This window comes from Dendrobates tinctorius, unplaced genomic scaffold (genome assembly GCF_039654945.1).
Source record: "Dendrobates tinctorius isolate UK_male_01 unplaced genomic scaffold, ASM3965494v1 ptg000160l, whole genome shotgun sequence".
Taxonomy (NCBI): domain Eukaryota; kingdom Metazoa; phylum Chordata; class Amphibia; order Anura; family Dendrobatidae; genus Dendrobates; species Dendrobates tinctorius.
This window is the reverse complement of record NW_027361827.1, coordinates 23,760,392-23,904,570: the sequence shown is the minus strand read 5'-3', so window position 1 is coordinate 23,904,570 and position 144,179 is coordinate 23,760,392.

Sequence of the window (144,179 nt, the reverse complement as noted above, 5' to 3'; positions counted from 1 at the left end):
GGGTCAAGATGGGGGACGTTATGGTAAGGTGCTAGGATATAGGGCATTATTACTGTAGGGGATATTATTGAGGATTCTGTTTTAAGTGGTGGGAAGTCCTGTAACTGTGCAGGGTGATGCTGTCATGTGTTGTAGATAGCTGTGTGCTATTTCCTGCATAGGTGAGTCCTGGCTGGAAAAAGTGATGGTGGTCTGTGATGGATGAAGAAAAGCAAAGATGAATATCTTCAGCTACTGGTAAGTCAGTGTGTTACCTCTACACTGACACTTTACACTGTGTAGTATATACAGAGCTCCTGCGTGCAATGTCACCAGTGATCATTGTTTTACCTGTATGATGACACTATATCCAGAGTTTCTGTGCATAATGTTACTAGTGAGTAACTCTTACCTGTAAACTGACACTATATACAGAGTTCCTGTGTATAATGTCACTGGTGATCACTGTATACACTGATACTATATACAGTTAAAACTAAAAGTTTGCAAACACTTTATAAAAAGACAAATAAGCATGTTTTTCTCAATATCTGACATGAAATCAAAGTAAACCTTTTCCATTTTAGGTCTATTGCGATTACCATAATTATTAATATTTGCCAAATTCCAGAATAATGAGAGAGATATTTTAAGGCATTTTTATTACTTACTGCAAAGTCAAAAGTTTACATACACTAAAATTACTATGCCTTTCAACAATTCTGGACTGCCCATATGATGATGTCATGTGTTTGAAAGCTTCTGATTTTTTTTTTTGCAACATCTAAGTTAATTAGAGACCCACCTGTGGATGTATTTTAACCCCTTTACCCCCAAGGGTGGTTTGCACGTTCATGACCGGGCCAATTTTTACAATTCTGGCCACTGTCCCTTTATGGAGTAATAACTCTGAAACGCTTCCATGGATCCTGGAGATTCTGACAAAGTTTTCTCATTACATATTGTATTTCATGTTAGTGGTAAAATTTCATTCATATAACTCGCGTTTATTTGTGAAAAAAATGGAAATTTGGCAAAAATTTTGAAAATTTCGCAATTTTCCAACTTTGAATTTTTATGCCCTTAAATCACAGAGATACGGCACACAAAAAACTTAATAAGTAACATTTTCCACATGTTTACTTTACATCAGCACAATTTTGGACCAACATTTTTTTTTCTTAGGAAGTTATAAGGGTTAAAAGTTAACCAGCGATTTCTCATTTTTGCAACACCATTTTATTTTTACGGACCACATCACATTTGAAGTCACTTTGAGGGGTCTATATGATAGAAAATACCCAAAAGTGACACCATTCTAAAAACTGCACTCCTTAAGGTTCTCAAAACCACATTCAAAAAGTTTATTAACCCTTCAGGTGCTTCACAAGAATTTTTGAATGTTTAAAAAAAATAAACATTTAGCTTTTTTTCACAAAAAAAATTACTTCAGGTCCAATTTTTCTTATTTTACCAAGGGTAACAGGAGAAATTAGACTTTAAAAGTTATTGTGCAATTTGTCCTGAGTATGCTGATACCTGATATGTGGGGGGAACCACTGTTTTGGCGCATGGCAGAGCTCAGACGGGAAGGAGCGCCGTTTGACTTTTTCAATGCAAAATAGGTTGGAATTCAGATCGGACGCCATGTCACGTTTGGAGAGCCCCTGATGTACCTAATCAGTGGAAACCCCCCACAAGTGACCCCATTTTGGAAACTAGACCCCCCAAGGAACTTATGTAGATATGTGGTGAGGACTTTGAACTCACAAGGGCTCACAGAAGTCTATAACGTAAAGCCATGCAATTAAAAAATCATATTTTTTCCACAAAAATGATCTTTTCACCCTCAATTTTTTTTCCAAGGGTAACAGGACCCTAAAAGTTATTGTGCAATTTGTCCTGAGTACGCTGATACCCCATATATGGGGGTAAACCACTATTTGGGCGCATGGCAGAGCTCGGAAGGGAAGCAGCACAATTTGACTTTTTTGGCTGGAATTGAGATCGGACACCATGTCGCGCTTGGAAAGCCCCTGATGTACCAAAACAGTGGAAACCCCCACAAATGATACCATTTTAGAAACTAGACCCCCCAAAGAACTTATCTAGATGTGTTGTGAGAACTTTGAACCCCCAAGGGCTTCATAGAAGTTTATAACGTACAGCCGTACAAATAAAAAAATCACATTTTTTCCACAAAAATTATCTTTTCACCCTCAATTTTTATTTTTCCAAGGGTAACAGGACCCTAAAAGTTATTGCGCAATTTGTCCTGAGTACGCTGATACCCCATATATGGGGGTAAACCACTATTTGGGCGCATGGCAGAGCTCGGAAGGGAAGCAGCGCCATTAGACTTTTTTGGCTGGAATTGGGATTGGACGCCATGCCATGTTTGGAAAGCCCCTGATGTGCCTAAACAGTGGAAACCCCCCAGAAATGACACCATTTTGGAAACTAGACCCCATAAGGAACTTATCTAGATGTGTGGTGAGCACTTTGAACTCCCCAGTTCTTCATAGAAACTTATAATGCCCTGGCATGAAAATAAAAAAATCATATTTTTTCCACAAGCATGATCATTTAGTCCCCAATTTTTTTATTTTCCCAAGGGTATCAGGAGAAATTGGACCCCAAAAGTTGGTGTTCAATTTGTCCTGAGTCCGCTGATACCCTATATGTGGGAGAAAACTACTGTATGTGCACACGTCGGGGCTCAGAAGGGAAGTAGTGATGTTTTGGAATGCAGACTTTGATGGAATGGTCTGCTGGTGTCATGTTGCCTTTGGAGAGCCCCTGATGTACCTAAACAGTGGAAACCCCCCACAAGTGACCCCATTTTGGAAACTAGACCACCTAAGGAACTTATCTAGATGTGTGGTGGGCACTTTGAATCCCCCAGTGCTTCACAGAAGTTTATAACGCCCGGGCTTGAAAATACAAAAAATCATATTTTTTCCACAAGCATGATCTTTTAGTCCCCAATTTTTTTATTTTCCCAAGGGTAACAGGAGAAATTGGACCCCAAAAGTTGTTGTTCAATTTGTCCTGAGTCCGCTGATACCCCATATGTGGGAGAAAACTACTGTATGGGCACACGTCGGGGCTCGGAAGGGAAGTAGTGACGTTTTGGAATGCAGACTTTGATGGAATGGTTTGCGGGTGTCCTGTTGCGTTTGGAGAGCCTCTGATGTGCCTAAACTGTTGAAACTCCCCACAAGTGACCCAATTTTGGAAACTAGACCCCCCAAGGAACTTATCTAGATGTGTGGTGAGCACTTTGAACCCCCAAGTGCTTCACAGAAGTTTATAACATCCGGGCGTGAAAATAAAAAAATCATATTTTTTCCCCCAATTTTTTATTTTCCTAAGGGTAACAGGAGAAATTGGACCCCAAAAGTTGTTTTGCAATTTGTCCTGAGTAGGCTGATACCCCATATGTGGGGGTAAACCACTGTTTGGGTGCATGGTGGAGGTTGGAAGGGAAGGAGCACCATTTGACTTTTTCAACGCAGAATTGGCTTGAATTGAGATCAGACGCCATGTTGCATTTGGAGAGCACCTGATGTGCCGAAACAGTGGAAACCCCCCAATTCTAACTCCAACCCTAATCCAAACACACCCCTAACCCTAATCTCAAACCTAGCCCTAGCCCTAACCCTAGCCCTAACCCTAGCCCTAGCCCTAACGGGAAAATGGAAATAAATACTTTTTTTTTTAATTTTTCCCTAACTAAGGGGATGATAACGGTGGGTTTGACTTACTATTTATGGCGGGTTTTTATTTTTGGCAGTTGTCGCACTCTAAAAGATGCTTTTTATTGTAAAAATAGCTTTTGCATCACCACATTTTGAGATCTATAATTTTTCCGTATTTTGTCCCACAGAGTCATGTGAGGTCTTATTTTTTGCGGGACGAGTTGACTTTTTTATTGGTACCATTTTCGGGTGCATGACATTTTTGATTGCTTTTTATTCCAATTTTTGGGACGCAGAATGAACAAAAACCAGCATTTCAAGAATTTCTTTTGGAAGGTGCGTTTACACCGTTCCACATGCGGTAAAACTGATACAGCGGTTTTATTCTTCGGGTCAGTATGGTTACAGCGATACCTCATTTATGTCTTTTTTTATGTTTTGGGGCTTTTATGCAATGAAAACAATTTTATGTAAAAAATAATTATTTTTGCATCGCTTTATTCTGCGAGCTATAACTTAATTTTTTCACTGATGACACTGTATGGTGGCTCGTTTTTTGCGGGACAAGATGACGTTTTCAGCGGTACCATGGACATTCATTTGCGTCTTTTTGATCGCGCGTTATTGCACTTTTTGTTCAGTAGTATGATAATAAATCATTATTTTTTGCTTCGTTTTTTATTTCTATTTTTTAAGGGGTTCGCTAAAGGGGTTAACTAATGGGACAGTTTTATAGGGCGGGTCGTTACGGCGCGACGATGCCAAATATGTGTACTTTTATTGTTTTTTTTTTTATTATTTCCAAAAAATGAATTTATTAGGGAATTTTTTTTTTTTATTTATTTAGCGATTTTTAAAAATTATTTTTACACTTTTTTAACTTTATTAGGTTGTCTCACGGGGGACATCACTGTCCTGTGACAGATCGCTGATCTGTCACATCACAGATCACTGTGACAGATCAGCGATCTGTCACAGGCATAGACACAGACTTCCTCATGCCTGCGCTTTGCAGGCACTGAGGAAGCCAACTCCCTGCAGGCCCCCGAAGGTCCCCGTCGCCATCTTGGATTCGGGGACCTGCAGGGATGGAGTCCCCCGCAGCAGCGCTGCACATTGCACTGCTGTGGGGGGCTTAGGGAAGCTCCCTCCCTGCCGATGCTTCCCTTTAACCCCCGGTACACCGCGATCGTGTTTGATCGCGGTGTGCAAGGGGATAACGTGTCGGGGACGGTCCGTGACCGCCCCTGACACATAGTGCCGGGTGTCAGCTGTGATAATCAACTGACACCCTGCCGTGATCAGCTGCGCTCCCCCCGTGAGCGCAGCTGATCGCGCTAGATGTACTATCCCGTCCATGGGCATAAGGGCCCGGGTTCCATGGATGGGATAGCACGTCTGATGTCAGAAAGGGGTTAATGCACATCTGAAACACACTGCTTCTTTGTGTAGCATCATGGGAAAGTCTCAAGAAATCCGGCAAGATATCAGGAAGAGAATTGTGGACTTGCACAAGTCTGGCTCATCCTTGGGTACAATTTTAAGATACCTGAAGGTGCCTCATTCATCCATACAAACAATTATGTGCATGCACAAACAAGATGGGAATGTGCAGCAATCATACCATTTAGGAAGGAGACGGGTTCTGTTTCCCAGATATGAACGTGCTTTGGCCCGACATGTGCATATCAACCCAAGGCCAAAAGCAAAAGACCTTGTGAGTTGATGGCAAAAGCTGGTAAGATTGTGTGAATATCCAAACTGAAACGAGTACTGTATCAACATGGGCTCAAAGGCCACTCTACCAGGAAGAAGCCATTACTCCAAAAGTAACATAAAAAAGCAAGATTAATGCTTGTGTCATGCCGCCGCCGCGGCCGCCTCCAGCTCCTGTCTCTCTGCCTCCAGCTCCTGCCTCTCTGCCTCCAGCTCCTGCCTCTCTGCCGCTGCCTGCATCTATCGCCCCGCCTCCCCCGGAGCCCCGCTGTACTCACCGGCTCTCAGCGTCCCGGCATGCGCCTGCCCTGGATCCTGCTCCTGTCATCCGTCGGGGGTGCGAGCGCACTGAGTTCAGTGGCACACGCTCACCCCATTGCCAGGCAACCACGCCTGTCAGCCCAGCCTCCTCCCCAGCCTGCTCCATGGCTTGAAGGTTCCTGACCCGGATGTCCTCTGCACACTCTGCTAATCAGGCCGCCTCTTCCTCTGTGTTGTGCCTGACCATCATTTGTGCATTACAAGTGATTCTGGCCCCACATCCTCTCGCTCCTTGCCTTCTCTATTGCTAGCCCTTTCGCCCTGTCTGTGCCCTCACGCCCTCCGTGTGCTTTCTCCTAGTGCCTGCTCTCCAGTGTCTCCGTATCCTGCCCGTGTTTCCCGTACCTGTGTTCCAGCCGTGTCTGCCTGACAGTGATGACCATCTGTCCGTGTTCCTGTGTCCCAGCCGTGTCTCCCTGCCAGTGTCTCCACCCTCTCCATGTTCCCGTGTCGCTGCTCTGTCTTTCTGCCACCAGTCTGCCTTGTCCTTCGCTGAGGTCTCTTGTTCGGTCCCGGGGTACCAGCTGCCGTGGTGATAGTCTCTCTCGGGCCTACCCCTAACGATCCCTGTATAGGGGGTGGTCCACCTGGTCCGCTCGCCTGGGGGAGGTTCGTTATCACGGTCCAGCGGGTCCACCCTTGGAGGTCCACTCATCCTCACAGCAGTGGCGTAACTACCGGGGTAGCAGCCGAAGCGGTTGCTTTGGGGCCCGGCCCATATTGGGGCCCAGCCCATATTGGGGCCCGGGGCCCCGGCTCCAATCGGCGCTACCCGGGTAGTGCAATTAACTACAACTCCTCCCCTAGCAATGCATGTCTCTTGCACTTGCAGCCCCCGGCCGGTGCTTATTCCATCTTCAGTTCTCCGGTGTTCTTCCTGCTTTCAGCGTCCTCTCATTACCTATGCGCATAAGTAACGAGCGGCTCATTACATATGCGCATATGTAATGAGCGGCACCACGTGGACTCTGAAAGCAGGAAGAACACTGCTCAGATGAGAAGATGGAACAAGCACCGGCCAGGGCTGCAAGAGACAGAGAGAGAGGTGACTGAGTATAATGGAGGGAGGCTCAGGCGCAGGCTCTGTCTGAACTGGCGGGCTACCGGGTAAATATACACCATGTGGTGCTGGGCACTATATGCCTTGTGGTGCTAGACGTTATATACCATGTGGTGCTGGGCACTATATACCATGTGGTGCTGGGCACTATATACCATGTGGTGCTGGGCGCTATATACCATGTGGTGCTGGGCGCTATATACCTTGTGGTGCTGGGTGTTATATACCATGTGGTGCTGGGTGTTATATACCATGTGGTGCTGGGTGTTATATACCATGTGGTGCTGGGTGCAATATACCATGTGGTGCTGGGTGCTATATACCATGTGGTGCTGGGTGCTATATACCATGTGGTGCTGGGCGCTGGGTGCTATATACCATGGGGTGCTGGGTGTTATATACCATGTGGTGCTGGGTGTTATATACCATGTGGTGCTGGGCACTATATACCATGTGGTGCTGGACGCTATATACACCATGTGGTGCTGGGCGCTATATACCATGTGGTGCTGGGCGCTATATACCATGTGGTGCTGGGCGCTATATACACCATGTGGTGCTGGGTGCTATATACCATGTGGTGCTGGGTGTTATATACCATGTGGTGCTGGGCGCTATATATACCATGTGTTGCTGGGAGCTATATACACCATGTGGTGCTGGGTGTTATATACCATGTGGTGCTGGGCGCTATATACACACCATGTGGTGCTGGGTGCTATATACACCATGTGGTGCTGGGTGTTATATACCATGTGGTGCTGGGCGCTATATATATATACCATGTGGTGCTGGGCGCTATATACCAGGTGGTGCTGGGCGCTATATACCAGGTGGTGCTGGGCGCTATATACCATGTCTTGCTGGGAGCTGGGTGCTGTATACCATGTGGTGTTGGGTCAGCAACTTAAAATATAAAATTATCAATGCTTAACTAATTTGATTGTATTGACTGAGTTAAAGGATTAGGAATAATTGTGTTACATTATTTCTAATTCTGTTACTTAATGTGACTCTAGTATGCATTATCAGTGAGGGGGTGTGTCTTGAAGGGGGTGTGGTTTTGAGGGGGTGTGTCTTTAAGGGGGCCCCGTTTAAAAGTTTGCTATGGGGCCCAATCAGTTCTAGTTACGCCCCTGCCTCACAGTACGGTCAGGCCATGGACTCCGCTGGTACCTCTGCCCCTGCCCAGAAGGAACTGCTGTTCTTATGGGAAAACAAACCCGGATCAATTCCTGTCCAGTCTCCTGCGCCACACCCACCAGCCCGCCTGGCCAGACCTCCGCGGTATAGCGGAGATCCCAAATTATGTCGGGGGTTCCTCAATCAGTGCCAATTGCACTTTGAATTACTGCCTCTACAATACCCCACCGATTGGGCTAAGGTGGCCTTTGTAGTGTCCCACCTGGAGGGCAAAGCTTTGGCCTGGGTGAACCCCCTCTGCGAGCGAGGCGATCCTCTGGTCTCCCAGCTCGCCACTTTTCTTGAGACTTTTCGCAAAGTCTTTAACTAGCCCGGACGCGTGGCCTCTACCACCGAGTACCTTTTTAATCTCCACCAGGGCACTCTCTCGGTTGGCCTGTACGCCATTCACTTCTGTACCCTGTCCTCCGAGCTGGGATGCAGTAATGAGGCCTTGGTGCGAGCTTTTTGGCATGGTTTGTCTTCCCAGATCAAGGATGAGCTGGCAGGTCAGGACACACCAATGTCTTTAGAGGATCTAATTTCCCTGGCAACACGCATTGACTTGCGTTTCCAGGAACACTCCCGTGAAGCCGCCAGGGAGAGGAGACCTTCCCGTCTATCATTGGTCACACGCAGTCTGCCCCATCCGCGACTCGCTCCTGCCTCCTCGGCCTCGGCACCTGAACCCATGCAGGTAGACCGCCTCAAGCCAGCAGAGCAGCGTCGCAGAGAGAGAGTCGTTCAGGGTCTCTGCTTCTACTGTGGCAGTGACGCCCACCTGCTACATTTCTGTCCGGAGAGGCCGGGAAACGCCTCCACCTAGGTCAGGTAAGAGAGGCATCCCTAGGTGCCACGGATGCTTCTCTACCCTTAACCCTCTCTTTTTTATTGACTCTGGGCTCTTGTCGTTTCTCGGAGGTCGCCTACATTGATTCTGGGGCAGCAGGGAACTTCATTCAGCTCGAGGTGGTCAAAAGACTCCAGATTCCTGTCAGATCCTTGGAGACTCCTCGGCGGATAGCTTCGGTTGACGGCAAGCCTTTGCGGGAGATTGTCACCCAGGTCACCAAAGAGGTGGAGCTACAAATCGGAGCTTTACATCGGGAGAACATAGCCTTCTATGTGCTCCCCTCGTTGTCTCATATGTTATTATTAGGTCTTCCATGGTTGAGAATAAACGAACCCATCCTTGATTGGCGATCTGGTGATATCCTACTCTGGGGTCAATCATGCCAAACCAAGTGCCTGCTTTCCGTTCGGCTGTTAAAATCTCCTCCCTCCGCCTCATTACCGGCAGATTTACATCCACCTTACTGGTCCTTCGCTGACGTCTTCAATAAAAAAGAAGCTGAGAGTCTGCCCCCGCATCGTCCTTATGATTACCCGATCGATCTCCTTCCAGGTTCCACTCCGCCCAGAGGCCGTATTTACCCGCTAAATCCTCTCGAGTCCCAAGCCATGACTGAGTATGTCCAGGAAAATCTGGCCAAGGGTTTCATCCGGAAGTCTTCGTCACCCGCAGGCACAGGGTTCTTTTTGTCAAGAAGAAGGACGGGTCTCTTCGCCCCTACATCGACTACCGGGGTATCAACGCTATTACGGTAAAGAACAAGTATCCGCTCCCTCTCATCCCAGAGTTGTTCGACCGGCTGCGGGGAGCACGAATCTTTACCAAACTGGATGTCCGTGGAGCCTACAATCTTATCCGTATCCGTTCCGGTGATGAATGGAAGACCGCGTTCAACACCCTGGATGGCCACTACGAGTACCTCGTGATGCCCTTTGGCTTGTGCAACGCCCTCGCAGTGTTCCAGGAATTTGTGAATGATATTTTCCGAGACCTACTGTATTCGTATGTAGTGGTATACCTGGACGATATTTTAGTTTTCTCGCCTGACCTGGCTACCCATCGAAGGAACGTTTGTCTAGTACTGCAGCGCCTGAGGGAGAATCACCTCTATGCCAAGCTTGAAAAATGCGCTTTTGAGCAATCATCTCTTCCGTTCCTGGGGTACATCATATCCGACTCCGGCTTGCGCATGGACCCGGAGAAAGTGTCTGCCGTGCTCAATTGGCCTCTCCTCATGGTGTCAAGGCGATTCAGCGATTTCTCGGCTTCACGAATTACTATCGACAGTTCATCCCTCATTTTTCCTCGCTGACTAGTTCCATCTTCTCTCTAATCCGCAAGGTGGCCAATCCTCACGCCTGGTCATCAGAGGCAGAGAGTGCCTTCTTGTCTCTGAAAGAAGCCTTTGCCACAGCACCTGTCCTCCACCATCCTGAGGCTAACAAACCTTTCATTCTGGAGGTAGATGCCTCAGCCTCCGTAGCCGGAGCAGTACTTTCCCAGAAGTCTACCACCGGTCGACTTGTCACCTGCGTTTATTTCCCAAAATCTTTTCCTCCTCGGAACGGAACTACTCCATTGGTGACAGAGAGCTGTTGGCCATCAAGCTGGCGTTGCAAGAATGGAGGTACCTACTGGAGGGGGCCGTACATCTTTTTAAGATCTTTATGGACCATAAGAACTTGGCATATATCCAGTCGGCACAGAGACTTAACCCCCGGCAAGCTAGATGGGCTTTATTCTTTGCTCGTTTCGATTTTGAGCTCCACTTCCGTCCCGGTAACAAAAACCTCAAAGCTGATGCACTGTTCAGGTCCTTTTTGTTGGTGGATACCGAGGAGGAGCCCACGTACATCTTGGACCCTTCCAAGGTCATCACCCTAGCACCCATCAGTTTGACCTCCCTGCCTTTGTTCCCGTGAACAACAGAAAGCGAGTACTGCGCTGGGGTCATGCCTCCAAGCTGGCAGGTCATGTAGGTCTCAAAAAGACTATCACCCAAGTGTCCCGCTACTACTGGTAGTAGAAATCCTTACGGGGAGGTAATAGTAGAAGGACTTTATTAAATCATGAAAGTTATTGAATTTTTACACTGGAACGCCGTATACCTAATGGACTGAATAATAGGTTAGATTTAATCAGTCAATTCTAAATAGTAGGTTTTCCAGTGGTAAAATATACATACAGTCATGGCCAAAAGTATTGACACCCCTGCAATTCTGTCAGATAATACTCAGTTTCTTCCTGAAAATGATTGCAAACACAAATTCTTTGGTATTATTATCTTCATTTAATTTGTCTTAAATGAAAAAACACAAAAAGAATTGTCCTAAAGCCAAATTGGATATAATTCCACACCAAATATAACAAAGAGGGTGGACAAAAGTATTGGCACTGTTCGAAAAATCATGTGATGCTTCTCTAATTTGTGTAATTAACAGCACCTATAACTTACCTGTGGCACCTAACAGGTGTTGGCAATAACTAAATCACACTTGCAGCCAGTTAACATGGATTAAAGTTGACTCAACCTCTGTCCTGTGTCCTTGTGTGTACCACATTGAGCATGGAGAAAAGAAAGAAGACCAAAGAACTGTCTGAGGACTTGAGAAACCAAATTGTGAGGAAGCATGAGCAATCTCAAGGCTACAAGTCCATCTCCAAAGACCTGAATGTTCCTGTGTCTACCGTGCGCAGTGTCATCAAGAAGTTTAAAGCCCATGGCACTGAGGCTAACCTCCCTAGATGTGGCCGGAAAAGAAAAATTGACAAGAGATTTCAACGCAAGATTGTGCGGATGTTGGATAAAGAACCTCCACTAACATCCAAACAAGTTCAAGCTGCCCTGCAGTCCGAGGGTACAACGGTGTCAACCCGTACTATCCGTCGGCATCTGAATGAAAAGGGACTGTATGGTAGGAGACCCAGGAAGACTCCACTTCTTACCCCGAGACATAAAAAAGCCAGGCTGGAGTTTGCCAAAACTTACCTGAAAAAGCCTAAAACATTTTGGAAGAATGTTCTCTGGTCAGATGAGACAAAAGTAGAGCTTTTAGGGCAAAAGCATCAACATAGAGTTTACAGGAGAAAAAAAGAGGCATTCAAAGAAAAGAACACGGTCCCTACAGTCAAACATGGCGGAGGTTCCCTGATGTTTTGGGGTTGCTTTGCTGCCTCTGGCACTGGACTGCTTGACCGTGTGAATGGCATTATGAAGTCAGAAGACTACCAACAAATTTTGCAGCATAATTTAGAGCCCAGTGTGAGAAAGCTGGGTCTACCTCAGAGGTCATTGGTCTTCCAGCAGGACAATAACCCAAAACACACTTCAAAAAGCACTAGAAAATGGTTTGAGAGAAAGCACTGGATACTTCTAAGGTGGCCAGCAATGAGTCCAGACCTGAATCCCATAGAACACCTGTGGAGAGATCTAAAAATGGCAGTTTGGAGAAGGCACCCTTCAAATATCAGGGACCTGGAGCAGTTTGCCAAAGAAGAATGGTCTAAAATTCCAGCAGAGCATTGTAAGAAACTCATTGATGGTTACCGGAAGCGGTTGGTCGCAGTTATTTTGGCTAAAGGTTGTGCAATCAAGTATTAGGCTGAGGGTGCCAATACTTTTGTCCGGCCCATTTTTGGAGTTTTGTGTGAAATGATCAATGTTTTGCTTTTTGCTTCATTCTCTTTTGTGTTTTTTCATTTAAGACAAATTAAATGAAGATAATAATACCAAATAATTTGTGTTTACAATCATTTTCAGGAAGAAACTGAATATTATCTGACAGAATTGCAGGGGTGTCAATACTTTTGGCCATGACTGTATATATAAAAACACTTGAATTTTCCTTCCTTTCTCCTCCATTTTTTTTTTTTTTTTGTTCATATGGTAAATTTTGTGATATCTAAGAACAACTATAAGATGTGAATAATAATGTATTAGATAAAAATAAGGGCACTTTGCAGCGATATGCTTTAAATATGTAGTACATTTTGTATTTAACAAAGTTTTATCCCTGTGTAAGGGTATACACCCTATTTTAATTAAGTCAAATTTTGTAACTGGATCAAGTTCCTGGAAGCAGGGTATATTACTATCTTGAACACTGCTCACACTTAAGACCTAGAAGAAGACCTAGTAAGGTCGAAACGCGTAGTCTGCACGCATAAAGCAGCAGTGTGCCCTTTTTTCTTCTGACCCCCTGTATATATTTGGGTTTCTGCCACATGGAACTATTTTAAAAGATAAAAATAAAATGGATTTTATGGCCAAGTAGGAAGCATCTGCTGGAATTATTTGCTGGTTTTTGTTTCTATTGCAACATGGGTGTGCCTCTCCCATTACAACTCCGTGCGGCTTCCTGGCAGTGAGCAGAACCACTAAGGACGTCTAACTGGGTGAGCTGGCTATAATTTTTCTTGTTTGAATTGCTAGGCAACCACCTGTCAGCCCAGCCTCCTCCCCAGCCTGCTCCATGGCTTGGAGGTTCCTGACCCGGAAGTCCTCTGCGCACACTGCTTATCAGGCCGCCTCTTCCTCCGGGCTGTGCCTGACAGTCATTTGTGCATTTCAAGTGATTCTGGCCCCACATCCTCTGTCGCTCCTTGCTTTCTCTATTGCTAGCCCTGTCGCCTTGTCTGTGACCTCACGCCTTCCGTGTGCTTTCTCCTAGTGCCTGCTCTCCAGTGTCTCTGTGTCCTGTCCCTGTTCCCGTACCTGTGTTCCAGCCGTGTCTGCCTGACAGTGATGACCATCTGTCCGTTTTCCTGTGTCCCAGCCATGTCTCCCTGCCAGTGTCTCCACCGTCTCCGTGCTCCCATGTCGCTGCTCTGTCTGTCTGCCACCAGTCTGCCTTGTCCTTAACTGAGGTCTCTTGTTCCATCCCGGGGTACCAGCTGCCGTGGTGATAGTCTCTCTCGGGCCTACCCCTAATGCTCCATGTATAGGGGGCAGTTCACCTGGTCCGCTCACCCGGGGGAGTTTCGCTATCACGGTCCAGCGGTTCCACCCTTGGAGGTCCACTCATCCTCACAGTACGGTCAGGCCATGGACTCCGCTGGTACCTCTGCCCCCACCCAGAAGGAACTGCTGTTCCTACGGGAAAACCAAACCCGGATCATGGCTTTTTTCAAGTCCATGGAGTCCCGTATTTCTGTGCTACAACCCACGGATCCAGGGAACGTGTCCCAGCTGGCTAGTCTCCAGCAGGAACTGGCCCAACAATGCGACACCCAGGCCCACATCCTAAATTACATGGCTTCCGTGGATAACCGTCTTTTATCCCTGCAGTCCGCCGCTTCAATTCCTGTCCAGTCTCCTGCGCCACACCCACCACCCCACCTGGCCAGACCTCCGCGGTATAGCGGAGATCCCAAATTATGTCAGGGGTTCCTCAATCAGTGCCAATTGCACTTTGAATTACTGCCTCTACAATACCCCACCAATCGGGCTAAGGTGGCCTTTGTAGTGTCCCACCTGGAGGGTGAAGCACTGGCCAGGGAGAGGAGACCTTCCTGTCTATTCTTGGTCACACGCAGTCTGCCCCATCCGCGACTCGCTTCTGCCTCCTCGGCCTCAACACCTGAACCCATGCAGGTAGACTGCCTCAAGCCAGCAGAGCAGTGTCGCAGAGAGCGAGTCGTTCAGGGTCTCTGCTTCTACTGTGGCAGTGATGCCCACCTGCTACGTTCCTGTCCGGAGAGGCCAGGAAACGCCTCCACCTAGGTCAGGTAAGAGAGGCCTCCCTAGGTGCCACGGATGCCTCTCTACCCTTAACCCTCTCTGTTTTATTGAATCTGGGTTCTTGTCGCTTCTCGGAGGTCGCCTACATTGATTCTGGGGCAGCAGGGAACTTCATTCACCTCGAGGTGGTCAAAAGACTCCAGATTCCTGTCCAGGGCCGGCCCGAGAGATTACGGCGCCCTAGGCGAAACTATTTTGTTGCGCCCCTACTATTCTTGGCAGTAGATGAAAACTTGGGATATAAATTTAGGAGCAAAATAAACCACAACAACAATGATTAATTAACTCTCTCCTAACTCTTTAATCTTCTGAGAAGTTGTATAGGACAAATATATACAAAGTAGTCAATAACACAAAACAAAAACGACCATAGGTAATTAAAATTTTTGTTTCCTTTACTTTTTTTTTGAAAATGATGACACTAAGTCACCGAGATTAATTTGTTTAGCAACTTCAGATTCCATCGAAATTGTTGCCAACCCAACCAACCTCTCTTGCGTCATATTTGCCCTTAAATATGTACACTTTTCTTTCCATCCCTAAAACTTTTTGCCTTTTGAAAAGATTTTTTATAATTTTTTCTATTTTTTCTCTGGTGCCCCCTTTGGGTCGGCGCCCTAGGCGGCCGCCTAGTTCGCCAATACGTTTGGGCCGGCCCTGTTCCTGTCAGATCCTTGGAGACTCCTTGGCGGATAGCTTCAGTTGCCGGCAAGCCTTTGCGGGAGATTGTCACCCAGGTCACCAAAGAGGTGGAGCTACAGATCAGAGCTTTACATCAGGAGAACATAGCCTTCTACGTGCTCCCCTAGTTGTCTCATACGTTATTATTAGGTCTTCCAAGGTTGAGAATCCACGAACCCATCCTTGATTGGCGATCTGGTGATATCCTATGCTGGGTGTTATGAATGAGTCACCGTAGGAGGCAAAAACAGAAATGCTAGCTAAGTCCAGAAAACCAGAGAAGTTGGCAGCTATCGGATTGCAGACCCCTGAACCTATCAACAACAACTAGCAGTAGCCGTGGGGGGTTCCTACGATGCCCTAGACCCCTCGATCACAGCCGGAGAACTGCCTAACCTAAAGACAGAAAGGGAAATCTAAACTGCCCCAGAGCAGCCCCCAACATATAATGACGGTGAAGCAAGAAGAAAAAACACACACAGATAGAAAGATAGACTGAGCAAATGATGGGGCCCAAGCTAACTAGATAGGACAGGATAGGAAGGCTGCTGTCTGCAATCCGTGAAAAACCCTATCAAAATAAGAGCCAACAGACTGACAGGGAAAAAGGCCCTGAAGACGCTAGGCTTCAAAAAGACTATGTCAGTACTCAGGTATTTTCTGAAGACAGAGCAAACCGACAAAAAGGAATTCAGCTCACCCCAGCAGGGAATGGCAGAATCCAGAAAAGCAAGGCAAACTAAAACCAAAACACAAATGCAAAAAGGCAAAGCAGAAAACTTAGCTTTTGAGGAGCAGGAATCAGACTGGTCTCCTAGAATTCCACAGAGAAATCACCAGCGAGGAAGAAGGGCGTCGGCTGCCTTATATCCAGTCAGAGATCCCCTTCGCCCAGTCATCCTCTCCCAGCTCAGGTGCTTGGTAATCAGCCTCACTACCTTCCTTCACCAGAAGAGGGAGTTCATCAGACCTCAATGGTGAAGGGGAAAATGAACTCACCACAGTACCTCCCCTTGAGGAGGGGTCACCGAACCCTCATCCACGCCACCAGGGCGATCAGGGTGAGCCCGATGAAAGGCACGCACCAATCTTTTGGCATGAATATCAGAGGCAGAGACCCAGGAATTATCCTCCTGACCATAACCCTTCCACTTAACCAAATACTGGAGTCTCCGTCTAGCCAGATGGGAATCCAGTATCTTCTCTACCTCATATTCCATGTTACCTTCAACCAATACAGGGTCCGGAGGTGCCACCCCAGGAACTACTGGTTCAACAAACCTCTTCAACAAGGACTTATGAAACACATTATGGATTTTAAATGTGACAGGAAGAGCCAACCGAAAAGAGACCGGATTAATGATCTCCAAAATCTTGCAAGGCCCAATAAATCTAGGCTTAAACTTAGGAGAAGCTACCTTCATAGCGATATTTTTTGATGATCACTAAACCATATCACCCAAATAACAGTCATTCTCTGGGAGACAGGCATATCAGAGATGAAATCCTTTGAAATATGGGTCCATGGCCTCCTAGGCACCGGCAAAGGCATCAACAACCCACTAGAGCGAGAACAAGGTTTAGACCGGGCGCAAGTCCCACAGGACTGCACAAAATTCCTGACATCACGAGACAAGGCAGGCCACCAAAAAGACTGACTCACCAGATCTCTAGTACCAAAAATACCTGGATGACCAGCCAATGCAGAGCAATGAACTTCAGACATCACTCTCTTCTTCCACTGGTCAGGAACATACAACTTTCCACTGGGACAACGCTCAGGTTTGTCCTCCTGGAACTCTTCCAGAGCACGTCTCAAATCGGGTGAGATGGCAGAAAGAACTACCCCTTCGCCTAAGATGGTAGCAGGCTTGGTCACCACAGGAGAATCAGCAAAGAAGCTCCTAGAAAGAGCGTCAGCCTTGACATTCTTAGTGCCAGGAAGAAAAGAGACCACAAAATCAAAACGTGTAAAAAACAAGGCCCATCTAGCCTGTCTAGGGTTCAAGCGTTTGGCCGACTCCAGGTAAATCAAATTCTTGTGGTCAGTGAGGACCACGACTTGATGTTTAGCTCCCTCCAACCAATGTCTCCACTCCTCAAATGCCCATTTCATGGCCAACAGTTCCCGATTCCCCACATCATAGTTACGTTCAGATGGGGAGAACTTTCGGGAAAAGAAAGCACAGGGATTCATTTTAGATGTTACAGGATCCTTTTGGGACAAAACAGCTCCTGCACCAATCTCAGAAGCGTCCACCTCTACCTGGAACGGGAGTGAGACATCAGGTTGCCGCAAAATCGGGGCAGAAGTGAATCTTCGCTTCAGCTCCTGAAAGGAAGAAACAGCCTCCGGACACCAATTCAACACATCAGCACCCTTCTTAGTCAGATCATTCAATGGTTTGGCAATACTAGAAAATTTTGCTATAAATTTCCGATAAAAATTAGCAAAACCCAAAAACTTCTGAAGGGGCTTCAAAGAAGTGGGCTGAACCCAATCATAAATGGCCTGTACCTTGGCCGGATCCATTTCAATAGTTGACGGAGACAAAATAAATCCCAAAAATGAAATCCTCTGTACCCCAAAAATGCATTTTGATCCTTTGACATACAGGGAATTCTCCCTCAAGATCCGGAACACCGTCCGAACATGTTCCACATGAGAATCCCAATCCTTGGAGAAGATGAAAATATCATCCAGATACAGTTGTGGCCAAAAGTATTGACACCCCTGAAATTTTGTCAGATAATACTCAGTTTCTTCCTGAAAATTATTTCAAACACAAATTCTTTGTTATTATTATCTTCATTTAATTTGTCTTAAATGAAAAACACAAAAAGAATTGTCCTAAAGCCAAATTGGATATAATTCCACACCAAACATAAAAAAGAGGGTAGACAAAAGTATTGGCACTGTTCAAAAAATCATGCGATGCTTCTCTAATTTGTGTAATTAACAGCACCTGTAACTTACCTGTGGCACCTAACAGGTGTTGGCAATAACTAAATCACACTTGCAGCCAGTTGACATGGATTAAAGTTGACTCAACCTCTGTCATGTGTCCTTGTGTGTACCACATTGAGCATGGAGAAAAGAAAGAAGACCAAAGAACTGTCTAAGGATTTGAGAAACCAAATTGTGAGGAAGCATGAGCAATCTCAAGGCTACAAGTCCATCTCCAAAGACCTGAATGTTCCTGTGTCTACCGTGCGCAGTGTCATCAACAAGTCTAAAGCCCATGGCACTGTGGCTAACCTCCCTAGATGTGGATGGAAAAGAAAAATTGACAAGAGATTTCAACGCAAGATTGTGCGGATGTTGGATAAAGAACCTCGACTAACATCCAAACAAGTTCAAGCTGCCCTGCAGTCTGAGGGTACAACAGTGTCAACCCATACTATCCGTCGGCGTCTGAATGAAAAGGGACTGTATGGTATGAGACCCAGGAAGACCCCACTTCTTACCCCGAGACATAAAAAAGCCAGGCTGGAGTTTGCCAAAACTTACCTGAAAAAGCCTAAAACGTTTTGGAAGAATGCTCTCTGGTCAGATGAGACAAAAGTAGAGCTTTTTGGGCAAAGGCATCAACATGGAGTTTACAGGAGAAAAAAGAGGCATTCAAAGAAAAGAACACGGTCCCTACAGTCAAACATGGCGGAGGTTCCCTGATGTTTTGGGGTTGCTTTGCTGCCTCTGGCACTGGACTGCTTTACCGTGTGCATGGCATTATGAAGTTTGAAGACTACCAACAAATTTTGCAGCATAATGTAGGGCCCAGTGTGAGAAAGCTGGGTCTCCCTCAGAGGTCATGGGTCTTCCAGCAGGACAATGACCCAAAACACACTTCAAAAAGCACTAGAAAATGGTTTGAGAGAAAGCACTGGAGACTTCTAAGGTGGCCAGCAATGAGTCCAGACCTGACTCCCATAGAACACCTGTGGAGAGATCTAAAAATGGCCGTTTGGAGAAGGCACCCTTCTAATATCAGGGACCTGGAGCAGTTTGCCAAAGAAGAATGGTCTAAAATTCCAGCAGAGCATTGTAAGAAACTCATTGATGGTTACCGGAAGCGGTTGGTCACAGTTATTTTGGCTAAAGGTTATGCAACCAAGTATTAGGCTGAGGGTGCCAATACTTTTGTCTGGCCCATTTTTGGAGTTTTGTGTGAAATGATCAATGTTTTGCTTTTTGCTTCATTCTCTTTTGTGTTTTTTCTTTTAAGACAAATTAAATGAAGATAATAATACCAAAGAATTTGTGTTTGCAATCATTTTCAGGAAGAAGCTGAGTATTATCTGACAAAATTGCAGGGGTGTCAATACTTTTGGCCACAACTGTAGATAATCAAAAATTTTTCCACAAAGTCTCGGAAAATGTCGTTCATGAAGCACTGGAAGACAGAAGGGGCATTAGTGAGCCCAAAAGGCATCACCAGGTACTCAAAATGTCCCTCTAGAGTATTAAACGCCGTCTTCCATTCATCCCCATGCTTAATGCGGATAAGATTATACGCCCCCCTGAGGTCAAGCTTGGTAAACCAGCAAGCACCTTTAACTCTGGAGAATAGATCCGAAATCAGGGGTAACGGATACTGATATTTAATAGTAATTTTGTTGAGGGCACGATAATCAATACAAGGCCTTAATGAACCATCCTTTTTGGCCACGAAAAAAAACCCAGCACCTAATGGTGAAGAGGATGGTCTAATATGACCCTTCTCCAACGCCTCCTTAATATAGGATCGCATAGCCTCATGCTCGGGTACAGATAAATTGAAGAGCCGACCCTTGGGAAATTTACACCCTGGGCTTAGTTCAATTGCACAGTCATAACTCCTATGAGGAGGCAAAGACGCAGACTCATTCTCACTAAATACATCATACAAGTCCGCCAAATAATCAGGAACATCATGCGACTGAGGAGAGGTGGAAAAAACCGGAGCCTCACTAAGGGCACACCGACAACCCCAACTCACCACAGACACAGATTTCCAGTCCAAAACTGGATTATGAATTTGCAACCAGGGAAACCCCAGAACAATGGTATTATGCAAATTATGCAACACCAAAAATCTGCAATTTTCTTAATGGTTTGGGGCGACCCGCATGACCACCTGGGTCCAAAACTGAGGTTTATTTTTCGCCAAAGGAGTAGCATCAATCCCCCTCAAAGGGATAGGCGTCTGCAGAGGTGTCATTGGAAATCCACAACGTTTAGCAAAATCCAAGTCCTTTAGGTTCAGGGCTGCTCCCGAATCCACAAAAGCCTTGGCGGAAAATGTGGACAGGGAGCAGATCAGAGTAATTGCCAGAAGAATCTTAGGTTGAACACCACCCACAGAAAACATGTGTGCAAAACGTTTCTCTCTTTTAGGACAGACAGAAATAATATGCGAGGCATCTCCACAAAAAAAACACAGCTTATTACGCTTTCTGAACTCCTGACGTTGCTCCCTGGACAAAACTCTATCACATTGCATAGGTTCAGACACTTGTTCAACAGGTGGCCACACCTCTCGTGCAGTCCTGCGTTCACGTAGACGCCGATCAACCTGAATGGCTAATGACATAGAATCGTCCAGACCAGAGGGAACAGGAAATCCCACATAGTATCTTTTACGGCTTCTGACAAACCCTTCCGAAAGAGAGCTGCCAAGGCATTATCATTCCAGGCAGTAAGGACCGCCCACTTTTGGAATTTTTGACAGTACAATTCTGCAAAATCTCGACCCTGGCTCAATGCCAACAGGGTCTTTTCAGCCTGACAATAGCATTAGGTTCGTCATACAACAACCCCAAGGCTTGAAAAAATGCATTCACATTAGTCAGTCTAGGATCATCTGGTTTCAAAGAAAACGCCCAATCCTGGGGATCGCCACGCAGCAAAGAGATGACAATTTTAACCTGCTGCGCGGAGCTCCCTGACGAGTTAGGCTTCAAGGCAAAAAATAATTTACAATTATTTTTGAAATTCAAAAATTTAGACCGATCCCCAAAAAACACATCAGGAGTAGGGATCTTTGGTTCAGCAGCATGTGAATGAGCAAGGTAGGCGGAAATTCCCTGCACTTCCGCATCGAGCTGCTCCACACGATCAGACAATTGCTTTATCTCCATTGAGAGAAAAAAAAATTCCCCCTACGGCCTCAGAGATATAGAGGAAAAAATATACACACTTTTTTTTTTTTTAATTCTTTCCTGCTATTGAGTACCCTAGGACTGAGTATGTCCAGGAAAATCTGGCCAAGGGTTTCATCCGGAAGTCTTCGTCACCCGCAGGCACGGGGTTTTTTGTCAAGAAGGACGGGTCTCTTCGCCCCTACATCAACAACCGGGGTCTCAACGCTATTGCGGTAAAGAACAAGTATCCGCTCCCTCTCATTCCAGAGTTGTTTGACCGGCTGCGGGGAGCACAAATCTTTACCAAACTGGATCTCCATGGAGCCTACAATCTTATCCGTATCCGTTCCGGTGATGAATGGAAGACCGCGTTCAACACCCTGGATGGCCACTACGAGTACCTGGTGATGCCCTTTGGCTTGTGCATCGCCCCCACAGTGTTCCAGGAATTCGTGTGTAGTGGTATACCTGGACAATATTTTAGTTTTCTCGCCTGATCTGGCTACCCATCGAAGGAACGTTCGTCTAGTACTGCAGCGCCTGAGGGAGAATCGCCTCTATGGCAAGCTTGAAAAGTGCGCTTTTGAGCAATCATCTCTTCCGTTCCTGGGGTACATCATATCCGACTCCGGCTTGCGCATGGACCCGGAGAAAATGTCTGCCTTGCTCAATTGGCCGCGTCCTCATGGTATCAAGGCGATTCAGCGATTTCTCAGCTTCACGAATTACTATCGACAGTTCATCCCTCACTTTTCCTCGCTGACTAGTTCCAACTCCTCTCTAATCCGCAAGGTGGCCAATCCTCACGCCTGGTCATCAGAGGCGGAGAGTGCCTTCTTGTCTCTGAAAGAAGCCTTTGCCACAGCACCTGTCCTCCACCGTCCTGAGGCCAACAAACCTTTCATTCTGGAGGTAGATGCTTCAGCCACCGGAGCCGAAGCGGTACTTTCCCAGAAGTCTACCACCGGTTGACTTGTCACCTGTGTTTTTTTCTCCAAAATCTTTTCCTCCTCGGAACGGAACTACTCCATTGGTGACAGAGAGCTGTTGGTCATCAAGCTGGCGTTGCAAGAATGGAGGTACCTACTGGAGGAGGCCGTACATCTTTTTAAGATCTTTACGGATCATAAGAACTTGGCATATATCCAGTCGGCACAGAGACTTAACCCCCGGCAAGCTAGATGGGCTTTATTCTTTGCTCGTATCGATTTTGAGCTCCACTTCCGTCCCGGTAACAAAAACCTCAACGCTGACGCACTGTTCTGGTCCTTTTTGTTGGTGGATACAGAGGAGGAGCCCACGCACATCTTGGACCCTTCCAAGGTCATCACGCTAGCACCCATCAGTTTGACCTCCCTCCTCCGGGTAAGACCTTTGTTCCCATCAACAACAGAAAGCGAGTCCTGCGCTGGGGTCATGCCTCCAAGCTGGCAGATCATGTAGGTCTCAAAAAGACTATCACCCTCGTGTCCCACTACTACTGGTGGCCGACCCTTCTCCAATATGTCCGCAACTTCATTGCCTCCTGTCTGTCTTGGTCCCAGAGCAAGGTCCCTCGACAGCTTCCGTCTGGTCTTTTACACCCGCTTCCAGTTCCCTCGGCTCCTTGGCAGCACATTGCTATGGACTTTATTACCAATATGCCTCAGTCTTCGGGCTGCACTGTCATCCTTGTAGTAGTGGACAGATTTTCCAAGATGGCTCATTTCATCCCGCTTCCAGGTTTACCCTCAGCACCCGAGCTAGCAAAGATTTTCGTCCACCATGTTTTTCACTTTCATGGCCTTCCTCAACATATTGTTTCTGAGAGGGGAATCCAATTCACTTCGCGGTTCTGAAGGGCTCTCTGCAAGAGTATGAACGTCACACTTGACTTCTCAGCTTACCACCCACAAACCAATGGCCAAGTGGAACGCACTAACCAGACTCTGGTAACCTATCTCCGACATTTCTCTAACGCCCACCAGGATGACTGGACCAACTTACTCCCATGGGCCGAATTCGCATACAACAATCACGCCAGCGAATCTTCGTCTAAGTCGCCCTTCTTTGTCGTCCATGAGCAACATCCTGGTGTTCCCCTGCTGGTGCCTCCTGTCTCTGTTGTGCCAGCTGCTGATTTTCTGTCCAGGGAGTTCTCCAGGATCTGGCAGGAAACCAGAACTGCTCTCGAACAAGCTCGGGACAGAATGAAGAGACACGCAGACAAGAAGCGCCTAGATTCTCCACTATATCATCTGGGAGATAAAGTCTGGCTCTCTTCTAAATTCATCCGCCTAAAGATCCCTTCACATAAGCTGGGTCCCCGGTACATTGGACCCTTCGAGGTCTTGGCTCGCATCAATGATGTCTCTTACAAGTTGAGGCTAGCCGCCTCGCTCCATATCCCTAATTCATTCCACGTTTCTCTTCTAAAACCAGTCATCCTCAATCAGTTTCATGCTTCTACCACTCTTTCGCCTCTCCCGGTCTCCTCTGATGATGTTTTTGAGGTCAAGAACATCCTCACCATGAAAAAGCAAAGAGGCAAAACCTTTTTTCTGGTTGATTGGAAGGGTTTTGGCCCTGAGGAGAGATCTTGGGAACCCTGGGAAAGCATCCAGGTGCCTTGAATCCTGGCTAAGTTTCTTTCCAGCCGTAGGTGGGGGGCACGTAAGGAGGGGGGTACTGTCATGCCGCCGCCTCCAGCTCCTGCCTCTCTGGCGCTGCCTGCGCCAATCGCACCACCTCCCCCCGAGCCCCGCTGTACTCACCGGCTCTCGGCGTCCCGGCGCGCGCGCGCCCTGGCTCCTGCTCCTGTCATCCGTCGGGGGCGCACACATACTGAGTTCAGTGGCACACGCACACCCCATTGCTAGGCAACCACGCCTGTCAGCCCAGCCTCCTCCCCAGCCTGCTCCGTGGCTTGGAGTTTCCTGACCCGGAAGTCCTCTGCGCACACTGCTTCTCAGGCAGCCTCTTCCTCCGGGCTGTGCCTGACCGTCATTTGTGCATTACAAGTGATTCTGGCCCCACATCCTCTGTCTCTCCTTGCCTTCTCTATTGCTAGCCCTGTCGCCTTGTCTGTGCCCTCACGCCCTCCGTGTGCTTTCTCCTAGTGCCTGCTCTCCAGTGTCTCCGTATCCTGCCCCTGGTCCCGCACCTGTGTTCCAGCCGTGTCTGCCTGACAGTGATGACCATCTGTCCGTTTTCCTGTGTCCCAGCCATGTCTCCCTGCCAGTGTCTCCACCCTCTCCGTGTTCCCATGTCACTCCTCTGTCTGTCTGCCACCAGTCTGCCTTGTTATTCACTGAGGTCTCTTGTTCCGTCCCGGGGTACCAGCTGCCGTGGTGATAGTCTCTCTTGGGCCTACCCCTAACGCTTCCTGTATAGAAGCAACATCTCAAGACATCAGCCAGGAAGTTGAAGCTTGGGCGGCAATGGGTTTTCAAAATGGACAATGACCCAAATCATACTGCCAAAATGGTAACAAAGTGGCTTAACCCCTTAACGTCTATAGATGGACATAGTCCGTCAGGACAGGATGTCAGTTCCCGCACCATGACGGACTATGCCCGTCATGCATTTAAACTTTCACTGCGTGTAAACACGCAGTGACAGTTCCGTGCCGACAGTTGTCCCAGACAGCTAAGAGGCACGGAAAGAGGTGTGGGGACCCATACCATCGGTCCCCATACCCAGATAGCTGTGATCGGTCAGTCAATCAGACTGATCAATCACAGCATGACCGCAAAGGAGATGCTGAAATATCAGCACCTCCCTCCAGATCAGTGCAGCAGCTCAGCTCTGCCAGTGGCTGAGATTCTGCACTAACAGCCAGGAGCAGTGTCCACGTCGCCCCTGGCTGTTAATCCCCTAATTGCTGTGATCGAGCGTGACCTCAATGTTCAGGAATGAGGCAGAGGGCCAGGGGCTCCCTCTGTCTCCAGATCGGTGTCCCTGCACCGTAATCGAGGTGCCTGATTGTTGCCATGGTGACCCTGGGTTATCATGATGACTCCTGGGTCATCATGCTATGGAAAGCCTTTGAGACCATGCTCACATTGCTAGTGCATTGCAATGTATTATACCTCCAATCAAAGTAAAAAAGAGTGAAAGTCCCATAAAGGGACTAGGTAAAAAAGAAAACATGTTTTTAAAAAAATACGTAAAAAATTGCAAAATAATAATGATAATAATAAATAAATTCCACTAATACACATTTTTATGTAAAAAATAAAAAATAAAAAAGTACACACGTTTGGTATTGCCGTGTCCTGAAGAATCGGTTTATAAAAATGTCACACTGGTTAACCCCTTCAGTGAACGCCGTAAAAAAAAAACAAAAAAAATAGCAAATTATACTTTGTCTTCATACCGCTTGGAAAAAGTAGAATAAAAAGATGAATGGTAATAAAAATAGCATCACTGAAAACGCCATCTTGTCCCGCAAAAAACAAGCCACCATAAAGCTCCATCAGCAGAAAAATAAAAGTTGTAGCTCTCAAAATAAGGCAATGAAGAAAAAAAATTTTTTTCTGGAAAAGTTTTTGTTTAAAAGCACTGTAATCGTACTGACCTGAAGAATAAAACTGCCTTATCAATTTTACCACACGCAGAACGGAGACAAAAAAGAAAACAATTCCTGAATTACTGATTTTTGTTAATTCTGCCACCACAAAAATCGGAATAGAAAGTGATCAAAAAATGTCATGTGCCCGAAAATTGTACCAGTAAAAACGTCAGCTCGTCCTGCAAAAAACATGACTCACGTGACTCTGTGGGCCGAAATATGGAAAAATTATAGCTCTCAAAATATGGTGATGTAATAACTTCTTGCCAAAAAAAGCATATTTTAGTGTTTGACAGAAGCTAAACATTTATCTGGAAACCCCAAAGTATGTGCTCCGCGTAGAGCGCCGGATAAATGTGATCACAAACATTATGAAAAATGTTCCCAATAAAAGCTTCAACTCAATCCACAAAAAAAGTCCCCACTCAAGTCTGTCACCTATTAACAGAGGCCTCCACGTTACTGGTAGCACAAAGGCTCTTCAAAAGGCAAAGAAATTCAGCAAATTATGCACTCCCAAATCCAAATGACCCCCTCGCTTCTGAGCCCCAGTGGGTAGAGTTGAGCGAAACGGGTCGGTCAAAATCAAAAGTCGCCGACTTTCGCTAAAGTCAGGTTTCACTGATTGAAACCTGACCATAGCGTGAGGTTGGCCATGCGGTCGCCGACTCGAGCGCCAAAGTCGCGTTTCCCATAATGCTTTCAGGCGCCTTTTCTCTGCCAATGAGCAAGGACGCACACTGTGGGCAACACGATGACATGGGCAGAGGCCACCAGCATTTTAGAGAAGGGCATTGCAGTGATTGGCTGGCTTTGTGTGGCGTCACAGTGGCTATAAAAGCCCTGAACGCCGACCGCCATCTTACTTCTGCCGATCTTAGCATAGGGAGAGGTTGCTGCCACTCGTTCTCAATAGGGAGAGTGTTTAGGCAGGAAAGAAAAAAAAAATCTGTGCTTGTGCTGATAGAGATTTTCACTGTACACTACAGTTAGTGTGCAGTGACAGGGGAGGATTTTTTTGTGTGCAGCAGCGCTGGTGGCTATTAGGCTGCCTTATAAGGCTACCTGATAGCTGCATTGCTGTTTGCACAGTGCTGTGCAGAGTGCTTTTCTCAAATCAAAAATGCTTTTATTCCTTTTTTCTGCACAGTTACCGAGCGTTCATTTTTTCACACACCGTATAGAGGTATACGTTCCTCACACACTACCGTGTACCGGCTGGTATCACGGAAAAATACATGCTATATGTGTGTGACTCTCGTGGCAGGTTCGATTCCACGTATTTTACATATTTTTTTAATTTTTATTATAATTTTGGGTATATTAAGGTTTGTCGATATTGATGAAATGTTATTGGCTTTTAGAGCATAATAGCATGTAAAAGCAGCTTTTTTTTATATATACAATTGTTTTTAGATGATATGTGGGCATTTTCACAGGAAATGATGTCAAAGGAAGGTGTATTTGTAAAGATTTGTGTCTGTATATATATCTGAAACTTGTGATTATTCCTGAGGCCCTGATGAAGTGGCTGTTTTAAGCCACGAAACGCGTAGGCTCATTAAAGGATTTTTTCTGTTACCTCTGCAGCGGAAGGTGTGTTTCTGGTCAGCGTGGTTTTAAGAAGCCCGGCTTTTTTCCATTCCTTTGGATTTTTTCATTTATTGCCAGCGGGACACCAACGACGACCGGATATCCTGGAGTGATTCCCAGTTTGTTGTGACTCACACAACTATAGCAGGTGAGTCTAACTGATTGGGGATTTCATTGCGGTTTCTTAATAGACGATACACCCTATGTGCGCTTCCTATTTTTGTTTATTCTAGTATTCACGGAGGGATTTCTACTAGACCCTGTCATGATCTGAGTTTGATCTGACAGATTTAATGTATATAGTGAACTTTTTTTCCTTTGGCTTGGTGCCAAAGTGGGTTGATTGCCCCCGGTGGCCATTAGGTCATTACACATGGTGTCGTTTGGTCTAAGTTACCCCGGTGGTGGTTAGTGGTATTACACTTTAGTTAAAGTGCACATTTATCATGCAGGTGTGATTGCTGGCTCTGCTATAAAAGAGTCACAGGTGTTGCAATCAGAGTTGGTGATAGTTGTTCTTTTGCAACCAACCTTGGTGGAGGAAGGAGCTGGAGAGAGCTCCTTGCAGCACGGTCTGAGCCCTGTTGTGAAAGTAGTCAGAGGGGATTTCCTTGCAGCTCTGACAGAGCTTGGTAGCAGCATTACAGGAGGAGAGCTGCATTCTGGTGTGGACTCTGTGCTGGAGCATTAGCATAGAGAGAGCTACGTGATTCTTTATCCCTGTTTGTGACTTTCCTTATGTGTGTTCTAGTACAGTGGTGGGATTAGTTTCCGCACCGACCAATTCCCTAGAGAGGGACTAGGTGCAGGGTGAGTCAGGGTTTCTTGGTTCCCGATCGGCGCCCGGTGCGGAACCAGCATAGAGACTGTTGAGGAGTGCAGGGTCACTGGCTCAGGGGAGTGCAGGAGGTCTCCACGTCCCCATTCCCTAGTGCAGGGCCCACCACTGTAATTGTTCCCTGTGCTTACCCTTATTATTTAAATTCGCCAGCTGGAGGCGGGGTATCCAGTTTTATGTGTACTTCTTAAATTCGCCAGCTGGAGGCAGTGTATCTGGCTGCACGTTCCATTATTATTTAAATTCGCCTAGCTGGAGGCGGTGTATCCAGGGTCACGTGTGCCATAAATTCGCCCTACTGGAGGCGCTGTGTCCAGTCACACGTTGATGGTTACAGACCCCCCTTTCTGGGATAGCAGCACTTTGGTGTTCCCATCATGGATTATTTTCAACACAGACTGTCATCAAGGGAAAGACTTATTATACAGTCGATTGGATTGGGCAGCTTACATGAGAATAAAAATGAGGAATGTGAATCTACTTTCTCCAAGGAAGAGACTATTATTATGAAGAAGAAATTTAACAGGTTTGAGGACTTATTAAAGGACGAATTACACTATCAGCTCAATGCACGTTTTTTGTCTATTTATATGGATGAAAAGATTTGCCCTAGAGGTTTGAGGGTTTATCGCAGATCTCCATTCCCTCAAGATGTTAGCTTCACTGAAGAGTGGGAGGCTTCACTTACAGAATGTATGTTTAATTTAATAGGGTGGTTATTCAAGAAGAGAATTGTCTTAGTAGATGCATTTGTTGAGAAAATCATGAATTTATCTAAGGAACTTCTTGGTGTATAGTACACACCCAGAATTCAACAGATTAAACTCTGACATAGCAGCTCGAATACTTAAATTGGAACAAGATATACAGTGGGGAAAAAAAGTATTTAGTCAGTCAGCAATAGTGCAAGTTCCACCACTTAAAAAGATGAGAGGCGTCTGTAATTTACATCATAGGTAGACCTCAACTATGGGAGACAAACTGAGAAAAAAAAATCCAGAAAATCACATTGTTTGTTTTTTTTTCATTTTATTTGCATATTATGGTGGAAAATAAGTATTTGGTCAGAAACAAGCAATCAAGATTTCTGGCTCTCACAGACCTGTAACTTCTTCTTTAAGAGTCTCCTCTTTCCTCCACTTATTACCTGTAGTAATGGCACCTGTTTAAACTTGTTATCAGTATAAAAAGACACCTGTGCACACCCTCAAACAGTCTGACTCCAAACTCCACTATGGTGAAGACCAAAGAGCTGTCAAAGGACACCAGAAACAAAATTGTAGCCCTGCACCTGGCTGGGAAGACTGAATCTGCAATAGCCAACCAGCTTGGAGTGAAGAAATCAACTGTGGGAGCAATAATTAGAAAATGGAAGACATACAAGACCACTGATAATCTCCCTCGATCTGGTGCTCCACGCAAAATCCCACCCCGTGGGGTCAGAATGATCACAAGAACGGTGAGCAAAAATCCCAGAACCATGCGGGGGGACCTAGTGAATGAACTGCAGAGAGCTGGGACCAATGTAACAAGGCCTACCATAAGTAACACACTACGCCACCATGGACTCAGATCCTGCAGTGCCAGACGTGTCCCACTGCTTAAGCCTGTACATGTCCGGGCCCGTCTGAAGTTTGCTAGAGAGCATTTGGATGATCCAGAAGAGTTTTGGGAGAATGTCCTATGGTCTGATGAAACCAAACTGGAACTGTTTGGTAGAAACACAACTTGTCGTGTTTGGAGGAAAAAGAATACTGAGTTGCATCCATCAAACACCATACCTACTTAAAGCATGGTGGTGGAAACATCATGCTTTGGGGCTGTTTCTCTGCAAAGGGGCCAGGACGACTGATCCGGGTACATGAAAGAATGAATGGGGCCATGTATCGTGAGATTTTGAGTGCAAACCTCCTTCCATCAGCAAGGGCATTGAAGATGAAACGTGGCTGGGTCTTTCAACATGACAATGATCCAAAGCACACCGCCAGGGCAACGAAGGAGTGGCTTCGTAAGAAGCATTTCAAGGTCCTGGAGTGGCCTAGCCAGCCTCCAGATCTCAACCCTATAGAAAACCTTTGGAGGGAGTTGAAAGTCCGTGTTGCCAAGCGAAAAGCCAAAAACATCACTGCTCTAGAGGAGATCTGCATGGAGGAATGGGCCAACATACCAACAACAGTGTGTGGCAACCTTGTGAAGACTTACAGAAAGCATTTGACCTCTGTCATTGCCAACAAAGGATATATCACAAAGTATTGAGATGAAATTTTGTTTCTGACCAAATACTTATTTTCCACCATAATATGCAAATAAAATGAAAAAAAAACCAGACAATGTGATTTTCTGGATTTTTTTTTCTCAGTTTGTCTCCCATAGTTGAGGTCTACCTATGATGTAAATTACAGACGCCTCTCATCTTTTTAAGTGGTGGAACTTGCACTATTGCTGACTGACTAAATACTTTTTTTCCCCACTGTAATTACACGGAAGTCAAAAAAATTACAGCGGGATAGGGATGATTTCAAAAAGATTAGGAAGGAGATGAAAATGTCAGTGGGATCTTCTATATTACCTATGAAAGATCCCACATTAGCCCCTTCTGTGGTATCTGATGGGGTGAACAGTATAAATAAACAGGATACTGTTGTTCCGGATACCATTATGTCTGGAAGTATTCAAATCGCTACTATTGAGGACATTAACAATACAAATCATAAGAAGATCATGAAAAAAATAAGATTATATCTAATAAGCTTTCACCCAACTGCTAATATTCAGGATGAGCGGGTTACAAAGGAGGTTTTTCCTCAGGATGCCCCCTTTGGGGATTAGAAAAATGGTGATATGGAAAATAATAGACAAGATGTAGTACGAAATCATGTTGAAAATTCAGTTAGGGGATACTTTAATAATAGTAAGGGGGACAATGTTGTGTCTCCCCTTGATATAGATAAACAATTGGAGCAAGTGAAACAACAGATGGATAAATTTAAAAAAAGATAGACTTTTAGATTTAAACACCGTTTGTCAGTCTAGTCCCCTTGATATACTTATTTCCTTAGCAGCTGAAGAATCGGAGGGAGAGTCTAACATTTTGGATCTCCCCTTATTAGAGGAAGGTGAAGTGGATAATAGTCCACATTCTCCTCTTGTCCCCATCCCAGATAGGAGCCCTGAAATTGTACTAAATACTAAGATTGTGGACTCTAACAGTGTATGCAATAAGAAAATAATGAGTGGTTGTGACCGGACAAAAAAGGGGAGTATAATAATATATAAGTCAGCCTCTGGATTGGCATCGGTGTCTTTTTTACCCAAGATTATAGAACAAAAAAATACGAGATTTCTTACACCAAAACCTCAAAAAAGAAAAAATGTAGGAGGGGAACTCGAGGAAAAAATAATAAAAAAAAACGAAGAACAAAAAATCAGGACCGTCACAAAGAAAAATAGATATTCTGAAATTGGGAGCACTAATGGGATACATACTTCTGAACATGGTGTTATAAGAATTCGTAATATTTTTAATACTTCTAAACATATACTCACAGAGGGAGAAATTTTCATTCTTAATAAAGGATTATCTTTTTGCCCTGATAATGCTTCTAGAGATATTGATCTATATATGGATTTACAGCATTTTGTGAGAAAACTAACGCTTAAGCGTCACTTCACAATGGATCATACTAGGGAAGAACCTAGGGAGATGAAAGGGGATGGGATAGTTCATTCTCATCTGCGGGGTAAATCTAATTTTTACCCTATTTATAATAAGGGCCATCATTTAAAAACTTTTACTGATTTGGTTTTTGAGGATTTTGAATACCAGAATTTGAAAAGGAAGAGGATGAGTAACCTTTCAGTTGCAGAAATAAATGGTTTGACATCATTAAGGAATGATCCTAATATAGTGATTAGATCTGCTGATAAGGGGGGTGGGGTTGTCATACAGGATTTAGATGTGTATTTAAAAGAAGCAAATCGAATTTTGTCTGATGGGACCACGTATGCCATCTCTAATACATATGAATATGATAATGCAGTTAAGGACTATAGGGAATTAATTAGATATGCTGATAAAACAGGGATTTTAAATAAGAATGAAAAAGATTATCTCAATATAAAAAATCCTTCTATGGCCATATATTACCATCTACCGAAATTACATAAGGATTTATTAAACCCTCCTGGGCGCCCGATCATTGCAGGGATTAATTCATTAACTTCTAATTGGCCGCCTATGTTGATTCTTTTATGAATAACTGTTAAAAAGTTGGGGAGTTATCTTAGAGACTCTACTCACCTTATACAAATTCTTCAGGGTATTGTATGGAAAGATGAATATGTGTTCATCACTATGGATGTTACAGGATTATATTCCAACATTGAACATAATATTGGCTTGGCTTGTTTTGAAATGTATGTAAATAGGGAGTCGACTGTCTATAACACAAAAATTTTTTTTGATTAGGAGTATGGCCTTTATATTACAAAATAACTATTTTTGTTTTGGTAATACTATATATCATCAGACGCGGGGGACTGCCATGGGCTCGAGGGCAGCACCTACGTATGCTAATTTATTTATGGCTGTCTTCGAGTCCTGGCATATCCGCCGTGGTGATTATGGGGTTAAATTGGTTTTATAACGTTTTATCGATGATATTATTGTCATTTATAATAATGAGGGGAATGATGTTGAAAAATTTCTAGATGAGGTGACAAATAATTGTTGGGGTATAGAATTAATCCCACAGATTGATAGAGAGAGTGTAATTTTTTTGGATCTCACTATTTATATAGATGACTCTGGCAGGATTTGTACCAGTAATCATTTTAAAAAGGTCGACGCCAATGGCTATGTTCATTATAACAGTGGCCATTATAGGCCTTGGCTTAGGAATATTCTTTTGAAACAATATTCTAGGATTAGAAGGAATTGTTCCTCTGATACAACCTTTGAGGAGGGGAGTAAAATTCTATTAAATAGATTTCGGGAAAGAAATTATCCATCTAGACTGATAAAAAGAGCATATAAATCAGTCAAATATCTGACTCAGAAGGATTTGATTAATTCTTGCAAGGTACAAAAAAATGTGGAGGACTATAATGTGAATTTTATTACTACTTTTTCTGTGCAAAATTGTCAGATTCATAATATATTGGAAAAACATTGGAAAATTATATTAAATGATCCCATTCTGAATAAGGTGGTAGATCAGAAGCCGGGGGTGATTTTTAGAAGGACCTCAACTATTAAAAACCTTTTAGCCCCTAGTGTCTAATGGTACTGTCACATTAAGCGTTATCGCTAGCAATAACGCTATAACTTGTGACGTTATAGCGATATTGCTAGCGACATCACTGTGTCTGATACTTACCTATGACCCACTCCCCCTCTGGTTATCGCTGATCGCGTGAGAACGTCCAGGACTGTTTCTTGTCGTCAGCTTCCTGCGGCGCTTCCTGTGGAGAGACGAGCGATGAGCGTGGACGCGACCGGGAGGACGCAGGATCGCCTAGTGTGACAGGTAAGTAGCATAAGTAGCGACCCCCGACCCCTGCAATGTCGCTGGTGAGATCTGCCTGTGTGGCAGCTCACTAGCGACCACTTAGCGATGTACCAGCGATCCTGACCGCGTCATATCGCTGGTCGGGATCGCTGGTACATCGCTAAGTGTGACAGTACCTATATCCTCTAGGGATACTTTATTAAATAGTAGTATATTGTATGAGAAAAAAAGGTGCCTTTCAATGTAAGAGGAAAGGCTGTCTTTGTTGTAGATCTATCATCAATGCTACTGATAAATTTCAGTCCTTTAGTTATCCTAGTGGGGAATTTAAGATCAAATATAGGATGACTTGTATGACTAGTTTTGTCATCTATTTGATCCAATGTAAGTATGGGAAACAATATGTTGGTAGGACATCTAAACCATTACATAAGAGAATTAACTCACATAGATGTAATATTCGTAAGGGGTTTATGAAGCATGGTTTGTCCCGTCATTGCACGGTGAGCCACCAAGACTCTGTATCCTGACAGTGCTTCCCATTGATCATGTATCTGAATATACCCAGAATAGAATAAAAATCTAAAGAGAAAAGAAACTTATTGGATTTATAAATTAAACACACTGCAACCGATGGGTTTAAATGAAATTAGTGATCTTTTTTAGATATATTTGGGGAATTATTTGAATTTTATTTGAATAGCAATTTGTGAGTATGGTTTTAAAGTTAATAATTCTGAAACATTCCTGAAGTCGGTGTAGTCTAGGGTTAGTGCGTGTGAATTATATTTTTGAGCCCGTTTGATGTGGCAGGTTCGATTCCACGTATTTTACATATTTTTTTAAATTTTGATAGAATTTTTGGTATATTAAGGTATGACAATATTGAAGAAATGTTATTGGATTTTAGAGCATAACAGCATGTATAAGCAGCTTTTCTTTATATACAATTGTTTTTAGATGATATGTGGGCGTTTTCACAGGAAATGATGTCAAAGGAAGGTGTATTTGTAATGATTTGTGTCTGTATATACAGTGGGGAAAAAAAGTATTTAGTCAGTCAGCAATAGTGCAAGTTCCACCACTTAAAAAGATGAGAGGCGTCTGTAATTTACATCATAGGTAGACCTCAACTATGGGAGACAAACTGAGAAAAAAAAATCCAGAAAATCACATTGTCTGTTTTTTTTTTCATTTTATTTGCATATTATGGTGGAAAATAAGTATTTGGTCAGAAACAAAATTTCATCTCAATACTTTGTGATATATCCTTTGTTGGCAATGACAGAGGTCAAACGTTTTCTGTAAGTCTTCACAAGGTTGCCACACACTGTTGTTGGTATGTTGGCCCATTCCTCCATGCAGATCTCCTCTAGAGCAGTGATGTTTTTGGCTTTTCGCTTGGCAACACGGACTTTCAACTCCCTCTAAAGGTTTTCTATAGGGTTGAGATCTGGAGACTGGCTAGGCCACTCCAGGACCTTGAAATGCTTCTTACGAAGCCACTCCTTCGTTGCCCTGGCGGTGTGCTTTGGATCATTGTCATGTTGAAAGACCCAGCCACGTTTCATCTTCAATGCCCTTGCTGATGGAAGGAGGATTGCACTCAAAATCTCACGATACATGGCCCCATTCATTCTTTCATGTACCCGGATCAGTCGTCCTGGCCCCTTTGCAGAGAAACAGCCCCAAAGCATGATGTTTCCACCACCATGCTTTACAGTAGGTATGGTGTTTGATGGATGCAACTCAGTATTCTTTTTCCTCCAAACACGACAAGTTGTGTTTCTACCAAACAGTTCCAGTTTGGTTTCATCAGACCATAGGACATTCTCCCAAAACTCCTCTGGATCATCCAAATGCTCTCTAGCAAACTTCAGACGGGCCCGGACATGTACAGGCTTAAGCAGTGGGACACGTCTGGCACTGCAGGATCTGAGTCCATGGTGGCGTAGTGTGTTACTTATGGTAGGTCTTGTTACATTGGTCCCAGCTCTCTGCAGTTCATTCACTAGGTCCCCCTGCGTGGTTCTGGGATTTTTGCTCACCGTTCTTGTGATCATTCTGACCCCACGGGGTGGGATTTTGCGTGGAGCACCAGATCGAGGGAGATTATCAGTGGTCTTGTATGTCTTCCATTTTCTAATTATTGCTCCCACAGTTGATTTCTTCACTCCAAGCTGGTTGGCTATTGTAGATTCAGTCTTCCCAGCCTGGTGCAGGGCTACAATTTTGTTTCTGGTGTCCTTTGACAGCTCTTTGGTCTTCACCATAGTAGAGTTTGGAGTCAGACTGTTTGAGGGTGTGCACAGGTGTCTTTTTATACTGATAACAAGTTTAAACAGGTGCCATTACTACAGGTAATGAGTGGAGGAAAGAGGAGACTCTTAAAGAAGAAGTTACAGGTCTGTGAGAGCCAGAAATCTTGATTGCTTGTTTCTGACAAAATACTTATTTTCCACCATAATATGCAAATAAAATGAAAAAAAAACAGACAATGTGATTTTCTGGATTTTTTTTTCTCAGTTTGTCTCCCATAGTTGAGGTCTACCTATGATGTAAATTACAGACGCCTCTCATCTTTTTAAGTGGTGGAACTTGCACTATTGCTGACTGACTAAATACTTTTTTTCCCCACTGTATATCTGAAACTTGTAATTATTCCTGAGGCCCTGATGAAGTGGCTGGTTTAAGCCACGAAACGCGTAGGCTCATTAAAGGATTTTTTCTGTTACCTCTGCTGCGGAAGGTGTGTTTCTGGTCAGCGCGCATTTAAGAAGCCCGGCTTTTTTCCATTCCTTTGGATTTTTTCATTTATTGCCAGCGGGACACCAGCAACGACCGGATATCCTGGAGTGATTCCCAGTTTGTTGTGACTCACACAACTATAACAGGTGAGTCTAACTGATTGGGGATTTCATTGCGGTTTCTTAATAGACGATACACCCTATGTGCGCTTCCTATTTTTGTTTATTGTGACTCCGTAAAAATAATAGACGGAGATTTAAATTTTTCCATACATACACCGTATAGAGCTGTCCACTTCTCAAACAGTATCGTATATCTGCTGTTTGGATTACTGTCACATCTTGGCATAGGTGGTTTCCTTCATTGGAGACTGCCCTTCCTGTGGTTGTTCCTTCCCGGGGAAAGACCTGGCTAGTCATTGCTTGCGTTGAGAAACATGTGATGGTGTCTCCGTGGCTTGTGTTTTGCATGTTTTTACATATTTCCCATAAGGGATGGGGGCATTGCTCTATAATCACTGCATTGAGAAACATGTGATGGTGTCTCCGCAGTGTTGGATGTTGATCTCCATGAGTTCATTCATCCTCATTTTTCACAGTCTTCTACTAGGCATTGCTCCTACTGGCCAGTTTCCTACTCCACACTGATGAGGTGCGGAGTTTCCTGAATACCTTGAGTGTTGTCTCTTGGCCTTCCGGCATCGCCACTTCGGTGGCTTAAGCCGGTCGCTGCTTTTGGGAGATAGCCAGGAGGTTTCGGGGAGGAGACCCTTGGAGTTGTGGACGATGGGAGTCCGACTTCAATTCTCTGGGACCAGTGATAGCCGGGTTAAAAATGGATTCAGGATTGACATCGCTGAAGATAAGAAGTTGCATTTTTCCCTGGGATATTTGGTCAACATGGTGTTTTATGACATCCTGAAGATTCGGAAGTCCGATATAATATGCCTGCAGGAGTTTAGGAGAGAAGGCAGGTATGTACTGGTGCTATCTTCTATGGCGGCTTGCCAGAATTTGTTTACTGCCCTGGAAAATGGAGTGGCAAATCCTTTGCTGGAAGGTCTTACCTTTACTGTGCTGTACTCTAAGGGAGATATCCCACTTGTAGTTTTCATGCACAACCCTTTTGTTTCCCTGGAGGACATTGCTTTATTTTTGAAAAGACATTGCATTTATGTTCAGTACTCCCACAGGGTCCTGAATGGAGAAGGGCTCTGGACTGGGAAGTACAAATTTTTTGTGAGATTTGGGATGGATCCCCAAGGCCCGGGAGGCATCCATTACCCCCCTCTTAATTTTACAATTGGGAAAAATACTGTTTTTTTGTTCTTTCCAGATGCCCCGATGTATTGCAGGAGGTGTAAAAATTTCGGGCATACCCAGGATAGTTGCAAGGAGATGCCAACTTGCAGGAATTGCAATGCTTCTGGCCATATGGCAAAAGACTGCACAAATCCTGTTATGTGTAATGCTTGTGGTGAGGAGGGCCATAAGTATCGGGACTGTAAGGCCAGGATCAGTCCTAGGTCTTACGCTGAGGTCTCAGGTGGGGCAGCTGCACCCCCTGCTGCTGTTGTTGACATTCCACAGGTTTCAGACCCGGAACTTATTGAGGAACGTGAAATCATGGATGCACATGAGGAGGCCCTGCCCCAAACGGAGTCTCCCAGCCCAGAGGTGGCAGTTTTGGAAGCTACTGATGTTGAATGTGAGCTCCCTCTTCAGTCTGATGTCTGTGGAGAGGGGGAGTTGGAGAGTACTCTTGGCAATACCCCCAGTGTATCTTGGTTTGCTACTGAGGAGGAGTTGGCCAGTTGTGGAGATCAAGGTGACTTCACTCTTGCGAGGTCCTCTGAGGATGAGGAGCCTGGAAATTCCTGTAAGAAGCCCAGAACGGATTGGGCAGACCCCGGTGAAGTTGGTTTAAGTCCGGTGAGTGAACGTAGTTACCCTCAGAATGTCTTCTCTCCTGACACCAATGCTTTTTTAGGCATTCCCACAGACGTAAACAGATTCAAGGAGTTGCAGTTCCAGATGGAAGACAAAAACGGCTGAAGAGGAAGTGGCGTGTTTGTCGTTATGTAAATAACACAGTCATGTTATGGCTCCCCAAGCTGGTTGGGGCATTGCGCCCCTGAATGTCAGGCAAATTAGATCCAAATTCAGTAGGGCAATCGTTCTAGATTATATTAAACAGATGAATGCTCACATCTTTTGTCTTCAGGAATGTGGGATTGTGGACGCTCCAAGCGATAAGGACTGGCCTTACGGACAGCATGTATGGTCTGGCTCATGTGTTAATAGGAATGATGGTGTAGGGATATTAATGGGTAACAGGGAGATAAGTTTAGATAGCTACACGGTGGTAGAGGTGGGTAGATGTATAATTGCACATGTTAGCTATAGGGGGTGGCGGGCTAGAATTATTAATGTGTACTGTCCTTCAGAACACGACAGGAAAAAGGAGCGTCTGGCTCTTTTGGAAAAATTAAGTTTGTTTCTTCCGGGCAAAATGCCTACAGTTTTAGTTGGAGACTTTAATTGCACCACAGAAGGGAATTGTGACATAACTGGTAAAAAGTTATCCAATCTTATTTCTGATTTTTCCCTTCTAGATGCTGCTGCTCTGAAATTTGGCATCCCACCACCGCCAACGTACCATGCTGATAGGGGTGGTATTGCATCGAGGATAGATAAAATGTTGTTTTCCAAAAATATGTTGTGTATGAATTTTGAACAAAATGCTGTACCTTTTTCTGATCATGAGTGTTTGAGAGGTGTGTTTAGTGCTATTGATGACCGTGTGCATGGGGGTGGGGTTTGGAAGCTGAATGTAAGATTGTTAGAAGATGAGGATGTGATGAATGAATTAAAAATAAAGTATAAAGAGTGGAGAGTATGTAAGAGGGATTTTGTGTGTGTACTGGAATGGTGGGACTTGGTTAAGGTGTGTTGCAAAAAATTCTTCAAAAAATGGGGCTATAAAAAAGCTGCTATTTATCGGAGTAGATTTAATGATTTAAACAGGCGCTTAGACTGGTTAAGGAAGTGCGGAGAAAGTGGCATGGATGTGTCTGATCTGCTGGCTGAGACAAAGAGTGAATTAAAGAGTGTTATGGATGAAAAAGGGAAAGAAATCATCTATCGCACCAAAATAGAACATCTTGAGAAGGATGAAAAGTGCACGAGGTTCTTTTTTAAGAAAATGAATGGGAGAAAGGCTGATATGGATAAAATCCTGGATAGTAATGGTTTGTGTGTGTCAGGTGACAATGTGATAAAGGAGGTGAATAGGTTCTATAGCAAGTTATATGATAAAAAATGGATTGATTCTGGTCTTGTTTCAGAAGTGCTGAATGGGTTGGAGAACAAGTTGGATAGTGGAGAATGTGATATTTTGAATGAGGACGTAATTATGGAAGAAGTAGAAAATGTGATGAAGAGTGCTAAAAAGAATAAGACACCAGGTAAAGACGGATTGCCGGTAGAATTCTATGTGAAGGCGTGGGATTTTCTGGGTGCTGACTTGACTGAGATATGTAAGTATATGTGGGAGAGTGGTAAGTTGTGTGAATCAATGAAAGAGGGGGTGGTTGTGCTTGTGCATAAGAAAGGTGAGAGAAAGTGTTCAGAGAATTGGAGACCTATAACATTTCTGAACGCAGATTACAAAATCTATAGCAAATTGTTGGCGAATCGTATGCGTGAGGTGATTGGTAGTGTTGTGGATGAGGATCAATTGTGTGCTGTGCCTGGAAGAAGTATGAGTGATAACTTATTGTTGTTAAGGAATTTGATTGGAGACTGCATGGGAAGGAAACGGAAGTGTATGGTTCTGTCAATTGATTTTGAGAAAGCGTTTGATAGGGTCTCGCATGTGTTTTTGTTTAAAGTTCTGGATAGAATGGGATTTCCTCAAAAATTTGTGAATGGGATAATGTCTTTGTATGATTGTGTGTCAAGTGAGTTTCTTGTTAATGGGTGGTTGAGTGAGAAAGTGAATATTAAGTCTGATGTAAGGCAGGGGTGTCCCATGTCCCCTGTCTTGTTTGTATGTGTGATTGAACCTTTGTTGTGCTTGGTGAGACGTGATAAAATGATGCGAGGTTTGTTGGTACATGGGAGTGGTGGGAAGCATGTGAAAGTTCTTGGATATATGGATGATGTTGTGGCTGTGAGTGAAAGTGTTGCGTCTATGAGTAGGGTTAAGTTGCTTCTGGAGTTTTTCTGTGGTGCATCTGGCTTTAGAGTGAATTGGAATAAATGTAGTTTTAAATGTTTTGGGGATGACAGGGTTAAAATGGAGGAGGTAAAGTGTGAGGAGGGTGCTATCAAAGTGCTGGGAGTATCATTTAATAAGGACTTGGAAGGTAAGGAGAGCTGGGAGGAGTGTGGATTGCGCATAGAGCGTAAGTTAAATTTTTGGCGACTGAGAGTCTTGACCTTGAGTGGTAAGATTTTGTTCATAAAAGCGGTGATTCTTCCGATTTTGCTTTTTATTGCAACAGTTTTTCCACCATCATGTAGGAAAATAAAAAGAGTGGAAAAGTTAGTTTTTACTTTTTTCTGGAGCAGTAAAATAGAGAAACTTAAGAGAGAGAGTCTTTTCAAGGCGTGTCACCATGGTGGCATAGCCTTTCCAAACATTGAGATTTTTCTGGGGCTTCAGTATATCAAAACTGTTGTTATTTTGCTGAATAAAGGAAATAAGGGAGCGTATATGGCAAGTTATTCTGCTGGTTGGATGTTATATGGCTTATGTTGGAGAAAGAGGGATGCTAGAGTGCCTGTTGCTTTCAAGTGTCCGGTCTGGTATGAGGTGATTGAGAAGTTTCTGAGGAAGCATGATTTGCCGATGAATGATTTTAGAATGGCTAAGAATGTGATGAAAATAATACGTAAGAATGATGTGGAATGTAATATTGTGGGGTTGAGAGGGAATGAAGTTTCGGTTGCATGGAAGAGTTTGGAAACGCACGGGATGTCTAATAGACAAAGGGATATTGTATGGATGTCCTTGCACAATATTTTGCCTGTGCGACAGGTTCAGAAGAGACGAGGTCTGACCAGAACGGATGTGTGCCCGAGGAAAGGATGTGAGACTGTGTGGCATACTATGTGGGACTGTGATTTCCCGTGCAGTGTGTGGAAGTGTGTAGGTGGGTTGTGTAAGGAGTTAGCAGGTGTGAGTTTTATTGACGGGCGTGTTGCGTTGTTTGGAATTGGTGCATGTGGTCGTGTGAAAAATAGAATCCTATGGTTAATTATGACTTGTGTGATGCAGAGTTTGTGGGATGTGAGGAATTTAGGAATTTTCAAAGAGAAGCATGTATCTGTGAATAAGTGTGTCGGGCTGATCCTTTCTAGATTATACTTGATTTATAAATTAGACAGCGAAGGCGGTGGTGGTTCTGATGCAGAGGGTGTCTGGAAATTTAAAAAATGGCAGCACCTGATCAAATATCAGTGAATTTTAGTGATGTTTATTGATGTTCAGTATGTCTTTTGTGTATACCCTTGGTTTGTTATACTAAAATAAATATGAACCATGATGATGAGAGTTGAAACAACGACATTTAAGTTGATGAGCTTATATTGAGTTGTTTATAACTAACCTGAATGTTTTTTTAAAAAAAAAAGAAACAGCTGTCAGTGGATGGATACCATGTTTTGGCATAGGTGGTTTCCTTCATTGGAGACTGCCCTTCCCGTGGTTGTTCCTTCCCGGGGAAAGACCTGGCTAGTCATTGCTTGTGTTGAGAAACATGTGATGGTGTCTCCGCGGCTTGTGTTTTGCATGTTTTACATATTTCCCATTAGGGATGGGAACATTGCTCTAGAATCACTGCCTTGAGAAACATGTGATGGTGTCTCCGTAAGTGTTGGATGTTGATCTCCATGAGTTCATTCATCCTCATTTTTCACAGTCTTCTACTAGGCATTGCTCCTACTGGCCAGTTTCCTACTCCACACTGATGAGGGGCAATACCCCGAAACAGCTGTCTGTGGATGGATACCATGTTTTGGCATAGATGGTTTCCTTCATTGGAGACTGCCCTTCCCGTGGTTTTTCCTTCCCGGGGAAAGACCTGGCTAGTCATTGCTTGCGTTGAGAAACATGTGATGGTGTCTCCGCGGCTTGTGTTTTGCATGTTTTACATATTTCCCATTAGGGATGGGAACATTGCTCTAGAATCACTGACTTGAGAAACATGTGATGGTGTCTCCGTAAGTGCTGGATGTTGATCTCCATGAGTTCATTCATCCTCATTTTTCACAGTCTTCTACTAGGCATTGCTCCTACTGGCCAGTTTCCTACTCCACACTGATGAGGGGCAATACCCCGAAACAGCTGTCTGTGGATGGATACCATGTTTTGGCATAGGTGGTTTCCTTCATTGGAGACTGCCCTTCCCGTGGTTGTTCCTTCCAGGGGGAAAGACCTGGCTAGTCATTGCTTGCGTTGAGAAACATGATGGTGTCTCCACGGCTTGTGTTTTGCATGTTTTTGCATATTTCCCATAAGGAATGGGGGTATTGCTCTAGAATCACTGCGTTGAGAAACATGTGATGGTGTCTCCGCAGTGTTGGATGTTGATCTCCATGAATTCATTAATCCTCATTTTTCACAGTCTTTTACTAGGCATTGCTCCTACTGGCCAGTTTCCTACTCCACACTGATGAGGGGCAATACCCCGAAACAGCTGTCTGTGGATGGATACCATGTTTTGGCATAGGTGGTTTCCTTCATTGGAGACTACCCTTCCCGAGGTTGTTCCTTCCCGGGGAAAGACCTGGCTAGTCATTGCTTGCGTTGAGAAACATGTGATGGAGTCTCCGCGGCTTGTGTTTTGCATGTTTTACATATTTCCCATTAGGGATGGGAGCATTGCTCTAGAATCACTGCGTTGAGAAACATGTGATGGTGTCTCCGCAGTGTTGGATGTTGATCTCTATGAGTTCATTCATCCTCATTTTTCACAGTCTTCTACTAGGCATTGCTCCTACTGGCCAGTTTCCTACTCCACACTGATGAGGGGCAATACCCCGAAACAGCTGTCTGTGGATGGATACCATGTTTTGGCATAGGTGGTTTCCTTCATTGGAGACTACCCTTGCCGAGGTTGTTCCTTCCCGGGGAAAGACCTGGCTAGTCATTGCTTGCGTTGAGAAACATGTGATGGAGTCTCCGCGGCTTGTGTTTTGCATGTTTTACATATTTCCCATTAGGGATGGGAGCATTGCTCTAGAATCACTGCATTGAGAAACATGTGATGGTGTCTCCGCAATGTTGGATGTTGATCTCTATGAGTTCATTCATCCTCATTTTTCACAGTCTTCTACTAGGCATTGCTCCTACTGGCCAGTTTCCTACTCCACACTGATGAGGGGCAATACCCCGAAACAGCTGTCTGTGGATGGATACCATGTTTTGGCATAGATGGTTTCCTTCATTGGAGACTGCCCTTCCCGTGGTTTTTCCTTCCCGGGGAAAGACCTGGCTAGTCATTGCTTGCGTTGAGAAACATGTGATGGTGTCTCCGCGGCTTGTGTTTTGCATCTGTAAAAATAATAGACGGAGATTTAAATTTTCCATACATACACCATATAGAGCTGTCCGCTTCTCAAACAGTATCGTATATCTGCTGTTTGGATTACGGTCACATCTATACAGAGACAGTGTGTATGTGTGACTCCGGAAAAAAATAAACAGAGATTTAAAATTTTCCATACATACACCATATAGAGCTGACCGCTTCTCAAACAGTATCGTATATCTGCTGTTTGGATTACAGTCACATCTATACAGAGACAGCGTGTGTGTGACTCCGGAAATAAATATATGGAGATTAACATTTTCCCCAAAAACATATACAGCTTCTGATACAGTACTGTACTGTATATCTGCTGGTTGGATTACGGTCAAATACATACTGGGAGAGCGTCTGTGACAAAGGAAATATATACGGAAATTTAAATTTTTCCATACACCTTATACAGCTGTATGCTCCTCATACAGTACCATACAGTCATATGTAAAAGTTTGGGCACCCCTATTAATGTTAACCTTTTTTCTTTATAACAATTTGGGTTTTTGCAACAGGTATTTCAGTTTCATATATCTAATAACTGATGGACTCAGTTATATTTCTGGATTCAAATGAGGTTTATTGTACTAACAGAAAATGCACAATCTGCATTTAAACAAAATTTGACCGGTGCAAAAGTATGGGCACCCTTATCATTTTCTTGATTTGAACACTTCTAACTACTTTTTACTGACTTCCTGAAGCACTAAATTGGTTTTGTAACCTCATTGAGCTTTGAACTTCATAGCCAGGTGTATCAAATCATGAGAAAAGGTATTTAAAGTGGCCACTTGCAAGTAGTTCTCCTATTTGATTCTCCTATGAAGAGTGGCATCATGGGCTCCTCAAAACAACTCTCAAATGATCTGAAAACAAAGATTATTCAACATAGCTTTTCAGGGGAAGGACACAAAAAGTTGTCTCAGAGATTTAACCAGTCAGTTTCCACTGTGAGGAACATAGTAAGGAAATGGAAGAACACAGGTACAGTTCTTGTTAAGCCCAGAAGTGGCAGGCCAAGAAAAATATCAGAAAGGCAGAGAAGAAGAATGGTGAGAACAGTCAAGGACAATCCACAGACCACCTCCAAAGACCTGCAGCATCATCTTGCTGCAGATGGTGTCACTGTGCATCGGTCAACAATACAGCGCATGCATAACGCCTTTTTGTATGACCAAACAACTCAATCTTTGTTTCATCAGTCCACAGGACCTTCTTCCAAAATGTAACTGGCTTGTCCAAATGTGCTTTTGCATACCTCAGGCGACTCTGTTTGGGGCGTGCTTGCAGAAACGGCTTCTTTCGCATCACTCTCCCATACAGCTTCTCCTTGTGCAAAGTGCGCTGTATTGTTGACCGATGCACAGTGACACCATCTGCAGCAAGATGATGCTGCAGGTCTTTGGAGGTGGTCTGTGGATTGCCTTGACTGTTCGCACCATTCTTCTTCTCTGCCTTTCTGATATTTTTCTTGGCCTGCCACTTCTGGGCTTAACAAGAACTGTATATGTGTTCTTCCATTTCCTTAGTATGTTCCTCACAGTGGAAACTGACAGGTTAAATCTCTGAGACAACTTTTTGTATCCTTCCCCTGAAAAGCTATGTTGAATAATCTTTGTTTTCAGATCATTTGAGAGTTGTTTTGAGGAGCCCATGATGCCACTCTTCATAGGAGAATCAAATAGGAGAACTACTTGCAAGTGGCCACCTTAAATACCTTTTCTCATGATTTGATACACCTGGCTATGAAGTTCAAAGCTCAATGAGGTTACAAAACCAATTTAGTGCTTCAGGAAGTCAGTAAAAAGTAGTTAGGAGTGTTCAAATCAAGAAAATGATAAGGGTGCCCATACTTTTGCACAAGTCAAATTTTGTTTAAATGCAGATTGCACATTTTCTGTTAGTACAATAAACCTCATTTGAATCCAGAAATATAACTGAGTCCATCAGTTATTAGATATATGAAACTGAAATACCTGTTGCAAAAACCAAAATTGTTATAAAGAAAAAAGGTTAACATTAATAGGGGTGCCCAAACTTTTACATATGACTGTATCTCTGCTGGTATTTTTGGTACATTTTCCCAAACATGAGAAAGTATGGTGGAAGAGGCAGCGTACGTGGGCGGGGGGCCGCAGCTGGTACTGATGGTGGTGGTGGTGCATCTGCTGGTTATGGCAAAAGCACAATAGCAGCTAAGGCAGGAGGTGTTGAACCTGCATCATTGTCTGGCAGAAGAAGGCCTTTAAGGTTCCCTTTTCTGGGAGTAGGTAAACCGCTTTTAAAGCCGGAGCATCAGGAACAGGCTTTGGCTTACATTGCCAAAACAGCCTCCAGCTCTATTGCCTCCTCTTCTGAAGTTTCAAAAACTGCAAGCACTGAGTCGTCAGTGCAGGCTTCTGGTCAGGAACAACACCTTTCCTTGTGTCCTTCACCCACACCAAAAGTGAAGTATGCGGCAGGCCACACTTCAGATTACTCCATGGAGCTCTTTTCACATACCATGCCTGGGTTATCAAGTCAAATCCTGAATTCCCCAGTCCAAGATGAATCTGACATGGAGTGCACTGATGCACAGCCACTGCTAGATGATTCTGCTGGTACATTCACCCAGAGCAATACATATCCCTCGCAGTCTACTGAGCCAGAATCAGACCCTGATGAAACTCAGGTGCCCCTTCTCGCATACTATACCACCTTACACGGTGACACAGAGGAAGGTGCAGATGAAATTGAAGAGGAGGTGATGGATGACCCAGGTGTTGACCCGGATTGGCATCCATTGGGGGAAGAGGGTGCCACTGGCAATAGCTCAGAAGAGGAAAAGGATCCGCAGCAGGCATCGACATCGCAGCAGCGGTTATCTGGCAGGCCCGTGGCTGTACAAAAACTTGTTAAAAAACCAAAAGAGTTGCAGGAAAGCTTGGCCAGACGGTCAAATTAGCAAAGCGTGCAAGCCCGGAAAATTTATACCATAGTAGGAAGAGTGCAGTGTGGCACTTTTTTGACCAAAATCCTATTGATGAGGCAAAGGTTATCTGTAAGAAGTGCGGAAGGACCTTTAGCTGAGGGAAAAATCTCTGAAATTTGAACACCAGTTGCATGCTTAGACATTTAACCACCATGCACTTGCAAGCGTAGACGGACTACAAAACCTCACGTACCACATGTGCACCTGCTCCAACTGAAGGTAGCCAGCAACGCACCATCGCTTCCCCCACTGAAAGCCCACCAGTAAGCACATCACCAGCAAGAAATGTTGAGGTGTCATCGCAAGGCCAAAGCAGTCAGGGAATCACAATGTTTTTGCAACGAAAGACTGAATCTAGGCCATCACCACCACCACCATCACCATCACCAACCCCCTCTCAGTCCGTCAGGTCCACCGCTAGTTCCCCCATATGCAGCTCTCAAGTCCAGCTCACCCTATAAGACACTCTGAGTAGGACAAGAAAGTACTCATCCTCTCATCCGCGTACACTGGCTTTGAACGCCTACATTGCCAAACTGATCTCATTAGACATGATGCCCTTCCGTTTGGTTGAAAGCAAAGCATTCCGAGAGCTCATGGCCTACACTGTCCCACGCTATGACCTACCCAGTCGGCACTTCTTTTCTTGAAAAGCCAACCCTGCCCTCCACCTGCATGTGAAAGACCGCATTGTCCATGCACTCAAACAATCAGTGAGTGGAAAGGTGCACCTCACAACAGATGCATGGGTCAGTAGTCATGGCCAGGGCCGTTACCTGTCCATCACTGTGCATTGGGTTAATGTGGTGGATGCAGGCTCCAAAGGGGACAGCGGCGGTGGAACAGTGCTGCCCAGCCCACGGTCTAGGAAACAGTTGGCTATAGGCGTTTGACCCTCCTCCTCCTCCAGAAGCGAAAGCTCGTAGACAGAGCGCAGTCGCACGAGCACTCCATCCGCAGCTGGCAGTGTTGCACACGAGGTGTCCCACTATCGAACAGCTAGTGGTAAGCGGTAGCAGGCTGTTTTAAAGATGATGTCTTTGGGCGACAACAGACACACCGCGGAGGTACTGGCCGACTACTTGCAGCGACAAACTGAGTCATGGCTGGGCAGTCTACAATTTGAGCCAGGCAAGGTAGTCAGTGATAACGGCCAGAATTTTGTGGCAGCCATAGCCCTTTCAAAACTCAGACACATACCTTGCCTGGCTCACACCTTGAACCTGGTGGTGCAGTGCTTCCTAAATAATTATCCGGAGTTAACAGCCCTGCTCCAAAAGGTGCGAAGACTGTGCTCGCACATCCATCGCTCGCCTGTACACTCCAGTCGTATGCAGAAGCTGCAGCGATCGCTCCACCTCCCCAAGCACCGCCTAATCATAGACATTGCAACAAGGTGGAACTCCGCCATGCACATGGTTGAGAGGCTGTGCGAACAGTGGCAGGCTGTAATGCATTTGTGGGAGGATACACGGGCAGGCAGTTTGAGGGCAGACATGGAGTTGTCGGGTGTGCAGTGGTCAAAACTGAAAAACCTCTGTAAATTCCTTCAGTGTTTTGAGGAATGCACATGGCTGGTAAGCGCAAATGACACCACCATAAGCATGAGCATCCCACTTATGCGTCTGCTCATGCAAACTTTGACGCACATTAATGATCAGGCATCTGCAGCAGAGGAGGAGGAGGGAAGCCTTGATGACAGTCAGCCATTGTCAGTGAAGGCAACTGACCTGGACGAGGTGGAGGAAGAAGAGGAAGAGGAGGAAGAGGATGAGGAGGATGATTATTTTGGGGAGGAGGATGCTTCTCAGCGGGCAAGAGAAAATGTTGATGTGCCAAGGTCAGGTACAGGGTTTGTGCGTGACTGCAGGGATGTGGATTTGCCAGAAAGTGCTCCTCCACCCACCACTGACAGTGCATCATTGACACCTGGAACATTGGCCCACATGTGTGATTATTAGAGTTGAGCGAAACGGGTCGAAAAAATTCAAAAGTCGCCGACTTTTGGCAAAGTCGGGTTTCATGAAACGAAACCCGACCCTAGGATGAGGTCGGCCACGAGGTCGGCGACTTACGCGCCAAAGTCGCGTTTCAAAAGTTTGTTTTGCGCTCTTTTTCAGCCAATCAGGATCCACGGACACTGTGGGCAACGTGATGACCTTAATCACGGGTCACCACCATCTTTCAGAAGGGCATGCAAGTGATTGGCTTGCTTTGGTGGGCGTCACAGGGGGTATAAAAGGGCGTGCACGCCGACCGCCATCTTACTTCTGCCGATCTTAGTATAGGGAGAGGTTGCTGCTGATTCTGTAGGGAGAGCGTTAGGCAGGGAAGAAGACAAAAAAACTGCTTCTGCTGCTAGCGATTTGGCCTGCACAACACACAAGTCACTGTGTGTGCAGTGCAAGGGGAGGCTATATAGTGGTGTATCAGTGGTGTTGGTTGTTGGGCTGCCTTTTAAGGCTTCCTGACACGCTGGCATTGCTGTTTACCCACTGCTCCGCAAACTGCTTTTTTAAAAGCAATCCAATCTCCCTTATCCTCTAGTCACTTTTGTCACAGCTGTGCCATCGAGCGTGTCACATAGCGCTCAGATATCAGTGGGCCTCACACAATCCACAAGTGTCCAGTGTCCAAAAGTGTGCGCAGAGATTCAAAATCTCCATTATCCTCTCATCACTTTGGTCACAGGCAGCTGTGCCATCGAGCGTGTCACATAGCGCTCAGATATCAGTGGGCCTCACACAATCCACAAGTGTCCAGTGTCCAAAAGTGTGCGCAGAGATTCAAAATCTCCATTATCCTCTCGTCACTTTGGTCACAGACAGCTGTGCCATCGAGCGTGTCACATAGCGCTCAGATATCAGTGGGCCTCACACAATCCACAAGTGTCCAGGGTCCAAAAGTGTGCGCAGAGATTCAAAATCTCCATTATCCTCTCGTCACTTTGGTCACAGGCAGCTGTGCCATCGAGCGTGTCACATAGCGCTCAGATATCAGTGGGCCTCACACAATCCACAAGTGTCCAGTGTCCAAAAGTGTGCGCAGAGATTCAAAATCTCCATTATCCTCTCGTCACTTTGGTCACAGGCAGCTGTGCCATCGAGCGTGTCACATAGCGCTCAGATATCAGTGGGCCTCACACAATCCACAAGTGTCCAGTGTCCAAAAGTGTGCGCAGAGATTCAAAATCTCCATTATCCTCTCGTCACTTTGGTCACAGGCAGCTGTGCCATCGAGCGTGTCACATAGCGCTCAGATATCAGTGGGCCTCACACAATCCACAAGTGTCCAGTGTCCAAAAGTGTGCGCAGAGATTCAAAATCTCCATTATCCTCTCGTCACTTTGGTCACAGGCAGCTGTGCCATCGAGCGTGTCACATAGCGCTCAGATATCAGTGGGCCTCACACAATCCAAAAGTGTCCACTGTCCACAAGTGTGTGCAGAAATTCTAAATCTCCCCTGTCCTATAGACACCTCGTACCTTGTTTTACATTACTATATAGTTTGTTGGATTTTGTCTACATTTCTACCAAAAATGAGGAAGGCTGGTGGAAGAGGCCGTGGAATTGGGCGGGGGTTGGCAGCTGGTAATGATGGTGTTGGTGGTGGATCTGATGGTAGTGGCAAGAGCAAAATAGGACCGAATGCAGGAGGTGCTAACCCTGCGTCATCGTCTGGCTACATAAGGCCTCGAACGCTTAGTTTTCTAGGAGTTGGCAAACCGCTTTTAAAGCCAGAGCATCAGGAAAAAGTTTTGTCTTACATTGCTGACTCAGCCTCCAGCTCTATCGCCTCCTCTTCTTCAGTTGTAAAAAGTAAAAGCACTGAGTCGTCATTGGAGGCTCATGTTCATGAACCACACCTTTCCTTGTGTCCTTCACCCCAACCAAGATTGAAGGATGACGCAGGCCATACTACTGATTACTCCATGGAGCTGTTTTCACATACCATGCCTGGATTATCAAGTCAAATGGTGAATTACCCAGGCCAAGATGAATCTGACATGGAGTGCACTGATGCACAGCCGCTGATGGATGATTCTGCTGGTACATTCACTCAGAGCACTACATTGTCCTCGCAGTGTACAGAGCCAGATTTTGACCCTGATGAGACTCAGGTGCCCCTTCCCGCACACTATACCACCATACACGGTGACACAGAGAAAGGTGCACATGACATAGAAGAGGAGGTGATGGATGACCCAGTTGTTGACCCAGATTGGCATCCATTGGGGGAAGAGGGTGCTGCTTCCAATAGCTCAGATGAGGAGCATCCACAGCAGACATCGACATCGCAACAGCTGTTATCTGGCAGGCCCGGAGCACTCCAAAGACAGGTTCCAAACATCAAAAGAGTTGCTGGACGGCTTGTCCAAAGGGTCAAAAGATCACAGCGTGCTAGGCCGCAAAATGTCTGCCAAAGTAGGAAGAGTGCAGTGTGGCACTTTTTTGAACAAAATCCTCATGATCAGGCCAAGGTTATCTGTAAGAAGTGCGCAAAGACCTTTAGCCGAGGGAAAAATCTGAAAAATTTGAATACCAGTTGCATGCTTAGACATTTAACCAGCATGCACTTGCAAGCGTGGACACAACACCAAACCTCAAGTGCCACATGTGCAACTGATCACAACGAAGGTAGTCAGCAACGCTACATTGTTTCCCCCACTGTAAGCCCACCGGTTAGCACAGCAGCAAATGTTGAGGTGTCATTGCAAGGCCACAGCAGTCAGGGAATCCCACTGTTATATCAACGAAAGACTGATTCTAGGCCATCAGAAAGAACACCAACTCCATCACCATCATCAACCCTCTCTCAGTCCGCCCTGTCCACCGCTACTTCCACCATATGCAGCTCTCAAGTCCAGCTCACCCTCCCAGACACTATGAGTAGGTCAAGAAAGTACTCAGTCTCTCATCCGCGTACGCTGGGTTTGAACGCCCACATTGCCAAACTAATCTCGTTTGAGATGATGCCCTTTCGGTTGGTGGAAAGCACAGCTTTCCGTGAACTCATGGCCTATGCAGTACCACGCTATGACCTACCCAGTCGCCACTTCTTCTCTCGCAAAGCCATCCCAGCCCTCCACCATCATGTGAAAGACCGCATTGTCCATGCACTCAAGCAGTCAGTGAGCGGAAAGGTGCACCTCACAACTGATGCATGGTCCAGTCGGCATGGCCAGGGCCGTTACGTGTCCATCACTGCGCACTGGGTTAATGTGGTGGATGCAGGGTCCACAGGGGACAGCGGTGGTGGGACAGTGCTGCCTAGCCCACGGTATAGGAAACAGTTGGCTGTAGGCGTTCGACCCTCCTCCTCCTCCTCCTCCTCCAGAAGCGAAAGCTCGTCCACAGAGCGCAGTCGTACGAGCACTCCATCTGCAGCTGCCACTGTTGCACACGATGTGTCCCCCTATCGAGCAGCTAGTGGAAAGCGTCAGCAGGCTGTGTTGCAGATGATGTGTTTGGGCGACAGACACACCGCCGAGGTGCTGGCCGAGTACTTGAAGCGACAAACTGAGTCATGGCTGGGCAGTGTACATCTTGAGGCAGGCAAGGTAGTTAGTGATAACGGGCGTAATTTTGTGGCAGCCATAGCCCTTTCAAAACTCAGCCACATACCTTGCTTGGCTCACACCTTGAACCTGGTGGTGCAGTGCTTCCTCAAAAATTATCCGGAGTTAACAGCCCTGCTCCAGAAGGTGCGAAGACTGTGCGCGCACATCCGCCGGTCGCCTGTACACTCAGTTCGTATGCAGAAGCTGCAGCGATTGCTCCACCTTCCCAACCACCGCCTCATTATCGACATTGCAACAAGGTGGAACTCCACCCTGCACATGGTGGAGCGGCTGTGCAAGCAGAGGCAGACCATAATGCATTTGTGGGAGGATACACGGCCAGACACTTTGAGAGCAGACATGGAGTTGACAGGCGTGCAGTGGTCGAAGCTGAAAGACCTTTGTAAAGTCCTTCAGTGTTTTGAGGAATGCACACGGCTGGTAAGCGCAGACGACGCCATCCTAAGCATGAGCATCCCACTTATGCGTCTGCTCATGCAAACTTTGACGCACCTTAAGGAGCAGGCGTCTGCAGCCAATGTTGATGAGGAGGAAGAGGAGGAGGGAATCCTTGATGACATTCAGCCATTGTCTGCTCAGGGACCTCTCCTGGACGAGGTGGAGGAAGAAGAGGAGGAGGAGGAGGATGATGGGGATGATTACTTAGGGGAGGAGGATGCATCTCGTGGGGCAAGTGAAAATGTTGGCGTGGCAAGGTCTGATACAGGGTTTGTGCATGACTGGAGGGATGTGGATTTGCCAGAAAGTGCTCCTCCACCCAGCACTCGCAGTGCATCATTGACACCGGGAACATTGGCCCACATGTCAGATTATGCCTTGCGGATCCTAAAAAGGGACCCCCGCATTGCCAAAATGATGAACGATGACGACTACTGGTTGGCCAGCATCCTGGATCCACGCTATAAAGGCAAATTACAAAACATCATGCCACAGGAGAACCTTGACCTAATATTGGCTAATAAACAAGCAACTCTGGTAAATCGGTTGCTTGAGGCATTCCCAGCACACAGCAGCGGTGATGGTTCTCACACAAGCCGTACGGGCCGGGGGCAGCTTGGCAGAGGTGTTCGTGGTGCACACAGCAGAAGTGGCGTTGGAGACAGGGGTTTCATGACAATGTTGTGGACTGATTTTTCAAATACCGCTCACACAACTCTTAATACTGCATCGATGGAAAGTGACAGGAGACAGCAGTTGTCAACTATGGTTACAAACTACTTTTCCTCCCATATCGATGTTCTCCCACACAGGTCATTCCCCTTTGACTATTGGGCCGCTAAACTGGACACCTGGCCTGAATTGGCCCAATATGCCTTACAGGAGCTCGCTTGCCCAGCTGCAAGTGTGCTATCGGAAAGAGTCTTCAGTGCAGCTGGATCAATCCTGACAGAAAAAAGGACCCGTCTGTCAACCCAAAATGTGGATGATCTGACCTTCATTAAAATGAACCACGCATGGGTTTCCAAGGATTTTGTCCCACCTTCCCCTGATGACACATAGGGTGACAGAAAAATGGCTTGCTTTGGTCCACCTCTTCCTGGTACTTCACTTATTTCGCCTTTTGCATCAGCTGAATGTCCAACATCAACATATGCCACTTTCTAAAACTCCCTAACTGTGCTGCCTCCCCCCCCATGGCCGGGGTCAACACCTAGCGTACGACACCGTGCGAGTGCCGTTGCCCTGGACAGGTGGGTAGGCCGACTCTTGGGCGCGGGCACTGGCACAGGGTCCCTCATAGTGCAATCAAGTGTCTCTGATGGTGGTGGTGCACACCCGCCGTCAGACACACCGCTGTACTATGAGGGGCCCAGTGCCAGTACCGACGCCCACGAGTGGGCCCCCCTTGCTTGGGCAGGGCCCCAGCATTTGCAATCTTTACCTCTCCCTGCTCCTCCGCTGTGTAATCTGGGCCGTCAAATCCATACTGTGCCTGACACCGTCTGAGCCTGCCTCCTGAGACATATATTTTGAATGTGTACGCTATCCATACATGTTATCCGGGGATACGGTACCCTTTCTAACCTTTGTGCAATCACGTGCAATCCATACTGGGCCTAACACCGTCTGAGCCTGCCTCCTGAGACATATATTTTGAATGTGTACGCTATCCATACATGTTATCCGGGGATACGGTACCCTTTCTAACCTTTGTGCAATCACGTGCAATCCATACTGGGCCTAACACCGTCTGAGCCTGCCTCCTGAGACATATATTTTGAATGTGTACGCTATCCATACATGTTATCCGGGGATACGGTACCCTTTCTAACCTTTGTGCAATCACGTGCAATCCATACTGGGCCTAACACCGTCTGATCCTGCCTCCTGAGACATATATTTTGAATGTGTACGCTATCCATACATGTTATCCGGGGATACGGTACCCTTTCTAACCTTTGTGCAATCACGTGCAATCCATACTGGGCCTAACACCGTCTGAGCCTGCCTCCTGAGACATATATTTTGAATGTGTACGCTATCCATACATGTTATCCGGGGATACGGTACCCTTTCTAACCTTTGTGCAATCACGTGCAATCCATACTGGGCCTAACACCGTCTGAGCCTGCCTCCTGAGACATATATTTTGAATGTGTACGCTATCCATACATGTTATCCGGGGATACGGTACCCTTTCTAACCTTTGTGCAATCACGTGCAATCCATACTGGGCCTAACACCGTCTGAGCCTGCCTCCTGAGACATATATTTTGAATGTGTACGCTATCCATACATGTTATCCGGGGATACGGTACCCTTTCTAACCTTTGTGCAATCACGTGCAATCCATGCTGGGCCTAACACCGTCTGAGCCTGCCTCCTGAGACATATATTTTGAATGTGTACGCTATCCATACATGTTATCCGGGGATACGGTACCCTTTCTAACCTTTGTGCAATCACGTACAATCCATGCTGGGCCTAACACCGTATGAGCCTGCCTCCTGAGACATATATTTTGAATGTGTACGCTATCCATACATGTTATCCGGGGATACGGTACCCTTTCTAACCTTTGTGCAATCACGTGCAATCCATACTGGGCCTAACACCGTCTGAGCCTGCCTCCTGAGACATATATTTTGAATGTGTACGCTATCCATACATGTTATCCGGGGATACGGTACCCTTTCTAACCTTTGTGCAATCACGTGCAATCCATACTGGGCCTAACACCGTCTGAGCCTGCCTCCTGAGACATATATTTTGAATGTGTACGCTATCCATACATGTTATCCGGGGATACGGTACCCTTTCTAACCTTTGTGCAATCACGTGCAATCCATACTGGGCCTAACACCGTCTGAGCCTGCCTCCTGAGACATATATTTTGAATGTGTACGCTATCCATACATGTTATCCGGGGATACGGTACCCTTTCTAACCTTTGTGCAATCACGTGCAATCCATACTGTGCCTGACACCGTCTGAGCCTGCCTCCTGAGACATATATTTTGAATGTGTACACTATCCATACATGTTATCCAGGGATACGGTACCCTTTCTAACCTTTGTGCAATCATGTGCAATCCATACTGGGCCTGACACCGTCTGAGCCTGCCTCCTGAGACAAATATTTTGAATGTGTACGCTATCCATACATGTTATCCAGGGATACGGTACCCTTTCTAACCTTTGTGCAATCACGTGCAATCCATACTGGGCGTGAGAACGGCTGGTGAGCTGTTAAGCAAGCTACAGCACCTGTCCAGACAAGTACAGGGATTCCCTAGCGAGGAGACTTATTTGATTGTTTTCAATGTTGGGACAGCAATTTTTGGGGTGCACTATACTCTGGAGAATGATAGATGGGGCCCACCATACACTGGAACATTCCAAAGGTGGACATCAGACACTGGAGCAGCATTTACAGGGCCCATTATACACTAGAGCATTAGAAATGGGGCCCATTATGTTTGGAGCATTATTTGGGCCCATAAGACAGTGGGGCTTCATCCATGGGGACCAACATATACTGTAGCATTATGTGGAGCTCATCATATACTGTTTCAAACATTATATGGGACCAATGATTCTGTATGGAGAAATAGATGGGCCTCGTCATGAGATGTAAAAAGTGAGGTATTTTTCATTGTACTATACCGCTATTTATCTGCCGTATCGGAGCATGATGAGTTGTGGTATGTGTTAAAGGGGCGCTCTTTCGCCCAGGGCACATGAAAACCTGCAGCCAGCCCTCCCCCCCCACAACTTTAGCCAAATAACCCCCATTTTTCAGTGCGTAACTTATATTATGAAGTTAATTAAGGTTGACAAGCTTAAGTAAGAAGAATTGATGCTTTTGGCATTCAAATGGGCACTGTAGGTGTGTTTCCTGTCCTCCTCTCACTGCCGACTTTTATTCCCCATTGACTTACATTGGGTTTCGTGTTTCGGGACGACCCCGACTTTTCCCTATAATCGGACGATCTTGCTCGACCCGACTTTTGGAAAAGTCAGGTTTCATGAAACGAAACGCGACCCTAAAAAACCAAAAGTCGCTCAACTCTAGTGATTATGCCTTGCGGATCCTAAAAAGGGACATTGCCAAAATGATGAAGGATGACGACTACTGGTTGGCCAGCATCCTCGATCCATGCTATAAAGGCAAATTACAGAACATCATGCCACAGGAGAACCCAGAGATAATATTGGCTAACAAACAATCAACTCTGGTAAACCGTTTGTTGGAGGCATTCCCAGCACACAGCAGCGGTGCTGGTTCTCCCTCGAGCCGTAGACGGCAAAATGGAAGAGGTGTTCGTGGTGTGCACAGCCGAAGTGGCGTTGGACACAGGAGTTTCATGACCATGCTGTGGACTGATTTCTCAAGCACCGCTCACACGATCGTTAATACTGAATCGATTGCAAGTGACAGGAGACAGCAGTTGTCAACTATGGTTACAAACCACTTCTCCTCCCATATCGATGTTCTCCCTCACAGGTCATTCCCCTTTGACTATTGGGCCTGTAAACTGGACACCTGGCCTGAATTGGCACAATATGCCTTACAGGAGCTCGCTTGCCCTGCTGGTAGTGTGCTATCGGAAAGAGTCTTCAGTGCTGCTGGATCAATCCTGACAGAAAAAAGGACCCATCTGTTGACCCAAAATGTTGATGATCTAACCTTCATTAAAATGAACCATGCATGGGTTTCAAAGGATTTTGTCCCACATTCCCCTGATGACACATAGGTTGCAATAAAAATGGCTCGCTTTTGTCCTCCTCTTCCTCGGACTTCTCCACTTCCTCCATTTGCAGCTGCTGAATGTCCAGCCTACACATCAACATATGCCATTTTTTCAACCTCCCTAACTGGGCTGCCCCCCCCAGGGCCGGGGTCACCACCTGGCGCACCCGGGCAAATGCCGTTGCCCTGAACAGGTAGGTGGGCCCACTCTTGGGCGACGGCACTGGCACAGGGCCCCTCATAGTACAATAAAGTGTCTCTGATGGTGGGGGGGGCCCACTCGCCATCAGACACACTGGCGTACTATGAGGGGCCCTGTGTCAGTGCCGCCGCCCATGAGTGGGCCCCCCCTGCTTGCTCAGGGCCCCAGCACTTGCAATACTTACCTCTCCCTGCTCCACCACTGTGTAGTCTGGGCAGTTAAATCCATCACAGGGAAGGACACTACAAATTTGGTGAACTGATCGATGATGGTTAAGACGTAGCTATGGCCTGTCCTGCTGGGCTCTACCTTCAGATGCCCATTTGTAATGGACGTCGACTCAAAATCGGATGTAGTGGTGCTTTATGATCAGCTTTCACAGTTTTCCTAGTCACATACTTGTGACATTCCTGCCACCATTTTTCAATGTCTCCTCTCATGCCAATCCAATAGAATCGCCTACGGCCTGTGGCTTCTGTCTTTTGCACTATAAAGTGAACAGACAGATCATGATAGGCAGTGAGGAGCATGTCTACATCTCTCCCTGTGATCACAATGTGATGGAGACGAGTAACGGTGATGGGATCCACGCTACTGCGTACAGCAACCCTTTCTTCACAAAGAACCGTTTTCGCAGTCTCCACAGACAAAGTAATTGAGGGTCAGCATCGCCTCTGCGAATTCTCCCGGGAGGTTTTCCCGTGATTATTAATTTCAAAAATTTCTGCAATCACTCCACTTTCCGTCTGTACTTGTATCCATCTAGTTTCCTGTAGCAGAGAGTCTGGACTGGCTTACTGACACTGAAATATATACGAAGATTTAAAAGTACCCCAACACTGTATACTGGTGTACGTTTCGAATACATTTCCCTTTTTCGACTTTTTATATTCTGGTGTAATCCATACTGAGCCTGTGAGAGTTTGTGTCTGACTCTGGTAAACTATAAGAAGATTTAAAATGACACCAACACTGTACGCAGCTGTACGCTTGAAATACATTACCCTTCTAGGACTTTTTATATTCTTGTCTAATCCATACTGAGCCTGTGAGTGTGTTTGTCTGACTCTGGAAATATAGACGGAGATTTACAATTACCCCTAGACTGGATACACCTGGTATCTGTGATACAGTACCTTTTTTCAACATTTTGGATTACTGTTAAATCCATACTGACTGATTGAGCGTCTGAGGGTGACTCCTGAAATCCGGTGGTTGGCCAAATAATGGAAACATCTAGAAGCATCAACAAAAGTTAGTTTAATATGGTGTAGGTCCACCTTTTGCGGCGACTACAAGCCTCAATTATCAGAGGTATAGATTCATACAAGGTGTGAATTGTTTCCAAAGGAATTGTAGCCCATTCTTCAGTTAAAACACCCACCAGTTCTTTGAGCGACGATGGCAACGGAAATCGATGTCTAACTTGAATCTCTAAAATCGGCCATAAATGCTCAATAATGTTGAGGTCTAGGGATTGTGGGAGACAGATGAGATGTTCAACTTCATTACAATGTTCCTCCTGCCATGCTTTAACGATTCTAGCTCTATGAATTGGTGCATTATCATCCTGAAAGATGGCGTTCCCCTCCGGGAACAGTGCTTGAACCATAGGATGCACTTAGTTGCCCAAAATGCCTAAATAATTTCGGCTGTTAATTCTTCCATGAAGTGATATCATTGGCCTGGCGGATCTCCACGAAATAGCACCCAGATCATCACAGAACCTCCGCCATGTTTTACGGTTGTGAGACGGCAGTCTGGATGGAATGCTTCTTTTGGCTGTCTCCAAACGTACACTCGGCCGGAGGTCGGAATTAGGGGAACCGATGATTCGTCTGAGAATATCACATGCTTCCACTGCTCGAGGGATCTATTCTGGAGGTTTCTACACCACTCTAAATGCTTGGAAACATTTGTCATTGAGAGCAGCGTTTTTAAAATTGCAGCTCTTCCATGGAATCCAGATTTGTGTAGCTCCCGACGAACATTTTTCGTGGAAACTGTGTTCTGTAGGTGTTCATTGAGCTCAACATTGATTTTCTGAGGCGTGGTCTTGCAATCCTCTCTCACAATTTCCTTTACATTCCGACAGTCTCTCTCAGTCAACTTCGACTTTCGGCCAGACCCGTGCTTTTCTGCTGACGTTTTTCCTTCTCTTTCAAACACAGTCATTACTTTGGAGACAGTACCTCTTGACAAGCCAAGTATACGGGCACTCTGTTACATTAGCGCCTGCCATACGAGCATCAACAATTTGGCCTCTTTGAAAATCAGAGAGGTCTGCCATTGGTATCAGGTTTTCCTCAATGTTCTTACAATCTTGTAAAACAAACAGTTAATTTACATACACATATCACATGACACAAATTATCAACTACAAAACATTACCATATGTCACGGTTTGTATGTTTATAACATGTTTGAAGATTATGATGCCAAAACATTAGGTGTTTGCATTATTTTGTCCAACCCCTGTATATACAGAGTGTGTATAAAAGCCCTCACCGCCGACCGCCATTTTTCTTCTGCCCATCTTTACAGTAGGGAGAGGTTGCTGACGCTGTTTATCATTTGGAGACACTTAGGCCTGCAAACAGAAGTTCTTATGTGCTTGTGCTGAGCGCAATTGTTGTGTTCTGTTAGTGTGCAGTGACAGGGGAGGATTTTCTTGTGTGTAGCAGCGCTAGTTATTAAGCTGCCTGCCAGTGACAGAGAGGATTTTCTGGTGTGCAGCAGCGCTGATTATTAGCCCGCCTTATAGCAGTATTGCTGTGTGAACACTGCTGTGCAGACTGCTTTTTACACAGCAATAATACTTTTATTCTGATTTTCTGCACAGTGAACGAACGTTCATTATTTCACACACCGTATAGAGCTGTACGCTCCTCACACACTACCGTGTACTGGCTGGTATCACGGACAAATATATGCTGACTATCTGTAGGAGACTCTGGAAATATATAAGATTTAAATTTTCACTTATACTATATACACCTGGTATCTGCTGATACAGTACCTTAGTTCTAAATTTTTTAGTACGGTATAATCCATACTGAGTGAGCGTGTGTGGCTTACTCATTCAGTATATACGGAGATAAAAATTTTACCCTATACTCTATACACCTCCTATCTTGTGATACAGTACCTTTGTTAGACATTTTGGATTACGGTCAAATCCATACTGGGTGAGCGACTGAGGGTAACTACGGAAATATATACAGAGATTTAAATTGTACCCTACAATATATATACTTGCTATCTTGTTATCCAGTACCTTTTTTAAACATTTTGTATTATGATCAAATCCAGACTGAGTGAGCGTCTGAGGGTGACTCCGGAAATATATATGAAGATTTAAATTTAGCCCAACACTGTATACAGCTGTACGCTTCTGATACAGTACCTTTTTTGCTATTTAGATTCTAGTGTAATCCATACTGAGCCTGTGAACGTCTGTCTGCTACTCTGGAAATATATTTGGAGATTTACGATTACCACAACACTCTATACAGCTGTACACTTCTGATACAGTACCCTTTTTTGCTATTTAGATTCTGGTGTAATCCATACTCAGCCTGTGAACGTGTCTGTTACTCCGGAAATATAATTGGAGATTTACGATTATCACAACACTCTATACAGCTGTACGCTTGTGATACATTAACCCATTTACTGCTTTTTATATTCTGGTCTAATGCATACAGAGCCAGGGAGAGTCTGTTTCTGACTATGGAAATATATACAGAGATTTACAATGACCCCTACACTGTGTACAGCTGTATGCTTCTGATCCATTACCCTTTTACTGCTTTTTATATTGTGGTGTAATGCATACTGAGCCTGAGAGCGTCTTTGTCTGCTTACTGAAATATATATGGAGATTTAGAATGTTTGAACTATACTATATATACCTGGTATCTGGTTTTACTGTACCCTTTCTCAACTTTCTATATTCTTGTTGAATCCATACTGGGCCTGAGAGCATCTGTGTCTGCCTCCTGAAATATATACGGAGATTTAGAATGTTTAAACTATACTATATATACCTGGTATCTGGTGTTACTGTAATCTTTCTCAACTTTCTATATTCTTGTCGAATCCATACTGGGCCTGAGAGCATCCATTTCTGCCTCCTGAAATATGAACGGAGATTTAGAATGTTTAAACTATACTATATATACCTGGTATCTGGTGTTACTGTACCCTTTCTCAACTTTCTACACTGGGTGCAGAATTATTAGGCAAATAAGTATTTTGATCACATCATCCTTTTTACACATGTTGTCCTACTACAAGCTGTATAGGCTTGAAAGCCAACTGCCAATTATGTAAATCAGGTGATTTGCATCTCTGTAATGAGGAGGGGTGTGGTCTAATGACATCAACACCCTATATAAGGTGTGCTTAAGTATTAGGCAACTTCCTTTCCTTTGGCAAAATGGGTTAGAAGAGAGATTTGACGGACTCTGAAAAGTCAAAAATTGTGAGATGTCTTGCACAGGGAAGCAGCAGTCTTGAAATTGCCAAACTTTTGAAGCGTGTTTACCAAACAATCAAGCGTTTTTCATGGCAAATAGCCAACAGGGCCGCAAGAAGCGTCTTGATAAAAAAAAGGCACAAAATAACTGCCCATGAATTGAGGAAAATCAAGCGTGAAGCTGCTAAGATGCCATTTGCCTCAAGTTTTGCCATATTTCAGAGCTGCAACGTTACTGGAGTATCAAAGAGCTCAAGGTGTGCCACACTCAGGGACATGGCCAAGCTAAGGAAGGCTGAAAAACGACCACCTTTGAACAAGAAACATAAGATAAAACGTCAAGACTGGGCCAAGAAATATCTTAAGACTGATTTTTGTAAGGTTTTATGGACTGATGAAATGAAATGAGAGTGACTCTTGATGGGCCAGATGGATGGGCCCGAGGCTGGATCAGTAAAGGCCAGAGAGCTCCACTCCGACTCAGACGCCAGCAAGGTGGAGGTGGGGTACTGGTATGGGCTGGTATCATCAAAGATGAACTTGTGGGACCTTTTCGGGTTGAGGATGGAGTGAAGCTCAATTCCCAGACCTACTGCCAGTTTCTGGAAGACACCTTTTTCAAGCAGTGGTACAGGAAGAAGTCAGTATCGCTCAAGAAAAACATGATTGTCATGCAGGAAAATGCTCCATCACATGCGTCCAAATACTCCACAGTGTGGATGCCCAGTAAAGGTCTAAAAGAAGAAAAAAAAATGACATGGCCCCCTTGTTCACCTGATCTGAACCCCATAACGAACCGGTGGTCCCTCATAAAATGTGAGATCTACAAGGAGTGAAAACATTACACCTCTCAGAACAGTGTCTGGGAGGCTGTGGTGGCTGCTGCATGCAATGTTGATCGTAAACAGATCAAGCAACTGACAGAATCTATGGATGGAAGGCTTTTGAGTGTCATCGTAAAGAAAGGTGGCTATATTGGTCACTGATTTTTTTTGTTTTGTTTTTGAATGTCAGAAATGTTTATTTCTAAATTTTGTGTTGTTATATTGGTTTACCTGGTGAAAAAAAACAAGTGAGATGGGTATACATTTGGTTTTTATTAAGTTGCCTAATAATTCTGCACTGTAATAGTGATCGGCACAAACAGATATCCTCCTAAGATAGCCAAATCTAAAAAAAAAACCACTCCAACTTCCAAAAATATTAAACTTTGATATCTATGAGTCTTTTGGGTTGATTGAGAACATAGTTGTTATTCAATAATAAAAAGAATCCTCTCAAATACAACTTGCCTAATAATTCTGCACACTGGGTATATTCTTGCTGAATCCATACAGGGTCTGAGAGCGTCTGTGTCTGCTTAATGAAATATATACGGAGATTTAGAATGTTTAAACTATACTATATATACCTGGTATCTGGTGATACTGTACCCTTTTTCAACTTTTTATATTATTGTCTAATCCATACTGAGCCTGAGAGCATCTGTGTCTGCCTCCTGAAATACATACAGAGATTTTTTATATTTTCAATATACTATATATACCTGGTATCTGTTGATCCAGTAGCCTTTGTGCCAGAAAGTCCTCCTCCACCCACCACTGTAAGTGCATCATTGACACCTTGAACATTGGCCCACATGTGTGATTATTTGAAGTGTGTTTTGGGTCATTGTCCTGCTAGAAGACCCATGACCTCTGAAGGAGACCCAGCTTTCTCACACTGGGCCCTACATTATGCTGCAAAATTTGTTGGTAGTCTTCAGACTTCATAATGCCATGCACACGGTCAAGCAGTCCAGTGCCAGAGGCAGCAAAGCAACCCCAAAACATCAGGGAACCTCTGCCATGTTTGACTGTAGGGACCGTGTTCTTTTCTTTGAATGCCTCTTTTTTCTCCTGTAAACTCTATGCTGATGCCTTTGCCCAAAAAGCTCTACTTTTGTCTCATCTGACCAGAGAACATTCTTCCAAAACGTTATAGGCTTTTTCAGGTAAGTTTTGGCAAACTCCAGCCTGGCTTTTTTATGTCTCGGGGTAAGAAGTGGGGTCTTCCTGGGTCTCCTACCATACAGTCCCTTTTCATTCAGATGCCGACGGATAGTATGGGTTGACACTGTTGTACCCTCGGACTGCAGGGCAGCTTGAACTTGTTTGGATGTTAGTCGAGGTTCTTTATCCAACATCCGCACAATCTTACGTTGAAATCTCTTGTTAATTTTTCTTTTCCGTCCACATCAAGGGAGGTTAGCCACAGTGCCATGGGCTTTAAACTTCTCAATGACACTGCGCACGGTAGACACAGGACCATTCAGGTCTCAGGAGATGGACTTGTAGCCTTGAGATTGCTCATGCTTCCTCACAATTTGGTTTCTCAAGTCCTCAGACAGTTCTTTGGTCTTATTTCTTTTCTCCATGCTCAATGTGGTACACACAAGGACACAGGACAGAGGTTGAGTCAACTTTAATCCATGTCAACTGGCTGCAAGTGTGATTTAGTTATTGCAAACACCTGTTAGGTGCCACAGGTAAGTTACAGGTGCTGTTAATTACACAAATTAGAGAAGCATCACATGATTTTTTGAACAGTGCCAATACTTTTGTCCACCCTCTTTTTTATGTTTGGTGTGGAATTATATCCAATTTGGCTTTAGGACAATTCTTTTTGTGTTTTTTCATTTAAGACAAATTAAATGAAGATAATAATACCAAAGAATTTGTGTTTGCAATCATTTTCAGGAAGAAACTGAGTATTATCTGACAGAACTGCAGGGGTGTCAATACTTTTGGCCACAACTGTATGCAGCATTATTTGGGCCCATAATACACTGGAGCATTATCCATGAGACCCATCATATACTGGAGCATTCCAAATGGGGGACATCAGACAATGGAGCAGCATTTATGGGGCCCATTATACACTGGAGCATTAGAAATGGGGCCCATTATATAAGGAGCATTATTTGGGCCCATCATACACTGGAGCATCATCTATGTGGCACATCATATACTGGAGCATTCTAAATGGGGCAGATTATATATGGAGCATTATTTGGGCCCATCATACACTGGAGCATCATCCATGAGGCCCATCATATACTGGAGAATTCCAACTGGGGAACATCAGACAATGGAGCAGCATTTATGGGGCCCATTATACACTGGAGCATTAGAAATGGGGCCCATTTTATATGGAGCATTATTTGGGCCCATGAGACACTGGAGCATCATCCATGGGGCCCAACATTTACTGGAGCATTCCAAATGGGGGACATCAGAAACTGAAGCAGCATTTATGGGGCCCATTATACACTGGAGCATTAGAAATGGGGCCCATCATATATGGAGCATTATTTGGGCCCATGAGACACTGGAGCATCATCCATGGGGCTCATCGTATACTGGAGCATTCCAAATGGGTGACATCAGATACTGGAGCAGCATTTACGGGGCGCATTATACACTGGAGCATTAGAAATAGGGCCCATTATATATGAAGCATTATTTGGGTCCATAAGACACTGGAGCATCATCAATGGGGACCAACATATACTGTAGCATTATGTGGAGCTCATCATATACTGTATGAAACATTATATGGGACCAATTATTCTGTATGGAGAAATATATGGGGCTCATTATTCTCTATGGTGCGCTATGTGGTGGCCATAATACTGTATGGAGTAATATACTGTCTGTTTTTTGAGCTATTATAGAATTTAAAATAGTTATCAGTCATGTCATGTAAGAAGTGAAGTATTTTTCATTGTACTATACCAATATTTCTCTGCCGTATCGGAGCATCATGAATTGTGGTATGTGTTAATGGGGCCCACTGACTCTCTTTGGCTCGGGGCACACGAAAACCTGGAGCCAGCCCTACCCCCCCACAACTTTAGCCAAATAACCCCGTTTTCAATGCGTAACTATTATTATAAAGTAAATTAAGGTTGACAAGCTTAAGTAATAAGAATTGATGTTGTTGGCATTGAAATGGGCACTGTAGGTGTGTTTACTGTCCTCCACTCCCTGTCGACTTTGCTTCCCCATAGACTTGCATTGGGTTTCGTGCTTCATTCGGACCTCCGACTTTTCCCGATGGTCGGCTGATTTCATTCGACTCAACTTTTGAGAAAGTCGGGTTTCATGAAACCCGACTCGACCCTAAAAAAGCAAAGTCGCTCATCTCTATCAGTGGGCATAAACCACCTTTAGCATTCACATTTGGCAGGGGTATAATTTCCAAAATGGGGGAAAAGGGGGGTTCTGCTCTCTAGCAGTTAGGGGGTTCTGTATATGGAGTCCACAAACTATTCTAGGAAAATCTGCCCTCCAAAAGGCAGATAGTGCTCCGTCCCTACCGAGACTCTCCGTATGGCTAAGCAGTACTGTATAGTCACATATGGTGTATTTCCATATTCAGCACAAATTGTGGGACTCATTTTGGTGCCAATTTTACCCGCTTTTTGTGTGAAAATATTAAATCTGGGGCTAAAACGAAATTTTTGTGGTAAAAATGTAATTATTTTTTGTTCACTGCACAATGGTATAAAATTCTGTGACACACTTTTGGTATCAATATGATCATTACACCCCTAGATTAATTCATTTAGAGGTGTAGTTTGTAAAATGGGGTCACTTATGGAGTGTTCTACTGTCCTGGCACCTCAGGGGCTCTCCCAGTGGGTCATGGCACCCTCAAACCATAATAGTAAAATCTGCACTATAATATGGTGCACCTTCCCTTTTGAGGTTTGAACTGTGCCTAAAAAGTAGTTTTCACCCACACATGGGGCATTGGCACACTCAGGAGAAATTACATAACAAATTCTGGGGTCCATTTTCTCCAGTTACCCTTAGAAAATAGAAAATTTGGGGCTAAAAGGAAAATTTTGCAGGAAAGATTTTTTTTTTTTAAGTTTCTTAGCTATGTTATAAACTTCTTTAAAGCATCTGGTGTTTCAAGATGCTCACAACACATCTAGATAAGTTACTTAAGTGGTTTAGTTTCCAAAATGGCATCACTTGTGGGGAGTTTCCTCTGTTTAGGCACAACATGGGCCCTCCAAAAGTGACATGGCATCAGCTCTCAATTCCAGACAATTTTGTGTTCAAAAAGTCAAACCTTTCTCCTACCCTTCCGGGTCCTGTCATGCGCCCAAACAGTGGTGTTCCTCCACACATGGCAAATCAGTGAACTCAGTAGAAATTACACAATAATTTTTGGGGTCAATTTTCTCCTGCTACTTTTGTTAAAATTAAAAAAATGGTGCTAAAAGATGATTTTTGAGGAAAAATGTGTAATTTTCACGGCTCTACATTATAAACTTCTGTGAAACACCTTGGTGTTCAAGATGCTTACCATGCATCTAAATACATTCCTTGAGGGGTCTAGTTTCCAAAATGGGGTCACTTGTGGGGGGTTTCCACTATTTAGATACATCAGGGACTCTCCAAATGCGACATGGCGCCCAATCTCAAATCCAGGCAATTTTGCATTAAAAAGTCAAATGGCGCTCCTTCCCTTCCGAGCTCTGCCATGCACTCAACAGTGGTTTAACCCCACATAGGAGGTATCAGCATACTCAGGACAAATTGCACAACAAGTTTTGTGGTCCAATTTCTCCTGTTACCCTTTGGTAAATAAAAAATGGGGGGCGAAAAGATCATTTTTGTGGAAAAAATATGATTTTTTATTTTCACAGCTCTACTTTATTAACTTCTGTGAAGCACTTGGGGGTTCAAAACTCTCATCACACATCTAGATAAGTTCCTTGGGGGGGTCTAATTTCCAAAATGGGGTCAATTATGGGGGGTTTCCCTTGTTTAGGTACATCAGGGGCTCTCCAAACGCGACATGGTGTCCGCTCTCGATTCCAGCAAATTTTACATTCAAAACTTCAAAGGATGCTCCTTCCCTTCCGAGCCCTGACGTGCGCCTAAAGAGTGATCTTCTTCCACATGGGGTATCAGTGTACTCAGGAGAAATTGCACAACAAATATTGTAGTTCATTTTCTCCTGATACCCTTGACATAATTAAAAAAAAATGTGTCCGAAGTAACATTTTCTTGAAAAAAGTTAAATGTTCATTTTTTCCTTCCACATTGCTTCAATTCTTGTGAAGCACCTAAAGGGTGAATAAACCTTTTGAATGTGGTTTTTGAACACATTGAGGAGGTGCAGTTTTTAGAAACTATTTTGTATGACATAATGCTCTGACTTAGGGGCATAAAAAAGTAAAAGTTTGAAAATTGTGAAATTTTCACATATTTTGGCAAATTTACATTTTTTCACAAATAAACACAAGAAATTTTGAAGAAATTTTATGACTATCTTAAAGTACAACATGTCATGAAAAAACATTCTCAGAATCAGCGTTCCAGAGTTATAACCACATAAAATGACAGTGGACAGATTTCAAAATTAAGGCCTGGTCATTAACCTGCAAAGTGGCTTGATTCTTAACGGTATGTGCACACATTGCGGATTGGGCTCAGGAACTTCATGAGCAGATTCTGCATCTCTTGGCAGAATCCACAGGTCAAAATCTGCTCCTTTTCTTGCGGATTTTGTGTGTTTTTCATGCGGATTTAGTGCGGATTTGTTGCGGATTGGCATGCGCTTTTACCCCTGCGGATTTCATGAGTTCAATGGGTGTAAAATGCATGCGGATCCGCAAAAAGAATCGACATGCTGTGGAAAATATACCACTGCGGATGCCGTGCGAGATTTTCTGCAATATGTGCACAGCAATTTTTTCTCATTGAAAAACATTGTTTTGTCTCACACTTGTGGATCTGCATAGATTCAGCGCGGAAAATCCGCTGCAGATCCGCAAAAAGTCCACTATGTGTGTACATACCCTAAGGGGTTAAGGATTACAAAGTCAATGTTTTGGAGTGGCCATCACAAAGCCCTGATCTCAATCCATTTGAAAATGTATGGCAAAGCTGAAAAGGCAGGTGTAAGCAAGGCGACCTACAAACCTGGATCAGTTACACCAGTTTTGTCAGGAGGAATGGGCCCAAATTCCAACCAACTAAACTATTGTGAGATGCTTGTGGAAGAATATCTCAAATGTTTGACCCAAGTCATTCAGTTTAAGGGCAATGGTACCAAATATTAATGAAATGTATGTAAACTTTTGACTTTGCAGTAAGTATTCAAAATACCTTAAAACATTCTCTCTCTATGATTATTCAGGCATTTGGTAAATATTAATTATTATGGTAATCCTAATTGACCTAAAATGCGAAAGGTTTATTCTGATTTCATGTTAGATATTGAGAAAAATATGCATATTTGTCTTTTTATATAGTGTATGTAAACTTCTAGTTTCAACTGTACGTATTTTATCCTTGTATGTGGTATTATTCGGTCACTATGTGGTGGTAATATGTGGTCCAGCCATTTTGTGATGGTATTTGTCCCTTGTATGTGGTATTATTGGTCATTTTAAAATATGTATGTGACATATTTCCTTAAAGAAAAATATATCCAGAAAGAGAATTGAGTATTTTAACAAATGTTTAATAGGTTAGAGTAGAGTAGGGCCCAGCCATGGTAAGCTGTAAGTGGACTGAGCTTGCCTGTCATGCTTTGGAGGTTTTGTCATGCCTGACAGACAGCCTTCCCCCAGAACGTGTCTTCAACACTGTTGGTGGTGTCTGGATGGATAAGCACATCTGCCTATCCCCTGAAAGTGTAGACCACCTAACTTTCATCAAGATGAGCGAGTCATAGATCTTCAAAGACTGGGCAGACTAGGCGATGGTGTCGTTTTTATTGTGTTGCATTGATCTCACGTTATTGCAGTCTGTGACACCTTTGTCATAAGTTCTGTGCCTGCTGTTGCTACTGCTGCTGATGTTACAAACTATTGGATCGTAGTCTTGTGGGCTGTCATAGTGGAAGGGGTGTCAGAGCCCCATTATACCATTTCTATTCTGGGGAATTTGATAATGTCTGTAAAGAACTGTGGAATTAATGGTGTTATATAAATGAGTAAAATAAATAAATAAAATAAATTGATGCCACTTTAGTGGTGTCTGCTCCTCATTTTTGAAACTTTTTGGATTCCAAGTTGGGTCTCCTTCATGTGTCTTGCCTGAATTTGGCAGGGCTCTCAGACCATCAGGCCTACACCTGTGCCATGTGACATTGTGAATGATTCTGCTCGCTGATTGGTTGCCGGAATCAACACACATAAAGTTAAGGGAAAATTTAAAAAGTGTGCGCACTGCTCCTGTAATCTCTTCAGATGCTCCTCTAACCTCTCCACACCCCCTCCCCTAATCAAACACATTCCCCCAATCACCCCCACTCATCATATAGCAGCATTATCCCAGCCAACGTAATAAAAGCATTAGTGGAAGCACAATGATTTACAGTACTGTGACCAACTTTTGCCGACTTTGAGTAAAAATGCTTGTGAAAGCGAACACGAATCTGAATGTGCTACGTTCGTGCCGAATTTGACATTTGCAAACAATTTTCAAACACGTTCGTTCATTTCTACTCGTTACTCGAGTCGAGCAAATTGTAATGCTCTGGTGCTCGTCCCGAGGAATGAATATAATATAAATCAATGGGAAACTTGAGCATTTTTCCAGTAGCGATCCCTGGAGATATGGAGAGGGTCTAAAAATTGCTGAAATCAATGGGAAACAGTGCTGAAATGGCATGGGAATAGCATGGTGAAGACGCTTGGAAGCATCTCGGAATCTCAAGTCACTGCTGGGAACAAAGATGTCAGAGCATTACGCCTCTTTTACGGACTGACAATAAAACATAAAAAAACGAAGTTAAAATGGATTTTACTTAACAACATTTTTAAGAACCATTCATTCCAAGGTAATTACTTGTAGATAAGGCAAAATAAATACGATAAAAAAATGCTCCACATTGTAGTTGGCTACAGGTTCTACGCTAGGGACGGGCTGCACCTCAATGGGGAGGGTGCAGCTGTGCTGGGAGAGAAAATGGCTAGAAGGTTGGAGGAGTGTTTAAATTAGGGACTGGGGGGAGGGTATTCATTTTCTAGGAGGGGAAGACAGTGCAGATAGAGACCTGGGCACAAATAATGAAATTGGGGGTGGGGGTGGCATGGGAAGTGGGGTTAGAACAGTTAATAATTTAAGAAAGAATAGAGGTACAGAGAGATACATAAAGTGCATGTATACTAATGCCAGAAACCTCGCCAACAAAATGGAGGAATTGGAGTTAATGTTGTTGGAACATAATTATGACATGGTGGGGATATCTGAGACATGGCTGGATGAAAGCCATGACTGGGCTCTTAATTTACAGGACTATAGTCTGTTCAGAAATGACCATACAAATAAGTGAGGGGGAGGTGTGTGCTTATATGTAAAATCATCCTTAAAACCCATCCTTCGTGATAATATATATGAATCTAATGAAAATGTAGAGTCCCTGTGGGTAGAGATAAGGGGAGGGGGGAAAAAAAATAAATTACTGATATGGGTTTGTTATAAGTCTCCAAAAATAATGGAAGCAACAGAGAATAACCTCATAAAGCAAATAGATGAATCGGCGACTCAAGGAGAAGTCATTATTATGGGGGACTTCAACTACCCTGAAATACAATGGGGAACCGAAACCTGCAGTTCCAGCAAAGGTAATGGGTTTTTGACAACTATGAGAGACAATTACTGTTCACAACTGGTTGAGGACCCAACAAGAGAGGGGGCACTGCTAGACCTAATATAATACAAAACCTACAAAAGACAAAATGAAAAAAAAACCTGCTATAATTAAATAAGTAAAATGCAAAAGTGCGTTTAAATCATACAGAGTTCTTAGTAATACTGTATTTGATCAAACATAGCATAAAAGCCGTCCCACCATAGACAAGGTGACTGTGGTCGGGGCGGTCCTACACTGTCTAGTATTAATAACCTTATCATGTGTCAAAGTTGACGTCTGTGTGAATAAGGGCAGACAAGGACCGGGTTTCCAACTACCGGGACACCAGTCAGGGGAAGCCTTTAAATACAATTTCCAGCTCAGGAGAGGGAGGCCACACCCCAGCTTGCACAGAATGCAAAAATACAAAGAAAAAACACAAAAATTGAGCTTGGTTTGAGTTGGTACACATGCAGCACATAAATGCATGTTCACATGGCCAAAAAGCATACAAAACCTACAAAAGACAAAATGAAAAAAAAACCCTGCTATAATCAAATAAGTAAAAAGCAAAAGTGCATTTAAATCATACAGAGTTCTTAGTAATACTGTATTTGATCAAACATAGCATAAAAGCCGTCCCACCATCGACAAGGTGATTCTGTGGTCGGGGCGGTCCTACACTGTCTAGTATTAATAACCTTAGTACAGTCATAGATAGACCATTATTTTTAATCTTTAAAGATTCCATGTTAACAGGGTCTGTACCACAGGACTAGAGTATAGCAAATGTGGTGCCAAAATCCAAAAAGGGGACAAAAACTGAACTTGGAAATTATAGGCCAGTAAGTTTAAACTCAACTGTGGGTAAAATCCTGGAGGGTTTTCTAAGAGATACTATACTGGAGTGTCTGAAGAAGAATAACTTCATGACCTAATATCAACATGGATGTACAAGAGAACGTTCCTGTCAGACTAATCTGATAAGCTTTTATGAAGCGGTAAGTTCCGGACTGGACCAAGGGAATGCAGTGGACGTGGTGTACATAGGCTTTTCAAAAGCTTTTGATACGGTGCCACACAAAAGGTTGATACATAAAATGAGAACAATGGGGATAGGGGAAAATATGTGTAAGTGGGTTAAAAGCTGGCTCAGGGATAGGAAACAAAGGGTGGTTATTAACCCCTTAAGCCCCAAGGGTGGTTTGCACGTTCATGACCGGGCCAATTTTTACAATTCTGACCACTGTCCCTTTATGAGGTAATAACTCTGGAACGCTTCATTGGATCCCGGTGATTCTGACAAAGTTTTCTCGAGATATATTGTACTTCATGTTAGTGGTAAAATTTCATTCAAATAACTTGCGTTTATTTGTGAAAAAAATGGAAATTTGGCAAAAATGTGGAAAATTTCACAATTTTCCAACTTTGAATTTTTATGCCCTTAAATCACAGAGATAAGGCACACAAAAAACTTGATAAGTAACATTTCCCACATGTTTACTTTACATCAGCACAATTTTGGAACCAAAATTTTTTTTTGTTAGGAAGTTATAAGGGTTAAAAATTGACCAGCAATTTCTCATTTTTGCAACACCATTTTATTTTTACGGACCACATCACATTTGAAGCCACTTTGAAGGGTCTATATGATAGAAAATACCCAAAAGTGACACAATTCTAAAAACTGCACCCCTTAAGGTGCTCAAAACCACATTCAAGAAGTTTATTAACCCTTTAGGTGCGTCACAGGAATTTTTTGAATATTTAAAAAAAATGAACATTTAACTTTTTTCACAAAAAAAATACTTCAGGTTCAATTTTTTTTATTTTACCAAGGGTAACAGGAGAAATTGGACTGCAAAATTTATTGTGCAATTTGTCCTGAGTACGCTGATATCTGATATGTGGGGGGAACCACTGTTTCGGAGCATGGCAGAGCTCAGAAGGGAAGGAGCGCCGCTTGAATTTTTCAGTGCAAAATTGACTGGAATTCAGATCGGATGCCATGTCACGTTTGGAGAGCCCCTGAGGCCTAAACAGTGGAAATTCCCCACAAGTGACCCCATTTTGGAAACCTAGATGGCCAGATCTAGGATGACTTCTGGTGATCCCAAACTTCTTCCATTTAAGGATTATGGAGGCCACTGTGCTCTTAGGAACCTTGAGTACTGCAGAAATTCTTTTGTAACCTTGGCCAGAGCTGTGCCTTGCCACAATTCTGTCTCTGAGCTCCTTGGCCAATTCCTGTGACCTCATGATTCTCATTTGGTCTGACATGTACTATGAGCTGTGAGGTCTTATATAGACAGGTGTGTGCCTTTACAAATCAAGTCATATCAGTTTAATTAAATAGTGCTGGACTTCAATGAAGGAGTAGATCCATCTCAAGGAGGATCGCAAGGAAATGGACAGCATGTGGCTTAAATATGAGTGTATGGGCAAAGGGTCTGAATGCTTGTGACCATGTGATATTTCAGTTTTCATTTTTTGGTAGATTTTCAGGAATTTCTACATTTCTGTTTTTTTTTCGGTCGGGATGAGGTGCAGAGTGTACATTGATGAGAGGAGGGATGAGCTTTTTTGAATTTGCCAGGTGGCTGCAGTGAAGCAGGGAGTGAAGAGTTTGAAGGGGTCTGAATACTTTCCATACCCACTGTATATATGTTGTACCCCAGAGTTATAGCAGTACTCCAGTATATACACTCACTGGCCACTTTATTAGGTACACCATGCTAGTAACGGGTTGGACCCCCTTTTGCCTTCAGAACTGCCTCAATTCTTCGTGGCAGAGATTCAACAAGGTGCTGGAAGCATTCCTCAGAGATTTTGGACCATATTGACATGATGGCATCACACAGTTGGCGCAGATTTGTCGGCTGCACATCCCTGATGCGAATCTCCCGTTCCACCACATCCCAAAGATGCTCTATTGGATTGAGATCTGGTGACTGAGGAGGCCATTTGAGTACAGTGAACTCATTGTCATGTTCAAGAAACCAATCTTAGATGATTCGAGCTTTATGACATGGCGCATTATCCTGCTGAAAGTAGCCATCAGATGCCTGTTCTTAGCTGAGAGGAGTGGTACCCAGTGTGGTCTTCTGCTGCTGTAGCCCATCTGCCTCAAAGTTCGACGCACTGTGCGTTCAGAGATGCTCTTCTGCCTACCTTGGTTGTAACGGGTGACAATTTGAGTCACTGTTGCCTTTCTATCAGCTCGAACCAGTATGCCCATTCTCCTCTGACCTCTGGCATCAACAAGGCATTTCCGGCCACAGAACTGCCGCTCACTGGATTTTTTTTCTTTTTCGGACCATTCTCTGTAAACCCTAGAGATGGTTGTGCGTGAAAATCCCAGTAGATCAGCAGTTTCTGAAATACTCAGACCAGCCCTTCTGGCACCAACAATCTTGCCACGTTCAAAGGCACTCAAATCACCTTTCTTCCCCATACTGATGCTCGGTTTGAACTGCAGGAGATTGTCTTGACCATGTCTACATGCCTAAATGCACTGAGTTGCCGCCATGTGATTGGCTGATTAGAAATTAAGTCTTAACACACAGTTGGACAGGTGTACCTAATAAAGTGGCCAGTGAGTGTATATGGCTGCATCAGGGTATACATGGTACTCACCCTACTGTATATATGTTGTATCCCTGAGCTATAGAAGTACCCAAGTATATATGGCTATACAAAGGTAAACATGGCACTCACCTTATACATGTAGTTCCCCTGACCTATAGCAGTACCCCGGTATATATGGCACTTCCTTTATGTATGGTTGTACACCGGCTGGTGTATACATGATATATCTTTACCCTGTAATCCCAGTATATACGGCTGTACACCTGTTTGGATTACTGTACATAGCTGTATAAAGCCTGTATATTGGGTTGTCCCCTGTATATATGACAGCCTTTAGTCTTTTATATTCTGCCCTGCTTGATGTTGCCGCCCTGGTGGTGCTGCATTGTCATTACAGTAGGTTTACAGTCACACTATATATGGGTCGCTCTCCCAGGGCTGTGGGGTACTCGGTACCGGGCCGGTGTCAGGGGAATGTGTCACAGCAGCGGTTACCCGGTCCGTGGCCCTGGGCGCCCAAGTAATGGGGGAATGTAAATGGTGAAATGTAGTTAATGGAATAGTTTGTGACGCCACCTGTGGTGTTCGGCAAGTAGGATGTTAGGCTGATGCTGCATGCAGATCCTCTGGGGCTGGTGGTGTGTTGCAGCCTAGATGGTGTAGCTCCCCACAGGTGAAGCTGTAGCCCCAGGGCAGCTTGAATGCAATGGAAGAGGAGAGGTGCAGGTGGTGTGGAGAATGGTACCCAGCTATAGCGGTGCTGAATGTGTTAGCGCACAAATGAATGGAGGACACCGGGCTTGTAGTTCCAAAGCTTTATTCACAGTCCGTTGTACACACACACAGGTGCCTGCCTCCGGGCCGTGTCCTCCGGGTCAGAGACTCAATCAGCCTCCGGGCAAGTTAGGATTCTCCCCTCCAACACTCCGCCAACATGTACCTTTCTGAACGACTCCTCTATAGCGCCTTAAAGTGTGAAGATCTCCTAGTACTGAGTTACACTGGAGTTCCTCCTGTCCGATGTTCCCAAGAACTCTACTTGTACGGCAGACAGCTGTAGCCTGCTTCGGGGACTCCCTTCTCCTGAGTCCTGGCTCTCTATCCAATTGCTGTTGTGCCCCAAGTCTTAGATGGGAGTAGTGCATTTACAGCCAACTACTCCACCGGTGTCTGCTGCAGAACCATAAGTGTCCATACAACCTCGGGGACCGGGCCCCGACCTTGCGCTGAGAACCTATAGGCAGGGTTCCTCCTCTAACCCACGTCCTCTCTGTTCCCTCTACACCTTCGGTCCGTACTTGTCTTTCTTTCTTATGGAAGCTTAGATTTCAGTTCTCCGTCTTTCTCCTTCTTTTCCTTTCCCGTGCCAGCTGGCTCAGATCACTGAGGCAGATGCAGCACTCCTTCCTCCATCCCTTCTCCCAGGGAACCTCACTCCTGTCTGAGTGACTTACTACCCGACTGACCTTCTGTCAGACTGGCCTGTTCTCCTACACTTTCCCACTCTTTTATGTATCTTAACTCCGCCCACCTCCCAGCACGTCCAGTGTTCCAAGCAGGGAACCACCAAAGGTGCTCTGCTACCCTCTGAGCAAGGAGCCGCAATGTGGTTGTGCAGAACTACCCTGTTGTGTGGGGTGCGAGCATTGGAGTGTGGAAATGAGTTCCCACCTTACCCGGATTGTGGGACACTACACCTTAGGAGAAGGTGCAGTACCTCTGTGGCGACTGAGCCTCAGGGGCGCCACATATACCCACCATTTTCTTATCTACGGTGCATATGATGGTGGATAGTGAGGTGGGGAAGAGTTTACCTGGAGCCTTATCCTATATGTAATCCCATAATATAAATAATAAGATGGGTGAGAAATTGGTCAGCAAAAGGTTTGGTGTTTAGTGAGTGTAGTCTGTGCTGCAGCCAATAGCCAGCGCCATAAAGACAAGTGCCAGCCATTCGGCCATTACTGAGGGCAGGCAGATCCATGGACACAACAGTGTCGGTCACTACGGAGGGCGGGCAGAGCCATAAACACAATAGTGTTGGCCATTACTGAGGGCAGGCAGAGCTATCAGCGGTGTCTTTATTATATATGTATGTAAGGATGTTCCATGGAGCCTGTTTTCCCCTCGTCCAAGATGGAATTTGGGACCTCGCCCTGTCCTTGAACTTCCTGTCAGTTCTGTCATTTAAGTCCGGGTTGGGAAATACTCCTTGCCTGAGTATTTTGCAGCTGTTGGCTTCTAAGCTTCCTCCTGACTTGCTTCTGGATTTTCCTGCTGCTGCTCATTTACTCGGTGCTCTGCCTCATCACTTACAGCTGCCTTCAGTCCTCTGTGCTGTGTGCTGCTTCCTGTTCCTGGCGGTGGTTACATTTTGTCCAAACTTCTAAAGAGAGGAGCTATAAAATTCTGGTACTACTGTGGTCCGTACGATTTTCTGACATTTCTATTATATGAGTATTAATTCTTGGACTATTCTGTGTGGGCTGTAGTGCTGGACTTGAGCGGGACTTTTCAGCCCAAAAAGAAGTACACTGAAAAACTTTCTTCTTGTTGTACTCCACCTGCATTTCTGGACTTCCATGAAAGGTCTCGGCTCCACTGTATACTTATTTCCAAAGGAAACCGATGATGCTCTCGGCTCTGCTCACCATGGACACCGGGCCGCGGCGTCGCCACATTTCTTCCGCCGTGATCCTGAGGAAGTGACTCTGCTCATGTGCACCCTGCACCACCCACCGCCAACACCAAACCTCAGCATCGCCACAGCATTGCCACACCTCTGCTGCCACTAGTTCTGCTGCTCCACCACTGCCGCAACCCCCCGGTAAGCCTGCATTCTGACTATAAGATGCACCCCCCCATTTCCCTCCCAATTTTTTGGGGGAAAAAGTGCGTCTTATAGTCCAAAAAATATGATAAGTGCCCTTCGCATTCTTGCTTCGTATAACTGCTGGACTTGCTTGTATTAGCAGTCGCACACCACTATCATAGTTGTTGCATATTTTTGTTTTGTGCTGTGCACTTCGCTGTAATTTCAGGATTGTCTCTGTTTATTTTATACTCCTTGCTTGTTAAATACAGTTTATTTGTCTCAAATTTGGTCTCAGATTCATTTTATACCTCGCAATTAGATTCCATAGTACCTTCATAACTGTTACAGGATACTCAGGCCAGTAACGAATCTGCTGGGATAATGACGACTGTCTGAGACAAAGATGGATCAGTTGTTCTCCATGATTAACTCTTTACAGGAGGACATGGAAGCTCTGCAAAACAAGGTTGCCAACTGGGTGTCCCGTTTTGGACATGCTCTTCAGGAATTAAGTAATCAAATAACAGCACGGGCGCCTTTGCCTTTGGGTCAACTACTGCCAACTAGCCCACCCAAGTTACAACATTTAGATTTAATGGAGACCGCTACAAATTTTCTGGATTTATTAATCAATGGATTTTGTATTTTGATGTGCATTCTGCCCATTTTTGTACAGATCAATCCAAGGTCTTATGTGTAATCATGTTACTTACCTCGCGAGCACTCGTTTGGGCAAATCCGCATATCAAAACTCGTGACCCTTGTTTGAATAACTTAGACGATTTTCTAGCTGCAATGTCTTTGATGTTTGATGATCCTATTCGTCGCACCACAGCTGAAACTGCATTGCTATCTTTACGTCAAGGTAAGCGTCCTGTTATTGAATAAGCTACTGAATTTTGACGGCTGGCGGTGGATACGGTTTGGGACCATTATGCTCAATTACCCATCTTTAAGAGGGGACTTTCTTGTGTAATTAAGGACGAGTTAGCTCATGCAGATGCTTCTCAAGAGTTAGAGGCGTTCATACAGCATTGTGTGCGCATTGACATACTGTATGTATTACTGAACATAGACAGGAGAAATTTGCAGCCTTTAATCGTGTCTCTAATAGGGATGAGCAAGTATACTCGTTAGGATTTGGTACTCGGCGAGTAATGCGGTACTCGCGGTACTCGAATCCTGGTGAGTATTTCACTACTCGCCTCACAATATTCGGCACAGCCCGCACAGTCCCCGCACAGCTCAGTCCCGCACAGTACCTGCACAGCCCTGCACAGTCCCGTACAGGCAAGCACAGTCCCCGCACAGCCCAGCACAGTCCCGCACAGCCCTGCACAGTCCCACACAGTACCTGCACAGCCCAGCACAGACCCGCACAGCCCTGCACAGTCCCGCACAGTACCTGCACAGCCCAGCACAGTCCCGCACAGCCCAGCACAGTCCTGCACAGTACCTGCACAGCCCAGCACAGTCCCGCACAGGCCAGCACAGTCCCTGCACAACCCAGCACAGTCCTACACAGCCCTGCACAGTCCCACACAGTACCTGCACAGCCCAGCACAGTCCCGCACAGCCCTGCACAGTCCCCGCACACCCCAGCACAGTCCCCGCACAGTACCTGCACAGTCCAGCACAGTCCCGCACAGGCCAGGACAGTCCCTGCACAGCCCAGCACAGTCCCGCACAGTACCTGCACAGCCCAGCACAGTCCCGCACAACCCTGCACAGTCCCTGTAAAGCCCAGCACAGTTCCACACAGCCCGGCACAGTCCCCGCACAGTACCTGCACAGGCCAGCACAATCCCGAACAGGCCATCACAGTCCCAGCACAGCCCAGCACAGTCCCGCACAGCCCTGCACAGTCCCCCACAGCCCGGCACAGTCCCCGCACAGTACCTGCACAGCCCAGCACAGTCCTGGACAGGCCAGCACAGTCCCGTACTGCCCAGCACACACACCCATCCCATTTCTCCCCTTTCCCTTTGACTTACATTGGACTCGCTACTCGTCACGAGTACCCGAGTATTAGGAGATACTCGTAACGAGTACAGCGAGAGTACGAGTATTTCACTACTCGCTCATCCCTTGTCTCTAACTCTCCCCTTTCTCCTAAGGAACCTGCAGGCAAATCCTCATGGAAAGTTGAACCAGTTCCCATGCAAGTGTATGCTTTACAGCGGCATGAGAGTAATGAGCACAGGGAGCATCGTTTTCGTGAGAGTTTGTGTTTCTACTGCGGTCAATCAGATCATTTCCTTATTAACTGTCCCAAGTGGCCTCGCAAGGTATTAGCCGCGGTAGGGCTCAGATGAGGATCAGGATGCTGAATCTGTTGGTTCTGGGTCCAGTTTTTCTTTGAATGCTGTTTTTCATTCTCTGTCAGTGACTGCCTCTCCTAAAACTCGAAAGGATAGATACTCATTGCTCCCTCCCAATTAAGATCTGGGTGTCGGGACAATGGATCTCCTGTACAGCCATGGTTGATTCTGGGGCGGGGGGGGGGTAACTTTATGGACCTAACCTTTGCCAAAGAACATGGCATACAGATTCAGCAAAGAGTCATCCCAGTAACCATGGAAACAGTAGATGGTTCTCCCCCAGTTACAGGACTGGTGGATCAGGAGACAGTACCTCTGTAGATTCTCCTAGAACCCAATCACCAGTGCTTTTCTTTATATCTTAATTTCTTCACCACATTTCCCTTTAATTCTAGGAATTCCCTGGCTGCAGTCGCAGAATCCAATCTTCAACCCATCTTACTTCTTCACCATGTTTACAGTGTTTGCGCCACTAATCCTCACTCTCCTTCCCTATCCCCAAACTCCAGCACCCTGTAACCAGATAATCATCTCCCCTTCCCTCTTTCCTCCCCTCCTGACTTCCTCTGTTGACCTGCTCCTCAACCTCAGATCTCTCCTAATAAAACATAAAACAAGTCGAACCCTCTCCTTCCCCACCTGCATTACCTCTCTCTGCTTCTCCTCACTGCTGGCGACATATCTCCCAATCCTGGACCACCACAGCTCATGCCTCCCATTACTACCTCCTCCTACTGCTCCCTATCTTATATGAACTACCGCAATCTTTCCAATGTAAAACCCGTGCCTTTGACACCCACCCCCCTGCTCCCTCTCTCTGGAGCACTCTGGAATGCCCGCTCCATCTGCAATAAGCTTCATGTGATTCATGACATCTTTCTCTCTTGCAATCTTGCCTTCCTCAGCATCACAGAAACATGGCTGACACCCTCCGACACCACCTCCCCTACTGTACTGTGTTACGGCGGCCTCGACTTTACCCACACTCCTCACCCCGGCAACAGACATGGTGGATGAGTGGGTCTTCTCCTTTCCACTAACTGCACCTTCAACCCAATCCCACCTTTACCCTCCCTTATCCTCCCCTCTTTTGAAGTCCACTCGGTCCGCATCTACTCTCCCTCCAATCTCCTTCAAGTGGCCATCATATACCGACCTCCGGGCCCGGCCAATGCCTTTATTGACCAATTCTCTACCTGGCTTCTTTATTTTCTTTCCACTGACATTCCCACTATCATCATGGGTTACTTCAACATCCGTACTGATACCCTTCAGTCAACAGCCTCCAAACTTCTGTCCCTTACTTCATCTTTTGGACTTCCTCAGTGGTCCTCTGCGCCACCCATACAGACGGACATACATTAGACCAGGTCTTCACCCGTCTCTGCTCTCTATCTAACTTCACTACCTCCCCTCTCCCTCTATATGACCACCATCTACTCACTTTCTCATCCCTGTTGTCCTCACCTGTCACCCATGTCCAGCAACATGCATACCCCCGCAGAAACCTCACTCACCTAGTCACTCACATGCTCTCTGACTCTATTCTACCACTGGCATCCATATCCTCACACCACAACACAGACAGTACCACTGCTTTCTACAATGCCACTCTCGCATCAGCTGTTAACACGGTCGCCCCACTCATTCATGGTAGAGTGCGACATATCAATAGGCAACCCTGGCACAACAACATCACTAAAAAGCTCCAGCAAGTGTCCAGCATTGCAGAGCGATGTTGGAAAAAACAAATTTGCAAGATGATTTCACTGCATTCAAACAGACAACACTTGCTTTCAAATCTGCCCTCACCTCTGCTAAACAGGTCTACTTCACAACCAATGGATCTTCCCTATCCTACAATCCCAAACAGTTATTCAAAACTTTTAACTCCCTCCTCCACCCACCACTGCCCCTTCAAAAATAAGATTGCCCAAACAAGGCAAGTCTTTATTGTTCAACCACCACAACCCCTTTGTATGCCGGACCAATGCCCAAACCCCATAACCTCCCTCTCCAACATCACTAAAGGGTGTCAGGATTCCCAGGACTGTTATACCAGACAGTGCCTGGGTCCTGATTAGTATGTGGTTATACAGTGGCTTACCCAGAGTGTGGGAAGTAGCATGCACAGCATGACAGTCAGCGCGTAGGACCTGCTGAACGTGACTGTTAGAGGGTGGAGTTGGAGGCAGAGCAAGCCATGGATCTCCCAGTGTGAGCAGCCGCTGAGAGTGGCCGCTTGGGAGCCGGATCTGACAGTGACAGGCGACCTGAACAGGCAGATGCACCAATGAGCGCAGAGTATAAGGGAAGTCCTAAACAGAGCCAAGGGTCCAGAAGCCAGGATATCAATGCAAACACAGGGAAAGACAGTAGAGTAGTCGGGGAACAAGCGGAGGTCAGGCACCAGAGAGTCAAACAGATAGAACCATATCAGCAAGCAAACACAATGGGGAAGGACTGGGTCAAAAGCCAGAGATCAAACACAGAAGCAGGCACACGGCACTAGCACAAACGGTCACTTAAATAAGCCGAGGGCTAAAGTATAACTGACAAGGATGGAGGTCCACAGTGGCTATAAAAACCCTCCCTGTTGTGAGTTCATTTTCTGGTCTACCAGTTGTGAGTTCTCCTTCCAAGCTCCCTCTGGTGGTAACAGGAGGTAGTGAGGCTGATTTAATCAGTAGAGATCTGCCACCTGATAATGAGGATGACGATTGGACCTCAGGAATTTCAGACTGGATTTAAGTCAGCCGACGCCCTATTCTGGTGCTGGTGATTCCTTCTGGCTTTTCAGCTCTTGGTGATCAGCTCTGTTCCAGTCAGCTCAAGCTAAGTTTTTCTGCTAATGTTCACACTTGATTTTGTTGGTCTATTCAGTTTTTTGTGTGGTCAGCCAGCCCCGGCTGGGGCTGTGCTGAATTTCCACTCTTATTTATCTGTATTTGCCAATTTGCTTTTTGTCCCCTATTAGATTGGCCTCTTTTTGCTCTGTCTCAGAATATTTCAGACTGCTGATATAGTGGGAGAAGTCTAGTGACTTCAGGGTTAATTTTGTTATCAGAACAAAAAAGGACATTATTTTTGTAGGGTTTTTGGCAGATTGCAGACAGTGTCTTTCCTTTCCTGTCCTTTCTAGTTAGTTTGGGCCCCATCGTTTGCTCAGCCTATTTTCCTGCCTGTGTTTGTGTTTTCATCTTGTTTCACCATCAATACATGTGTGGGGGCTGTCTTTCCTTTGGGGTCTGCTCTGGGACAGTTAGTTTTCCCCTTTCTTGCTTTAGGCTTATTTAGTCCTCCGGCGGTGACGAGGCATCTAGGATCAGCGTAGGAACGCTCCACGGCTGCTGCTAGTTGTGTGGTTAGGATCAGGGATCTGCAATCTGCATAGTTACCAACCTCTCTGGTTTTTCTGGGACTTAGCTGGTTTTGTTTTTCCTCCTCAGTGACCCATTCATAACACCTCCCCATGCCCAAAAGGAGGCCACAGAGTTATCCCCCGAGGCTCCAGGTCAAACTTCACCACAGGATCATGACAAAGGGGAGCTTAATTGTCTCCTCACCAAATCACACCTTATCACTTGTGCACTAGACCCCATCCCTTCCCACCTTCTCCCTAACCTCACCACTACACTTATCCCATCCCTAACCCATCTTTCAACCTATCACTAACTTCTGGTACCTTCCCTTCTGCTTTCAAACATGCCAAAATCAAGCCTATCCTTAAAAATTTAACCCTCGACCCAACTGCTATGTCCAGCTATCACCCAATATGCCCACGCTGAACTTTCCTCCCACCTCTCATCTAACTTGGTCTTTGACAATCTACAATCTGGTTTCCGTCCCGATCATTCCACTGAGACTGGCCTGACCAAAATTACTAACGACCTACTTACAGCGAAAGCTAACGGACACTACTCTATACTCTTCCTTCTAGACCTGTCTTCCGCTTTTGACACAGTTGACCACTGCCTCCTACTACAGATCCTCTACTCCTTTGGCATCAAAGAGCTCACCCTATCCTGGATCTTCTCATACCTTTCCAACCTTACAGTCAGCATCTCACACTCCCACACTACCTCCTAATCCTACAATCTCTCTGTTGGAGTCCCCCAAGGCTCTGTTCTAGGATCCCTAGTCTTCTCAATCTATACATTTGGTCTGGGACAACTCATATAGTCCCATGGATCCCAGTACCCCCTGTATGTGGGTCGCCCTCCCAGGTCAGTGGGGTACTCGGTACCGGGCCAGTGTCAGGGGAAAAGGTGTCACAGCGGCGGGGACCCGGTCCGTGGCCCTGGGCGCCCAAATCAATGGTGGTTTGTGATATAGTTTATGTGGACAGTTCGTGACGCCACCTGTGGTGTTTGACAAGCAAGATATTAAGCCAACGCTGCGTGCAGATCCTCTGGGGCTGGTGGTGTGTTGCAGCATAGATGGTGTAGCTCCCCACTGGTAAAGCTGTAACCCCAGGGCAGTGTAATTGCAATAGATGAGGATAGGCGCAGGCGATGTGAGGAATGCTGCTACCCAGATGTAGCGGTGCTGACGGTGTTAGCGCACAAATGAATGGAAGACACCAGGGCTTGCAGTTCCAAAGCTTTACTCACAGTCCGTGGTACACACTGGTGCCTGCCACCGTGCCATGTCCTCCGGGGCAGAGACTCAATCAACCTCCCGGGCAAGTCAGGATTCTCCTCTCCAACACTCCGCCAACATGTACCTTTCCTGAACGACTCCTCTAATGCACCTTAAGGTCTGAAGAGCTCCAGTACCGTGGTACTCTGGAGTTCCTCCTGTCAGATGTTCCTAACAACTCTACTCGTATGGCCCCAAGTCTTAGATGGGAGTAGTGCATTTACAGCCAACTACTCCACCGGTGTCTGCTGCAGAACCATAAGTGTCCATACAACCTCGAGGACCGGGCCCCGGCCTTGCGCTGAGAACCTATAGGCAGGATTCCTCTTCCAACCCACGTCTCCTCTCTGTTCTCCTACTCCTTCGTTCCGTACTGTTCCTTCTCTCTCTTATGGAAGCTTAGGTTGCAGTTCTACGTCTTTCTCCTTCTGTTCCTCTCCCGTGCCAGCTGGCTCAGATCACTGAGGCAGCTGCAGCACTCCTTCTCCTCAGACCCGTCCTCAGACTCTCCTGACTGACTGTCCTCTCGACTGACCTCCCGTCAGACTGACCTGTAATTCTACACCTTCCCAACCTTTTATATGGATCTCAACTCCACCCACCTCCCAGCACATCCAGTGTTCCAAGTAGGGAACCACCAGAGGTGCTCTGCTACTCTCTAAGCACTGAGCCGCAATGTGGTTGTGCAGAACTACCCTGTTGTGTGGGGTGCGATTGTTGGAGCATGGAAAGGAGCTCCCAACTTACCTAGGCGGTGGGGCACTACACCTTAAAAGAAGGTGCAGCACCTCTGTGGTGACTGAGCCTCAGGGGCGCCACGTATGACACTCAGTTCTACTTCTCTGGCCCGGATGTCAACTCTCTGCTGTCCAGAATCCCGGAGTGTCTATCAGCCATATAATTCTTCTTCTCTCGCTTCCTCAAACTCAGTGTGAACAAATCTGAACTCATCCTCCATCTAATTTCTTCCATCTCACAGATATTCCTTACCTGATCTAGCTATCACAATTAATGGCATCACGCTTTTCCCAGTACCGGAAGCCCGCTGTCTCGTAGTAACCCTTGACTCTGCCCTGTCCTTCAAACCGCACATCCAAGCTCTTTCCAGCTCCTGTCACCTCTAGCTCAAAAATATCTCCAGAATCCATTCTTTCCTCAATCGTCAATCTACTAAAATGCTTGTGCATGACCTCATCTCCCGCCTCGACTACTGCAATATCCTTTTCTGTGGCCTCCCTGCTAACACCCTCGCACCTCTCCAGTCCATCCTTAACTCTGCTGCCTGACTAATTCATCTCTCTCCTCGCTACTCCTTAGCTTCTCCCCTCTGCAAATCTCTTCACTTGCTCCCATTCCCTCAGCATTTCCAGTTCAAATTACTAATACTGACCTACAAAGCCATCCATAACCTGTCTCCTCCATATACAGTATCTCTGAACTAATCTCCTGATATCTTCCCTCACGTAATCTCCAGTCCTCCAAAGACCTCCTTCTCTCCTCCACACTTATTCGCTCCTCACCTAATGGCCTCCAAGACTTCTCCCGAATATCCCCCATCCTCTGGAATTCTGTGCCCCAACACGTCCAACTATCAACCACATCCTTCAGATGGAACCTGAAAACCCACCTCATCAAGAAAGCTTACAGCCTGCAATGACCCCACTGCCTCCTCACCACTATCGGAGCTACCACCTCACCAACTCCGGAGCTGCCGTAACCCCCAATCTACTGTCTCCTTCCCCACCATCCTGGGTCCTCTCCCCTCTGTATCAGTCTGTTATTGTTAGTTTGTTTACTGTAAGTGATATCTGTAATTTGTATGTAACCCCTTCTCATGTACAGCACCATGGAACCAATGGTGCTAGATAAAGAAATAAATAATAATAATAAAAATAATAATAATAATAATAATAATAATAATAATAAATACAGAACAGCTCCTGCCAGCACCATTAAAAAAGAATGTTCACTTATTTTCCATCCTTCAGTGTGTGGGCTCGAAACAAGCAAAACGTGTCAACCAGCAGCTAAAGCTCCTCTAGATGGTCTGACCAAAGCCTCACATAATTTATAGCATGGGCAGCATTATCAGTTTATCTCTGCACAAAAACACAATTTTAAAACATATCCAATTGTGTCAATGCTTATCCCCATTATCTATCTATTAATCAGGACTTTTCTTAATGGGGAAAACCCCTTTAGCTTTCCAGACATTGAGTGGGACATTAAGCTGATTGTGCTAAAACCTGTACGTTCTTATCCATAATTCAGGATAACTTCCTATCTCAGTTGGTTGATGACCCAACCAAAGGGGACAATTTGGTGGATTTGGTCCTGTCAAAGAGACTAGATACACTATCATATCTAGGGGTCCAGTGAGCACTTGGGAAACAAGTTTTAACCCCTTGTGACCTTGGGTTTTTCTGTTTTTTTTTAGTTTCCATTTTTTGCTCCCTTTCTTCCCAGAGCCATAACTTTTTTTTATTTTTCCATCAGTATGGCCATGTGAAGGCTTGTTTTTTGTGGGACGAGTCGTAGTTTTGAACAACACCATTGGTTTTGCCATATAGTGTACTGGAGAATGGGAAAAAAACAAAGTGCAGTGAAATTGCAAAAAAGTGCAATTCAACAACTGTTTTTGTTTTGCTTTATTTACCATGTTCACTAAATGCTAAAACTGGCCTGTCATGATGAACATGATGAATTTCCAGGTCATTATGAGTTTGCAGATACCAAACAGGTATAGGTTCTTTTTTATTTAAGTGAAGAAAAAAATCCAAAGTTTCTAAAAAAAAGTCAACATTTTCCAAGACCCGTAGTGTCTCCATTTTTCAGGATCATGGGCTGGGTGAGGGCTTATTTTTTGCACGCAATGCTCACGTTTTTATTGATACAGTTTTGGTGTAGATACAATGTTTTGATCGCTACTCCCCACCCCCTACCTCTCATCAAACATGTCCCCTCGCTCATCATACAGCACCACTATCCTAGTCCTAATAAAAGTATTAGTGGAAAGTTGATGCTTTACCGAGCTTTAGATAAGATTTGCTGACTTTTAGGAAAAATGCTTGGGAATCTGAATGTGAGCAGGTAGCGGGATGCAGTAACGGACAGGAGACAGAGCAAGAGTTAACGTAGTTTTACTTGAACAGGGGTATACTCCACGCAGGGAGGAGATAGGATAAACAGGGGTATAACAGTTGGTATACGAACTGAGGTAAAGAATGTAATAGAGATAGCAACAGTTCTCAAGGGTTAACTTATCAATCCGACGGCTTCCTGACTGGAGAGTCCACAGTGGATACGATGGCGCCAACACGGCCAGTGCGTGGTAGATCGGGAGTTGTCCTGGAGCCAAATCCGGATGGCACCAGCTTGTCCTCTGCTTCTTTAACGGGGTCCTTGATCTGGGGTTTGCTGCGCAGAGTGCTGTACAGTCCACAACACTAACAGAACCTAACGTGTCTCAACAGTTGTACACCGGGGAGTAAGAGCACAGTTTATGGTGAGTCACCCGGTCCTTCCTGAGCGGTGTGCGTGCGTTACTCATGGGTCCGGGGCATCTGGCACCTTGCAACGCAGGATCCAGCGGGCAAACGGCAAGATACTGGTCACAGTCTTTGTGAGTTATCGCAGGGAAGCATGAGCGTGGGCCTGCGCTACTACGGTGCTCAGGAGATGGAGCACTCACTTGTCCCTGCCATGCGCTGCTTGTTCCCACCAAGTCTGTGTGCTTACGTGCATACTGAGGCTTTTTTGTTGGAGCCACACCCTCTGCTCTGTAGTGCAAAATGTTGGTCCGGGTCTCTAAGCTTCCCCGGGCAACAGAGGAGACAGTTCCGGACCAGGTGCAAGACAGGTACCCCCGGTCTGGTCCTTCTTCTTACACTAACATGAACCCGAAAGTACAAAGTTCACGTCGAAGTTGAGACTGGTAAATGTTTTCCGAACAAGTTCACTCATCTCTAATACTGAGTTGCCAGTGATTGGATTGATGGCTCGGCCATCCAATCTGTTTGAATGGTAGGTGTGGGACTTTCTCCAGGTGTTCTTAGATCTGGAGATTGTCAGCTACTTAAGTGAGCTTCCTCCTCTTCTGATCCCAGTCAGACATAGTTTGTGCTTCCTGGAGAGTGTTTGCCTGTTTCTTTTGTGCTGAATTCTAATCTACCAATGCCTGACCCTTTTGACCATGTTCTGACTATCCATTTGGCTTGCTACCGGCAGTCCCAGCCCCTTTGCCTTGATACACCTCCCCAATGCTATTGCCTAAAGGCCCCGTCACACACAGCGATCTCACCAGCGAGATCGCTGTGTGTGAAGGGGATCAGCAACCGGCCCCCATGCCTGGTATCGCTGATCATGCTCGATCGGCCTGGTCCATTTTTCGATCACTGGTCTCCCACTGGCCACCACGCATCGCAGCGTGTGGCAGCGAGAGCCCAGCGATCAGCGACGCTCGACGTTGGTTTCTAATGTAAACATCAGGTATCCAGGAGCTGCGGCTCTTAGATACCAGATGTTTACCTTGGAAACCAGCGTGTACGCCGGTTTCCAAGGTAAACAGCGGGTATCCAAGAGCCGCGGCTCCTGGATGCCCGATGTTTACTTTAGAAACCAGCGTCCAGCGTCGCTGGTCCTGCTCGCTGGAGGGGCTGTCTTGTGACAGCTCACCAGCGATCAGCCTAACAATGTCCCAGCTACCCCATCATGTCGGATCGTTGGTGGGATCGCTGGGACATCGTTATGTGTAACGGGGCCTTAAGAGTCCTGGTGGCCCAAAAGTGTTTACCTTGAAAAAAATATTGTTCAGAGCAGGCAACCATGCCTCATAACTCCAGCTAAGAATAATGGAATCATACTTTGTTTCTATTTTCTTGTTTGTCGGAACTGGGGACATGATTAAGAGCCGAATCGGTGTAACACAAAGCAAAGGGACTGGAGGTACTCTCAGCTATCCAATCTCAAACCACCTATACTTTTTCTACCCCTCATCATTAGTACAACGGTACTTGGCATACTAAATTACGCGGAATGTAAACATTGCACAGTGCACACATGATTTTGACCACAACATTACCATGGGGCAGAGTAACCCCACAGAAGCTGATTAAAAATTTCACCTGCAGCACATCATAACATAGTGACTTAAAAATAACTGTCATTTTAATAATAAATAAGAATATCTGCCCATGCTGTGCCCTAAATTGCCCCTGAAAAAAATAATTGCCCCTCACTGTGCTCCCTGCACAAAAAAATAACCCCCACATTTTCCCTCCCATGATATATGGCCTCCACACCGTCTTGTCCTAAAAAATATTGTTGCCACATCATGACCCTTATATGCTATGACCACACCATACCCCTTGTAGTGCAGCGGTAGTGTGGGGAGGTAGAGCTGACGGATAGGTCTGTCTGTAGTGAGAGACAGAGAGATAGATACAGAGAAAAGGGTGTTATGTGGTAGTTTGACCATTAGAGGGCAGTGGGGAGTGTAGGAGGGTGACTGTGTAACTGCCATGGGTCAAGGTAACTGCCATTGGTCAGAGGTTACTGTCAGGTGATAGTGGGCGGAGCTACTGGGACTGGGAGTATAAGAGGTCAGGAAGGTTCTGGAAGTTCCAGTCAGCAAGGGGAGCTCACAAGAGAGGAGGGTCTGCTGTGAGGAGAGGCAGCAGAAGAACTCTCAGATAGAGAGACTGACAATGGAGATGGTCACGAGGGGTGACCCAAAAGGACAGTGGCTGCGGAAAGAGACAGACCGTGAGTCTCAGGTGAACGGCGTACTCTAAAGGGCACAACGCTGTGGTGAAAGTGCCTAGGGAAAATACCCGGATCTGTGTGCAAAGTGAACTGTGGAAAAGTCCTGCGATGAAGTATGGTGGTCGCCCAGAAAACGGCCAATAAAATGTGAACTGTTGGACACAACCCTTGTCTCTGTCTCGTGTCTGCCGACGCCAAAAGGTGGGTCACCCCCCAGTTCTGTGGGATCAGCATCACAGCACACCTTCCCCGCTTATCCGCACTATCATCAGAATCTCCTCAGCACCACCTAATATCGCCTCCCTCAGTCCGAACCCTACAGTAGCACACTATGCAGTTGTAGTACGTGTGCCGACGGTGGTCCCTTTCGGCTGTGGAACAGACGGGAGACAGACGCAGAAATCCGTTCAATCAGGTCCAAACTTTATTGGGTGTCCTCTTGACATCCACAGCAGACACAACAGCTTCTGCTCCCTGGCCTGGGTACCTGTCACCTTCCTTCAGCTTCTGTGACCCCTGGGTTCCTTCACTGTGGCTGCCGTTAGGTCCTCAGCCACAGCACTTCCCCCATCCGAGAGTGCTGCAACACCTACTCACTCTTCCGTGTCCAGCCGTCCTGTACCCCAGACCTCCGTTAGTCACTGCCGTCCCATCCTGCAGCTCTCCTCTCAGGGCCACCCCATTCTCCTATTCACCGTCTCTTTCTCTTCTGTCTTTCCTGAGCTTTTCCTGCCTCTGGCCTCTCCTTAGCTCACTTCTCTCTTCCTCCTGGGTTTCTGCCCTTCCCCTGGGACTCTCCTTCCTTATATCTCCTCTTTCTGGAAATCCTCTTCTCAGTCCCGTAACTCCACCCACCATGACTATGCAGTTTCCTTAGCCTAAGGCTTGCTGTTAAGTCCTTCTCTCACTACTCTATGTCCCCATCTTGTGGCCAAAACCCAGTACTACACCATCTTTCAATAATTCTAGCTGTTATCCCACACATCTACATACAAGTCAAAATAAAGCATTGTATACATCATCTCTTTCCTATTCCCCTCTTTATCAGATGGGTCCATAGCTCAGTCCACCCCCTACACAGTGATGAGGCAGTGACCCAGAAATGTTCAAAGCAAAACATCCCTTTAATGTTCAACTCAGCAAAACACAGCACACAATATCCTCCGGATTGCGTCCGGGAAACAGGACAGTCCACCTGCGAATCACAGCTGGGAACAAGACAGTCCACCTCCGGTTCGCAGCCGTGTGCATATCCTCTGGATTACAGTCAATAAACACACCAGTTGACATCTGACCTGTTGCCGTGGGCAACTGCACTGACTTATTAATGTTCTTCTCACAGCATTACACAGTACATGATATCCGGATTACAGCCGGAAACCATATCCTCCAGTTTACAGTCACAAAACACGCCATTCCTCCTCTGACCGGTTGCCGTGGGTGACTGCACCACCCTGTTAATGTTCTACTCACAGCATTAGACAGTACACGATATCCTCTGGATCATAGCCGGGAACCATATCCTCCAGTTTACAGTCACTAAACATGCCAGTCCTCCTTTGAGCACAGGACAGTTTACCCCCAGTTCACCGCCGAGCATAAGACAGTCCACCTTCGAGACTAGTTGCCATGGGGGACTGCACCTCTGTGTACACTGTGGGTGCCAGGCTTTCCATCTGCCTTCACTGTTTGGGTTCACCAGCCTGTGTTCCTTCACACAGGTGGTGCTCTGCAGAGCCTTTTGCTCTGTACTCCTCCAAACACCACACTGAAACTGAATCTGACACACCCAAACCCTATACTCCAGGGTTTTTAACTAGAATCTGTGGCCTTCAGCCACCTGGCAAATTCCTTGCTGGGAATGAAAGGGAAAACAGATTGCACCACTACCATCTGTAGTCTTTTTCAATACAGAAAAGCCCAGAGCAGGTTTTTTGCTAAATCTGCCTTGAACAACCAGCATGTCCAAGAGCTATACTCACTTTAGTCTGCATTGCAACCACAGCTACGCATGTGACTGCAATGCACTCCCATGGCCTCAATACACCTCCGTGCGCATCCTGGGGGGAACATACAGCGACCCCTACATGTAACACCAGTCACTGCCTCACACCCTTTATGCACTAATACCACCACACTGACTTATGAATTTTAAATGCCAAAGCCTCTCTTATGAGAAGGAGGCAGAGATCTTCCGCCTCTTCCCTCTACAAAGAATGTTTCTGCAATGTAACAGTCGATCTTTGCTGAATACAGATTTTACTCAGGAATTGAAAAAGAATGATCAGTCCTGGCAGAGAAAGATGAAAATTTCTCTGATAATATATGTTACAAAACTGCCTATTTGCACATGTGCTACTGATTTATGAAATAAAATTTACAATGAGGCTTACTCTTTAACTTTGTTACAGTTTTAGACCTTTCTTTTGTCTATATTTTAAATGACAAATAATGTATGCCTCACCTTTAGACAGACATTACTGGATATGCCTGGTTGAAAGCAAAAGATTGAGCCAAGCCTATATTACACGGCTTTTCTATATGACTTGGAATCCAACAGAGGGTTAAGGTTGACATCTTAGCAGAGAGTTCAGTGAGGTTTATTAGCAGGTATGTGCTAAATTTCTGTGTGTCTATGCCAAAGACCAGCCTTATTTCTGGTGGGCCTACAGTCTGGAATGCAAAGTGTTTATCTTGGTATATATTATGGACTGTGTGTGTGGGAGGCAGAAAGCACTTGGCAAGTTTGGAAGCCAAGCGAAAAAGTGTCATGGAACATTAGCACAGGGCCGTTATTAGTGAATTTCAATTGTCCCTTTAAAGCTCCAAGGAAAATTATGATTGATTCAGGCTTCTTAAGCTGGTGAATGGTTGAGCAGAGATTCCCTGCATTCATTGCAGTGGAGCCATTGTACTTCCAGCCCTACGTTAAGGTGCCTTAGAAAAAGCTCCTTATACCACCTGTTTTTTTCATCAGGCCTGCAGCTGCAACAGATAGAAAAAAGAAATCTGATGTTCCTTGATCCCAGGTCTTTCAAAGTAAATTGACCAATTACATTTTTCTGTTACCTACACTGAGCCTTCGACATGGTGATTGACTGTAAAATATTTGCTGATTGCTACTAATACAAAAGGATAGTTTGTTAAATCATTGCTTGATTTTCAGTGCATAGATTGTAAGTCAGTAAATAAGCACTATATTTGACAAAATACAAGAGTAAAAACAAGAAAAAATAACTATCAATCTATCTATCTATCTATGTAGCTATCTACAGTATCTCTATCTATCTACCTATCTATCTATCTATTTGCAGGTTACTGGTTATGATATCCTTTGTTGGGCCATTGTATCATTTCAGTCCATAAAGAGAAAAAAGGTGGCACTCACCATTCAGTTAAAATAATCCTTTATTAGTCCATGACATGGGTACAGCGGGAGAGGAGCGGATACCTTCTGTGGACGACTGCCGTTTCACGCTGGCTGTGCTTCAACAGGTCCTATGCTCATTTCAGTCCAAATTGTGTTGACTTTTTTCGACTATGTAGACAGAAACATCTCCAAATCCTAAATGTTTGCCCCAAGATAAAGAAGTGCTACCTCTCTTTTGCTGTTTATCTACACTCCTCAAAACTGAAATTGCTACACCAAGAATGAAAAGTCATGGAACTGTGGAAATCAAAGATAGGGATGAGCAAACCCAAACGGGAAAGTTTGAGGTCTGTACCAAACACCTAGTGTCCATTACTAGGTGACTTTTCACTGTATGTCTGGTTTCCTGTTCAGGTTCGCCAGTCCAATGCAGCTTGTTGAAAGGCTGCAGCTCAGCCAATCAACAGGCTTTTAGTCTGTGGGTTCTTACGGAACCATCATTGCCATGACAAGTATTGGCATGGCTGTGATTGGCCGGGACCGCACATGACCCGGCCTGTATAAACAAATAAATTTTCACTCTGTGTTACTAAAGTATGTAAATAAGAAATATATGAAATATGAATTGCATTACTGCTGTAGGTAATAAGAGAAAATGGAGATACTTTGCACATAATTTGGCCAATTCATGCTTACCCAGTAGCCAACGATAAGGCGATCTCCGGTTTGCTGGGAACCTACATCTCTAGTGTGAATACCACTCTTAGGCTAAAGCCTGAATTTATGGATAGGTAGGAATCTGCTGCAATTAAATCTGCTACAGGCTGGAGGGCTGAGTGCGTGGTTTTTGTTGCTTGTATATTAGTTATGTGACTGAGCACTCTGCTCTGCAGCCTGTGGTGGTTTTAATTGCAGCAGGATCCTACCTAACCGTAAATTCAGGCTTTAGCTTAAGAGAGGTATTCACGCTAGATACGTAGGTTCCCAGGAAAGCGAAGATCACCTTGTTGTTGGCTGCTGGGCATTCGTGAATTGGCCAAATTATGTGCTAAATATCTCAATTTTTTCCATTATTTCATGCATTTCTTATTTACAAGGTTTCGCATTACAGAGTGCAACTCTGCTTGTTATATATAGAGATGGCTACTCCTAGTTCGCACCTTTACACATCAGTTTTCGGATTCGGAAGCGCCAGTCAGTTTTCTGTTACCGGCCTGTATTAAGACCAGATTACGAGTGCTGCCGCTATTATTAGTGTGGGTGTAAGGGGAAGGAACTAACGAAGCATGTCTCCTCCGTGAAGGGTCCGGAACCATCGGGTCTGTCACCTATATTGCGGGGTAGAAAGCTTGAGACTCCAGACCATACTATGTGTTTGAGAAAAGGGGGTGTGGCTAAGCGGACAGAGCTGCAGCGTGCAAGTGACCAGACAGTTTGGGTGGGAACTTCGGGCGCACAGGACACCTGTGAGGTAAAATCAGCTGAGAGGCATCTGGGCAGAGTAGAGCAGAGCCTGGGATGGCAGAGCGCTTTCACAGGAGACAGTTGACTGAGTACCGCTCAGACACTGCTGTCCCAGCCAACATCACTGCCCTCGCTGAGACTGCTGACACAGCAGACAACGCTGCCACAGCCGCCCCCGCTGACAGTACTGGCAGTGAGAGACAAGGTCTGTGAACGGGACTTAGGCGTGTGTCGATTCGGCACAGCGAACCAGGCTGCCCATTGTAAACTGTGTTTGGGCAATGCTGCAAATCTTTGTAGCGTTGGGACACTCACCGCTGAGGATAAGGACGTATCCCTCTTCATCACCTCATCTGCTGGACCCAAGACCAGCATCAGGATCCTGAGGATTTGCCGCAGTCATCAGGACCACGGGAGGACACCGCCAACGTCAAAAGATACTACATCATTTACCTCAGGATTGTGACAGACCCCCACTGCAACGAAATCTAGGCAGCACCAGTCACAGATAGAAGTTCAACCGTAACTGGCACCTGAATGATAGTGATAGGTTATATTTGATTGTATTGTCGGCTTTACTTGTTCCTGTTCCTTAAGTTATCCCCATTAGCCTTTTGCTGTATTAGGGAATATTATCCCTCCGTTTTCTCCCTGCATGGAGTTTCTACTGTATAATAAACCCCTTCCACCCTTGGTCTGTGTACAGTCCGTTACTGCATCCTACGTGCCTGCAATTGGCGTAGTCGGCAAGATGCAGTCCACACGTACGGACATGGCAGACCAAGCTTCTGGGGAGGGCCTTAGATCCAGTAACTCTCTGAGGGCAATGTTAAATAACCTTCTGAAGTTTAATGGGAATAATACCATGTTATGGAGCTGGACTGAGCGTATAAAGGGAATGATGAGAATGCACCCTATGGTCCCCGCCTTGCAGGCAAAGGTCGCCGTAATGGCTTTAGATGGGGAGGCGAGAAATTCAGTTATGTTGCAGCCCCCCGGGATCGAGATACCCTTGACAAAGTATTACAAATACTGGAGGAGACTTACGGGGACCCTACGGACGTAGGAGAATTACGTATGCGTCTGTTCAGGTGTATTCAAAGAGAGGGGGAGACGGTGACCCAGTATATGAACGCACTGCAAGAAATTCACACTACCATAGTCAGAAAAGATGGCTTGGGAGTAGGGCCGACTGATGTGGTGTTACGAGACCAATTAGTGACCGGGATGAGAAATGCGTTGCTTAAGCAGGCACTGCGAGAACGTTTGCACGTGAACTTACATATGACTTTTGCAGAGGTGGGAAGCAGGGAGCGTGTGCGTGAACAGGAACAGGGGGTGACAATCCTGGCGACGAAGGTCCGGAGCGGGGAGGCAGCCATGAATGCAGCTGCTGAACCAGGATGGGTGGAAGATTTACGGAAAGAGATCCAATCCATGAGAGAGGATCTGACCGAAACTAAAAGGAAGGTGACCTCATTATGTACCCTCGGAAGTAAAACACTCTCAGAACCATGACGGGGTGGAAGAGGATCTCGTCCGGAAGAGCCCCCAACATGTTACCTCTGTGGAGAATTAGGACATATGGTCCAGGCCTGCCCGCAACGTGGGTAGCCACTACAGCGTCAACCATTAAACTAAGGGGCTCCGAGGCTGGGGGATGCCGCCCGGAGCCAGAACAGCCCGAAAGGAGCACCAATATTCCCACCAATTTAGTGTCAGTGAGTCCACTAGTATGGGCCGAAATCGATGGACGGGCCATACGCTGCCTGATAGACACGAGCTCCCAAGTAAACATGATGCCTGAAACATACTTTAAATAACACGTTCAAGAAGCCATAAGACTTGAGTGGGGCCAGTGATCAAGTTGACAGCCACCAATCAACTGCCTATCTCGGACGCAGGGGTGGCATGGATGCAGATTAAGGTCTGCAATAAAGACCTGGGCGTGGTGTTAACTGGAGGCGACCCGTGCAAGAACATACTGCCACACTAGGAATGAATGCACTTAAAGAGTTAGCCGGGGGCCAATATTTGCAGCCTGGGAAGGGGGTAATACCCATGACTCCTTCCCAGGCTATGAATATCAGCCCGCAGCTGTCTGCATAGCCTTTACTGGCTATTAAAATAGGGGAACCCCCCCAAAAAATGACATGCAGTCCCCCTATATTTTATAGCCAGAAAGGCTACGCAGACATCTGCGAGCTGATATTCATAGCCTAGGAAGGGGCCATGGATATTGACTCCCCCTGGCTACAAATACCAGCTCTCAGCCGCCCCAGAAATTGCGCCACACTAAGATGCGCACTTAGCCCCTCTCTTCCCACTGCCGTGTAGCAGTGGCATATGGAGTAATAAGGGGTTAATGTCACCTTGCTATTGGAAGATGACATTAAGCCCGGTTAATAATGGAGAGGCGTCAATAAGACGCCTATCCATTATTAATTCTATAGTAGGAAAGGATTAAAAAAAGACAGCCAGAAAAAAGAATTTTAATGAAACAAAACACGACACGGTTTTTCATAATTTTTATTGTACGCCCAGATCTTACCGAAGCCATTAATCACCTGCAAAAAATTTTAAAAAACCAACCTATACTTACCTTTCTGATGCAGTCCATATCACCTATAGAGCAGTCACTCCCGCAGTGTATCATTGGAGTTCACTTTACGGCAGCACTGCTGCGTGAGAAATTTCCCACGCTGTAGTGCTGCCGTAAGTCACAGGTGAACTCCTGTGACCTCCCAGCGAAGTGATATAGCGCGTCACTGTATCGCTGGAGCCCCTGGTGAGCGGTCGCTTCAGCTGATGGGGCAGCTCTCCATGGGACATCGACGTGGGACCCTCGTTATTAAAGTATTACGGCGGAAAGGTGAGTATAGGTAGGTTTATTATTTTAATATAATTTGCAGGAGGCGAAGGCTTTGGGGAATTAGGTGTGTGCGGTGAGTATGTACTCTATGTTATGTGTTGTATATAATGTATGTCTTTTCTTTTTTTGCATTCACTACATTAGCCGGATGATGGGAATACTACTTTCCTATCATCCGTTAATGCTGTCACTGTAGCGGGCATAGCCGGATGGGACAAGTAGCCCCATCGGACGATGCCGACACAGCCCACACAGCTAGTACAGGCCCCGCACAGCCCGGTACAGGCCCCACACAGCCCGCACAAGCCAGCACAGGCCTCGCACAGCCCGGCACAGGCCCCGCACAGCCTAGCACAGCACGACACAGGCCCCGCAAGTCCCCGCACAGCCCGGCACAGGCCCCCACAGGTCGGCATGGCACAGGCCCCGTACAACCCAGCACAGACGGCAAATGCACCGCACAGGCCCCACACAGCCCCAGCAGAGGCCAGCACAGCCCTGGCCGATGCCGGCTCAGCCCCTCAGAGCACTGACAAAAGCTCGCACAGCCCCAACAGAGGCCAGCATAGCCCCGTACAGCCCCGGCAGAATCCAGCACAGCCCCGCACAAGCCTGGCAGAGCCCGGCATGGGCCGGCACAGCCCCACACAGGCCCTACACACACACACAGTCCCACAGACTCCCACACACGTTCTCTGCACACATTCTCCATGCACACATAGTCTCCGCCCACACATATTCTCCGCCCGCACATTCTCTGCCCATTACTCGCATTTCCCATACTATAGACTTACATTGGACTCACTACTCATTACAAATACCCGAGTATTAGGAGCTACTCGTAATGAGTACAGCAAGTCTGAGTATTTCACTACTCACTCATCCCTATGGCCGACACCACACCCGCATGCTCACAATGAAAATGAATCTTCCTGTTCCTCACCATTTCCCCCCACACCGACAATGCTGCAACCCTGGGAAACAAATGAAGCAGAATCCTATTTGCCAATAGTCCTAGTTCTCGCCATGTGCAAGGCCACTCTGCCACCGAGTTACTTTGAAAGTAAAGACCAAAACCACGCTTTTCATCAACAGTGATGAAAAAATCCAGGTCGTTCGCATCCACAAATGGTTGAAGCCAAATGGATCTGCCATTGAACTCCTCCAGAAAAATTGCCCACACCTTCAAGTCCTCCCTCATTTCTTTTTTCAGTCTGATAAAATGCCCAGGGGATTTCACCCCTGCCATCGCCAAAGACAATCGCCGACATCGGCAAAATCCTGCAAGCGAAATTCAGCTTGCCTAGCAAAGATTGCAACTCCCGCAAAGTCATTTTTCGAGAGCTCATCACTTCTCACCTCCTCCTTTAAAGCCGTCCCCTTGTCCTCAGCCAATCTACATTCCATCGCTATCGTGTCAATCTCTATTCCTAAAAAACTCAACAAAACTGCCGGCCCGACCATTTTATCAGCCGCTAGCGGAACCCCAAATCTTTTTGCCACTTTCTCATTGTGTGCAGTAAAATTGAGCAATCAGCAGCCTAAGCTGGACCAATAAACGGGAAATCATCAAGATAATGAATGCAAGAATTCAAACCAGATACGTTCTTCACAACCCACTCCAAAAATGTACTAAAGGTTTCAAAATAAGTGCACGATGATGAACAACCCATAGACAGACAACGATCCACAAAAAAAACCATCCCAAAAACAACCCAACAAATGCATGCTCTCAGAGTGCACTGGCAACAAGCGAAATGCAGCCTCAATGTCTGTCTTAGCCTGCAACGTCCCTTTTCCGCATGATCTAACCCAATCCATGGCTGCATCGAATGACGTACACACAACCGAACACAACCGGGGGTCGATCCCATCATTCACTGACGACCCCTTTGGAAATGATAAGTGGTGAATGAGCCTGAACTTATTAGGATCTTTCTTTGGAACCACCCCAAGTGGTGATACCCTCAAATTACTGAGGGGAGCCATAGCAAAAGGACCGACCATCCTGCCTAAGGCAACCTCTTTCCGCAGTTTATCCAAAACAATCTCGGGAAACTGCATAGCTGATTTTAAATTCTTTTTTAATAACCTAACTTCTTGCTCAACAAAAGGGATTCTAAAACTGTCCCTAAACCCGTCCTTCAATTACACCGCTGCATCTGTGTCCAGATAACTGTGTTTTTTTATTTTTATTTCAAATAAAGGAATCTGTGATTTTCTTTAAGAGAAAGGATTTTATTCTGGCTGTGTCTTTTTTACAATCTAACTATGGCTCGTCTCCATTACTAACCTGTGGGCTTGATGTCAGCGGCCCAAAAACAGCTGACATCAACCCCACAACCATTACCCCACTTGCCATCGCCACATGGCAAGTGGGAAGAGCCAGAATTGGTGCATCTAATAACTACACCTTTTCTGGAGCATCTGCTATATTTAGGCCGGAGGGGTAATATCCATGGCTCCTTACCAGAGTGACAATAAGAGCCCCCAACTCTTTGCTTTAGTTTGGCTGGTTGTCAAAAATGAGGTGACCCCACGCTGTTTTTTTAAATTATTTCTTTAAATAATTTAAAAAAATGGCGTGGGGACCCCTCTTTTCTTGATAACGATTCATGTTAAAGCTGACAGCTGAGGGTTGCATCCCGCAGCTTTCAGCATTGCCAGTGCTGATTATCAAAAATAGAACAGACCCCATGTAATTTTTTTACTCTATTTATACAACAGACAATGGCTGATGAATACTCCCAGCAGTGGCACCTGCTCTCAATGTTATCAGCGATAGCAGACTGGTGGTAAACTTTTACCGCCGATTACAGCTGCTGGTTCACGCTGTCATCTGACAGCGTGGGAACTGCAGCTCTCTAAATTACCGGTAATCTTACCACCGATTAGAGCCGCCAGTGTTTCTCCCTCTGTCATGCAGATGACAGCATGGGAAACACCCAATGTTCGGGGTGCAAACCTGAGCAGTAACATGGACTTCCTGGAGAAGTTCGGGTTCGTGATTGAACACAAAGTGTTTGATACGGACCCTGAACTTTACTGTTTGGGTTCACCCATCACTACTCATCACTAATCACAGAATGTATAGGCATGTTCATAATATGTAAATAATGAAAAAATGCAAGCAAAATTTTGAAAACATATGAGCACCACATGCAGAAATGCACGCACCTACACATTTTGTAATGTTATCAATGAGGTTATTTAAATGGTTGTCTGAAGAATCTTCTTCCACGCTAAATGCTCTTGGACACACAAATCATCTAGACCCACTGCTGGTAGCTCCTTTTGCAACTGAGAAACTATGCAGACCCAGATGTGCTGTTTGGGAGGAAAGTCAAGAAATGTTGCAGGCCATGGTAGTACATTTAGGTGAGTGACCCAGGCTGCTTACAATAGTACAAGCAACATGCAGCCTTCCATTGTTGTGTTGAAAAATTGACTCCTGGGACACTTTGGAGAAATAGTCATACCAGTGATTTTATGACCAAATCAATGTAACGCTAATCTATTAGTGTAACTGGAATGAAGACTAGAGGGGCCTGGATACTGTAAATTATGCCACCCACATCATAATCCTGGGAGTATGACAATGTGATGTTGCCTCTTCATAGTGTTGCTCACATCGTCTCCAGAACAATTTTGTAACTATCATTGCGTCCAAAACAAAAATGGGACTCATCACTAAAGAGGATAGATCTCCATTTCATGCTCCAACCAGGGGAAGAGTCTTGAGGAGATCATTTGCATATTCCCAGTGCCTTCTGGGATAAGTGAAGAGTCTCCGCGAGCTCAACGATCACTGGGTTTTGGCCGTTGCAGCTGGAAAGAGGAAATCGGAAAACCAGGGGAAGAGTCTTGAGGAGATCATTTGCATATTCCCAGTGCCTTCTGGGATAAGTGAAGAGTCTCCGCGAGCTCAACGATCACTGGGTTTTGGCCGTTGCAGCTGAAAAGAGGAAATCGGAAAACCAGGGGAAGAGTCTTGAGGAGATCATTTGCATATTCCCAGTGCCTTCTGGGATAAGTGAAGAGTCTCCGCGAGCTCAACGATCACTGGGTTTTGGCCGTTGCAGCTGGAAAGAGGAAATCGGAAAACCAGGGGAAGAGTCTTGAGGAGATCATTTGCATATTCCCAGTGCCTTCTGGGATAAGTGAAGAGTCTCCGCGAGCTCAACGATCACTGGGTTTTGGCCGTTGCAGCTGAAAAGAGGAAATCGGAAAACCAGGGGAAGAGTCTTGAGGAGATCATTTGCATATTCCCAGTGCCTTCTGGGATAAGTGAAGAGTCTCCGCGAGCTCAACGATCACTGGGTTTTGGCCGTTGCAGCTGGAAAGAGGAAATCGGAAAACCAGGGGAAGAGTCTTGAGGAGATCATTTGCATATTCCCAGTGCCTTCGGGGATAAGTGAAGAGTCTCCGCGAGCTCAACGATCACTGGGTTTTGGCCGTTGCAGCTGGAAAGAGGAAATCGGAAAACCAGGGGAAGAGTCTTGAGGAGATCATTTGCATATTCCCAGTGCCTTCTGGGATAAGTGAAGAGTCTCCGCGAGCTCAACGATCACTGGGTTTTGGCCGTTGCAGCTGGAAAGAGGAAATCGGAAAACCAGGGGAAGAGTCTTGAGGAGATCATTTGCATATTCCCAGTGCCTTCTGGGATAAGTGAAGAGTCTCCGCGAGCTCAACGATCACTGGGTTTTGGCCGTTGCAGCTGGAAAGAGGAAATCGGAAAACCAGGGGAAGAGTCTTGAGGAGATCATTTGCATATTCCCAGTGCCTTCTGGGATAAGTGAAGAGTCTCCGCGAGCTCAACGATCACTGGGTTTTGGCCGTTGCAGCTGAAAAGAGGAAATCGGAAAAACCATCGGCGCGCGAAATTTGGTTCATCTTTCATCGTTTTTAAGAAATCTCAAGATGGAAGAGGCCAGGAGCCATTTGGTGAGCTGCATTTCTTGCTACATGTTCACAGATTTACCAGTGGAAAAGCCAAACTTCACATGCCACAAATGCAAGCTTGTGTCCCTGTTGGAGGAAAAGTTGCAAAATCTCGAAGAGAGGTTAGCTACGTTGAAGATCATTAAGGAAGGTGAAGAGTTCTAGGACAGAGCAGAATTATCTCTTCATGTTACAGAAAGAGAAGAAATTCGAAGTGCACCTGAAGAAACAGAGGAATGGAGACATGTGACCCAGAGAAGCAGGAGGATCAGGAGGCAGTCAGCACCCATGCTGCTCAGAAACCAGTACCAGGCTCTCACGCAGGAAAACGATGAAAAAATACATCAGGATAAGACTTTGCCAACAAACAGCAACCTTGTACGCCCTCAGAGTCCTCCTGGATGGAGAAAGAAAAATGTTGTGAAGAAGAAACGGAGAGTGGTGGTCATGGGGGATTCCCTGCTGAGAGGAACAGAGGCCGCTATCTGCAGACCGGATATAACTACAAGAGAAATGTGCTGTCTTCCAGGTGCAAAAATTAAAGATGTGTCTGACAGGATATCAGGACTCTTCAGACCTACAGATGACTACCCATTCCTGCTACTACATGAGGGAAAAATGACAGCGCAAGAAACGACATGGAAACCATCTGCAGAGACTTTGAAGACTTAGGCAAGAAAGTGAAAGAACTGGGAGCGCAGGTGGTCTTCTCTTCCATCCTCCCAGTGGATGGCCATGGAACAAGGAGGTGGAATAAGATTCTGCAGGTGAACAACTGGCTACGTCGATGGTGCCGTCAGCAACGATTTGGATTTCTGGATCACGGAGTGAACTACTTATACGATGGACTACTTGCTAGAGATGGGGTGCACCTTACGAAGACTGGAAAGCATGTATTTGGAAGTCGCCTTGCTACACTTGTAAGGAGAGCTTTAAACTAGAACAACATGGGAAGGGAAGCAAAAGACCAGAAAAAGCCATACACCTGACAAATGCTATTGAGAACTCTGCTATTAGAAGTGGAAAGGAAGAACAAAGACGAAAGAATCTAATTAATAAAAATATTGGAGAAAGAGAAACCAATCACAAACTAAAATGTTTCTATACTAATGCACAAAGCATGGGCAACAAACAAGGAGAATTGGAACTACTAACACAGGAAAAGAAATATGATGTAATTGGAATCACTGAAACTTGGTGGGACAATACACATGATTGGAATACAAGACTAGAAGGATACAACTTATTTGCAAGAAACAGACTTGATAAACGAGGAGGGGGTGTCGCATTGTATGTTCGAAACGCGTATATCTGCACAGAGATTGAAGCTTCAGAGACTGGGAGTTCTGTGGAAACTGTTTGGGTAAGAATACAAGGACAGAACAATGGAAAGGACACCATTGTAGGCATTTACTACAGGCCGCCTGTGCAAGCCGAAGATATAGATGAACTCTTTATGCATCAGATGGCCAAGTTCTCCAAAAAATATGACATAGTTGTCATGGGAGATTTCAACTATCCAGACATTTGTTGGGAATCTCTCTCAGGCAAAACTAACAGGTCAAGGAAATTCTTATCCTCTCTTGCTGACAACTTTATCTTCCAAAAGGTAAGGGAGAAAACAAGGGGAACTGCTACCTTGGATCTAATCCTTATAAACAGGGAGGAAATGGTTGAGGAGGTAAAAGTGGCTGGGACCCTAGGAGGTAGCGACCATGCTATTTTAGAATTTTGGATAACTAGAGGTGGAAGACCTGTGAAGACTCAGACGTCAAGGTTAGATTTCAGAAAGGCAGATTTTAAGGGATTCAGAAAGAGAATTGGAGGGATCCAATGGCTGGATATCCTTAAAGACAAAAATGTCCAGGAAGGATGGGAAATCTTGAAAAATGAAATTCTCAAAGCACAGTTGTTAACAATTCCGAAAAGAGGGAAGAATAGGAAGCATTTAAGGAAACCAGGATGGATGAACACAGAACTTAAGCACATGCTAAAAAGGAAGAAAAAAATGTTTATAAAATGGAAAGAGGGAGGCATATCTAAAGAAGAATATAATGCTGTCTGCAGAACCTGCAGGGCACAAATCAGATTATCTAAAGCTGAAAATGAACTGAGGCTTGCAAGAGATGTCAAAAGCAATAATAAAGGATTTTGGGGATATGTCAAAAGTAAAAGAAAAGTCAAAGATGCTATAGGATTTTTACAGGATGAAAATGATGAAATGGTAAGACAGGATGTTGAGAAGGCTGAACTTTTAAATTCCTATTTTGCATCTGTTTTCTCTCAGAAAGGAAATGCAACATCAACTGTTATTCACTGTCCTATTAAGGGAATAGAAGAATCCAGGATATCTATAAACAGAAAGATAGTGAGGAAACACTTAGCTAACCTAAATGAATTCAAGTCTCCAGGTCCAGATGAATTACACCCCAGAGTACTGAAGGAGATAGCAGAAGAAATTTTTGAACCCCTCTCCATAATCTTTGAAAATTCTTGGAGAACAGGAGAAGTGCCAGAAGACTGGAGAAGAGCAAATGTTGTTCCTATCTTCAAAAAGGGGAAGAAGGTGGACCCAGGCAACTATAGGCCGGTGAGTCTGACTTCTATACCAGGAAAGATCTTTGAACAAATTATTAAAAGATCTTTGAACAAATTATTAAATACTGATAGGGAATTTAGGTTGTGAGCCAAATTGGGGACAATGATGATGATGTCTGTAAAGTTTTGTGTAAATAATGGTGCTATATAAGTGAGTAAAATAAATAATAAATAAATGAATGCTATGGTAGGCAGCCCCACTAGTCTTCATTCCAAATTCGCTAACAGCTTGGAGAGGCGCCGGACTAAGAACAGCGACAACCAACAGACCAGACTGCCCCCCCAGGTGAGTAAAATAAAAGGCCTATTTTTTCTCTTTCAGATCAGGTTGGGGGCAGATATACAGCATTATAGAATGCTAAATATCAAGCCTGAAAGCTGGAGGCCTTACGTCATATTGGCCAAACCTGGTGACAACTTCTCTTAAAAACCTGGAATCATGTATGCATGGATTTCTGCATTCAGAAATGTTTTCCAACAACAGTTTACATCCATTAATTTGGTACCATGGTACAAAATGGCTTGTGGCTGCAGTGAGAATACGTAATGAAAAATCCATTGCACCCCTTACTTCCATGACAGCCAAACGTTGATTATGAAAACAATTGTAAGAGTTCCTTGTAAGACTGTCTGTCAACACACAAGCCTTCTCACATGAGTAATCTTGCATGTGTTATATATGAGTTATGTTTATTCTCTTTATGTAGAAGTATAAATTTATGTGCAGTCAATTTTCAACTAAGATATGATATAAATAAGTCTGGTTCCATAGCAACATATATTGAACAAATGGAAAGTTATGTAACGTAAAAGGCACAGAAAATGTTATTTTTCATACTGTCCCTTACTTTTGGATTGTTAACCCCTCCTTCGCATAGTACACAGGACTGGAGGGAGATATGTGCTTATGTATTTGAGGATAGCATGCACTGGATACACATGTATTCATCAGTTTGATAAGTATAAGGCCTCTGCAGATCTTCAGCTTCTTGTTGTAAATTACAATGTTTTGAATTGAGATATAAAGTAAACAAAAAAGTTGTGCAACTTTCCCTTATACAATGATAGAGGATAGATAGATAGATAGATAGATAGATAGATAGATAGATAGATAGATAGATATAGATAGATAGATAGATGATGAAGCAAATGTGAACAGGTGTGAGCTGCTGTGACTGTTGTGTATACATATCAAAAAGTACATAAGGGGGCAGGCAAGACAAATTAGCAAGTTCCACTGCTGGCAGCACCTTTTGAAATTGGTGACCAATGATGCCAATCGTTATTTATTTTTTATTTATTTATTCTTATATAGAGCCATCATATCCTTCAGCACTTTATAGACATCATCACTGTCCCCACAGGAACTCACAATCTAAATTTTCTATCAGTATATCTTTGGAGTGTGGAAGGAAACACAAAAACAGGAAGAACATACATACTCCAGCACTGGGGTACCGCCTATGTTTACAGACGATTGAGGGCAGTGACATTCAGAGCTTCAATTTTTTTATCTTTGATAGATGGAATCCTGGTCTTGCATTTTTGATAATATAACACTATAAAACATTAAGCCTATTTACAGACCATTGGCAAAAGATGGATTTATATGGCTCCATCTATAACCTGTAATTATTGTTTTAGGTTTTCTAAGAAAAACTGACCTAATACAGTATGTCGTAGGGGCTCCATGTTGGCAGCTATCTCGCCTAACCCCTCTATGCACAGTAGAGTGCTTCTGTGCTCTCTGTGAGAAAGCCACTGTCAGACTCCTTGGATTCAACCAACATTAGTCTAGTTTGTGGGGGGGGCATTTAAAGTTGAAAGATTGCTGCTATTGAATCAATATGAATTGATTCAAGGAAATATCACTAGCTGAACAATGTGGTTGTGTTGTTAAGGTCCCCACATACATTAAACTAATGTCAGCCGAAGCCGCCGATCTCAACGGATTTGACTGATAGTCTAATGTGAATGGCAGATGATTGTCGAGAGAGATAAGAATCTGGCATGTCCGAATTGGCACAGAGAGAGCATTCCTGTGTATGAGAGGTTTGGACAGGTAGCTGTTGGCCAAATCATCATTTGGCTGGCAGCTATCTGAGGAGTATGTGGAACTTTACACTTACCTTTCATCTTGAAACATATTAGACCACCTTCAGTTTATTATTTTGTTCATGATCATTGAGATGGGGTCTTTGTAATGATATAGTAAGATATTGCCTTGTAGTTACAAGAAAAGGTCAATTTTAGTGCATTTTTTTGTAATACATAATGTCCCAATTTCTAGAGCTTACGTTTGATCTATTCTCAGCAGCTGAGACAGTTAGGGCATAGCTTTATCAATATGCTACAAGGCTTCCTGGAGACAATCCTGACAAGCTTCTCTTTTTGTCTTTTATCGTCAATCTGTTTTCATGTCTTCACTATATGTACTTTATTCTGTATCTGGCGCTGTTGTCAAAATATGCCATGATGTTCCCCTAAATGTTATGACAAGCTGCGACATATTGACATCTTCGCCTGACTAGCACATGCCTAATAACTTTAATCCCAGTTACTTCTCCAAAGATCCTTCTACAAATTGGAAAATTAAATAAGGAGATGCTTTAATATGTTAACAACAAACAAGGTAATTAAATAACCATTACATGATCCTCTTGTATACGGCACTGAACAAGCCACAGCTTGTAGGTATGCAATTATTGTTATTTGTGTTGTTACACTGTTGTGTGTGGTCTCTACTGAGACATGGATTTAGACGTATAGCTTATAAGACTCCTCTACTTACATTGTCAAAATTGTCTTAATTCGTAGAATCTTTTTCTAAATAGATGTAAATATATTTTTATTATAAAGTTATATAAATTATTATTATTATTATTATTATTATTATTATTATTAATAAGTTATTATAAAGTATTATATCTTTTCAATACTCAAAGTACGCACAGTGGTGCTTGAAAGTTTTTGATCCCTTCAGAATTTCCTATATTTCTGTATACAGTAAATTGAAAAAAAAACTACAAAACTACATCCGATTTTCACATAAATCCTAAAAGTAAAGAGAACCAAGTCAAACTAATGAGTGAAAAATATTGGACCTTGTAATTTTTTTAATGAAAATAACACATGGCTATGAATGGCAGAATTATGTGAACTTTTAGGATTAGCAGATCATTTAAAGGTGAACTGAAGTTCTGATGTTCAACCAATGGGCTGACAATCAAGTGTGAGTGGGCAACCTATATTTAAAAAAAATGGATCTAACAAGTTTGATCTATTAAAACACATTTGTGGAAGTGTATCATGGCATGAGCAAAGCAGGTTTCTGAGGACTTCAGAAGTGATGTTGATGCTCATTAGGCAAGAAAACATTACAAAGGAATTTCTAAAGAGTTTTGGACTATACCAACCCACAGCCAGAAAGGTTATGTGTAAATGGAGGAAATTTAAGGCCTTTATTACCCTCACCAGGAAAGGTTAATAAACAAAGATCACTCCAAGAGTCGAAGAGCAAGACATGTATACTATGCAAGGTCACAAAGGAACCCAAGGTAACCTCTAAGCAACTAAAGGCTTCTCTTAAATTAGTTAATATTTATATTCTTGAGTCTACCATCAAGACAACACTGACCAAGAATGGTGTGCTGGCAGGATTGAAAGGAGAAAGCAAATTACCCCCCCCCCAAAAAAAAAAAATGAACATTTCTGCCCATTTGCAGTTTGGTGGACACATGACACCAAAACAGAGCTTTTTTGCTTACAAGAGAAGGGTTATGTTTACAGATTAAAAAAACACTGCACTACATCATATAAACTCATACGATCTGTGAAATATGATAGTGATAGCCTCATGGTTTGGGCTGTTTTGCTGTATCTGCATCAGGAAAGCTTTCTATTTTTTATGGAATAATTAACTTTGACGTATACCAGCAAACTCTAAAGAAAAATATCAAGACAGCTGTCCATGAGCTGAATCTCAATAAACCATAGCTAATGCAGGAAGACAACGACCCAAAACACACAAGTTGCTTTATAAAAGAACGGTTATAGAATGACGTTAACATTTTAGAATGGCCAAATCAAAGTCCTAATCTTAATCCTACAGTAATGTTATGGAAGGACCTGAAACACACACAGTTCATAGAAGGTAATGCAGCAACATAGCTAAATTACAGCTGTTTTGTATGGAGGAATGAGCTAAAATTCCTCCAAACAGATGTAGGGCACTGTTTACCAATTACCATAAACTTTTAGATGGAATTATTGCTGCACAAGGGGGTCACATTAAATACTAAAAACAAAGGTTCACATACAACATATGATATTAGAACAAATTCCTCATTTAATAATAAAGATTTTTGACCGAAAAGTTTGATTTTTATGTGTGTTGGGGTTAGGTTTTGGTTAGGGTTGGGATTAGGGTTAGGGTTGTGGTTAGGGTTATGGCTATGGTTAGGATTAGGGTTAGGGGTGTGTTGGGGTTAGGTTTGTGGTTAGAGTTAGGGTTGGTATTAGGGTTATTTGTGTGTTGGGGTTAGGGTTGAGTTAGAATTGAGGGGTTTCCACTATTTAGACACATCAGGGGGTTTCCAAATGCTACATGGCGCCACCATTGATTCCAGCCAATTTTGCGTTCAAAAAGTCAAACGGTGCTCCCTCCCTTCCGAGCCCCGACGTGTGCCCAAACAGTGGTTTACCCCAACATATGGGGCATCAGCGTACTCAGGACAAATTGCACAACTTTGAGGGTCTAATTTCTCCTGTTACCCTTGGGAAAATAAAAAATTTGGGGGCTAAAAAATCATTTTGTGGAAAAAAATGATTTTTTTATTTTCACGGCTCTGCGTTATAAACTTCTGTGAAGCACTTAGGGGTTCAAAGTGCTCACCACACATCTAGATAAGCTTCTTAGGAGATCTAGTTTCCAAAATGGGGTCACTTGTGGGGGTTTCTGCTGTTTAGGCACATCAGGTGCTCTCTAAATGCAACATGCCATCTGCTCTTGATTCCTATCAATTTTGTGTTAAAAGTCTGCATTCCAAAACGATGCTCCTTCCCTTTCCGAGCTCTGCCATGTGCCCAAACCATGGTTCCCCTCCACATATGGGGTATCAGCGTACTCAGGACAAACTGCACAACAACTTTTGTGATTTTAGTGACAATTATCATACTCTTTTAATTGATCAACACATGAAAATACAAATAAGTAGTTTAGGCAACTCAATGAATTAATCAAACCTACAAAGATCAGATGAGCTCAAAATGCCCAAGAAAAAAAGACATATCAAATTTTATTCCAATATGAATCACACAAAAAGGATTTTTTCGTGCAAATATAAATATTTTATTCATAAACAAATTCCATAAAAAACAGACAAATACAGAAAATGAGTACATATAAGGTGGTAGATCCAACGGCAGGGGTACCCGACACACAATCAGTAACAGCTAATACCATATGGAAAAAGTCACCATCAAAATAGGAATTATTACAAGGACTGGGATACACAGATATAGGAATTAGCCACAAATCCTAATTAGGCACAGCACAGGTAAAGTACCCAGTCACCTCACAAATAATAATCAATATTGCCACATGTCTGTAGTCAATAGATCAGGGAAAATATCTCAGGAAAAGTGCATATATTTACTTGGCTTAAATAGCCACCCATATGTCCTGATCCATTATGCCTATATTGAAGATAACACCACTGGTATAAATGCCATAAATAGTTCCTTACCCATATATGGGGTCAGGTAGTCCTGCCTGTGCCCCGATGCGTTTCGTTCTAAGGGTCCAATTTCTCCTGATGCCCTTGTGAAAAAAAAATATCGGGCTAAAAAATGATTTTTGAGGAAAAAAATGATTTTTTATTTTCACAGCTCTGCGTTATAAACTTCTGTGAGGCAATTGGGGGTTCAAAGCGCTCACTACACTTCTAGATAAGCTCCTTGGGGGGTCTAGTTTCCAAAATGGGGTCACTTGTGGGGGGTTTCTACTGTTTAGGCATATCAGGGGCTCTGCAAACGCAACATGACGCCCGCAGACCATTCCATCAAAGTCTGCGGGCTCTAAAATGTGCCCAAACAGTGGTTCCCCCCACATATGGGGTATCATCGTACTCAGGACAAATTGCACAACAACTTTTGGGGTCCAATTTCTCCTGATACCCTTGTGAAAATAAAAAATAGCGGGCTAAAAAAATCATTTTTGAGGAAAAAAATGATTTTTTTATTACCATGGCTCTGCGTTATAAACTTCTGTGAAACACTTGGGGGCTCAAAGTGCTCACCACACATCTAGATAAGTTCCTTATGGAGTCTAGTTTCCAAAATGGTGGATTTCCACTGTTCAGGCACATCAGGGACTCTCCAAACACAACATGGCGTTGCAATCTCAATTCCGGCCAATTCTACATTGAAAAAGTCAAATGGCGCTCCTTCCATTCTGTGCTCTGCTGGTGCGCCCAAACAGTGGTTTACCCCCACATATGGGGTATCAGCGTACTCAGGACAAATGGCACAACAAACTTAGTGGTTCATTTTCTCTTTTTACACTTGTGAAAATAAAAAAAATTGGTTCTGAATTAAAATGTTTGTAAATAAGAGTTAAATGTTAATTTTTTTCCTTCCACATTGCTTCAGTTCCTGTAAAGCACGTAAAGGGTTAATAAACTTCTTGAATATGGTTTTGAACACCTTGAGGGGTGCAGTTTTTAGAATGGTGTCACTTTTGGGTGCTTTATGTTTTATTAACCCCTCAAAGTGACTTCAAATGTGATGTGGTCCGTAAAAAAATGGTTTTGTAAATTTTGTTGTAAAAATGAGAAATCATTCACTGGTCAACTTTTAACCCTTATAATTTCCTAACAAAAAAATTTTGTTTCCAAAATTGTGCTGATGTAAAGGAGACATGTGGGAAATGTTATTTATTAAGTATTTTGTGTGACATATCTCTCTTATTTAAGGGCACAAAAATTAAAAGTTTGAAAATTTCAAAATTTTTAAAATTTTTGCCATATTTCCATTCTATTCATAAATAAACGCAAGTCATAGCGAAGAAATTTTACCACTAACATGAAGTACAATATGTCACGAAAAAACAGTGTCAGAATCAGCGGAATCCGTTAAAGAGTTTCAGAGTTATAGCCTCATAAAATGACAGTGGTCAGAATTGTAAAAACTGGCCTGGTCAATAAGCTGCAAATTGGCTCCGTCTCTAAGGGGTTAAAACAATCTGCAGCCAGTGAATAGTTTTTTTTTTTTTCCAAAACTGTAAAAACACTTTAAGTGGAATTTTCCTATAGCAGCTCACTAAAAATTAGACTATACTGTTCTAGAAAGTTTTCTCAGAAAATTTAAAAAAAAAATGTAAAAATACCAAAGAACTATGATAAAAAAAAGTTAGCCTCTGTGAAAGATGTTTCACCATTTACTTAATTTGACCTTTTTTTTGGCTGTTGACTGTAATTCCAGCTGCCGATAGGACGTAGCTTGCATGACTGCAATAAAAATATCTATTAATAATTATTGCAAATAAGTTTCCATGATGCCCTAGACTTGAACTTCACTTCTGCCTGATTGACATGTTTGTGGTTAAACAGTAGACACGCGGCTTGAGGATTTTTCATCTATATTTTTGTAAAGAGAGTGAAAGGGGTTAATCCTATATTGTCTACTTGGAAAACATTTGGTACGTTCCTAGTTATTCACCAAGTCCATTCTATGCTCAGTGTCTAATCTTTGCTCTCTTTTAATATGGCTTCCATTAAACTTGCAGCCACCAGCACTCCTGCAATCTCATCTTTTTCAACCAGTAATCCATGTTGATAGATGCCCAGTTGGTGTCAGTGAATCCTCCTGTGTACATTGCGTGCGTTCGCTGTGTCAAGCGCCTGAAAGCTTTCTGAGAATATTTGGCATAGGTTTGGTTGCTTGCACAGTATTAAGTAATAATGCATCAGGTACCTGCAAGTAGACAGACAGAAATGGATATTTGACAGGCAAAGGAGACTCTGTTTTTTTCACTTGGGCAGCCTGAAACCTATTCAAAGTCACAGACTGGAGGATTTTCATTAGGTGCTGACATATGCAGGTTTGAACGATACAAGCCAATGCAAAACTGAAAAGATTTGAAGCCAAGCATGTCAGTAATTTACAGCAAGCAAAGACCATTGAAATGCTTTGAATATTCATCTCAGGAGACATTTGCAATAACCACCACACTATAATTTGCATGAAAAAAAAGCAGCCGCCAAATTGGGTCTAAAATAAAGCCCAAAATTTCATAGAGTTTTCTCTGCAAAATAGGAAAAGAAAAGAAAAAATAATATCATATATTAAAAATTAAAGTCTAGAGAGATTAATGAGTGAACAATAGAGGATTCAAAATAATTTATATTTTAACAAGGTCGGGGTACGGTGAAGTGGCAAATGAGTAAATTAAAAACTGAGCTATTAATCCGACCACAATAGTTTCAAATGACACAGAAAAAACAACAACATAAATCAGCTTGTGCTGGTGAATGAAAATCTGGCATAGTATTCCTGCAGACAACACGTTAATCTGATCCATCCTCATTTGGTGGCCAACTTAAGCCATACCTCCTCAGGGTGTCTCCTCAGTAATCTTCTTCCCTACTGCATGCAGGTCAAAACACATTGAGGAGAAGATGGAGGTGGAGGAAGAGGAAGGACATGATTGAGCTCCTGAGCCTCACAGAGAGTGAGAGATATTTTTTTTCTTAGTTTTAATCCCTTCGCGACCCAGCCTGTTTTCACCTTTCTGATCCGGCCAATTTTTACATTTCTGACCACTGTCCATTTATGACTTGAGTTTTTGTGTGAAAAAAACAGAAATTTGGTGAAAATTTTGAAAATTTCGCAATTTTCCAACTTTTAATTTTTATGCCCTTAAATCAGAGTTATATCACACAAAATAGTTAATAAATAACATTTCCCACATATCTACTTTACATCAGCACAAGTTTGGAGTTATAAGGGTTAAAAGTTGACCAGCGATTTCTCGTTTTTTCAACAAATTTTACAAAACCATTTTTTAGAGACCACATCACATTTGAAGTCACTTTGAGGGGTCTATATGATAGAAAATACCCAAAAGTGACAACATTCTAAAAACTGTGCCCCTCAAGGTACTCAAAACCACATTCAAGAAGTTTATTAACCCTTCAGGTGTTTCACAGGAATATTTGGAATGTTTAAAAAAATGAACATTTAACTTTTTTTCACAAAAAAATTTACTTCAGGTTCAATTTGTTTTATTTTACCAAGGGTAACAGGAGAAATTGGACCCCAAAAGTTATTATGCAATTTGTCCTGAGTACACTGACACCCCATATGTGGGGGGTAAACCACAGTTTGGGCACATGGCAGAGCTCGGAAGGGAAGGAGCGCTGTTTGACTTTTCAATGCAAAATTGGCTGGAATTGAGATCAGACACCATGCTGAGTTTGGAAAGCCCCTGATATGCCTAAACAGTGAAAACCCTCCAATCCTAACTCCAACCCTAACCCCAACTCTAACCATAGCCCCAACCCTAACCCAAACCCTAACTCTAACCCTAATGTGAACATGGAAATAAATAATTTTTTTTATTTTATTGTTTTTCCCTAACTAAGAGGGTGATAAAGGGTGGTTTGATTTACTATTTATAGAGGGTTTTTATAGCAGGTTTAATGTTTGGCAGCTGTCACACAATAAAGACGCTTTTTATTGCAAAAAAGAGTTTTGCATCACCACATTTTGTGAGCTATAATTTTTCCATATTTTGGCTCACAGAGTCATGTGAGGTCTTGTTTTTTGTGGGACGCGTTGATGCTTTTCTTGGTATCATTTACGGTCACATGACTTTTTTTACCAATTTTTGGGAAGCAGAATGAACAAAAAACAGCAATTCATGAATTTCTTTTGGGGGGCGTTTATACCGTTCCACGTGTGGTAAAAGTGATAAAGCAGTTTTATTCTTCGGGTCAGTGCGATTACAGTGATACCTCATTTATATCTTTTTTATGTTTTGGCGCTTTTATACATTAAAAACTATTTTGTAGAAAAAATAATCATTTTTGCATTGCTTTATTCTGAGAGCAATAACTTTTTTATTTTTTGCTGATGACGCTGTATGGCAGCTCGTTTTTTGCGGGACAAGATGATGTTTTCAGAGATACCACGTTTATTTATATTCATCTTTTTGATCGCGTGTTATTCCACTTTTTGTTCGGCGGTATGATGATAAAGCATTGTTTTTTGCCTTGCTTTTTTTTTTACGTTGTTGACTAAAGGGGTTAACTAGTGGGACAGTTTTATAGGTTGGGTCATTACGGACGTGGCGATACCAAATATGTGTACTTTTATTGTTTTTTATTTATATAAATATATGTATTTATTGGTAAAAAAAAAAAATGTTCTTTATTTGGGGATTTTAAAAAAGAATATTTCTACACATTATAATTTTTTTTTACTTTATTAAATTGTCCCAGGTTGGGACATTACTATATAAAGTCAGATCGCTGATCTGACACTTTGTATAGCACTGTGTCAGATCAGCGATCTGACAGGCAGTGTAGGAGGCTTGACAGCGCCTGCTCTCAGCAGGCACTGACAAGCCACCACACTGCAGGACCCGGAAGGACCCCGTGGCCATCTTGGAGCGGGGGGGTCACCATGGAGACCACAGGAACAACGCGATCGCATTGCGTTGTTCCCTGCGTGATTGTTCTGTATGTCACTGTCAGTACTGACAGCGGCATCAGAGGGGTTAAATGCCCATGATCGGTGCTAGCACCGATTGTGGGCATTGCTGTGGGGTGTCAGCTTTCACATACAGCTGACATCCGCACCTGATCACCATGGCGCTCAGCGTGAGGCCGCAGTGATCTGGCCTCCATACTAGTACTGCTCTGGTTGGAAATGCAGTTCCCGCAGAGCAGTACTAGTACGGCGAGGGTTGGGAAGGGGTTAAAGGGGTTGTGCAAAGAACAAAGAACATTTTGATTAATAGATCTTAAAATAAAAATAAGTTCCACAACTGGACCTGTTTAAAAAAATGTCCCTGTGCTGAGATAATCTTATAAATGCGCTCCTGCTGTGTACTGTGTAATGTCTGTCATCAGTGATTCCCACGTACTTACTGATTCAGAAGTGAGCAGTGTTTCAGCGTTTATTGCTACTTTCAACCAATTGTCCATTCCTTTAATTGGACAGAAATTCTGGACCACTATAAATGAGAAGTCACCTGCAAGAGGACATTGATAAAAAAGAAAGCATCTAAACCCTGTCTTCAAAAATGGTTAAAAATTCAAGTCTTACGTGTTCGTATATATTCCATCATAAATTAGTGCTCATTATGGGTACAATTCGGCCCTGTAAAAGAAACTATAATTTCTATTAGATGGCTTTCAGATGACCATGTCAAAAAACATAGTCTGATCCTACTCCCAAAAGACTAGCTAGAGATAGATGACAGATAGACATCTAATGAACCAAACACAGCTAATGTGCTTATACACATAAGCATATTTCCATGTGGACCAATGGTCCTTAGATTTGTCCTCAATATGAAGATGCATACAAAGCTGCACATGGAACCAATCATGTCCACCTGACTGGCTCATTTTTTTCATTTGGCCATCTAAATTCCCCATTGCAAATGACTGGGACTGCAAAAACAATGGAAGCTTGCCCAATATGTTGATTTTAGAAACACCGTGAAGACGGTTTTTGCGGAACGCCATATCTTAATAAGACACTCCCATGTACTTCCTGTTTATCACTATGGAGTTTATTATCACTACATGCCTGCAGAGAGACAAGATACCAGATAGATCTGGAGAGAATCATCGTTCTTGTTCAGGTATGTAGGGGTGCTCAAAAGCCCCCCTGCCCCCCTTCATTGTAGAGGAGTGTAGCAGAGGCTGCAGTTATGGGGGACCATGGTACTGTTGTTTTTTGTTGTGATGGGGGCCATACAGAGATGGAAATAGGAGGGGGTTAAAAGATAGAGGGGTTGAATAGAGTGCAAATGAAGGGTTGGCTGAGTGTGCAAAAGATGGGTTTTCAGAGTGCTAAAGAGGGGTTACATACAGTGCAAAAAAGGGGTTTGGCAGAGTGTGCAAAAGCAGGGTTGCAGAGTGCAAAAGGGGAGATGCATAGAGTGCAAATGAAGGATTGGCTGAGTGTGCAAAAGCGGGGTTGCAGAGTGCAAAAGGGGGGTTACATAGAGTGCACATTAAGGGTTGGCTTAGTGTGCAAAAGAGGAGTTTTCAGAGTGCAAGAGAGGTTACATACAGTGCAAAAGAGGGGTTTGGCAGAGTGTGCAAAAGCAGGGTTGCAGAGTGAAAAAGGGGGGTTGCATAGAGTGCAAAAGAAGGGTTGGCTGAGTGTGCAAAAGAGAGGTTTTCAGAGTGCAAAAGAGGGGTTACATACAGTGTTTTCTTTCCCAAAATATGCTATTGCTGATCACTCCCCTTTTTCTGCTTCAGGATCATCCCTGCATTTGGGATTCCAGGTGTGTGAGCTATAACGACTGGGACATGAAAGAGCGGGACTGGGAGGATGTGGCCCAATCCCTTATCCCTAACAGCTGGCAGTGCGCAGATGACAAGGAGCAATACTTTATATGTAAGTACTCAGCACATGACATGAAATACTTGTTGTTTACAATTTAAACAGTGCAAAATTGAGTTATGTTTTTCCTTCCACTACAGTGAAATCCATTAAGACCAAGTGGGGATCTGCCAGGGACCAATTCAAAAGAGAGTTAAAGGCCAAAGCAGAGAGGCAGAGGTGTAGAGAGGCTGGTGGTAAAGAAAACAAGCCGTACAGATTTGCTAAACAGCTTCAGTTCCTGCTTCCTATCCTTGTGCGAGTAAGTATACATACATATATATGTATCCTCCATGTTGATGTTTGTTGTCTAGCTACTTAAATTGTCTGTTCTCATTTTCAGAACTAACACACAAAGGACAACACAACGACCATATGTTCCAATATATATAATATTTATTACAATCAGATAAAAATCAGGTATTAAAATGGATATCAATAAATACAACCTGATAATTAATTATGCATATATTGAGGAAATACACATAATACCATTATTTATGGGCATACTACCCCTTGTAAGACATACATTCACCAAGCAGTATACGGTGAAAAAATGTGCAAAACCACACAACAAAGAAAAAATATACAATAATATAATAATATTCCATTTTCTTCCGGTCACATGACCATCATCTCCCGGTTTCTAAGCAACTGTAATGTTTTACTGTAGGCCATTTTCTTCTGGCCATATGCCGTGGGGTTTCCGGTTTACGGAAGACACTGTTTCTAGTAAAGACGCCGATGCTATATGTTGTCATGGAAGCTATTTGATCTTGCGCAGTTAGTTGTGGAGCTTTTTCTAATATCTGGACATTCTCTGTATGTTTATTGGTTAATCAGTACACACCCCCTTTTTTCTTATTGGTCTTGTTCTATATATATATATCTGCCTGTCTCTGATAGGCGCCACCCCCTGATGAAGTCTTAGTGCCAAAACGCGCTTTGGGGCAGGGCGTCTATCCCAGGAGACCAGGATTAATTCACAGAGCACATTTTGTAAGTTATATATTATTTATTGCTTTAACTCTGTTGAGGATATATTGCTCTCCTGGTCAGTAGATAAAAATATCACCACCGCGGTGTTTTTCACTTGCATTATTTGATTAGGCATACTGACACTTATTTTATTTTTTGCACTAAGGTACCACACTTTATTTGTTGATATTAGCACTGTTTTACTGCACAGCACTTTATTAATATTTTCATTTTATATGGTGCACTTCATAAACTTATAGGGGTATAGAAATAATGTAAATAATTTTTTATAATTTTATATTATATTATTATAATATTATTATATTATATATATTTTTTCATTGTTGTGGTTTTGCACATTTTTTCACCCTATACTGCTTGGTGAATGTATGTCTTACAAGGGGTAGTATGCCCATAAATAATGGTATTATGTGTATTTCTTCAATATATGCACAATTAATTATCAGATTGTATTTATTGATATCCATTTTAATACCTGATTTTTATCCGATTGTAATAAATATTATATTCTATATTGGAACATATGGTTGTTGCGTTGTCCTTTGTGTGTTGGGTTTAGCTTAAATTGAGACTGTTCCCATATTTTCATCCTTCTGGCAAATGGTATATATTATTTTTAATTTTTTTTGTATTTAACTATATTATTTTTTAATTACTGATTATATTGCCAACCCTCCTTCTTTTTCTGTGTGTGGTTCATTTTCAGAACTGAAGAAAGTCTACCGGCAGAGTGAACACAATCCCAGCAGCAGCAGTCTAGCTGCAATGGTGCAACAACTTCTTTTGAGTCAAGCGAAACAAGCATGATTGCAGAAGACAGTTCCGCATATGCTGCAGAAAGAGTGGTCAGTGTGGACATTCCATCTAAGCCAAGCACCAGTGGAGGGAGCCATGGGAAGAGGAGAATTGCTGCTACCGCTTCTGCGGCTGCTGCTGCCCTAGAAATGATGCCTCCATCTGAGACATCACAAGGATACTTGAATGTATAAAAAAAAAAAAAAACAGAAGGTCCAGAGGAGGAGCTAATAAGAAGCTTCAGCCCATATTTTCGCAATGTGCTCCCAGAAAACAAGCAGAGCTGCATTAGCATGATCAACAGTGTAATCTGCATATGTTCTCACGAACCCCATCCAATTGATTTGGAGGAGGCTATTGATGGGTTCAAACAGTCAACGCGGTGTAGCGTACGCGATTCTTTCATGCATCGTTAGGCTACTGCATCTCTGCCACAGTCTTCCGAGGGCACATTGCAATTTCAGGGCTCATCTAGTCTTTTTAGCACTCCTCAATCTTCAGAGCATTCCCAGATGGGGATGCTTGACCATGACATCCCCAATTTCCTAAATATGTGAATGGAATTCCAACCTGAGCTGTTGTAATTACAAAAGCCCTTTTTTAAGGCCAATTGGGGCAAAAAAAATTTTTGTATTTAAGAAATATTTCTGGACAAAATAGTTTTACCAAAAACAACAATTTTGTTAAATAAAACTTTAGAAAAGTAAAACTTTGTGAGAATGTTTTTTGATTGCGATATGTAAAGGGCCTGTCACACTAAGCAAAATCGCTAGCAATATCGCTATGACTTGTGACGTTATAGCGATATTGCTAGCGATATCGCTGTGTGTGATACTTACCTACGACCCGCTCCCCCGCTGGTTATCGCTGATCGCGCAAGAACGTCCTGGACTGTTTCTCATCATCAGCTTCCTGCTGGGCTTACTGTGGAGAGACGAGCGACGAGCGTGGACGCGGGCGGGAGGACGTCAGGATCGCCTAGTGTGACAGGTAAGTAACGACCCCCGTCCTCTGCGATGTTGCTGGTGAGATCTGCCTGTGTGGCAGCTCAATAGCGACCACTTAGCGATGCACCAGCGATCCTGACCGCGTCATATCGCAGGTCGGGATCGCTGGTGCATCGCTAAGTGTGACAGTATCTTAAGTCCAGGGAAATCAGCCACCACAATCCACACTTTGAGTCTTAATATTCATTTGATGAAATGGCTGCCAGGAGATGGCTCCCTGGGAGGACACAAAATAATCTGCAGAAACCTCTCGAATAGCAGGTGCAGCAGGGCGACCAAAATTAACTTGCTGATCCGATGGGTTGATTGTGTTGTCCGATGGAGTTTCCACAGAAAGCAAGGGTTCTTGGTTATAAACTTCATGGAGCCCTGGATGGGAAGCACATCCGTGTGCGTAAGTCGCCAAACTCAGAGTCCCAATTCTATAATTATAAACAATATTTTTCTGTAGTATTGTTGGCCCTGGTAGACACTCACTACAGGTTTATAATAGTAGATATTGGGGCCTATGGAAGAACTGGAGACTCCTGAGTCTTCAATTCTTCCATTATGGGTCGGCGGCTGCGTAATAATCAGCTGGACCTACCACCACCACGTCAGCTTCCAGACTCAAATCTGTAACCGGAACATACCTTATGTTCTTGTAGCAGATGAGGCGTTTCAATTAAGCCAACATGTAATGAGGCCATATTCACGACGAAACCTTGACCACCGGCATCTAATATTTAACTTGCGCCTATCACGTGCTCAGCGACTGGTGGAGTGCGCCTTTGGTATTCTTTCAGCCAAATGGAGGGTCCTACAGTCCACCATTGAGCTGAGTGAAGCTAACATAAATGAAGTTATTAAAACCTGTGTGGTCCTACATAACTTCACACGACTTCATGATTGCCCCTCACATGATGATGCTGAAGTTGAGTCTGGCAATGTGTGTACACCTAGGCCACTTGTGAACCCACCCCATTGTCCAATCTAGGGACTCAAAGTACGTGATGTGTTCACTACTTATTTTCTTACACCTCAGGGTGCTACTCCCTGGCAAGATGATGCCTTATCTATGTAGTGGTTTGGTTGTGTTGTGTTATCATAAAGATTTTTTGCTTGATCTTTTAGTATTTTAGATGTATCTAACACATTACAGAACATGTCCGAACATGAACAAGCACACATTGTGAATTAACAAGTTTATTACTTGTATTTTTTTGGGGGGAATGCCAAAAGAAAATAACCATATTAGTAACATATGGCATATTGTTAGCAGCACATTATGATGTCAAAATCTGACCAAAAAAATATACATACTGTATAAAAAAAAACAATGAGTAACAAATGCAAACCTACAAGTTATGGTAGGTTGGGGGTGGTGAAGGTGGGGGTCCTGCTTGGACATTTGGCCTTGGTTGCTGGGCCAAATCACTGTCCCCCTGTGCGCTGCCAGTTGGCTCTCGCATCTGTTGCATCCTGGCAGGATCAATTTGTGGGTTTGGGTAGGGGTAATTAGGAAATTGGTGGGGGTAGTCCTGATGGAAGGGCTGCCCAAATTGCCCATATCCCCCAATATGGCCATGTCTAACATACCCATGTTGGGGCCACCCTCCAACATTGGGTAAGTTAAAGTGGCCATATTGTGCATGTGTACCCTTGCCCATATATTGGACCTGTGGAGCCACATTCTGTATGTGTGCAGGCTGAGGCGGAGGTGTTGGCACCCGTGGTGGAGGTGTTGGCACCCGTGGCGGAGGAGGAGGAGGAAGAGGTTCCGAGGATGCTTGACTTGCCACTTCATGTCCACCCAGCCTGTGAATTTGATTTTCCTCCGACTGCTGCCACGTTTCCAAAAATTGAAAGACAGTGCTGGGATTATTGGGTGGTGTTCTTGCATCAAGAACTATTTGGAGAGCCCCTCTGGTATGCAGCTTGTACCCACGGGGAATTGCCCCGAAGTACTGTGCCAGACTGCGCCCATAAGCCTCCTCCCCATCATCATGAGCAGTAGTCCAAGACCCCTCGGTCCACCTGCCTCCTTGTTCCAGAAGCTGCTCCTTCTCTCCTGCGCCGGCCTCATCATGGTAGGGCAGAAGGCTGTGGAGAGGTATCCAGTGGCATGGTGGGGCTGCTACTGTTGCCCTGGTCCTCATGTTGTGCTGGCTGGCTAGCAGATTCTGGTGGTGGTGGTGGTGATCTTGGTGGTGGGGGTGTGGCTCTTGAAAGTTCTGCAGATGAGCTAGACCCTGCAGCAACATCAGACACTGGATCTATCACCACCTTAGAGTCAGAACCGGTCTCCCTCTGTGTAAGGTTTGACTCGGTGCTACAATGTAAAAAACAAAAACATCCTTAATATTTTTGCTTTAAAAAAAAAATTAAACCCTGCACTTACGGTCTCAGATCCATCACAAGAGCAAGGAAATCTAGGCGGTCGAAGTAGAGGTATTTCCTCTTGGTGGTTGTGGCCCCTCCACTACGGGCCCTCAGCTGTCTCTCCCTCCTATATGAGTCCCTACAGCTGCGCCAACGCCTCATCACTGAAATGTAACCAAAACACAAGTGTTCAGACCACACATATGGCTATGTTATCAACGGTTTAAATGTGCTTATGCAACCATATTTAAAATTATAGGAATTCTATTTTTGATGGCTCTACACCAATACTACAAAAAGGAGTAACGGTTTCATGCCTACTACAAAGAACCTTCTAACCAACATACTTTAAACTAAAATGTAGAAAAACATGAGGTAATGATGTATGGATGTGAACATCTATTATTTGTATTTTTTTAAAAAATCAAGATATATACTGGCTAAGATAGGGACCAAAAATTAGCTAAGGATTGCAATATTTGTCTGAAAATATTAATGGGGCCACCAGTCAGGGATGTGTTATTTAGAGAATATGCAGACATTAATGGCGTAGTACTTTCATAAAGTTAATTGGCCAAGGAGGCCATATATTGTAACTTACAAAGACCATATTACATTTGCCTTTTTAATTATGGGTCCCCATTTTTACAGTGCAATTTAAATTTTTTGAGAATATTTAACTTACTAATTTGCTCCTGCTCCTCCTGAGATCTGCCTGCATAATCAGTGAACATCTGGGAACAGATTTTTCTCCACGCTGCCTCCTTGTGTGCCCGGTCAGCATAGTGGGGATCTCTCTGGTCCCATAGTTCTGGCCTCTCCTGAACCAGAACTATGAGCATTTCAACATTCACATGCGTAGACATGCTGGAGGAATCCGTGGAGGCGTTCTTCCTGGGTGCTTTTATGGTGCCAGTGAAATTTGCATGCCAAAGCTTCCTGCCAATGCCTGAAGGTATTTCCTGTTGACCTGGAGAAGTCTTGCGATTTTATCACAAGTCACACTTGTGGTCCATTTCTAATCTGATTTTTTATCGCACCCATAGACTTGCATTGACGAGTCCGATCTGAAAATCGGTGACAATTGCAGCATGCTGCGATTGTCTCAGTCAGAGGAAAAGATTCGAGAAAAAAAATCGGATGATGGGAGCTGCCCCATAGAACAACATTGGGACAATTGCAATGCGATTTTTTATCGCATTGCATTTGTCCGATTTTTTCGTTAGTGTGACTCCGGCCTTAAACTGCTAATATTGGAAGTCTGTAGCTGCCTCATTAATAGGAAACACTAATAATGTATGTGATTAGGTGCCAACCTTGAAGATGAGTAGAACTAGAGACGTGTTGAAGGGCATTTAGTGTCTCAGACAACTGAAATAACTACTTGTGAAAAAATCTTCAAATATATAATGACCTTTTGTTTCCCATAAGTGTAAATTATATGTTGAAGCTGACACAAACAGTAGTTTTTCATTCATGTACTTTAAAAAACATAGTAATTAACTTACATTAACTGATCCTCTCATTTATACTAATTGAATCAGTGCATGAAGACTTCTTCGCCATTGATCTAGATAAGACAAGCTCCTCAAGCACATGAACAATAGTCTTGTGATTAAATGAGTAAATTCTTTGCTAATCCAGATTTTAGGGACAAGTTTCTCAGTGTAAATGGAGCATAGTGGAACCTAAATGCATTACTCAAGAAACACATCAAAAACCATTCTAATGGTGACTAATCACCTGCTGAGTGAGCATCCAAGGACAGGACACCATGAATGATGAAGCTGCAACTAATAATTGATCAGCATTCTTTACAGTTTTTTTCCACTGGATTGAAAAAGATTAAGTCATGCAATTGATGATAATTAAGACATCTGGCATCAAAGCTTAGCGATTTTCTTTTCCACATCCTCAAAAAACATTTTTTACATTTACTGCTTTAATGATAAAGTAGTTACAATGTTGATAAAATGTGTCTCTTTAAATAATATGTAGAAAGGAATGGCTTAATACCTTCATGACCTTGGATGCATTCATACGTCCAGGTTGGTAAGTACTTACCGACCTTGGAAGTATAGACACCTCATGGTGAATTTGCGCACACACGAGCTGTGCGCGCAATTGCCGCCAGTATAAAAAAAAGTTTAAAAAAGGTGTACAAATATGTTGTTTTAATCATAAAATAACAAGAAAATAAAAGTATATTGTACCCATAAATAAATATTTTTATGGAGAAAAAACAAAACAAAAAAAGTACACATATTAGATATAGCTGCATCAGGAACGAACCGCCCTATAAAAATGTCACGCTAGATAATCCCTTCAGAGAACATCATAACAAAAATTAAAAAAAGGAAAAAAACAATGCTTAATCATCATACTGCCGAATAAAAAAGTGGATAAAATGCAAAAAAAACCCAAATGTAAATAAAAATAGCATCACTAAAAATGTAATCTTGTCCCGCAAAAAACAAGCCACAGCCTCGTACAGATTCATCAGCTGAAAATAAGAGTTATAGTTCTCAGATTAAAGCAATGCAAAAATAATGACTTTATCTATAAAATAGTTTTTATTGTGCAAAAGCATAAAAAAAAAAATTTAAATGTGGTATCGCAGTATTCGGACTGACCCAAAGAATAAAGCTGCCTTATCAATTTTACTACACTTGGAACGACATTAAAAAAAAAACAATTCCTGAATTTCTGTATTTTGTTCATTCTGCCTCCCAAAAATCGGAATAAAAAATGTCATGTGCCTGAAACTGGAACCATTGAAAACATCAATTCATCCCACAAAAACAAGTCCTCACATGACTCTGTCGGGAGAAATATGGAAAAATTATAGTTACCAAGACATGGTGGTGCAAAAACTAGTTTTTGCAAAAAAAAAGCTGTCCCTTAGTATGTGACAGCAGCCAAACATAAAAAAAATATAAATCTGGTATCGCTGTAATCACACTGACCCAAAGAGTAAAGTCGTCTAATCACTTATACCGCTCATGGAACTGCATAAAAAATAAATAAAACCAATTCTTCACCTGCTGACTTATTCATTCTGCCTCCCAAAGATCGCAGTATGGCTCGGCTTACATTTATCTTGCGTTCTACACTGAGCACTTACACCAGGGTTTTCCATGTAAATCTCTGAAATAGCTGATTCAGGCAGAACTCTTGTTGGAAGATTCACTATGATGAGGTAGATGAAGGACTGTGGATGCTGTCTAGCCTATGATCCGATGGCATTCGTCTTTTTAGGTGTGCATAAAAGTGCCGTCGGATACAGTTTTGTGCACTTCTGAAATGAAGCACACCGCTGAACAGAGGCCAGACAGAGTCTAGTGAAACCCTGCTGCCTCATTATAGTGAATGGATCCCTCAGGGATCCATCTGAATCACATCACTCAGAGATTAGATTTAAACCTTCTCTACCCTGAACATAAGTGTTCAGGGTAGAGCATAGGATAAATAATATCCCAAGTGTTATGTAAAATGTTCCTAACAAGAGCTTTAAATTAATCCACAAAAACAGCCCCCACTTAGGTCCGTAATCTGTCAATGGAAATATATGGGACTTTCACGTTACTGGTAGCACAAAGGCTCTGGAAAAGCACTCTGGCTCTTTGTCACCCAAAAGAAATTCAGCAAATTCTGCACTCCCAAATTCAAATGCTCCGTCCTGTTGTGAGTTCATTTTCCCCTTCACTGTCGATGTCTGATGAACTCCCTCTTCTGATGAAGGAAGGCAGTGAGGCTGATTACCAAACACCTGATCTGGTAGATGATGACTGGGTAACAGGAACTGCTGACTGGATATAAGGCAGCCGACGCCCTTCTGAGTCGCTGGTGATTTCTCTGCTGGATTCTTGGAGACCAGTCTGATTCCTGCTTCCCAAAGATAAGTTTTTGCTCTGCTATTGAACTTATTAGTTTTGTTTTGTTTACCTTGTTCTTTGGAGTTCAGCCATCCCCGGTCGGGGGTGTGCTGTGTTCCATTTTTGTATCTGATCAGTTTGTCTCTTTGCTCTGTCTTCAGAATTTACCTGAGTGCTGATATAGTCTTTTTGAAGTCCTAGCGACTTCAGGGCCTGTTTTTCCTATCAGACGGTTGGGACATTTTTTGGTAGGGTTTTTTGCGGATTGCAGACAGCAGCTTTTCTATCCTGTCCTTTTTAGTTAGCTTGGGCCCAATCGTTTTCTCAACCTATCTTTCTATCTGTGTTTGTGTTTTCATCTTGCTTCACCGTCATTATATGTTGGGGGCTGCCTATTGCTTTGGGGTCTGCTCTGGGGCAGTTTAGATTTCCCCTTTCTTTCTTTAGGCATATTTAGTTCTCCGGCTGTGATCGAGGGGTCTAGGGCATCGTAGGAACTCCCCACAGCTACTGTTAGTTGTTGTGGATAGGATCAGGGGTCTGCAATCCGATAGCTACCAACCTATCCGGTTTTCTGGACTTAGCTTGTATTTTTGTTTTTTCCTCCTTTGGTGACTCAATCATAACAGAATCACCAGCCATACCGCAGATTCTAGGGTACTCAACAGCAGGAAAGAAAAAAAAAAAAGAGTTTTTTTTTTTTGTGTATATTTTTTCCTCTATGTCTCTGAGGCCGCAGGGGGAATTTTTTTTTCTTTCTCAATGGAGATGAAGCAATTGTCTGATCGTGTGGAGCAGCTCACTGCTGAAGTGCGGGGAATTTCTGCCTATCTTGCTCATTCACATGCTGCTGAACCAAAGATCCCTACTCCTGATGTGTTTTTTGGGGATTGGTCTAGATTTTTGAAATTTAAGAATAATTGTAAATTATTTTTTGCCTTGAAGTCTAACTCGTCGGGGAGCTCCGCGCAGCAGGTTAAAATTGTCATCTCTTTGCTGCGCGGCGATCCTCAGGATTGGGCGTTTTCTTTGAAACCCAATGATCCTATTCTTACTAATGTGAACGCATTTTTTCAAGCCTTGGGGTTGTTGTATGATGAACCTAATGCTATTGATCAGGCTGAAAAGGCCCTGTTGGCATTGAGCCAGGGTCAGGATTCTGCAGAGTTGTACTGTCAAAAATTCCGAAAGTGGGAGGTCCTTACTACCTGGAATGATGGTGCCTTGGCAGCTCTCTTTCGGAAGGGTTTGTCAGAAACCGTAAAAGATACTATGGTGGGATTTCCTGTTCCCTCTGGTCTTGACAATTCTATGTCATTAGCCATTCAGGTTGATCGGCGTTTGCGTGAACGCAAAACCGCACGAGAAGTGTTGCCACCTGTTGAACAAATGTCTGAACCTATGCAATGTGATAGAGTTTTGTCTGGGGTGCAGCGTCAGGAGTTCAGAAGGCGTAATAAGCTCTGTTTCTTCTGTGGTGATGCCTCGCATATCATTTCTGTCTGCCCTAAACGAGAGAAACATTTTGCACACACATTTACTGTGGGTGGTGTTCAACCTAAGTTTCTTCTGGCAATTACTCTGATCTGCTCCCTGTCCACATTTTCCGCTAAGGCTTATGTGGATTCGGGAGCAGCTCTGAACCTGATGGACTTGGATTTTGCTAAATGTTGTGGATTTCCTATGACACCTCTGCGGACGCCTATCCCTTTGAGGGGTATTGATGCTACTCCTTTGGCGAAGAATAAACCTCAGTTTTGGACCCAGGTGGTAATGCGGGTCGCCCCAGACCATCAAGAGAATTGCAGATTTTTGGTGTTGCATAATTTGCATGATACCATTGTTCTGGGGTTTCCCTGGTTGCAAATCCATAATCCATTTTTGAATTGGAAATCTGTGTCTGTGGTGAGTTGGGGTTGTCGGTTTGCCCTTAGTGATGCTCCTGTTTTCTCCACCTCTCCCCAGTCGTATGATGTTCCTGACTATTTGGCTGATTTTTATGATGTATTTAGTGAGAATGAGTCTGCGTCTTTGCCTCCTCATAGGAGTTATGACTGTGCAATTGAGCTGAGCCCTGGGTGTAAATTTCCCAAGGGTCGACTTTTCAATTTATCTGTACCCGAGCACGAGGCTATGCGATCCTATATTAAGGAGTCGTTGGAGAAGGGTCATATTAGACCATCCTCTTCACCCTTAGGTGCTGGGTTTTCTTTCGTGGCTAAGAAAGATGGGTCATTAAGGCCTTGTATTGACTATCGTTCCCTCAACAAAATTACTGTTAAATATCAGTATCCGTTACCCCTGATTTTTGATCTATTCTCCAGAGTTAAAGGTGCTTGCTGGTTTATAAAGCTTGACCTCAGGGGGCGTATAATCTTAGTCGCATTAAGCATGGGGATGAATGGAAGACGGCGTTTAATACTCCGGAGGGACATTTTGATTACCTGGTGATGCCTTTTGGGCTCACTAATGCCCCTTCTGTCTTCCAGTGCTTCATGAATGATATTTTCCGAGACTTGGTGGATAAATTTTTGATCATCTATCTGGATGATATTTTGATCTTTTCCAAGGATTGGGACTCTCATGTGGAACATGTTGGGACTGTGTTCCGGAATTTGAGGGAGAATTCCCTGTATGTCAAGGGATCGAAATGCCTTTTTGGTGTACAGAGGATTTCATTTTTGGGATTTATTTTGTGTCCGACAACTATTGAAATGGACTCGGTCAAGGTACAGGCCATTTATGATTGGGTTCAGCCCACTTCTTTGAAGGCCCTCCTGAAGTTTTTGGGTTTTGCTAATTTTTATCGTAAATTTATAGCTAATTTTTCTGGTATTGCCAAACCATTGACTGATTTGACTAAGAAGGGTGCTGATGTGCTGAATTGGTCTCCGGAGGCTGTTTCTTCCTTTCAGGAGCTGAAGCGAAGGTTCACTTCTGCTCCGGTTTTGCGGCAACCTGATGTCTCACTCCCGTTTCAGGTAGAGGTGGACGCTTCTGAGATTGGTGCAGGAGCTGTTTTGTTCCTAAAGGATCCTGTAACATCTAAAATGAATCCCTGTGCTTTCTTTTCCCGAAAGTTCTCCCCATCCGAACGTAACTATGATGTGGGGAATCGGGAACTGTTGGCCATGAAATGGGCATTTGAGGAGTGGAGACATTGGTTGGAGGGAGCTAAACATCAAGTCGTGGTTCTTACTGACCACAAGAATTTGATTTACCTGGAGTCGGCCAAACCCTTGAATCCTAGACAGGCTAGGTGGGCCTTGTTTTTCACACGTTTTGATTTTGTGGTTTCTTTTCTTCCGGGCACTAAGAATGTCAAGGCAGACGCCCTCTCTAGGAGTTTCTTTGCTGATTCTCCTGTTGTGACCAAGCCTGCTACCATCTTAGGTGAGGGGGTAGTTCTTTCTGCCATCTCGCCCGATTTGAGACGTGCTCTGGAAGAGTTTCAGGAGGACAAACCTGAGCGTTGTCCCATTGGAAAATTGTATGTTCCTGACCAGTGGACGAAGAGAGTGATGTCTGAAGTTCATTGCTCTGCATTGGCTGGTCATCCAGGTATTTTTGGTACTAGAGATTTGGTGAGTCGGTCTTTTTGGTGGCCCGCCTTGTCTCGTGATGTCAGGAATTTTGTGCAGTCCTGTGGGACTTGCTCTCGGTCTAAACCTTGTTCTCGCTCTAGTGGGTTGTTGATGCCTTTGCCGGTGCCCAGGAGGCCATGGACCCATATTTCAATGGATTTTATCTCTGATATGTCTGTCTCTCAGAGAATGACTGTTATTTGGGTGATTTGTGATAGATTCTCTAAGATGGTCGATCTTGTACCACTCCCTAAGTTGCCATCTTCCTCAGAGTTGGTGCCCTTGTTTTTGCAACAGGTGGTTCGCTTGCACGGGATTCCTGAGAACATTGTTTCTGACAGAGGAGTTCAGTTTGTGTCTAGATTTTGGAGGACTTTCTGTTCCAAGCTGGGAATTCAGTTGTCCTTCTCCTCTGCGTTTCACCCTCAGACCAATGGGCAGACGGAGAGAACAAACCAGACTTTGGAGTCGTATTTGAGATGTTTTATTTCTGCTGATCAGGATGATTGGGTTTCATTTTTGCCCTTGGCCGAATTTGCTTTAAATAATAGAGCTAGTTCTGCCACTTTGATGTCACCTTTTTTTTTGTAACTTTGGGTTTCATCCTCGATTCTCTTCAGGGCAGGTGGAGCCTTCTGCCTGCCCAGGTGTTGACACTGTGGTGGAGAGAATGCACCAGATCTGGGACCAAGTGGTGGATAAGTTGTCTCTCTCCCAGGAAAAGGCCCAGCGGTTTTCCAACCGGCATAGGACCATTGGTCCCCAGTTTAAGGTGGGTGATATGGTTTGGTTGTCATCAAAGAATATCGCTATGAAGGTGGCTTCTCCAAAGTTTAAACCTAGATTTATTGGACCTTACAAGATTTTGGAGATTCTTAATCCAGTCTCTTTTCGATTGGCTCTTCCTGTTACATTTAAGATCCATAACGTGTTTCATAAGTCTCTGTTAAAGAGGTTTGTTGAGCCAGTAGTTCCTGTGGTGGCACCTCCTGACCCGGTATTGGTTGAAGGTAATGTGGAATATGAGGTTGGGAAGACACTGGATTCTCGCCTGGCTAGACGGGGACTCCAGTATTTGGTTAAATGGAAGGGTTATGGCCAGGAGGATAATTCTTGGTTCCCTGCATCCGATATTCATGCCGAAAGATTGGTTCGTGCCTTTCATCGGGCTCATCCTGATCGCCCTGGTGGCGTGGATGAGGGTTCGGTGACCCCTCCTCAAGGGGAGGTACTGTTGTGAGTTCATTTTCCCCTTCACCGTCGATGTCTGATGAACTCCCTCTTCTGATGAAGGAAGGCAGTGAGGCTGATTACCAAACACCTGATCTGGTACATGATGACTGGGTAACAGGAACTGCTGTCTGGATATAAGGCAGCCGACGCCCTTGTGAGTCGCTGGTGATTTCTCTGCTGGATTCTTGGAGACCAGTCTGATTCCTGCTTCCCAAAGATAAGTTTTTGCTCTGCTATTGAACTTATTAGTTTTGTTTTGTTTACCTTGTTTTTTGGAGTTCAGCCATCCCCGGTCGGGGGTGTGCTGTGTTCCATTTTTGTATCTGATCAGTTTGTCTCTTTGCTCTGTCTTCAGAATTTACCTGAGTGCTGATATAGTCTTTTTGAAGTCCTAGCGACTTCAGGGCCTGTTTTTCCTATCAGACGGTTGGGACATTTTTTGGTAGGGCTTTTTGCGGATTGCAGACAGCAGCTTTTCTATCCTGTCCTTTTTAGTTAGCTTGGGCCCCATCGTTTGCTCAACCTATCTTTCTATCTGTGTTTGTGTTTTCATCTTGCTTCACCGTCATTATATGTTGGGGGATGCCTGTTGCTTTTGGGTCTGCTCTGGGGCAGTTTAGATTTCCCCTTTCTTTCTTTAGGCCTATTTAGTTCTCCGGCTGTGATCTAGGGGTCTAGGGCATCGTAGGAACCCCCCATGGCTACTGTTAGTTGTTGTGGATAGGATCAGGGGTCTGCAATCCGATAGCTACCAACCTCTCTGGTTTTCTGGACTTAGCTTGTATTTTTGCTTTTTCCTCCTTCGGTGACTCAATCATAACACCGTCCTTTCTGAGCCCCAGTATGCCTAAACAACATTTAGAGTCCACATATTTGGCATTCTGTGTATATGAGAACCAGCCTAATTTACGGGTGCATGTCTTTCGAAGCATGAGATGTGCACTTCAACGTACTGGTCACTAAAATGTACTGGTCACCACAATGGCAGTTTGCAATTTTAACTCAGCAATATCCACTGCTGCTCGTTTCTGGAAAATACCCATGGAGTCAAAATCGTCACTACACCTGTAGAAAAATTCTGAAAGGGGCATAATTTCCAAAATGGGGTCACTTGAAGGATGATTCTGCTCTTCTAGCACATATGGGCTCTTTATATAGAAAATAAAAAGAGAGAAGAGCCAGCACTGCCAGTGGTCAGAACGCATAACATGAGGTGCATATGCACATATCTTACTGCATTCAAAATGAGACATTTAGCAAAATATTGATCAATATATTGAGCCACCCCGCCACGCCAAGGCAATCTCATATGGGGGGTCCTACTCTACATTTTTATTTATTCACTGTGCCATTGCGGCCTCCTAAATGTTTTAAAAGCAAGACCATATCAAATGCAATCCATACCTGAAGCATATCTGCATCACTCCCGTGCAGCCAGATGGAGCAGGTGCAGATGAAGGCCAACCAGGTCTGAACACAGACATCTCAGGTTTGACCTCCACACACTGCCTGACCAGCAAACACAGATGAAGGGCAATGCAGGCTCAGACATGGATGCAAAAATAAATAAAGCCTGGGGCAGGGCGGGGCTGCCGTGAGTGTGCACAGCAGCCTAGATCAATCACAATAAACACAGAAAAGATGGCGAACATGACCCAGCGTGCACGGCAACAGTGGTGGTCAGCCACAAAACCAATTTGCAATAAAAAGAGAGAAGAGCCAGCACTGTCAGTGGTCAGAACGCATAACATGAGGTGCATATGCACATATCTTACTGCATTCAAAATGAGACATTTAGCAAAATATTGATCAATATATTGAGCCACCCCGCCACGCCAAGACAATCTCATATGGGGGGTCCTACTCTACATTTTTATTTATTCACTGTGCCATTGCGGCCTCCTAAATGTTTTAAAAGCAAGACCATATCAAATGCAATCCATACCTGAAGCATATCTGCATCACTCCCATGCAGCCAGATGGAGCAGGTGCAGATGAAGGCCAACCAGGTCTGAACACAGACATCTCAGGTTTGACCTCCACACACTGCCTGACCAGCAAACACAGATGAAGGGCAATGCAGGCTCAGACATGGATGCAAAAATAAATATTTCTGTGTTCATTGTGATGGATTAGGCTGCTGTGCACACACACGGCAGCCCCACCCTGCCCCAAGCTTTATTTAATTGTGCACCTGTGTCTGGGCCAACATCGCCCTTCATCTATGTTTGCTGGTCGGGCAATGTGTGGAGGCCAATCCTGATATGTCTATGTTCAGACCTGGTTGGCCTTCATCTGCACTTGCTTCATCTGGCTTCATGGGAGCGATCCAGTAATGTCCAGGTACAGATTGCACTTGATGTGGTCATGCTCTAAATGTATTTAGGAGGCCGTAATGGCACAGCATTTATTAAAAATGTAGAGTAGGACCCCCCACATGAGATTCTTTCGGCGGGGTGGCTCAATTGAATTGATCAATTTTTTTGCTAAATATCTCATTTTTGAATACAGCTAGATATTATGTGCACATGCACTCCAATTTATGCGTTCTAACCTCAAGCAGTGCTGGCTTCCCCCCCTATTTTCTTGTTGTTGGTTTGTGGCTCACCACCACTATTGCCGTGCACGCTTGGTTATGTCCGCTATAATTTTTCTGTGTTCATTGTGATGGATTAGGCTGCTGTGCACACACACGGCAGCTCCGCCCTGCCCCAAGCTTTATTTAATTGTGCACCTGTGTCTGTGCCAACATCGCCCTTCATCTATGTTTGCTGGTCGGGCAATGTGTGGAGGCCAATCCTGATATGTCTATGTTCAGACCTGGTTGGCCTTCATCTGCACTTGCTTCATCTGGCTTCATGGGAGCGATCCAGTAATGTCCAGGTACAGATTGCACTTGATGTGGTCATGCTCTAAATGTATTTAGGAGGCCGTAATGGCACAGCATTTAATAAAAATGTAGAGTAGGACCCCCCACATGAGATTGCCTTGGCGCGGCGGGGTGGCTCAATTGAATTGATCAATTATTTTGCTAAATATCTCATTTTTGAATACAGCTAGATATTATGTGCACATGCACTCCAATTTATGCGTTCTAACCTCAAGCAGTGCTGGCTTCCCCCCCTATTTTCTTGTTGTTGGTTTGTGGCTCACCACCACTATTGCCGTGCACGCTTGGTTATGTCCGCTATAATTTTTCTGTGTTCATTGTGATGGATTAGGCTGCTGTGCACACACACGGCAGCCCCGCCCTGCCCCAAGCTTTATTTAATTGTGCACCTGTGTCTGGGCCAATATCGCCCTTCATCTATGTTTGCTGGTCGGGCAGTGTGTGGAGGCCAATCCTGATATGTCTATGTTCAGACCTGGTTGGCCTTCATCTGCACTTGCTTCATCTGGCTTCATGGGAGCGATCCAGTAATGTCCAGGTACAGATTGCACTTGATGTGGTCATGCTCTAAATGTATTTAGGAGGCCGTAATGGCACAGCATTTATTAAAAATGTAGAGTAGGACCCCCCACATGAGATTGCCTTGGCGCGGCGGGGTGGCTCAATTGAATTGATCAATTTTTTTGCTAAATATCTCATTTTTGAATACAGCTAGATATTATGTGCACATGCACTCCAATTTATGCGTTCTAACCTCAAGCAGTGCTGGCTTCCCCCCCTATTTTCTTGTTGTTGGTTTGTGGCTCACCACCACTATTGCCGTGCACGCTTGGTTATGTCCGCTATAATTTTTCTGTGTTCATTGTGATGGATTAGGCTGCTGTGCACACACACGGCAGCCCCGCCCTGCCCCAAGCTTTATTTAACTGTGCACCTGTGTCTGGGCCAATATCGCCCTTCATCTATGTTTGCTGGTCGGCCAATGTGTGGAGGCCAATCCTAATATGTCTATGTTCAGACCTGGTTGGCCTTCATCTGCACTTGCTTCATCTGGCTTCATGGGAGCGATCCAGTAATGTCCAGGTACAGATTGCACTTGATGTGGTCATGCTCTAAATGTATTTAGGAGGCTGTAATGGCACAGCATTTATTAAAAATGTAGAGTAGGACCCCCCACATGAGATTGCCTTGGCGCGGCGGGGTGGCTCAATTGAATTGATCAATTTTTTTGCTAAATATCTCATTTTTGAATACAGCTATATTATGTGCATATGCAATCCAATTTATGCGTTCTAACCTCAAGCAGTGCTGGCTTCCCCCCCTATTTTCTTGTTGTTGGTTTGTGGCTCACCACCACTATTGCCGTGCACGCTTGGTTATGTCCGCTATAATTTTTCTGTGTTCATTGTGATGGATTAGGCTGCTGTGCACACACACGGCAGCCCCGCCCTGCCCCAAGCTTTATTTAATTGTGCACCTGTGTCTGGGCCAACATCGCCCTTCATCTATGTTTGCTGGTCGGGCAATGTGTGGAGGCCAATCCTGATATGTCTATGTTCAGACCTGGTTGGCCTTCATCTGCACTTGCTTCATCTGGCTTCATGGGAGCGATCCAGTAATGTCCAGGTACAGATTGCACTTGATGTGGTCATGCTCTAAATGTATTTAGGAGGCCGTAATGGCACAGCATTTATTAAAAATGTAGAGTAGGACCCCCCACATGAGATTGCCTTGGCGCGGCGGGGTGGCTCAATTGAATTGATCAATTTTTTTGCTAAATATCTCATTTTTGAATACAGCTAGATATTATGTGCATATGCACTCCAATTTATGCGTTCTAACCTCAAGCAGTGCTGGCTTCCCCCCCTATTTTCTTGTTGTTGGTTTGTGGCTCACCACCACTATTGCCGTGCACGCTTGGTTATGTCCGCTATAATTTTTCTGTGTTCATTGTGATGGATTAGGCTGCTGTGCACACACACGGCAGCCCCGCCCTGCCCCAAGCTTTATTTAATTGTGCACCTGTGTCTGGGCCAACATCGCCCTTCATCTATGTTTGCTGGTCGGGCAATGTGTGGAGGCCAATCCTGATATGTCTATGTTCAGACCTGGTTGGCCTTCATCTGCACTTGCTTCATCTGGCTTCATGGGAGCGATCCAGTAATGTCCAGGTACAGATTGCACTTGATGTGGTCATGCTCTAAATGTATTTAGGAGGCCGTAATGGCACAGCATTTATTAAAAATGTAGAGTAGGACCCCCCACATGAGATTGCCTTGGCGCGGCGGGGTGGCTCAATTGAATTGATCAATTTTTTTGCTAAATATCTCATTTTTTAATACAGCTAGATATTATGTGCATATGCACTCCAATTTATGCGTTCTAACCTCAAGCAGTGCTGGCTTCCCCCCCTATTTTCTTGTTGTTGGTTTGTGGCTCACCACCACTATTGCCGTGCACGCTTGGTTATGTCCGCTATAATTTTTCTGTGTTCATTGTGATGGATTAGGCTGCTGTGCACACACACGGCAGCCCCGCCCTGCCCCAAGCTTTATTTAATTGTGCACCTGTGTCTGGGCCAATATCGCCCTTCATCTATGTTTGCTGGTCGGCCAATGTGTGGAGGCCAATCCTGATATGTCTATGTTCAGACCTGGTTGGCCTTCATCTGCACTTGCTTCATCTGGCTTCATGGGAGCGATCCAGTAATGTCCAGGTACAGATTGCACTTGATGTGGTCATGCTCTAAATGTATTTAGGAGGCCGTAATGGCACAGCATTTATTAAAAATGTAGAGTAGGACCCCCCACATGAGATTGCCTTGGCGCGGCGGGGTGGCTCAATTGAATTGATCAATTTTTTTGCTAAATATCTCATTTTTTAATACAGCTAGATATTATGTGCATATGCACTCCAATTTATGCGTTCTAACCTCAAGCAGTGCTGGCTTCCCCCCCTATTTTCTCTTTATATAGAGTCTGCAACTATTCTAGGAAAATCTGTGCAAGAGGAAGCAAATTGCATTCTGTCCCTCCCGAGTCTCTCAGTATGACTAAGCAGTACTGTACAGCCACATATGGGGCATTTCCTCATTCAGCAGAAATTGTGAAACAAATTTGGGTGCCATTTTTACCCATTTTCCATTGTGAAATGTAAAATCTGGGGCTAAAACAAAATCTTTGTGTTACAAATGTATGGTATAAAATTATGTGACACACCTGTGGAGTGAATATGATCACTGCACCCCTAAACTAATTTATCAAGAGGTGTAGTTTGTAAAATGTAATTACTTATGGGGGGGTTCTGCTGTCCTACCACCTTAGGGTCTTTCCCAGTGGGTCATGGCACCTGCAATCCATAGCAGTAAAATCTTCCTCACTTGGCCGGTCTTTGAGGCACACGCTGGGACACTCAGGGTTAAACAGTTCATTCGGTTTATTAAAACTGCAGCATAAACCGGTCTTCATGAACTAAACAGCATGTAGCCTCCAGTACAGTGTCCATTAAACATTCGGTTTGAAAGCATACATTTATTGAGGGGGTCTAGTTTCCAAAATAATGTCAATTGTGGGGGGTTTCCACTGTTTAGGCACATTAGTGGCTCTCCAAATGGGACATGGCGTCCGCTAATGATGCCAGCAAATTTTGTGTTCAAAAGTCAAATGGCGCTCCTTCCTTTCCGAGCCCTGCCTTGCACCAAAACAGTAGTTTTCCCCCACATGTTGGGTATCAGCATACTCAAAAGAAATTGCACAACAATTTTTATAGTGCAATTTTTTCTGTTACCCTTGTGAAAATAAAAATAATTGGGGCTCAAATAACATTTTTGAGGGAAAAATTAGATTTTTTATTTTCACAGTGTAACCTTATAATCTTCTGTGAAGCACCTGGTGGTTCAAAGTGTTCACCACAGGTCTAAATAAGTTCCTTGAGGGGTCTAGTTTCCAAAATTGGGTCAATTGTGGGTGGTTTCCACTGTTTAGACACATAAGGGGCTCTTGGCGTCCACTCTCGATTCCAGCCAATTTTGCATTTAAAAAGTCAAACAGTGCTCCCTTCCGAACCCTGCAGTGTGCCCACACAGTACTTTTCCCCCACATATGGGGTGTCGCTCTGCTAAAGAGATATTGCACAACAAATTTTGTGGTCCATTTATCTTCTGTTACCCTTGTGATAATAAGAAATTTGGGTGTAAGTAATTTTTTTGGGAAAAAAAGTTAAATGTTCATTTTTTTCTTCCACATTGCAAAAATTCCTGTGAAGAACCTGATGGGTTAATAAACTTCTTGAATGGGTTTTGACCACCTTGAGGTGTGGTATTTTCTATCATATAGGCCACTCAAAGTCACTTATAATGGGAAAGAGCTGAAAACTGCTGTTCACAAACAATCTCCATCAAACCTCACTGAGCTCGAGCTGTTTGTCAAGGAAGAATGGGCAAGAATTTCAGTCTCTCGATGTACAAAACTGATAGAGACATACCCCAAGTGACTTGCAGCTGTACTCGCAGCAAAAGGTGGTGCAACAAAGTATTAAGTTAGAGGAGCCAAATAATATTGCACGCCCCACTTTTCAGTTTTTGACTTTCCACAAAAATTTAAAATAACCAATAAATTTCGTTCAACTTCACAATTGTGTTCCGCTTGTTGTTTATTCTTCTCCAAAAATTTACATTTGTTTTCTTTATGTTTGAAGCATGATATGTGGGAAAAGGTTGAAAAGTTCCAGGGGCCGAATACTTTCACAAGGCACTGTATCTCTAGGGTAGGGGCATAAAAATTAAAAGTTTGAAAGTTGCAAAATTTTCTAAATTTTTGCCAAATTTCCAATTTTTTCACAAATAAATGCAAGTCATATCGATCAAATGTTATCACTTCAATGAAAAACAACAGTCTCAGAATCTGTGGGATCTGTTGAAGCATTCAACAGTTATTACCTCATAAAGTGACACTGGTCAGATTTGCAAAATTTGGCCAGATCACAAAGTTGAAAACAGGCTTGGGGTAAAGGGGTTAAAGGCATTATTCAGATTAGGACTTAGGAGGGAATGTAACAAGCTGGCTCCATCAGTATGTAATATACACACTGTTAGGCTTTCACCCAAGTCCGGCAATAATCAGGAAAAAATTCAAAGTGCGGTGGAATTGCAAAAAAAAGTGTAATCCCACACTTGTTTTTTGTTTTGGATTTTTACTAGGTTCATTAAATGCTAAAACTGACCTGCTATTATGATTCTCCACATCTTAACGAGTTCATAGACACCAAACATGTCTAGGTTCTTTTTCATCTAAGTGGTGAAAAAAATTTCCAAGCTTTGTTAAAAAAAAAATATTGCGCCATTTTTCGATACCCATAGCGTCTCCATTTTTTGTGATCTCGGGTTGGGTGAGGGCTTATTTTTTGGGCACCAAGCTGTCTTTTTTAATGATACCATTTTGGTGCAGATACGATATTTTGATCGCCCATTATTGCATTTTAATGCAATGTCGCGGCGACCAAAAAAAGTCATTCTGGCGTTTTGACTTTTTTCTCGCTACGCCGTTTAGCGATAAGGTTAATCCTTTTTTTATTGATAGTTCGGGTGATTCTGAATGCAGTGATACCAAATATGTGTATGTTTGATTTTTTTTTATTGTTTTATTTTGAATGGGGCAAAAGGGGGTGATTTGAACTTTTATATTTTTTTTAATTTTTTTATATTTTTAAAAACATCTTTTTACTTTTGGCATACTTCAATAGTCAGAGTCTCCATGGGAAACTAGAAGCTGCTATAACCCGATCAGCTCTGCTACACAGAGGCGATGATCACATTGCCTCTATGTAGTAGAATTACTCACTTGCTATGAGCGCCGACCACCCGGTGGCACTCACAGCAAGCCGGCTGTGACAACCATAGAGGTTGTGTCATAGAGATCACGGGGTCACCGGTGGGCAGGTTTCCAGCCTGATGGCCGGAAGCACGAGCTAAATGCCGCTGTCAGCATTTAGCAGCAGCATTTAACAGGTTAATATTCCAGGCACAAGTCAGCAGTTTAAAACTGCTGACATGTCCCAAGAAAGATGTGAGCTCACCGCTGGAGCCCACATCAAAGAGAGGGAGGTCTGACATTGGCTTAAATTTATGCCCAATGTCGGAAAGGGGTTAAAGACCTTTTCTGGACATGTTTAGTGCCTTAAGGTCATGGAAAGTGTTACTATTACATTGTCATGAATGGAATCCAACGTGGAGACTACACGATAGTAAAGAATTTAAAATAACTAGCATTATAGTATTTATTATATATAATGTGATTGTCACTTAACTGTATTTTGATACCCAGGGGCTAGGGGCTCCTTTCCTATCCCTAAAGCTAGAGGCGCCCTAGATATCCCTGCTCCCTTGATTTCTTCTAATGGTGAAGATGCTGGGGCCACATACCTTGCTTAGCTCCTGAATCAGGCCTTATCTGTCCCCTCTTCTGTCCCCTCTTCCACCTAGGGAAGTGGGGAGTAGTTTTATATAGAAATACATAAACAAGACACAAAGGAAGACAAACATGGATAAATGAAAATACCAAGCATACATATATACACTCACAAACAACACTGGGAAGTAAAAGGAATGAAAAATCAAATAGGAAATGACATAGTTATGCATACAGACAGATAATCAAACAACAGTCTTTAGGTCAACACTCTAAACTCCTACTCAACAAACATCTCCAACTTCACACAAGGCAGTACAGAACTAACGCTGGCAGTTCTTTTTGCAAGTATAGCAGAAATGATCAAAGCAGGAACGTTTCAGAGATTCTCAACTGAACAGAACTAACCCCTGCACTGCTAGCACAAAACCTGCACTGTTTAGTATGTTGGTGCTTTTCATCGGTGCAGGAGTATGTGGAATCAAACACCGCAGTCTTCTGGCCCCTCTAATATGCAGTAAACCTTTGGCACTAATATTACATAAACTAATAAGTCTTCTTTCTTTCTATCAGTTATGTAGTGACATGTGAAAGTAACTCTTTAAATGATGTTCAGCATTGCTCTGAACAAAAAAGAATCACACTTCTGCTTATGACTACCATATATACTCATGTATAAGCCAAGATTTTCAGCAATTTTTTTGTGCTGAAAAAGCCCCCCTCGACTAATACACGAGTCATTGTCCAGAAAGCCAGTGGGGGAGGGGGAGCAGCGTCAGGAGCCGGCGGCTGCGGTTGTAACTGTGCCGCTGCTAAAGAGAAATGAATATTCATTTCTCTTACAGCAGTGACAGCTGCAGCCGCTGGCTTCCAGAAGACATCATACTTACTCACTTCGCGCCGTCGCTGTCGCTGCATCTCCGTTATTCCCGGCACCGGCAGCTCTTCCTGTGCTGAGCAATCACGTTGCACCACTCATTAAGATAATGAATATGCACCGCTCTACTCTCCCATAGGCGTGGAGAGCCTTTTCATTACCTTAATGAGCGGTGCCACGTGATCACTCAGCACAGGAAGTGCTGCTGGAAGCCAGAACGAGGTGCTGCGCCTGCGAAGGCACACTGGAGGAGAGTGAGTAGGATTTTTTTTAAGTATGCATACCAGGAAAGGAAGGGGTGAGCCATGCATATAACGACAGGACCAGGGGAGCCATGCATACAACACGGGACCGGGGAAGTCTTGCATACAATCATAGACCAGGGTGAGCCATGCATACAATGACAGGACTGGGGGAGCCATGAATACAACTACGGGACCGGGGGAGCCATACATACAACAACAGGATGAGGGAGCCACGCATAGCAGGACAGAGACTGGGGAGGCCACGCAAACCAGGACAGGGATGAGGGGACAATGCATACCCGGCTTATACTTGAGTCAATAAGCTTACCCAGTTTTCCATGGCAAAGTTAGGTGCCTTGGCTTACACTCGGGTCGGCTTATACTCGAATATATATGGTATTTTTATTTATTTTATGTAAAACTACATTGTATCTTATAAAAAATTTCTATATGTGAGTGGAGTGTAAATGTGCTCCTGTATTAGTTTTTGAATGGAAACAACTTAAAGTAATACTCTTTCACCCCCGAGCTTGTATTCACCTTCATGACCATGCCAAATTTTACAATTTTGACCTGTGCCATTTTATGTGGTAATAACTGTGGAATGCTTCAATGGATTCCACTGATTCTGAGATTGTTTTTTCAAG